The sequence below is a fragment of the Phoxinus phoxinus genome (assembly GCF_949152265.1).
Source record: "Phoxinus phoxinus genome assembly, chromosome: 2".
Taxonomy (NCBI): domain Eukaryota; kingdom Metazoa; phylum Chordata; class Actinopteri; order Cypriniformes; family Leuciscidae; genus Phoxinus; species Phoxinus phoxinus.
Genome location: NC_136877.1, coordinates 4166255 through 4310433, shown reverse-complemented (window position 1 = coordinate 4310433; position 144179 = coordinate 4166255). Strand labels below are relative to the sequence as shown.

Genomic DNA, 144179 nt, shown 5'->3' with positions numbered 1-144179 from the left:
CAAAGTATCTTGGGGTATTGACAAATATTTTTGTTTGTTTGGTTTGGTTTGTCAAGGTTGGAATGACATTTCTCATATTTCTCTGTCTCACCTCTCAGTGAAGAGCAGTGTTGGGGGAACGCATTACTATTAGAGCGACTTTTGTAATCAGATTAGTAAAGAAAGACATTACTTTTAAAATTACGTCAAACTATTTAGTTACTTTATTTAGTTATGAGTTACTTTTTCAAACAAGTAATGCAAGTTTCCAATCAATTGACTTACAATATCGTCTACATCCAACGCACATGGCACCCTTTAGCGTCAATATGAGACGCAGATAGATATGGGCCAGAAGGCGCCTCCTAGCGGTCTAACCCTAACCCAGACCTAATCCTAACCATAACCGAACAAAGCTCTGTGCGTGTCATATTGACGCTAAAGGCTGCCATGTGCGTTGGATGTAGACGATATGTCAAAAGTGTCAGTATATGACGCCCTTGGATGAGAATGCGTTGCAGCCTCTAGACTAAATGTGAGCCTCATCTAACTTGCAAAAAACAAAACAAACACATTCTTCAAATGAATAAAAGCGATGAAATGCAAACTCAGAATATTATGCAAAACTGCAATAACTAAATATATATGAAACTAAACTAAATATGTTAAATGAAACATATACGTTATGTATTTAATATCACTTTATTAAATATTTCTTTGCTGCTGACCTTCGATTAATTTTTCAATTAAAGGATGTAAGGATTATTCAATTCAATTTGATGGATTTTTACTGTTAATTGAAATGCGTAAATCTTAATAAAAGGCTTAACATTTTTATTTCCTTCAGCCTGAGACTTATTCATTTCACTTTTGGTGTGAAAGGGTCTTTACATTTGCCAGAAATAGAACTTGTGATGAAAAAGTAACGTAACACAATTACGTAAAAACGCAATTAGTTACTTTTTTAGGGAGTAACGCATTACTTTTCAAAATAACTTTCCCCAACTCTGCCGAAGAGCCGTATGTTTCTGTATTTACCACATTTAAAAGGACAAAACCTCCAGAAAGAAGACATCAACAAATCCTTCAAAATCAAGTAGCTGTAAATAAAGTATAGCCTTGCTAACTGACTGTTTCTATTCATATTCTTTTGTCAGGCATCACATCAAGTTTGGAAACTTTCTCGAATGGTTCAAATGTGCTTTATTTTGCCCCCACCCCCCCACACACCCCCACCCCACACACATATAATAATTTACATAATAATACAAAACACTGTATTCCACAATGTATTATTCATAAACACAGCTGTTGTTAAATAGAGCAGCAAGCCAACATAAAATTCTCAGGTTTGTTTTCTTAAATTATAGACACATTACTTCAACACATTTTAGTTTAGCACGCATTATCACACAATGGAAAAAACATCATCATCATCATTCACATATATTGGTCACTAAATGTGTCAGTATTTTGCTATTAATCACATCTCAACTGAACCGTGTTTCATTTTTGCGAAGACGTATCATTATTATCCGAACTGAGAAACTCCAGAAATCCAGTCTCTGACGAGCAGAAGAGCTCAAGCCGGTTCCTCACGGATCTTTTCTGTCTGTATTCAGTCCGTCTCTGCCGTCAGAAATGTCCCTGCTACTCAAGTCCTGTATATTCGACATGATCAAATCCCCCAGTTCCATTTGACTGTCTTCCGGCGCATGGGAAGCGAAATCCCCTTCGACTCTCTCCACCACGTCCTCTTCAGGCGTAACCCCTAGAGTGTCAGGGATGATCTCAACCTCGATATCTGAAGAATCCTCGCTCTCCTTGAACCAAACGCTCTTGTGTCTGTCATCCTTCCTCCTCTCTTTAGCCAGAATGGACTTCACTCTCTGCTTATTGGCCTTCCCTTTGGTTTGGACGACTGGACTGTGATGGGAATGGTTGAAACTCGTCTGGAGTCCACAGGATCGGCAGTGCCTCAGTCTTTCACGAGGAATCACTCGCACTCTTGCCGCTTGAACCGCATCCAGTCTCCCTTCTCTCAGTTCAGCTCGCCTGGCTCTGGATCTCCCTGTGTCTCCTTCATTTAAGAAACCATCATTGTTGAACTGCATGCTATCTCTCGGTCTTGGCCTGTTAGGGGGCTGAGTAAACTTCAAGCATGACCCTAAACACTGAATGAGGGTAGAGGGTTAATCTCACAATTTCATGAGCTGAATATTACCTGCTGTACTACATGATTACGGCGTTCTTAAGGAACTTTCTCTTAAAGGGGACATATCATGAAAATTTGACGTGCCACAATTCGCCTTTGGCTAAGCCACACCCTAGAATGTAGATTGACCAATCACAGCGCAGCCAAGAACGAGCTCCCAAAGAGGTCCGACACTTTTTCACAGCGCTCCATTGACTTTAACACCGGCGTCTCATATTTTTGGTCTCGGCAGGCTATTACCGTCGTAGTTTTATCAACAATATGGTTAAACGTTGTGCCTGGGGCATTTGTAACACAGATACGCGTTTCCCAGAGAGGTTGGAGGGGGGTGTCCGTTTTTCCCATCCCAAAACCCAAAAAGTGTCGTCTTTGGATTAAACTGTGTGGACGTCCTCAGTCAGCGAAACCCCTCAAGGATCAACAAGCTCACTTTTTTGCTCTAAGATACATCTAGCTTTTAACCTTACTGTGAAGTTATACTAGTTACAGTTTTAGGTTATGATTTCTGTTCTCTACCCTAATTGTTGATACGCTAGCCTAGCACACGCTGCTAATAAATACAACTTTATACTCGCGTAGTCCGTTTGCTTTGTAATAACGATTATAGAAGTGAATAGAGACCTAACGTTACCCAGCTTTGCATGAACAGTGTTGCTCTTGATATTGTGAGTCCCAGTCTCCGTCTCCATTAGGATATGCGGTGGTTAATTTTTTGACTGTGACCGTTATGCTTTTGCCTCTATTTGGATGCCTTGTTGTTGCTTGCGTTTCACCGGTATGTCTTGAATAGCCTTCGAGTGCACACTGCAGCCCCTTTTGCCAACTTCTATCGGACACTTTATTTGCTGCTTTATAAAAGTTTGATAAAATTTCAGCAGGAAGAGCCGTCACAGCATAAGCCATGTTGATACCAAACCAGAGCCCAGATGAAGTTGACGGACGTAGCAACAGTAACTAAGGGGGGCGGGGCTTAGCCAAAGGTGAATTGGGTCCCCGGTGCTTCTACCAACCCAGAAAACATGAAAAGTGACAATCTAACTTTGTTTTGGTGAGCCTTTCTCTGCAAGCATGTCAAAAAACAAGCCGATCAGATTTCGCTCCCCTTCTGATGGAAGGGGATCTTTTTATAATATTACCGGCCCTTAATCTGCACGTTTACACCCACGGCGACGCCATGTGGTTTTCGCGAGCGACAACAATGACCAGTTCTAACGTAACGGCAAAAGTTAGAGCAAAGCATGTAAACTGTTCTGTGGTACAGACGAGCACTGAACACCATTGACCAAAACATGTCACAGCTGTCTTATAAAGACCTCAGGGAACTGTCAACTTGAGTAAAAGTTAAACATGACAGTATATGCAAGTCGATGAGATTAACAACAAATACATAAATGTATCCACTAACCATTCAGAAACGTCTAAAAGTTAGACGAGTCTCTCCGTAAGGCTTCACTCACTACTGGTTATTTCTGAGATTCTGGATGAGTGAGGTTGGCCTGTTTTGTTATTGCCGGAGTATCTGAAGCTCGTGTAAAGGATCGGCCTCTTCTGAACGAGGGGCGGAGCAGCAGCTCATTTGCATTTAAAGGCTAAGCACCCAAAAAGGGGCAAATTTGACAAGCTGATCTGGGGCTGAAATTTCACAGACACATTCTTGTGAAAAGAGGCATAATATGTCACCCTTTAAGCCTCAGTTCTTTTACAAAGTGGACACTCAGAGCTGGACTCACTGAGCTTTGATGAGAAGATGCTGACCTCAGACAACTTGAACGCGTCAGGATTCCCCTTCTTGACACGGGATATCAGATAGCCGATCACTATGAGGCAGAGCACCAGTAAAGCGGCCATTACGAAGCCCAGTAAAGCCATGTCTCCAGCGCGGAAGCTCTCGTCGGGCGACTGGACCCCCGCGGCTGATATGGAGAAACGTTAGACAGCGATCATTCTGGATAAACATTAAGACTTTTACACTGAGGAGGTCAATTAACATTTTAGATGCAAACTTACATGGTATGACAAGGACAGAGAGAGCAGCTGTCCCTGACTCACCAGTGGACACGTCCACCGCCCGAAGCTGGCGACAAAACAAACAATTCTCACATTCAGACTTCTGTTTGAAAGATTGTAGCCTTAACATTGACAGGAGTTTGTAGCAGCAAAGTGACCGGAAGTCTTTTGGACCTACTTTATATAAAGTGTCTTTAACAACAATGTGCAAACTACACTCTAAAAAATGCTGGGTTGTTTCAACCCAATTTTGGGTCAAATATGGACAAACCCAAACATTGGGTCAAAAATGTAATTAAAAAATGTAACCCAACGGCTGGGGTTGTCCATATTTGACCCAAAATTGGGTTGAAACAACCCAGCATTTTTTAGAGTGTATGTACATACCCATGCAATACAAATAGAATTAATTAATGTATGTATGTATGTATGTATGTATGTATGTATGTATGTATGTATGTATGTATGTATTTATGTATTTATTTATTTATTTATGTAATGTAAGTAGGCCTACATACAATGTAAAAAAGATTATGACCTCAATAGCAGCAAGTGTTTTCCAATACAACAAATATATTTTATTGTTATGTGAGTACATGTAAAAAGATTATGCTTTGCAATACAATATAGACATTATTTTATTTTTATATAAGTACATACACTGTAAAAAAGATTATGACCTCAATAGCAGCAAGTGTTTTGCAATTCAACATAGACATTATTTAATTTAATTTTATATTTTAGTTAACACTTTATTTTAAGGTAACGTAGTTAAATACTACATGCACTCACTTTAGTAATAACTGTAAGTTATGCATAATTACAAGTAACTAACCCAAATCAAACCCTAACTGTAACTTTATTGTAAGTACATGTAGGTAATTAATATTATTCAGTACTTATTTGAGTAAGTAAAATGTAACTATGTCACCATGAAATAAAGTCGAACCTGATTATTTTATTTTAATTTATTTTTTATGCAAGTACACTGTAAAAAAAGATTGTGTTTTGCAATTACAACATAGACATTTAATTTTCATTTAAGTACATTAATGTACAAGTTTTTGAAAAACATTATTGAAGTTTGTTTTACAAAAAAACATGTTTTCTTTCTTTTTTTTTTTACCAGCAATTTCTGAGTGAAACTTGCTTCAAAGTAAATATTTCACTGCACTTTTTTCACTTTGTTAGTTTATTAAAGATGCCTATATAAAGGGGCCAGTCTTTCAATAGCCAGACATGACAAAACCATAAGTGGTAAAAGCTGTGCTTTCAGTGAGGGTTGACAAATGACTTGCTGAAACCAGTTGTGTCTGTTTAGGACACATGTAGAATGATACATGGAGGACCATGTAACTGTGAAAGTAGACTGATTTCAACTGCTATCAACTATGTTGTGGTTAAAATATCCTCAAAATAGATGCAACTAAACATATTTACTTGCCTGCAAAGCGAAGGAATCGGTCCGGACTGCTTTCTTCAGAAGTATAAACCCATCTGTTGTGATATTGACATAGCTGCTGTATTGCACTTCATATCTTATGTCAGGATTGATTCCCTGAAAAATAAAGGGAGAAACGGCCAATCTCTTATTAAATTGCTTTCATGTTTATGGGTGACCATCATTTTAAACTTAAAACTTACACTTGCAAAGTCTTCATCTCTAGCTCTGACTCTGAAGGGTCTGTTGGTCGTCCTGTCTCTTAGCACCATGTTTTCAGGCCCTGAACTAATGTAAACATACCCTTCATATCGTTCTTTCTCAAACCTCGGAGGATTTCTGCTCTTTTTCATTACATCAATGATGACTGAAGTGGTGGCAAACTGATCTCGGTTTAATACCTGGGAAGCCTAGGAAGGACAAATAAAGGAAGGCCGCTGTTATCAAGATTACGCAGTGATTCAGCGTTATCTGCTCTCAGGCTCGGGCAGATATTGTGAGGATGCATATGTAGACTAGTCTTCTCAAAGTATTTATAAGAAACTCACCAAAACTAAGAGGGAGATTGGGCCTGCTATATCTGCTGGTTTCAACATGGATATGTTGCCGGAGTTCTCATCAATCTGAAATATGTTGTCTTCATTTCCTAGGCAGTTACAGAAATGATAGCTTGTGCAGTTCATGTTGAAAATTGAGGGGCAACAGTTATTTTAGGAAAAATGCTTTACTACCTCGAACAATTTTATAGCTTATCTCTTCATTTCTGCTTTTATCTCCATCTCTGGCATACACTGGACCTGGCTGCAATTGCAAGGCTCCGTCCTGAAAATATGCATGTTGTATGGATCATTTTGAAATACAGCATTACATTTATTAACCATGGTCATAATATGAATGATCATGTACCTGCTTCTCTGTTAGGTTCACCCTGCCCCTGTAGCCGAGGCTCAGGCAGATTTTGGCATTACCAGAGGTTACTCTTGTACATGGTTGAAACCATGGAGGACGGTTATCAATGTCTTTAATATTGACGGTGATGGTTGCTGTAGCTGTGAAGGAGCGTTCACTCGGTTGTGATGGCATTGGAGCATGTTGCGATGGCAGTGGAGTATCCTGATAGAGTCAAGAGTTGTTTGAGTTAAACGTGAGATCAGGAGAGAACTTTTAATGCATTCAAATTCAAATTCATTTCACATACCTGCGCATACAAGATCAGTTTCACCTGTTGGATGACATCGTAATCTAAAACTTTGTTCACAAGGATGTTTGGCATATACATGGTCTCAAGTCTGAAGTATCTGTTCTGTAAAGAAACGTTCATATTAAAGTAATCGTTCAAGCAAAAATGTAATTAAAGCTAGGTGCACAGTGTACAATTTATAATAGTCCTTTACTATTGTTGCTTGTTGTCAGTGTAAGATTTAAAGTCCAAAGATGATGAAGATAGGCGAGGTAGTTTAAAATAACAGAGTAGTTTAATAAATAAAGCAACACAGATCATCCAAAGGGATCGAGCACAACACGGCACAAACAATACCGGACACTGAAGGCAGTGAGGAACTTAAATACAAAATGATAATGAACACAAATACGAACAGGTGTGATGATCAGGGCTGCCGGGAACAGAGGAACAAAATAAACAGGTAACTAAGGAAAACAAACTACAAGTCCATGTAAATGAAAGTAAACACAGACAGAAGATTCTAAAAATCTAGAAAAAAGGAATTGGTTACTTACCAAAGTTGGTTCTATAGAATAATACAGAACCTCAGAATCATCATCGATTGCTTCAATCAGGCCAATGCTGGTATTAACTGGTGTGAGCTGGGAAACACACACACAATGTAACATTTATGGACTAGAATGACAACATCCTTACATTGAAAGTTGGTCTAGAAACTGTTTGCTATCTGACTTAACTTATAATGTGCGTTAACTGTGATTTTTTTAACTCAACCCTGAATATTTGAAATTTTTGGTTGATTATAATGTCGATTAAGCCACAAAGCTGAACACTTGCTTTAAAATTCAGACAGTACAAATGTTGTTCCAGGACCAACTTACTAGGACAAAACGCTCACCTCATTTACGTTAAGTGTATACTCGCTCTGGCCGAATGACGGAGTGTTGTCGTTGATATTCTCAACACGAACAATCACAATCAGAGTGTTCTGTAGATAAAATTTACAAATAAATATAAAAAGGTAAAAACTACAGATGTAACAGCTGGCTTCATCTTTAAAAAAAGAACAGAGAAATACTATTATAGCAATCTGCAATATACGCTAACAGTGACCCCCAAAACAATTGGGACACTAAAATGCATGGATGACTTTGCATTAAAAATATTCGAAAAACTGGAACTAAAGTGACTAATGGGTATTGAATAAAGTGTTAATCGGGTATAGGGTCAGGGGTAGATAACTTTGATGAAAGGTTTTGATCCACTTCAAATGTTGACTATATCTGCCAGCCAAGTATAAATGGCATGCATCTAAATACTTTTAACAGTTAGTTGCTGCTCTTTTCACTTGTTTGCACAGTGCAAATAGTCTCTGCCTTTTTGTTTTACATTCATCTGCATGTAATTCACTTGTAATTGTACTTGTGAGTAACTTACACTTCTGAAGCCAGTTTTATTACACCGGACCTGGACAGTTAGCTCTTCAGGACTGGAAAGTGTCTGGAAAACAGGTTAATATCAACCGAAGTTAGGATCAAACTGCTGTGATCGTTCATTTTGCATTTTCACCGTGTTTAACCAAAGTCATATTAACTTAAGATCAGTCAAACTGGTATTTGGAAGATGGCAGCTGGTTTGTGGTCGGTCCAGTTTGGTCTTCCACCCGGTTTAAGCCAGGTCAACTGGCTGCTAATTTGTCCCATTACCCATCATCTAAACCAGCTTGGATCAGATAGTGACCACGAATGACCAGCTAGAAACCATGTAAACACAGCTGCCATCTTAACACTGCAAAAAAAAAAAATTCTTCTGTTTCTGTTTGTTTATTTATATAGCACTGTTTAAACATCAACCAAGTTGAACCAAAGTGCTTTACATACAGAATTTAGTACAAAAACAGCTTAGGCTACGCTTCGAAAACACAACACAAACAATATATACACGGTATACAACAACATCTCATCTATCTAATTAAAGGCTAATGACATCAAGTGACATTTCAGCAAGTTCTTAAAAATGGAAAGTGATTTGGCAGTTCTAATAGATAGTGGCAGCTCATTCCACTGTCTCGGCCCTATTACCGCAAAGGCCCGGTCACCTTTGTGGAGACGATGTGTTCTGGGCACTATGAGTAGCTTCTGGGTCTCTGAGCGCAATGTTCTAGAGGGATTGTATGGCGTTAGCTGACTAGCCAGATATGGTGGGGCTTGGTTATTTAACGCTTTATAGATAAAAAGTAGTGTTTTATATTTTATTCTAGCTTGTACTGGAAGCCAGTTTAGAGACTCCAGGACGGGTTTTATTGATTCATGTTTTTTAACTCTCATTAAAAGCCTCCCCGCTGCATTTTGCACCGATTGTAGACGAGACAACGAAGCAGCGGTGACGCCACCGTACAGCGAATTACAAAAATCAAGCCTTGAAAAGATAAAAGTGTGGATAGCTCTTTCAAAGTCTTTATTTGATAAAAAAGGTTTGGTTTTCGCTAGTAGACGCAAATTATAAAAACATGACCGGACCACAGAATTTGTTTGCTTGTCAAATTTTAGGTTATTGTCAATTAAAAAGCCTAAATCTCTAACTATTTTTCGCGAGTACAGTACTAGGGGACTTGAGTCTAATATCATTTCTGCAGAGTTTTTGTGACCAGACATAATAACCTCTGTTTTTTCCTCGTTTAGCATTAAAAAGTTTTTAGCCATCCAGATTTTAACGTCGTTTAGGCATTCTAAAAGTGACTCAAATACACTAGTGGAGCGCTTGAGTGGTAAGTACATTTGCGTGTCGTCGGCGTAAAATGGAATGACACTCCGTGTTTTCTAAAAATGCTACCCAAAGGTAGCAAATATAACGAAAAAAAAATTCTTGCTTAGTATTTTTGTCTTGCTTTTCATTAAAAATTTCTAAAAATTCTTAGTTCAAGATATATTTAGTTGAGAAGCAAACATTTTTTTTATATTAAAATATGACGATATTAAATAATTTGTGCTTAAAACAAGAAGAAAAAAAATCTGACAGTGTCAGAAAAATAATTAAATATTTTTTTGACCCCATTGGCAGATTTTTTTCTTGTTTTAAGCACAAACTTCATATCTTTATTTATTAGAGTTATTTAAGTTTAAGTTATTTTGCATCTTAAGTATGTATCTTGATTTAAGAATGTTTTGATATTTGTAGTGGGAAAAAAAAAAGAAAAAGCAAATCATTTTTTTGCAGTGAAGCAGACTTTAACTGGCTTTTCCAGCAGGATCGTCATAGTCTTGTTACTCATATTGTGCACAAGACAATGGAAAGTCATGAAATAAACATACTTCAAAGTCCAGGCCTTTCTTTGCTATCAGTTCGGAGCCTCTCAGGTAGAATGCGTTTCCAGGATTCTCTGTGAGATTCAGAGTTACATCCTTTGTTGTGGTGTTAATATGGACAACAACTGTGTCATCTGTGTTGTTCTCTTTAATCGTCACAGGCTCTGAAGGGACTGTACAAACTGCAAAGAGAAATCAAATATTACCATTTGCTTCACGGCTGGCAAAAATGGGCCTATACAATAGAAAGGTGATTAAAAAAATATCTCTACAGAAGAAGGCTGTTTCGTCCCTTTTGCCAAATTGGCATGAACACTTCAACACCCATAATGCACTGGGCAGTTTGCCATCTGAGGCCACTCCCACCCGTATGTTATAATACGCTTACAGAGTCAAATACCTCCTTTTCTTTAGTAGGAAATACTTCTTAGCAGATTTATAGTCATAATGATGTCAACGTGTATTGTTCCTGGGTGCAAGAATTCAAAGAGTGAATGTTTAGCGGGAATTACTTTCGGTTTTCAATGAAGGAACCGATGCGTTGTAGGCAGTGGATAAAGGATGCAAAGAGTCGTAAATATGGAGAGAATGATGATGGGAAATCTGAAAAACCTCCATATTTGTAGTCAACATTGCAAACTGGATTACAGTGAACACAGTGTTTTAGGCCAAGCCGAGGGGAAACCGGAAAGACATGGAGCTGTCAAAAGTTTGGTGGACTTTTGCTGACAAATAAATGTGAATTAAGTAACACGGAGAATGAGTTAAATATTCTTCATTTAAAAATACTAACAATAAAAAGTGTGTTGAAAATCAGCAAAGTTACACTTTAACTACTAAGTACCAACATTTAAATTAACCATTTGATACAGTGCAATTGTGTACATACAAGTAGACTACATTACATTGTAATTACATATATAATTACACAACCTTCCCATACCACTAAACCTGTCCTAACCTTACCCGTATCCACCTCAATAGCAATACAACATCAACACAATGCGTTTATTGTACCTAACAATTATTATGTTTATTTTTTATTACAGTAAAGACATCTAATATAAAGTGTGACTCATTTTAAGGGGCAGTTTGTTTACAGTGATGGCACAATGTGTGTAGGAAAGTATTTTGAACATTAGACATATTTTGAACCTCTACATCCAATGATAATGAACAGACATGGCGTCTTCTTGGCCACTGTCTGAGCTGAAATCACTTGAATTCAGGTTGACCGAGACACTCAATGGCATGTAGTGCTAATCACCCTAAATTCGCCCCTAAATCATAATACGAAATACCCACAGAGAGAGAGACTGATACATGTTACACCGAAACAATAGTGTTGCTGATGACAGTTCACCAAATAGCCTATTTCAATCTAATATCTGAAACAAGAGTTACTTACTTTTCTCAGCAAAGCAGATTTTAGGAAGGAATAATGCAAATACACAGCCGAAGATGGTCGTTGTGGATTTACGCTTAAATTGCATGTCCATTTCCTAGTTTCTGATGCACACAAATAAGTATGGAGGACTATGAGACCGTGGCACCAGCTGGTACTTCTCCACATAAAGCATTGACTGTTTCTCGATGAGTGGGAGTCGACTCCAGTCGCAATGTTTGTGACTTCATCTTACGGTCATATATTGCCTAAAGAGCTTGCCAGCAGTCGACTGCTCCCTCCCACCCAAATACTTGCATCTGTTTTTCAGGGGTCATTTTGTATTTGTTCAAGTATTCCACTGCTGTGTGAGATCTGATAATGTGAAACATGCTCAAATTACTTTGTGAGTCTAGCCTGATGACCAGGACTGGATGCATAAAAATGAATGCTATCTGTTAAATAAATTACAGAATAATTATGGTGAGAAATAAAATAAAATAAAATTTGGTAACATTTTAGACATTCTACTAACTATAAGTAACTTTGCAACTACATGTCAACTAGCAATTATTAGAGTATTAGTAGACTGTGTTTAATTTCTGCTAACATTTTGTTTTAATGCCCCGCAACAGACATTCTACTGACTATAAGTAACTTTGAATCCGAACCCAAACCTAACAGTCTACTAACACTCTAAGGGCCGGTTCACACAACGTTTTTGCTGTTAAAAATGCGAGACGTGAGCGCAACGGTTACAGATGTCATCCTAGTGTGTGTTTACATTGAAAAACAATGGGAAAGTAGTGCAGTGGAATGGAAAAACGTGTTCTATGTGAACCGGCCCTATAATGACAGTTAGTTGACATGTAGTTGCTAAGTTACTTGTAGTTGATAGAGTGTCTAAAGTGGACCATTGAAATAAAGTGCATAACTAGGTAAATAAATGTTTGTTAAGATAAACTTTGAAGTTGGCTTGAGAAAGCCTGACCAGAAAGTTTGAAAAAGTTTGTAAAGCTTGAAGTAGTTTGAAGTTTGAATGCAATACAGTCAGAAAAACAGATAGATAGATAGATAGATATATAGACAGACAGATAGATAGATAGACAGATAGACAGATAGACATATAGACATATAGATAGATAGATAGATAGATAGATAGATAGATAGATAGATAGATAGATAGATAGATAGATAGATAGATAGATAGATAGATAGATGTTTCTAACGTGATTTAGCATGTTAGCATGATTTAACGTGTTGCTAAAATTATTCTTAGCGTGCAGTTCTGTTTATTAACCGCTAGAGCGCCGAAAGTTACGGACTGCAGCTTTAAGTGGTTTTGATTTCAGATTCTATGATGTGTGAAAGTTCTGGCCAGACTTGTGTGATAATGTGTGCTACTGATCACTGACCAAGTCTGAGAGCGAGAGAACACACTTTCTTTATGCAGTGTGCTGTTTATTTTAGCCTATTTGTTTGTAGTATTTAATTAATTTCCTTGAAAATATTTTCCCTCCCGCCCAACCAATCAGAGCTCTTCTCTGCCACATGCGACCGTGACATCCACTGGTATAAATACATGTTTGTAGAGCCCCCCCTCCACCACCCCACTGCTTCTTTGTGTGGGAACAACAGCAACACAGTGTCACATGAAGCAGACACATTGTGCAGCCAGATGTAGATGCACACAGATGTACACACATGTAGAAGTGTGTTCCTGTCATGGATTCGCTGAAGCAGGCCTCGAACAGCTGAGCCGTAGGATGCATTGTTTCGCAAAACAATCTCAGCATTTCTCTACACTCTTAGAAAAGTTCTATATAGAACTATACGGTTCTTGGCTCAATATTAAAGATCCCTTTATGCCAAAAAGGTTCTATATAAGGAGAAATGTCTTAACGTCCCCCTATGGTGAAAATCAAGTGTTTAATGTTGTTTATATATCTATGTGTTTTTTTTTAAAATGCTTTAACCCTTAATCGGCCCTTCGGGTTAAGCTGACCAGTGATGCGCGGGTTGATCCAAAGTGAGCGGGTGCCTGCGGTCACCCGCGGTTACCCGCGGTTACGAGTCATCCAAAAATATTTTTACTGATATTCGGGTCGCGGTCGGTCGGGTCGTTTGAAATAAAGATGCCAATTAAACCTTTGTAATTTATATAGTACTAGACACAATGTTCTATGAAATTCATAGGTCTACACTTTATTGGCTGAATAACTGCGCGAGGATGACGCACGAGCTCAGTCAGAGATGACAGTGGGAAATCCTTATTTACCTGAATGTTGAGCGCGTTATTAACTTTTGAATAAAAGCTGACGCAGGACAAAATGCCCGATTTCCCAACACGTTGAACTGAGCAATGCCATTGTGCCATTTTAATAGGCTACTTTTAAATGCATAGCTCAGTAATGTCAGTTTTATGTATTTTCTGAGAGGGGGCGGGGTTTTTGTTGGGAAAGTCAGGGGAGAGACGCACACTTCGATTAGACTGGATAAACACATGCAGCATCTTAATTGTTAAGAAAATGAAACGAAATAAATGAATAGCCTAAATCAAGCCTTTATTACAAAAACTAGGCGATATCATACAGCATTCAGAAAAATGCGCACCCCTAGTTCCTCCGTCTATGGCCCATGACGCTACGATAAGCATTTACTATAGCTACTTTAAAAAAAACGCGGGTCAGGAAGCGGGTCGGGTACAATATTTTCTTTCTTTTTTTTTGCGGTCCGAGTTGCGGGCGGGTTAGTTGAAAACGTCGGTTGGGTGCGGGTTGTTTATACATTGACCCGCGCATCACTGCAGCTGACCCCACTAGACTTTTCCTACTTTTTGAAAAAGTGTTACTTTCATCTAGTGATGGAGTACTCGAGGTATTCCCTGAACTCGAGTCCGACTCGTGACTCTATTCTCTGGACTCGTGACTTGACTTGGACTCGCGGACTGATGACTCGTACTTGGACTCGGACTCGAGGATATATCAAATCGGACTTGAGCATTCATCAAATGAATGACGTTGGATGAAGTTTCTGACTAAATAGGTTATAAAAATGTGATATAAGATGTTACACTTTTCCTGTTTCGGGCTCCAAGACCGGCCGGGATCTCTTTTTTCCCTCACAGCCACGCTTCTCAGTCGGACACCGCTACCGCTCGACAACTTGCTTGACAACACACTCATTGACGTCACTCACTTAACGCTGCATTCTTGCTCTTACTTTCACTAGTGCATGATTCGCGGGCTCCCTTAACTTTCCTAACGTTAATCAACCCAAAATTAACCCAAAATTAATGTAATTAACCCAAAAAGCATTAAAGAAGTTGTATAATGTCCTTTTCACAAGATGTAAAATAAATCTCTAATGTCCCCAGAGTGTGTGTGTAAAGTTTTATCTCAAAATACCCCACAGATATTGTTATATAGCATAAAGTTGTCATTTTTTGAGGGTTTGCAAAAACGCACTTTCTATTGCATGTGAAAAGATGGATGCTAAAGTTTGAGCTGACTCACAAATGTGCTCGACTACAACAACTTTTCCTCTTCTCAACATGGACATGTTCAGCAGACGATGTTCCCAACATGGACATGTTCCCGGAGGCGGGGTTTATGTAAATCTTAGGGTTGGTGATGTCACTAACCCGGGAGGAATGTCGTGAAGTGAGAGACTATTTCTCTATGACATTTGAAATGTTCCTAATGTTGTTCTGGGAGTCCCCAACAACAGTTTTACATCCATGCAATGACAAAAAAACACTTTTGTTGTCGTATAATATGCATTTATTTTTACCTGATTTGCTCACCGACTCCTAAATGATTCGTTCAACGACTCATTTTTCCAAACCCCTCCTTTGCGCGACGCTAATCTGCGATTGGTCAGATGACCCAGTCAGTTGTGATTGGTATACTCTGTGCAGAGATTGTGTTACTACAAGGTATTACTCTATTCAACTATACAACTCCGAAAACAACGACAAACACTTCACACATCTCAATACAATTGTCATTGAAGACCTAGAAGCTAAACGGTGCTTACACAACAAACAAAATAATTATTAAGCATGCTACATAAAATATAAAAGCAAAAATTATTAATAACACTTACAGGTTGTGATACGGAGGAGGAAGCTGATGCAAATACACTTGGAACTGAACCTTCCTTCAATATCAGCCGGCTCGCGAATCCAAGTTTGATTGCATTAAAGTTGGTAAAGCAATCGTCTTCAAAACGGCGCGAACAAAGCACAAGGCTCGGACTATACTTCTGAGGTACTGTATAGTTGTATATATGAATTGTAGCCACTTAGTCTTCAAATGCTCATCCTTGGGCAGATGAAAAAAGTTGGCTTTTGAGTCGCACTTCAGAACACAGCGTCTCGTCGCCATGATATTTTCCCTGGCCTTGGAGCGCAATAGTGGGCGTATCGTATTCAAATAACTTGATTTCATCTAGTCAGAGAAAAAGCTTCGGTCTTCTAACGATTCATAAAAATGACTCCGAGTCGACTCTTACTTTTTGAAAGACTACTTACTCTTTGCCTTTCGTTTAGACGGCGACTTCTTGCAAGAATAAATACTTCTCTTTTTATAATTTGACTCTGAGTGTCTCTTACGCAGTGATGTTTGTTTGATGAATTTTTGCCACAACATGTCAAGTTTTTGAATGTCAAAATAAATTAAGCTCAAAAAGCTGAATTTATTTTCATCATGTCTTGATAAATAGTTTATATACTTGGTTTCAAATTTAGTATTTTTGGAAATTGTCTTTGTGCTGTTCAATGAACAATCTGCATTCCTTCTATATACAAGTTGTAGTAAAGTGACCCCTTCTGTTCAAAGTTGGATATTGCATGTAATATTGTTTAAGTCCTTATAATATGATGACATCACAAATGTGAGCCTAGTTGCAAGGCAAGCCGTTTTGACTTTTATTAATTACCAGGATATGAATTCTTGATAACAATAATTTTCACTAGTTGAAATGATCATTTTTGATATCGGGAATTATATTTCCACTAGTAACAATGGCAATTTTTGATATCATTCACAAACTTCACCTCTGGGGACATCAGGGACTTACAGGGGAAACTCGAAAAATTAGAATATCATTGAATCTATTTAGGTAATTCACCTTAAAAGGTGAAACTAATATATTATATAGACTCATTACATGCAAAGTGCGATATTTCAAGCCTTTATTATTTTATAATTTTGATGATTATGGCGTACAGCTTATGAAAACCTTTTCACAATATTCTAATTTTGAATTTGGGGTTTTCATAAACTGTAAGTCATAATCATCAAAATTATAACAAATAAAGGCTTGAAATATCTCACTTTGCATGTAATGAGTACAATAATTCAAATAATTCATCAAAGACTTTATTCAGTATCGCCATCAAATCAATATGAGGAGTTCTTTACATGGATTTTATAACTCCTTATTAACAGCATTAAATATTAGAACTCTGTCCTGGGCCTTGTGTTTATCTCCATGTCAGTGTGTGAATCAAATTTCAATATACATTTAAAGCCACACTGTGTAACTTTTGGCCCTCTAGCAGTTGAAGAATAAACATGCGTGGATTTTGGTCGTATTTCAGCTGTACTAAAACATAGTGTGTGGGCACACGCACAATACACATGACACAATATCAGCCAATAGTGAGCCTACGTGGTGACGTGCAACACAGAAGCACTGCGCAGATATACTACGTGAACTCACTCAGAGCCCCACTGAAGATAATGAATAGTGGAATAAAGTCGTTATTTTTGTTAGTTTTTTGCGCACAAAAAGTATTCTCGTCGCTTGATAAACATATGGTTGAGCCACTGTAGTCACTTGGACTATTTTAACGATGTCTTTAATACCTTTTCTGGGCCGGCAAGTTTCAATCCCTTAGAAGCCTATGGAGGAGTGAGACAGCTCTCAGATTTCATCAAAAATATCTTAATTTGTGTTCCGAAGATGAACGAAAGTCTTACGGGATTGGAACAACATGAGGGAGAGTAATTACTGACAGAATTTTAATTTTTGGGTCAACCCTTTAAGGCCCCGTTTACACGATGGGAAAACGCCGATATTTCTCTGCGTTTTGGCCTGTCATTTACACGAAAACGCCGTTTTTATCCCAGAAAATGATTATTTCTAAAAACTCCGGCCAAAGTGGAGATTTCTGAAAACGCCGGTTATATGTTGTCGTGTCAACTGGGAGAAACGGGGTTTTAGGTTCTCTCTTGTTGATTCTGAGGATTCTGATTGGCTTGCATGGCTTTATCCTTCTCCCTACACTGCCGCCCATAGGTTTAGCAAAGTTATGATGGCGCTCGACGGCGTTTTTATGCGTGTTGTGAGCACGATGTTATTATTGAAAACGGAGGGGGGGAAATATTCGTTTCTCTAAATACCCGGCTATGTGTAAATGTGGCCTAAGTTACCCCTACCTCAAACAATTCTAGTATATGATATATTAATTATTTTGAGATTTAACTGCATACTTGTACCTGTCACGAGTCAATCATCAATGACACCACTCCATCAATCTCAACTCATCGCACCTGGTCCCGCTCGTCATCCCCGGAATTCTAATCTCTCCCACCTGCTCTTCATCACCACTCACCTTGATGCACGCTGTTCATAAGCCTCAGTCAACCTTCACTCAGCGTCCGGTCTCGTCTTTCGATACCTGGTTCCTTGAGCTTGTTGTCTGGTTCCAGATATTGCCTTACTTCAAGTGGTTTACACATTATCCTAACATTTATATCTCCTCTGCAGCGTCCGTGAAGTGGTTTTCCAGAGATTCATGTTCACCTTCCTGTGTTTCTCCTGCACTGATCTCAGACACTTCAAGTATCCTACAGTAAGATCCAGCTGATCCATTCAAGCTCTTCCTGTATCACTCCTGTTCACGGATCCCCTGGGACTTTGGCTTTTCCTGTGACATCACAAGCCTTCAAGTATTGTGAAGTTGCTTATGCGTGTTAAATAAACATTGTCACTCTACCTTTGTGTCTTCGTCCCTCAGTACAAACGTGACAGTACCTACCTTAAAGGGATAGTTCACTTTGAAATTTAATTTTGGTATGGTTTAGCTTACCTCAAGGGCATCCAAGATGTAGGTGTCTTTTTTTTCTGCAGTAGTTTCAATTTTTATATTTTTAGGTTAAACCGTTCTTGTCTGACAGTCATATCATGCAGGTCTATGGTCACTGTCTCAAAGAGCATGCACAGAGTCCAAATTAAAACAATTCCCCATCGTCCAAATTAAACAATTCCCAATCGTAAGTACAGTACACATTGATGGCCTAAGACACGAAACGAGCGGTTTGTGTGAGAAAACGAACGGTATTTATATAGTTTTTACCTCTTGTAACACAGCCACGTCCAAGTGATCTGAGGGCGCGAGCGTATCCTGGTGTGTGACGTGTGCGCAGACTGGTGCATAGATATATATATATATACTAGATGGCGCCTTGGCTACGGCAGTTCATTGGAACGAATGTCTTTAATGCGAAATCTAGTGTATATATATCCTCAATATATAGCCTCAACTACTCACTTGCTCATTATCTGTTTAGATACAGGGAAACCTAACTAGGTAACCCAAAGCAAACAAATAATTGCTCTTATTTACGCCACAGGGCAGCTCTGTGGACATAAGCATCCAAAGCCCAGACAGGGCATAACAGATTAAGTTTTTCCTGATCTGGGGTATTAGGTGGAGGACAGAAGGCCTGCAGCACAAATGACCCGCAAATTTAGTAGGTGCACTTCCAAGTACGTGCAGGCCTCAGCCTCATGTACCACGGAGAAAACGAAATTAAGGATCTCTCCTCAGAGATAACCCAGCAAAGAAACATTCATTGGAGAAATCAAGTATTGTACCATCAGGGCAGATAACAAGATTCAGAAGGTGTTCTCCACACCAGGCAGAGAACAGTTTCTATTTCAATGCATATTCAGTATTCTCGTGGAGGGAGCTCTAGACTGGAGTATGGTCTCAATGACCTCGGTCGAGAGACCTGAATCTATGAGCTGGGCCCCCTCAGAGGCCGAGCCCACAGTATCCATAACTCCGGAAGAGGGTGACATATTGTATCCCTGATTGGGACGCTAAGTCCCTCCTGATCGGAATATCCAAGGGAGAACAATCTAGAAGGGACAGTAGGTCTGAGAAACAGACTCGGGCCGTCCAGAATGGGGCTACTGATAATAGATGAGCCCCTACCCGGCAAACCCTCTCCAGATCTCCCGGGAGCAAAGATATCGGAAAATGCGTACAGGTGTAGCCTCAACCACACCTAATACATCGCATCCAGTCCAAGCAGAGCTGGATGCGTCAGGGAAAACCACAAAGGGCAATCCATTGAATAAACGATGCAAAAAGGTAGACTTGAGTTTTACCGAAGTTCTCCCAAAGGAGCTCCACCACCCCGTGGTGAAGTGTCCATTCCCCGGGCCTCAGCCCCTGCCTCAACAGGATATCTGCTCTGATATACGAGACCATCAGTGTGTTGTCCGGAAGGACAGGCACATGGTGACCTCTCGGGTCTGACAGGAAGTATTGAGATTCTCGGAATACCGCCATCACTTCTAGCCAATTATGTCCAAAAAGGAAGAAGGTCCTGCCAAAGACCCTTCGCCGAGTGACCACTCATGATCACCCCCCACTTGTGAGGGAAGCATCCGTCGATAGCGGATAGATTATGCGTCGACAAGAAGCCCCCAACACTGGGCCTGGGCGAGGAACCAAGGTTCTTCCAGATGACCGATGCACGTAGGCAGAGCCGCGTGACCTTGATCATGCGAAAACGGATTTCCCCTCGGAGAAAACCCCTTGGTCCTGAGCCACCACTGCAGGGGTCTCATGTACAGAAGGCCAAAAATAATTCTGAGGACGCAGCTGCCATGAGACCCAACAGTCTGAAACTGTTTGACAGTGAGTGACTGGCCTAGTTTTACCCCATTTAGGGCGAGAAAAGTGGTCCTCTGAGGTGGGAGGAGCACACTCTTCTTGGCGTTGAGTCGCAACCCCAACATCTTTAAATGAGACAGGACGACATCTCGATGCCGAACTGCCATCTGCTCAGATTGAGCTAGGATCAACCAATCGTCGATATAGTATAATACGCGAATGCCCTGTAGTCTCAGAGGAGCCAGAGCTGCATCCACGCATATTGTAAAGATGCGGGGTGATAAACTTCCGAATGGAAGAACCCGATACTGGTATGCTTCGCCCCTGAAAGCAAAAGTCAGGAACCTCCTGTGATGAGGATGGATAGATAAGTAAGCGTCCTTCAAGTCTATTGTGACAAACCGGTCCTCGGACTGAATCTGTGCACAATCATATTAGCGTAAGAATACTTTAAACTTGAGATTCTGAAACCTGCTGTTTAATTGACGCAGATCTAGAATAGGACGCAACCCTTCATCCCCTTTCGGAACAATGAAGTAACGGCTGAAATACCCTGACTGTCTGCTGGGAGGAGGAACCCATTCTATAGCTCCTTTTGCAGAAGTGTCAGTACTTCCTGCTCCATAACCAGAGCCTGCTCGGGGTCCACCACTGTGGGGAGGACCCCTAGAAATCTGGGCGGACGAGAACCGAACTGAATTCTGAAACCCTTCTATAGTGTGCAGGACCCATTGAGAAATATGTGGCAGTAGTCTCTCGAGACTGGCTTCTGGGTTTGGTTGAACAGTCACTTCGGTGCCCTGAAGCGGCGAACCGGCAGGGAACAACCGAACTGGCAGCGCTGCGACCCTCCTCAAAGAGTTGCACCCCAGAGGTCGCCGAGGAGAAACGATTTCTCAAAACCGTCCCTGCCCCAGAGGAACCTTCAGAAGCCTTATAGCCTCAGCGTCAGGACTTCTTGTCTAAGTTTTATTAGAGATAACGACAGTCCTCAGATCTTGCCTACCTCTAACTATCTTATTTCCAACAACCCTCCTAGGAGGATCATTGGAAAAAGCAGGTACCTCGGCGCCCTGAAACGGCGAACCGGCAGGGAAACCGAATTGACCGCTCTACGACCCTCCTCGGAGGATCGTTTGGGAACGCTGACACCTTGGTGTCCTGAAACGGCGATCCGGCAGGAAAATCGAACGGGCAGCGTTGCGACCCTCCTCAGAGAGTCGCACCCCAGAGGGCGCCGAGGAGAAACGATTTCTCAAAACCGTCCCTACCCCGGAGGGGACCTGTCACATGTCTGTCCTGTCTTGTGATGCACATGGGTGTTTTGTTATTTTGGGGCCATGTGCTCTTGTCATTGTCTGGTCCCTCCCCCTTGTTATCTGATTATTGGTTTATTTGTCCCACCTGTCCTCCTCGTTACCCTCCTTGTTTGCCTCCCTATTTAGTCTACCTGTGTTTGCTGTCCTGTGCTCGTTCGTTGTACATGTTACGTATGCTAGTCTGTGTTATGTTCTGAGACCTTGGATTTCCTTTGTTGGTTTGTTTATTTTATGTTTATCGTTATTAAACATTTTCATTTCACTCCGCACTTGAGTCCACTCTTCCATTTTCCACTACCCACCGTGACAGAACGAACGAGCCATTATGTGGATTCAGCCGAGCGAACTTTGTCCTGCGGAGAGGGAGAATGGGATTTCTTTAGTTAAATACTTTTCCATGTGCGCTCAAAGGAATGAGGAGAGGAGGGCAGCAGAGTCTTCCCCACTGGTCTCATTCGGAAGAAAGTCATCGTCACTGGATCCATCCAGTGTTGGGACTTCATCAATGGTTTTAGCCAGCCTCGAGTCTTCACACATCCGTCAGAAAGGACGGAGGAGGAGGAGGAGGAGATCTGCGCCTGTCCAGTCAGAGACTGTTCACGTCACGTCTGCCCAGTCAGAGACTGTTCACGTCACGTCTGCCCAGTCAGAGACTGTTCACGTCCCGTCTGCCCAGTCAGAGACTGTTCACGTCCCGTCTGCCCAGTCAGAGACTGCTCACGTCCCGTCTGCCCAGTCAGAGACTGCTCACGTCCCGTCTGCCCAGTCAGAGACTGCTCACGTCCCGTCTGCCCAGTCAGAGACTGTTCACGTCCCGTCTGCCCAGTTTGAGACAGATCTAGAGATGACCATTTGTGGGGCCGCCAAGGCAATGATGGACTATTTGGAGCATATGGCTCGGATCCTGGACATGCCAGTGTCTGCCGTTCCTGAGTCGGAGCCAGTGTCTGCCGTTCCTGAGTCGGAGCCAGTGTCTGCCGTTCCTGAGTCGGAGCCAGTGTCTGCCGTTCCTGAGTCGGAGCCAGTGTCTGCCGTTCCTGAGTCGGAGCCAGTGTCTACCGTTCCTGAGTCGGAGCCAGTGTCTGCCGTTCCTGAGTCGGAGCCAGTGTCTGCCGTTCCTGAGTCGGAGCCAGTGTCTGCCGTTCCTGAGTCGGAGCCAGTGTCTGCCGTTCCTGAGTCGGAGCCAGTGTCTGCCGTTCCTGAGTCGGGTCTGGTGGTTCCGATTCCGGTGGTCCGGAGACGGAGGAGGAGAAGGAGAAAGGCCTCTTCAACGGATCGTCCGGTGATTCCTAGCCCAGAGACCAGCCCGGAGGTAACTGCCATCCCTGCCGCATCGCCCAGGTGTCTCGCCCTGCCGGCCCCGCCCGAGCTGCTCGCCCTGCCGGCCCCGCCCGAGCTGCTCGCCCTGCCGGCCCCGCCCGAGCTGCTCGCCCTGCCGGCCCCGCCCGAGCTGCTCGCCCTGCCGGCCCCTGAGCCGGTGTCTGTTGCTGTTCCTGAGCCGGTGTCTGTTGCTGTTGCTGTTGCTGTTCCTGAGCCGGTGTCTGTTGCTGTTGCTGTTCATGAGCCGGTGTCTGTTGATGTTCCTGTGCCGTGGTCGCCCGAGTGGTCGTCTTCGCCCTGGTCGTCTCCGCCATGGCCGCCCGAAGGACCTGCCCCGTCCCGGCAGCCTGCACAGCCGGATCCGCCCTGGCCACCTGAGGGAAGATTTCCGCCGTGGCCGCTTGAGTGGTCATCCCCGCCGTGGCCGCCCGAGGGGTCTTCACCGCCCTGGCCGCCCGAGGGGTCTTCACCGCCCTGGCCGCCCGAGGGGTCTTTAGTTTTGCCCTGGCCGCCTGATGAACTGTCCGCTTCGCTCTGGCCGCCTGATGAACTGTCTGCTTCGCCCTGGCCTCCCAAGAATAAGCGGTCTGTCCCTCCCGTCCCGCCCTGGTCTGTCCCTCCCGTCCCGCCCTGGTCTGTCCCTCCCGTCCCGCCCTGGTCTGTCCCTCCCGTCCCGCCCTGGTCTGTCCCTCCCGTCCCGCCCTGGTCTGTCCCTCCCGTCCCGCCCTGGTCTGTCCCTCCCGTCCCGCCCTGGTCTGTCCCTCCCGTCCCGCCCTGGTCTGTCCCTCCCGTCCCGCCCTGGTCTGTCCCTCCCGTCCCGCCCTGGTCTGTCCCTCCCGTCCCGCCCTGGTCGGTCCCTCCCGTCCCGCCCTGGTCGGTCCCTCCCGTCCCGCCCTGGTCGGTCCCTCCCGTCCCGCCCTGGTCGGTCCCTCCCGTCCCGCCCTGGTCTTATGGAGCGTCTGGTAGCCGCTCCGTAGGGAGGGGGTAATGTCACATGTCTGTCCTGTGTTGTGATGCACATGGGTGTTTTGTTATTTTGGGGCCATGTGCTCTTGTCATTATCTGGTCCCTCCCCCTTGTTATCTAATTATTGGTTTATTTGTCCCACCTGTCCTCCTCGTTACCCTCCTTGTTTGCCTCCCTATTTAGTCTACCTGTGTTTGCTGTCCTGTGCTCGTTCGTTGTACATGTTACGCGTGTTAGTCTGTGTTATGTTCTGAGACCTTGGATTTCCTTTGTTGGTTTGTTTATTTTATGTTTATCGTTATTAAACATTTTCATTTCACTCCGCACTTGAGTCCACTCTTCCATTTTCCACTACCCACCGTGACAGGACCACACTCAGAAGCCTGCAGCCTCGGCGTCAGGGCTTCTTCTTCCAAGCTTTTTTAGAGATAAAACAGTCCTCAGATCTTGCATATCTCTAACTGGCTAGATTGCGACCGCCACCCAGGTCCCTCTCAATTGTGGATAAGGCCGAATGGCTACGCTCTGTTTTGCAGCACTTTATGCAGCGAGGAGCTTTAGTAGGCTGAGACTGCTCCCGCCCAGCAGTCTCAGGAACATTAGATCGGTGAGGAAGAAACTTCTGGAAGTATTCCTTCGTTTATTTGAAAGCGGAGAGTTCAGAAGAACAGACATGTTTTATATTATTTTTCTTTACATCAGAAAAACGTAATATACCACTCCTGTGGCCACCAGCAGGAAACAACCGAACTGGCAGCGCTGCGACCCTCCTCAGAGAGTCGCCAATCAGAGGACGCCGAGGAAAAACTATTTCTGGAAACCGTCCCTCCCCGGTAAAGTTTATCTGTTGCGCGACGCAATTCTCAAATAGCGTCAGAACGGACATCCTCAACTTCATCCATGTCCATATATATATATATATATATATAAAATGTTTTTTACCTTGTATATTAAGGGCAATGATTATGGTTAAATGCAAACAAGGTATATGATGAGTATTCTGTTTGTTGTGTTTACGAGTGCTTCCAAAAAAGCTGTCAATAAAACTTCTGCAAAGCAACTTGTTATGCTGGAAACCAGATCTGGGAGGGTACAATACCCTGACATGCTGCAGTACTGAAACTTGCTTTTTGTTTGAAAAATACTTTCATTTTGATTGAATTAAAGAAAGGTCAATAAAGAAATGTTAATAAAGAAAGATAAAGAAAGAAATGTTGAAACAAGATAAATAGATCAATATTGTTATCCTGAGATTTATGAATTTTTACATTTTGAAATCAATTAAACATTGCAGAAATTGTTACAATTATAAATCATAATAATAGGAATATGCACATGTTAAGTACTCTGTGATAATTAGGAAATTTTGAGTAAAGAGGAAACTTTTATGAGTTAGATTTTGATTTAATTATGTATTTATGTAGATGAGATATATAAAACTGAGCAATATAATTTAAGCAATTCACTGCTTTTGAATTTAGGCAATCACTTAAAGTAATGAATAAATAATAAGATATTAACTGCACGTGTTTTTAAATATTATACTTTCTATCTGAAGGTGTCTAGAATTTGTATCCCGTTATCCCTGGGAGACGGTGTGTGAAAAAAAAGTTATACATTGCGGAGATTCTAAGAGTCAATGGCTTATGGGTAACTAAGATCATTATTGTGCATTATATGAGAATGAGATTGTGTGACCAATTTAAATAGAAACTGTGATTTGAACAAACACATAACAGACATCTTAGAGACAATTTATTTTTGGTTTATTGGGAAAAAAAGGAGAAATTTATGGTTACATTATACACTATTCTCTAAGAGCTAGTCTTCCTGTTTTTGTTTTTTTCCTGCATCTTTGCAAAGAAGAAACGCTTGCTTTTTTCCGCAATGAAGTACTAAGCTTTTTAATAGAATGAGTGTAGGGTGACCAGATGTCCCGAAAAATTCGGGACAGTCCCGAAATCTGAGCTGTTGTCCCGAATCCCGAATCCGGCCCTAATTGTCCCGAAAATTATACTTATACAAAATCTTGAATAGAACTTGTATGATAAAACATTATAAACTGTCCGTGGAGGTTGAGTTTCTTTTTATCTTAGAAAAAAAGAAACAAAAACAGATGCCGCAGCCAAAAGCAGCCAGTGTATTATGATATATGAGCCAGCCCCCGCCGGCCGGCGGCTCATTGGCTGCGGGCTGCGGCATCTTTTTTTGTTATCTTTTATTTCTAAGATACCGAAGGCGCGAATTTAGATATGCATTTGTAAGCTAATTTTCATTCATTCGTTTTGTGGACATGGCTGAACTGGAACACATCGCTAAAAAGAAAAAACGCCACTGCAGGTACCGGGAGGAGTGGGTGGGGAAGTATCCATGGATTGCGACAGCCTTAAGCCATGAGAGTAAAGCGTTCTGCAAAGTGTGTAGGAAAGAGTTTGGTGTTTCTCACGGAGGGGAGGCAGATGTCAGGCTGATCATGTCAAATCGTTTTGTCACCTTTTTGTTTTATAGATGATGAAGAGAGCGCAAGTTGCAGCAGCCGCGAGGACAGTGAATGCGCAGGCAGCAGTGGCGTTTCTAGACCACAGTAACTGGGGGGCCAAGGACCACTTGTGCTTTTAAAGGCACACCTTTAAATACCTAATTTCAGTATGATTTCAAGTCATTTTTCATGTCATGCAGCATCACTCCAATCTTTAGATGCTAATAAAACAATTTCAACTCAAATTAATGTTTCATTATGTTTAATTTATTTGACAAGTAATTTGATATCGTTTGACCAGCAGGCGTCACCAGCGCGCGGTGTTTACAATTTTTTTTTGGAACACTACACCCACCCCCCCACCTAACTCCCAGTAATACAAAAATAAATATTTTTTGGTGGAATACAAATAAACCTGCTACATTTAACTTGATTATTTTTTGATTATCCACTGGTTTTACAGCAATTCTTCATATTTCTTCAACTAACTCTTTGAATCTGCTTTCAATAGGTAACATTAACAGCCCTAATGGAAGAAGTTCAATAGCAGAAGTGAAAGCATGAGCTCAAAATCAGTTACTGATTTGGCATAGTGAGGGTTATAACATTAACCAACTAGTGGTAAAAGCATGTATTGATGCAGAATTCTCTGGAAAAGATTATGGCTAGAAAAGCAATACTGGTCACTCCATTTCATTTAAAGGTAATTTTCTAGATTCAATAAAAACAATGAATCTATTAAAAACAATGTTTCTAATTTTAAACTTTTGAAAGCACATACTGTCATCACCAGGGGTACGAGATGGAAATGTTTTTTATTTTTGTCCATAGATCGGAGATTGTGTGAAGATTTCCAAATCTTCTTTTAAATAGGCCTAGCTTATGAGCAACAACAAAAAGTTTGAGAAAATTTATATTTAGCAATGAATGACAAATTGCATTTGAGAGATTAAAACTGACTCTCAACTGCAACTGAAGGTCTATACGGTTATTATTTTAAAGTGTTTAATCTATTCGATTTTGTAAAGGTTTACGTTCACTGTGTTAAACTTAAACCATGCAAACCATACAAACTAACAAGGCAACACACCTGAAACAAGGGAACTAATAATTAAGCAAGCTAGGGATAATTGAATACAATAAGCACAGGCAGAATCAAGGAAACTGAATGAAAATAAAACAGTCCAAAAGTCCAAAAACACAGAAACATTATAACCGTCTAGCTTTTTAAATGCAAAACAAAGTTATACTACGCAATAATGGGGGATTCAGTTTTCTGTTCAGTTTGCAGTTTGCAACAAGCGCACATCCCTGTATTTAGTTCCTGTTTTCGGTCGAAGTCCACAGTAGTCGACTGTCGAGTTCACGCGCGTGATCATAGGTAACTAAGATTATTTTTTTTACAAATATCCATCAGAGCTGATATTCTCAAAACAACACACAGCACCGTCTTCAGCTGACAGTCTGAGTCTCCACTGTTGCTTAGTTACCTATGATCACTCGCGTGAACTCGACAATCGACTACTGTGGACTTCGACCGAAAACAGGATGTAAATACAGGTATTTGCGCTTGTTGAATTAACATAATTTTTATGAATATCTTTCACATCTAATGCAGTCAGATTCACTCGTGTTCACTCTGAAGGAATCACTTAACATGGCTGGGCACTTGTAATGACACATCAAGGATGTTAAGAGGATAAAAGCAGGTTTAAAACTTGCCCCATTCAAGTCAATAGGCTGCAAATTTTAAAAAGAGGATAACACGGTGTAGGCAACACCGATTTTTGTCATTGTTCTCTGTATTGACAGCACTCCAAATTTACAAAAAATTGAGCTCAATGTTAAAATTGAGTTCTCCTTTAAGTGGGCCCACAGGGTAAAATATGCCCAATGAAATAATGGCTATGGATGATTTTGGCTAACTATCCTGAGATGGGTTATTTGGTGTGGCAGAAAGAAACTATGCCACACCACACCTTGCGTAGAGCAAGCAAGCTTGCCCTGTCCACCACACATGAACTTTTTTCTTTTACAGGATGTCATGATGGATCCCATCGAACAGAACTGGTTCTGTTCCAAATGTATAAAATATTGTCTTGTTACTGTTTAACATGAAATTTTACAGGTTTCATCAAGAAAGGCGAGACAAGCGGATTTAGTTAAAGGGGTCATGACATGGGTTTTTTAATTTTATTATTATGTTCCCTTAGGTGCAAATATAGTATTACTATAGTTTTTTTTACAAAAAACTTTTAAAATGTAGTGATTTATGACCTTTTCCCACCCTGTTTCTCATCCTCTGATTCAAACAGTCTGTTTTGGGGGTGTTTCCCCTTTAAGAGTTCAGTGTTAACGCCCACTGATATGATTGGCTAACGTCAGTGCCTATGCATCAATTATTAACGCCCCCAGCCAGAACATTTGCGGATTCAGCGTATTTAAAAAGTAGTTTAAAGTTTTAAACACATTACTTACACTTTGCGTCGTCGTTGTTGAGCCCAGAATAGTCGGCAAGGACTTACCTTTGAGCAACAGTTTTCTGGCAAAGCCAGCATCATTTTGGGATTTGTTCTCAAAACAGTCATCCTTCAAATGTATAGAACAAACGCTTAAATTAACACTGCCGTGACTGAGACGTCCGCAAAAAATAAAGTGCATCCATTTTTCCCTGACGACTGGATCTTTCAGCGTATTCAAAGATGTTGTTTGTCCACAGCCAGGAACAGCACATCTGCGGCGTCGTAATTTCCCTGTACACAGACCCACTCGCTGTCCGGCGTCGACTGAACACTTGTGAGGCGCGCAGCGCGCGACAATGATACGAAATGAGCGTAGTTGCCTTGCGCTAAAAGCGTAGTTGTCTTGTGCGGTCATATGCAAACGCTGGTACGTCACTTCGTACTGTGACGTCACTTCTTACCATGGATCCAGAACGAGCTGTATTTAGAGCTTGATTAAATAAATGATTCGTTTATAATGGGGAGGAAGTCTTAAGCTATGAAACTTGCAGGACGTTTTAATGGTACAAAGACCTCTTATATACTAAAAGATCAAGGCAAATTTGGTTTCTCATGTCATGACCCCTTTAATAGATGTTGTCACTAACAAAAATACTCAAAGTCTCCATTAACAGGTGAAAGGAGCCAGGAAATCTTGCAAATATCAGCAAAGTTGGAGAGTGTGACACCTCCATCCAAGCATCTCAACTTTAAACTACACCAACCAGCACTCAGCAACCCCACACACCAACGCAAACGCCAACACACAGCGTGAAGTGGGGGATCAAGGACGTGCTAGTAACTTCCGATTCGTAAAGAGCCATCTTGGAGAAGATGGAACCTCAATGGGGCAACGAGATGATCCACACACCTGGGAGAAAGATGTGGACCAACTAATGGTTTAAGCTTATTTGTGTGATTTTTATTGATGTTTTATTTGGTTCAATCAAACTGTACGACTGAGAATTTATATAGACCTCATGATTTGATTAATTACTGATTAATCAGTTACATATAAATTAGAAAGAGGAAAATCTCTTAATTCTGTAGAGTAAAGGGATTCTAACTTGGTATTACTGTAAAAATAATAAATAATTGTTCACTAATAAGAGAGAATGGGTGATAAGTTTATTTGGCGGACTAGGTCCGAATAGATAATTGGGTAGGTTTCTATAGCGATGACTACATTAGATAGATTTTTAGGTGTTTCCAATTGCTAAAGACAAACTTTCAAAAGGGGATTGATTTTGGGAAACATATTTAATTTCTGGATTATTATTAGTTAAAGAAGTTACCAGTGTGATTATTGAAATGTTCCTTTCATGTATTGTCTAATGTCTGTATTTGATATCTGAGAGGTGACTGCGGGTCTAGCTAGCTATGAATACAGCAACAGTGCTTGCTTATTTAGCCCGGCTTCCAGAAATGAAATATTGTTTTGTTATTGTTTTGTTGAGAAAAGTCAAAACTAAAATGACCAAGATAAATGTGACCAAAACATGTTCAATTTAAACTAAAATGAATCTAAACAGTTTAGACATTTCAGTAAAATAGAATATTTGCTCATAAAGCAAAAGTCTGAAAAGCTTTCTTAATTCACAATGAAGTTACAGATTTAATGATCTGGATCAATTCTGAATTATTCTGCATTGAAAAAATATATAGAGGCAGGACATGTAATGTTAATCAGTCAATTCTGAATAAATAGGATTGAAGATAGATAGTAAAAGATTAAATGGCATATCAGCAGCTAAGGCTATTCTCATGGCAAGAGCTGGGTTAAACAGAGAACATTTTAAGATAATAACATTGTTTGAAACAAAATAATTAAATTATTGATATTTGTGTTGAGGATAAAAGTGAAACACTTTTTTGGTTAGATTTTATTTCACAGATCCTTAAATAGATCTGACTAAGTAAAACAATCGCCTGCTTGAATTAAATTTCACAGTGTGGAAATATCAACATTTGGGGTACAAAGACAATTAATTGATAAACAAAACATGTGAACATTGATAGGGAATATTTTTTCCTAAATTTATTTGTCACAAAAATTGTTTGTCACCCTTCGCAAATCATGACTTGTGTAAAAATAAGGGGGAAAAACATTGTAAAAAAATTATTTCTCAAAAATGATTGGACACATCAAGGAAAATGCCTATCTAGTGTTAACGTCACTTGCTCCCCTTGCCATTACACTAGTATTAATAAAACATAAATATAGCAATATAATAACTTTATTATTATAATAATTTAGCCATGTGCGACATTTACAAAATTATTCTTACAAATCACGAGTTATGTTACAGCCACAAAAGGAATCCTTCGCCGTCCAGTCCCCTTCAACACCAGCACACTGAAAATTCAGCCAGTTTTGACAAACTACACCCATTGGTACTCATGGACGTGGTCATGGAAAACCCTGTTGACAACTTTACCAAAATTACACAATGCCTTTTAAAGTACTATCATGTTGGTGTTTTTAAAAATATTCATAATTGCCACAGAGAACCAGGCTCCACTGTCACCACCACTCAACTTTGAGTCACCTGTTAAGCACACCAGTATAAAGACCACACACCTTCAATCACTTAATGTCTGGCTTCATCTATGAATAATACAGACTGCTTACCTGCTGAGCTTACTTCAAGTTCACAGCTTGTAAGTTTCTAATGATCTTCTTTGTGTATCTCCACATTGTCTGCAACTGTATTTCCTATAAGGTCTCTCACAATACTGTAATAATTCATCAGAAAGTGGTATCATCACACTTACTTTGACTTTGACAGCAGCCACAGCCGGAGAAAGTATTGGTTGTTGGAGATGCCGCAATTTCAGCTTTGTACAGCTTATTTGATTTAATATCAGAATTGTGCAGCACATCAGAAACGCATTTCTGTATTAAGAATAACCGTTTATATTCATATTTAATAACATTTCAAATTCATATTTAATAAACAGCATTTTCTGAAACATGAAAGTGATATTGCCACTTCTTGCTGGATATTTATACACATAGCCATAGGCTACTCTGAACAATTGCAGCTTTCTCTGATGTAATGGAGAATCAGGAACTCAAAACTTATTAACAACTTATTAGTAGCTACAGTACTTTGTTAAGTGTTAACTGTTAAAATGCAGCTAATAAAAAAATAATAATAGTGATTACGGGAGATGCCGCCGCACTGGTGGCCGCTGGAGATGCGTCCAATCACGCATTGATTTTAAAATAAAAATTTAACCCTATAAAGCAGTACATGGGTTGGCTCCAGATTACATCTTTGGTTCGTCCATCCAAACCCACTTGCTCTCTCCGCTCTGCTGTCTCTCTCTCTCTCTCTCTCTCTCTCTCTCTCTCTCTCTCTCTCTCTCTCTCTCTCTCTCTCTCTCTCTCTCTCTCTCTCTCTCTCATTGTGAATTAAAAACCATGGGGGAAGGGCCTTTTCTAACTCATTATCTGCATTTAATGCTGCTTCTGTGGATTGTTTTAAGAAACTTCTTAACTTTTAGTCAAGCTTTTAATTTATAATTTATTACAGTGGATTTCTGATATTTGTATTTTTTTCCTCCTTTTATTTATTTTGTTCTCTAGGCTATATGCTATAGCGTTTTGAGTTTGAGAAAGGCGCATTACAAATGAAATGTATTATTATTATTATAATGTGATGCAGGAGTGATACGAGACAGTTTCCCATCCACTGTAAAGTTTTCACGGCGTTCACCCCTCATCATACTATAGTGTGTTATATTCCTATTCCTATAGTGTAATATTCCTCTCACTGACACTGCTTTACTTTGGTTTGGAACAACATAAGAGTGAAATAAAAAATGACAGAATTTTTTAAATGTGAACTGTAATCTTTAATGGATCACAGTGACATTCCTTCCACATACATCAGAGACAGAACACATATGACCATACTGACGTAGTCTATGACGAAACCCAAACCCAGAGTGATAAAAAGAAAAATAAATATGAAGTAATCTCCTGCAAAGTACACATACTAGTAATTTGTTATTCACAATAAGAATTGCATCACTCCCAATGTTAGATACTGTTTTAGCCTTTTTTTATATATATATATAATTAGAAAACCATGAAAACCATGATTTTCTAAATGCACAGTGCATGACCAAATAAGTCTGATCATATATATTTCAATTCCAAATGTTGTGTAGCCGAAGGAAAAATATTTGGCAGGTTTTGTTCCCTTTCGAGGGAACTCGCAATGCGTCGATGACGCTTTGGGAACGCCGCCGGGTGATTAAGTCTGAAGCTATGATATATATATATATATCATGGCGAAACAGCTATTCAAGTCTTGTGCTTCTCCCTGCCCTTGTTTCCTTACGGGTGGGGATACACATGATCTTTGACTTCTTTGTTTGGGAGTGCCCAATACTTATTTGCCTAATAAACCCTTAAAAACTACATCCAATTTAGTGGGCAAGGCATATAGGCAGCAGGTCAAGCTGGAGCCTGTCTGCACACGATGGCAGTGCTCCAAGCCTACCAGGCAGATCTGTTGGGGGATATCGATAAGAGTGAGGGAGTTAGTCCCGACGAAATTCGAGAACTTCGTCGGGCTACATATCTTTCTCTCAGGGCTACAAAGGAGACCGCTCGTGCTATTGGGCGGTTTCTCCCACCTGTCTTGAGTTTGCACCTGGGATGGTCAAGGTATTCCTGTACCCTAAACAGGGATACGTCCCTAAGGTGCCAACCAATATTCCGAGGCCTATTGTACTGCAGGCTTTCTATCCTCCTCCATTTGCCTCTTCGGACCAGGAAAAACTGAATCTCTTGTGTCCAGTCTGAGCACTGGACACTTATGTCCACAGGGCTGCCCCGTGGAGAAAATCTGATCAGTTATTTGTCTGCTTTGGATCACCTAAGAAAGGTCTTCCAGCCTCTAAACAGACAATTAGCAAGTGGATAGTCGAGGCTATTTCTCTTGCTTATGAGTCCTCTGGCCAGCCCTGTCCTTTGGTGGTCAGAGCTCATTCTACTAGGAGTATGGCGGCCTCTAAAGCCTTATTTTCGGGGGTTTCCCTTCATAAGGTTTGTGATGCGGCAGGTTGGTCCTAACCGCTCACATTTGTGAGGTTTTATAGCCTGGACCTGGACGCTGCTCCAGGGTCCGAAGTGCTTCTTACTTAGTTTGCCGACAGTTTTGTCTTCTGCCATTTTGTAAGTAAGGCGTATTGGGTATTCTCGTTCCCAAAGCGTCAACGACGCATCGCGAGTTCTCTCGAAAGGGAACGTCTCAGGTTATGACTGTAACCCTAGTTCCCTGAGAAGGGAATGAGACGATGCGTTGCACAGCCATACTTCCTGCATCCCTGCGATCGACTTTGCTTCGGCTCTCAAAGCTAACATGAGTAACGCACCGGATGTGCTTTTATCTCTTCCTGGTCATGACGTCACCCGCCCGTGACGCTAATTCTTTCCATTGGACTAGTTGACATACGTGCTTCAGACGTAATCCCGTGGAGGCGTTCCCAAAGCGTCATTGACGCATCGTTTCGTTCCCTTCTCAGGGAACTAGGGTTACAGTCGTAACCTGAGTCGTTTTTTGCACGTTTCAGTTAACAGCAGCTATGGGTTTGGTCGAACAGCAGCGTAGTTTTTAATAACTTGAGAGAACCGAATGATTTTGACCTCGTTTGTGTGAGGTTTAAAGTCCTGCCACAGATATTCGGGTGAGAGCAACTTGCTGGGTTTATTATAAAGGAAGTACTTGTTCAAATGAGACTCTTCCTGCCACGCTGCCTCAATGGATTTAGATGCATCAATGTCCAGCTGCTCCCGGCAGGTTTTAGCAACCTCATGTACATCTTTCACTAAGCCACCGATCACAGCCCCGCCATAATAATAATCACCCTCAGCAGAAGGAATGAAAGCTTGAGATTCTGGTCGACGTTCATATGGGAATTGTTCACGAGGTGTTTGATAATAACCAGGATGTATCGCACCAACCAGACGACCCAAAGTCTCCACCCCCCAGCGACCATAAAACTTTGTATCCACATCAAGGCTGAAAACATAGTCGGCTTCATTGACCAGTCGACTCTCAATCAGTTTCTCCAGTCTTGCCATCCTGCTCAAACTGATATCCTGCCATCTGTTAGAACTAGGGACTGTCAACACCGTCAGATTATGTTCTTCACTCAGTTTCACTGCAGGAACATGTTCTGGATGATCAGTGAACACATAATAATGCACACGAAATCCAACAAAGTAATTCTGCTCTGCAGACTCCAGGAAATCTTTAAGAAACAGTGTATACCTGAAAAACAGAGAGGGAGAGTGACACAATTGTAAAGTAATAAACTGGCAAAAAACCCATCTGGGAGTAAGCACTGATTTAAAGAGTCACCATACGGACGATAATCATCAGCGAGCTATACCTCTTTCTTCTTTTGTTTAATGGCAATGTAAGGCCTATTCACAATAAGAATGTTAACTACAAAAATAATTATAATATATTAACGTCCACACCAACAGACAACACAAATTTCTGTTTATTGTGTGTGTGTTGTCTATTACTTTGAATGCTTAAAGCCAGGGTCATTCTGATTGGCTGTCTATGTTTTTATCTTTCATCAACTGGGAAAAAATAGTTGACTGCAACAATATTGTTACTCTGTGTTACTATAGTTGTGGTATAGACTTACCTATTCTCATATAATAAGAATAATTATTAAAACTTAAAGGAACACTCCGACTTTTTGGGACTTTAGCCTATTCAACTTATCCCCCAGAGTTAGATAAGTCCATACATACCTTTTTCATCTCCATGCGTGCTATAAGTCTGTTTGATGCACCCACCGCTAGCCTAGCTTAGCACAAAGACTGGATGTAAATGGTTGCAGCTAGCATACTAATCCAAATAAGTGACAAAATAACGCAAACATTTTCCTATTTACATGTTGTGATTTGTATAGTCACAGAGTGTACAAAAAACAAAGTCACATGAGACACAGACATATTTTAACCGTATAAATACTGGGAACTATATTCCCTGAAGTTATCTATATTCCCTGAAGGCGAAGCACTGCTACTTGGGCGGAATGGGCGGAGTGATAACCGCAATAAGCAGTATTCTCTGCTCTCAAACGCTCGGGGCGTGTCTGCTGACTGTGCTGAAACCATGCCCACTCGCGGGAAAGCTGCAGTCGCCACACTCAACTGTGTTACTGTGGACGACTACCTACTATAATTATAATATAAGCACACAAGGCAACTTGGTAACACTTTACAATAAGGTTCATTTATTAAACATTAGTTAATGTATTAACTAACATGAACTAACAATGAGCAATACATTTGTTACAGCATTTATTAATCTTTGTTAATGTTATTTAATATACATAAAGCTGTTCATTGTTTGTTCATGTTAGTTCACAGTGCATTAACTCATGTTAACAAGATTTTAATAAAGTATTAGTAAATGTTGAAATTAACATTAACAAAGATGAATAAATGCTGTATAAGTGCAGTTCATTATTAGTTAATGTTAACTAATGAAGTTAACTAATGTTAACTAATGAACCTTATTGTAAAGTGTTAACTTATATTATAATTATAGTAGGTAGTCGTCCACAGTAACACAGTTGAGTGTGACAGAACAGGAGTTTTTTTTTTTCTGAGTGGCTGACGCTCATAATTCATATTAAAGGTATCGACTAATTTTTTTATTACATAACTCCTGACACACATTTCTCAGAATAAAATAGTGTTCTAATACTGAAACTTGAGCCTTATATCTTTTTGGTCTTGTTTTAAAGAAGACATTTGGCAGATTTTTGTAGAAGTTAAATAGATTAAGGAAGTTAAACCGAAAAAGTTATAGAAGTTTATAGAGTTTATGAAAATGTACAATGTTAAAAATGTAATTATTCATATTTTATATAAAATATATATTTTAAAAACCTGGAGGACTCTAAAAATGGAAAAAAAAAATCAAAGCCAAAAATCTGAACAAGTTGTGTTTCAAATTTTAGGTTGATATCTCAGAAAATAAGCTTTCAGTGAGATTTAGTTCGGGCGCAGTACCACACTTCTCCACTAGTTGACATTACAGCCCATATAAGGGCGCCTCCGTTTCCATATGTTGTTTGAGTGATCTGAACCATTATTTTTACAATTTTCATACAATTTATGAAGTAGACATCCTATTCAGAAGTATAGGATGGTTTGGCAAAAGTTTGGCAGATTTAAAAAAAAAATAACACAAAAAGAACACGTATGTGCATTATAGCTCGCTGCCACATCAAAAATGCTGAATCTAATATTTTTTTCTTTATATTTAAAACATTTTCAGACCTTTTTTTCTAAAAGAATTGAATGGATGCTATCTTTTGAACTCTTGGCATGAAAACAAACTGAGGTTTCTACCATTCTCTCATGATTTTTCATGTTCGTCACTATTTCAAAATAAAGGTCTGAACACGCCTTAGGAGTATGAAAATATTCTTGCTGCAAATTTATAAATTACGGCTCCTCTGTAATTTATTTTGAAAATCAGTCACCAAATAAGCTTTCAAATGATATATAGTTTGTCAAGATTAGTTTAGGTTTAGTATAGGATATTACTGTTTTAAATATGTAATGGCTGTGGCCAATATATGGCCAATATAAGGGGTAAGTCACTTTAGCGTCAGCGCGCAGCTCTTCATTTAGATCTCGCTACTGATTTACACCGACATCGCTGTCAATGACCTCATTCTGATAATGTTGCACAATTAAAATGAAAGATGATAACGCATAAGAAAGATAACGCAGCCTCTATTGTTATTGATTCTTTGCAGAAGTCTACCGGAAGTTAAGTTTGGGTAACGGTTGTTTATGTTGTTGCCGTTGAAACTGTGTATATTGTTTTTCACTCCGACAAATGAAAACATGGACTCTAAGTAGGGTCAGGGGTGGTCTCCTTCCTCACCGCCACGATCACTCGAAGTTGAAGGTGGTGTTTCTGGTTCTTCCATCTCGAAACAAACTAACAAAGCTCAAGTGTTCTCAATGGAGGCAGGCAGCAGAGCGAAAGGCAGAACGGGAGCAAGCGCGGTCTTCTTGATCGCTTGATTCGCTCAATGATGAGCCAGCTTCATCAAACCTGATGACAGAGCCATCTACCGCTCTGGCAGTGATAATGTGGGTTTGGAATGATTCGTAACATTTTTATAATTGTAACGAGTAACGATGCAGCACATAAAAAATGTATCGAAGTAAAAGTGTTAAACTCATCGAAAATGTGTACTGAAGTAAAAGTGGAAGTATGAGAAAAAAATTATACTCTAGTAGAGTAGATACAGCCTTTTAGTACTCAAGTACAGTAGTTAAGTAGTTCTACTTCGTTACTATACATCTCTGCCGACGAGTCGCCGACGACGCCCATGAGATATTTGGCATGGTAAATATCTGGACCTGTCTGTGATTTAAACTCCTGCTGCGTGAATGTGTTCTGACTGAAAACTACATTGGCGATGACCTACAGCCATTGAGAGAGCAGGATACAGGACAGCGGGATGTTCGGGGAGGAGTTATAGACCAGAATATCCGTATTTTAATATATATTTACAATTATATCAAACAGAAACAAAGCACAAACATTTGCTTGACCAGCAGCAACAGCAGCACATTGCAAAATTATTTATTTACCCCCAACTCTCTTTGCATCAGACACAATCCTTGCTCCCCTCGTCTCCCCAACAATTTCCTCCTGCATAATCTTTTTTTTCTTTTCTTCTCCTTTTCGTTGCAAATCAGCGCAATCTTCTTGCAGGCTGTCATTTTTAATAACAATTTCAGTCTGGCGCGAGAACTACGGTCGTGATCACGCGTGATCTTGCGTTATTTCCTTATCTCTTCTCGTGTGTTTGGTTGTGAAACGTAGTTTGCAGACCAGACAGAATTTGTCGCCGATTCGTTCTTTTGTAAAGTCATGCAGTGTGAAACCTCCTGTGGCCGATCCATAGTGCAGTGTGCACACAGAAGCAACTGAATGTTACCCCAGATAGCCGTGCAGTGTGAAAAGAACAGTGACCCGACTACTTTGAAAATTGTGCAGTGTGAACTCGGCATTAGTCTAGCATTAGTCAAAGCCAGTACTGTGTTAATTAGCCCGTGTGGCACTTTGCCTTTAAAAAGGTGTGATTTTGGCCAGATTACAGAAAAAACGTCTGGTTACCTAACATCATTGCTGAAATTACATTCTTTAGGGATAGGAGAGATGAACAAGCGATGAACTCACTTTCCAAGAGCGAAGACTGTAGTTGCTATGGTGATGTTTTGTTGTTTGTAGATTGAATCAATCAATGTGGGATCAAAAGTTCCTTCCCATACAACTGGGGCCAACCATGGTGCCACTGGAACACCTTTACCATCTGGGCTGTTTCAAAGAAAGAAATTCACACACATAGCCTATGCAGGAAATACAAATCCAAATGCATATTAGTATAAAAGAAAAATATATGTATAAAAAAAGAACTGTTTATGTTCTTACCCCACTACACTGGGTTGTTTGTATGAAAGCCTGTACAAAAAACAAAACAAAAATCAGTTGTGAACAGTTGTGATGTCTTGTAATTATCTCCTACACGCAAAGCTTGTTATTCCTCATTATTTTAGATTGTGTTTTGACTTTTCAAACGTCTGTTGTATATGATGTGTCTTACAGTGGGCTGAACATGGATCTTAACATCTAAAGCTCTTAATTTACTTTATTATTGTTGGGTGCTGTCTGTAAGAATGACAGCTAGTGGTGGAAATAGGTACTGCAGTCCAAATTCAAAATATCAGAGATTGTTGTTTCCCTGCCCCTCCTCCTCAGACTCGATGCTCACGTAGGTTGTCAGTTTGAGGACACGCAACATTGATGCGAATGAGCGGAATTGACAACGAAAGCCGAGGAGACTTACATAAGTTAATGAGTTGATTTATCCGCGTGTTTATATAACTCTCGTTCATAGAGATTTTTAGATGGATATCGAGACTTTTTAGGTTGTGTGGAATCTGCAATCTCTGACCCAGTTTGTTTGCTCGTTTCCAAGGCTTTAATGCGCTGTGTTTCCTGCCAACTGGCACCCCGGGGAGGCGAAATACTATTGGGTGAACTTGCAGTAGGCGAGATCACACAGACCAAAACAAAAACCGTCTGACAACACGGAACGTGTAAAATAATAAGTAAAATAACTGGCTGTAGAGTGTTTTTCTGAGAAACGAGTATGTGAACTTGGCATGTTTCCTAAATATCTGCAAACATATTATGGTATATTTATGCTTACATACATCACCTTTAAAACTCAGCAAACCATTACAGCAAAACCAGTCCCCCTGGTTACCGGACAACTTCTGCGTTCAAATGAAAAATCTAACGATAACAAAGACAATCTAGATCAACAACTTCCTCAAATCCTAACATTTCCTCCAACTCCCATATCCCTCATTTTGTACTTTTGACTGTGGGCATTTCCTTTGTAATCTTGATTTGATGTTGCGGTTTTAAAACGGTAGTTAAAGGAAGCCACCACATAAACAAAACTTCTGCAAAATAAAGTTCAGTGACTGCCATTACATACAATACAGAAATGTGCGAGTTAAATGTTTCATTGCATTTCCTGGGCTTTGAATAAAATCCTGTTTCCAACACACAAGTCACAATAAATTAGAGCAAAACTGTTGAAGGAAGTGATACTCACCCATGTGGTGATTGCAACAGAGAATTTTCCTGGTGTTCTTTTGCTATTCTAAGAAATAAGAGATACAGCAGTGAATTATAGTGTTCTGTAGAACTTCTGTTGTGTTTGTGTGTTTGTATTAGCATGTGGATGCATGTGTGTGCTTACTGCACAGTATACATCATTAGCAATTGCAATAATGCATGCATCTGCCAGATAGAAGAACACGTGTGATTTAGCTACTAACACATTACAACTAACATGTAACCTACCTCATTAAACCTCTATGGTCCAAATCCAGTGGTGAAAAGAGAAAATTAGTACTTAAGTACTGTTACATTGCTAAAATAATACTGTAACAACTGACAGTTATTCAGTATAACGTGGGGGCTGACTGGAGCTAACTATGCTAATTTACTTTTACTAAGCTAAAAGATAGCGCAAGCTACGAACACTCATGTCCCATACACCGCACGACCATGAATGTCTCTGTGAGTGGAGCATCAACTGAAAAAACCAGCAGGAGGCAGTAATGAATTCTTACTCCTTTTTTATTTTTTAACACCGAATAAGTACTGGACAGGCAAAAGTCCCTCCCTTACACATCGCACATAACTTTACTAACACAAAAACACAACCATCTTGCTTTAATAACGCATAAATCAACTCCCAACAAACAATTACCCAAAATGCACCCAGCTGTCTGCGCTGACTGCCAGGTCATTACAATACTAAATTACAAGAAAAAGTAGTGGTGTCAAAAAAAGTACTCAAGTAAAAGTACAAAGTACTCTTCTCAAAAACTACTCAGACTACACATTTTTTAAAGATGAAATGTCTTAACCCTTTGACGTGTACGATCACACTGGTGAGTTACGTGATCAACTGCAAAATTCAAAATTTCAAATCTGCTTTCGGAATTGGACTGGCGCAGAGACGCACGCGCTCAGCGCTCGTCATTTATCACAAGCGTTCAGTGTATTTTAATGTTTATTTAAGGTTTCATACACTTTAATTTGCATTACACAATAACAAAAATACTAGTAAAAACTAAATACAGTTTGTTATTGCACATTATGTAATATTTTATTCGAGTCAAACACACATCGCGTATAGATAACTCTAAAGCTTACTCTGTTCAGCTCCCAGTTTGACACGCACTTAGTGTCACATATTTCGGGAGACATGGATGATCTTGCATGTTGTAAATCCAGCAGGCTCCGAGTCAGGGCATGCAGGAAGTATGGCAGGCGAACGCAGCGTTTCGTTCCCTCTCAGGGAACTAAGGTTACATACGTAACCAGAGACGTTCCCTATCAAGGGAACTCCTGCTGCGTTTACGCTGTGGGAACCCCATACCCACTACGCCATAATGACAAGTGCCCGTTCTGTGTGAAGACCTTGCGCACAGTAGAGGCAAGCAGCCTAGCCCCAGGAGTGGAAAGGTCTAAGTCATAAAATTTGACAAATGTATGCGGTGAGGACCAGCCTGCCGCATCACAAATGTCGTGAAGGGAAACTCCCAAAATTAGAGCCATAGAGGCAGCCATACTCCTCGTAGAATGGGCCCGGACAGCCTTCACCCTTGGCTGATAGCCTCAACTACTCACTTGCTCATTATCTGTTTAGATGCTGGGCAACCTAACTAGTTAACCCAAAGCAAACAAATAATTGCTCTTATATACGCCACAGGGCAGCTCTGTGGACATAAGCATCCAAAGCCCGGACAGGGCATAACAGATTAAGTTTTTCCTGATCTGGGGTATTAGGTGGAGGACAGAAGGCCTGCAGCACAAATGACCCGCAATTTTAGAAGGGACTTAGGAATACAACCCGGCCTGGGGTGAAGAAAGACTATCACCCTACCAGGTGCAAATCCAAGTACGTGCAGGGCTCAGCCTCATGTACCACGGATAAAACGAAATTAAGAATCTTTCCTCAGAGATAACCCAGCAAAGAAACATTAATTGCAGAAATCAAGTATTGTACCATCAGGGCAGATAACAAGATTCAGAAGGTGTTCTCCGCACCAGGCAGAGAACAGTTTCTATTTCAATGCATATTCAGTATTCTCGTGGAGGGAGCTCTAGACTGGAGTATGGTCTCAATGACCTCGGTCGAGAGACCTGAATCTATGAGCTGGGCCCCCTCAGAGGCCGAGCCCACAGTATCCATAACTCCAGAAGAGGGTGAAATATTGTGTCCCTGATTGGGACGCTAAGTCCCTCCTGATCGGAATCTCCATGGGAGAACCATCTAGAAAGGACAGTAGGTCTGAGAAACACTCTCGGGTCGGCCGGAATGGGGCTACTAATAATAGATGAGCCCCTACTCTGCAAACCCTCTCCAGAACTCCCGGGAGCAAAGATATCGGGAAATGCGTACAGGTGTAGCCTCAACCACACCTAGTACATCGCATCCAGTCCAAGCGGAGCTGGATGCGTCAGGGAGAACCACAAAGGGCAATCCGTTGAATAAACGATGCAAAAAGGTAGACTTGAGTTTTACCGAAGTTCTCCGAAAGGAGCTCCACCAACTCGGGGTGAAGTGTCCATTCCCTGGGCCTCAGCCCCTGCCTCAACAGGATATCTGCTATGATATACGAGACCATCAGTGTGTTGTCCGGAAGGACAGGCACACGGTGACCTCTCGGGTCTGACAGGAAGTATTGAGATTCTCGGAATACAGCCATCACTTCTAGCCAATTATGTGCAAAAAGGAAGAAGGTCCTGCCAAAGACCCTTCGCCGAGTGACCACTCATGATCACCCCCCACTTGTGAGGGAAGCATCTGTCGATAGCATTATGCGTTGACAAGAAACCCCCAACACTGGGCCTGAGCGAGGAACCAAGGTTCTTCCACATGACCGAGGCACGTAGGCATAGCCGCGTGACCTTGATCATGTGAAAACAGATTTTCCCCTCGGAGAAAACCCCTTGGTCCTGAGCCATCACTGCAGGGGTCTCATGTCCAGAAGGCCAAAAGTAATTACGTTGGACGCAGCTGCCATGATGCCGTTGATGTGGGAGAGGGGAGGATTTTGGGGGGATTTGGTGCTGAGTTAGATCTGGGTGTCATCCTAAAAAAAAAATTATTATGTTGGTCATACTTCCAAAAAGTAGAACCTGTGATTCTGAATGCCAGTATCCACACCGGCGCGTTGACTGACAGCCCTATATTTCCCTCAAAACATTGGATTAATCCTCGCTGTGCCATGCCGAGGCACAACCCACATAAAGGTTTTTTTTTTTTTTTTTTTGCCCAACCACCACTTCTTACTTCTTCGGAGGTAAACTTTATTTTTATTCATAAAAATAAATAGAGCATATGTCTGGAAATAGTAAGGAGTGACAAGCCGTAACATGGAGACAGGGAGGTACGCAGACAGACGGTCAGACAGACACACGGGCAAACAGACAGACAAACTGACAGACAGACAGACAGCGAGGAGTTATAAGTGTGGGATTGGTATGTCTGTAAGTGTGTAACTGTTAGGTGTTGTTAGGGCAGATATGTTGGGGGGGGGGGGGGGGGGGTAGAGATGATTGGAAGAGAGGGGTGGAGAAGGGCGCCACAAGCGCCGCAGCACTGTCGCAAAAGTCAAGAAGACATCCACGATCCCTCTCGCGTTTTCTCTTTTTTGCCTCCTCAGAAGCAGTTTTAAACTTTTTCCTTGCCTCAGCCATGGCCAGGAGTCGAGCAGGCGGAAAAATAGTAGCAAAAGCGTTAGCTCCTTGAGCATATCAGAGCTTGTGGTCACGTGACGGTCGTAAAGTGATTCGTTCTCCAGGCATTCTCCAGGTCACATGACCTGGCCAAAGACGGTCTGTCTTCTCCAAACTTACATAGGCGGTATTTCAAGAGGCAGCCCCGCTCGGAGCATTGATAGTGTCAAGCGATGTATATTGGCCTGAGGAATCATTTAAAATAACTCATATGCTTCAAATCTTTAGGTCACAAAGTCCGCGGTGTGCCTTTAACCCTCTGGGGACCAAGGTGTTTTTGGGGCCCTTGGGATGTTTTGAAATTCCCTGACATTTGTGCTTTTTTCAGTTATTTATAAACATGTTAATGGCAAAGGTGTAAATTCACTCTATATAGCACAAACGGGGCTACCATAATATGTGAGCAACATGTATGTAAAATTGTACATGTTTGTATTTTTAAGAGAATAATGTTTATGCGTGGTTATAAAAATAAAATAAAAATAAAGTTGCTGAAATAAGACCACAAAACGCATACTAAATATGTGTTCCCAAGACTTTTTACTATTGGATGTTGTCGCTTCGAGTTCTGGCTTCAAAATTATGTGAAAAACATCCTGCATAATTGTTCACATAAAACAATACATTGATTTAAACTTTGTCAGAAGAGGACACAAGTGAACATTACATGCCTGGCATTTCCAAGGTGTGTCCTGCCTTTTACCAAGCTGTCCTTTGCAAAGAACACAGATCTTGCGACCAACTGTGCAAAAAGGAATATTTTGCGCATTTATAGTCACCTGACTTAGAAGACGCGGTGTGTTTGGAGTCCGTGTACGCAAATAATAATAATAATTATCATCATTATTATAACATTTATTAGGCTACATATTTAGAGACGCTTTTATCCAAAAAAGGAACAAAGCAATTTGTCAAATGTCATTCATAATACGGGTTAGAAAATAATAATACAGGGCTAAGATTATCACAAATAAACAAGATTTTGACGCATATCCAAGGGTTTGTGTGGAGCGCGCACTGCATGGCACGGATGCGCGGGCGAGAACACTTGCATTTTCCTATCAACAGTGGAAACAACTTAAAATACTCTTATCATTTCTGGTCATACAGAAAATAATAATACATTATTCGCAACTACTTTTATTTGTGTAAACTCACAATAACAAGAAAACGTTGTGCTTTTGTAAAATAAAATAAAACAATCAGGCGCTTTCATGATCTCCGTGAACTGGAGCGCGAGAACTGAAACAAAATATAGCCTATGTAGCTAAGGCCTTGTCCACACGAACACGGGTATTTTTATAACCGTGACTTTTTGTACGCGGTTCGCCCGTTCGTCCACACGGAAACGCAGTATCAAGTCACTGAAACCGAACATTTTTGAAAACCCCTGACAGGGTGAGGATTTTCAGAAACGCCGGTTGCACTGTTGTCGTGTAGACAGTAAAACCGGAGTTTTTGCCTTGGACGTCAAAGTGTGCGCCGTTATCCGTTGTGTTTGACGTCAGATTGTGCGTCGCTGACGGCTTCTGATTGGCCAACGTGGCTTTACGGTTAGGGTTATATCGCCGCCTGCTGGTGTGGAATGCTCTTGACGGCGCTTGATAGCGTGTTTTAGCGTTTTCATGTAGACGGAGATTTTTTCAAAAACGCAAGAGGAAAAACTCCGGTTATAAAAATACCCGTGTCCGTGTAGACATGGCCTAAAGCTTGAAATGTCCACTTTAAAACGAACAAATTTGAATCGTTAATACATTCTGATTATGTAATGCGTATGAAACGTATTCAGCACTGCGGGAAAAATATCAATTCCAGGTTCTAATTTGGCCTTAGAAAACTAAAATCGACATGTTTTCCGTATTAATTTGTGAATATTTTAAATGTTTAATAAAGGGGCAAAAAGTCATTAATAATAATAATGTATAATGCGGTGGCTGTGATATTATATAAAAAAACGTCCGTTGCCGTGATTTTTGGAATGACTTATTGCGAGAGAACAAAAAACAGTTTAGTCACATAACATCAGTTAATGGAAACGCCGTCATTTCGCAATAGTTTTTTATCGATATTTAGATAATAGCGCAAAACATTTTTGCAAATATGTAAATGGAAACGCGGCTACTAATGGACATTTAGCAATGCTGATAACACAAAACATATGTAACATCATCAACCAATCTCCAAAAATAAATAATAAAGTCATACAGGCTCATATTGTATTGACACTAAGTATAAACAAAATTGAACTAACATCTGTAAAATAGTGGGTAAATATGTAGCCTACTTACTCTTTCTGATTTCTGACTGTGTTGCTAAGCGCACTCCGAGTTGCAGGCGGAGGTAGTGATGAAGCTACATTCCTTTTAAAAAAGTTGAAGAATATTATATTGTATCGTGCCATCTTCCCAACGCGCAGGTGACTGAATGATGAAACTTGACGCGTTTAATGCATTTGCTTGGGGGCGTTTACCTGTTTTGCATAGATGGCTTAACCCCTCATTTACACTGCATACGTGTGCGGCGCATTACGGCTGCGACACGGCTACCGGAGCTGATCGCGCCCATTCTAGTCAATGCTTGTGTTTACGCCGCTTCACTAAATATAGGCGCCTAGTCTATTTTTGACGGACGCGCGTCCAAGTTGCACCGGAAATACAAAATAAAAGTAAAACAACCCAGGCAAATCACGTGGTCTCGCGCATCCAGTCGCTTCGCTTCTGAAATGCTCCTGGTGTGAGTTGTCACCGCGTGGAGGACGGAATAAAACCATGTCGGAGCCGTAATGCGCCGCACAGGTATGCAGTGTAAATGAGGGGTTAACCCTTTCACACGTAAGTTTAAAATATTCTAATTGACCGTTCGCAAAAGCCACGCCCCTTAGTTATTGTTACTACGCCCGTCAAACAATTGAGAACCAGACACATGGCTGGGTTGAGTTCCATACATTAAGTGATTGGTTTTGGAGTAATGCATCAGACATATCCTCCAGGGCACGACAGAAAGTATAGACATAATAGCGCACGGGATCACATGCACTAAACAGTTTTGTAAAATTATTTATCAATCATTTTTATTTGATCATATATCATTTTACAAAACTGTTTTGCGCATGTGCTCCCGCGCGCGCTATTTCAGTCACAACACTGCAATCAGAGGACGCGCTGAACCATGAACTCTCGATGCTGTTCTCTTCATTCATAACTCAGCCTACTGAGAAGGATATATTTGTGTAAATAGTTGTGCAACTGCGCGAACTTTGTTTTAAAGTTTAATGCTTGAGTTGCAGAGGAATTTGTGACTGTGTTCCTGTTCAACCACATCAAAGTTTTGTCATTAGTAAGTCCGTGCTTTTTCTCTTTTTTCCCTCTTGTTTGCTGACTGATGAGGGGCCGCAGTGCCGTAGTGAAACGGTGTTTGTACATGTAACGTTAGCCTATTTTTTTATAATAGTTGCAAGCAATCATAAAATACAGCAAGTTTTAAGCCCGTGCAGACCTCACTGCCATAGGCGCATCGTTGCACTATCTGGCTGAAATCGGAATGTTTGACGGAGGTCCTTCTCCTTAGTTACAGTTGCTGAGCTAGGATTGGACGAGAACCGTTCGAGGGCGGGGTTTTGCGAACGGTCAATTGACCCCCCAGCGTGAGTTTTTCAAGGTGACCGTTATTTCAAATCTGTCACTTTATTGTTTCCATGGTGACAAGTCACTGCTTGTCATGACACAGCGAGCGCAACCACAACACAGCGCTGAATGAATGATGATCTGCTTTTATGTAATTTTTCCTTTTTTATTCTAAATATTCACACATTTATTAGCTATAGTATATAACACTGATATTCCGATTGTCAAATATGTGCATGTGGATGTGTTTTGTTGTATAAACACCTTTATAACGATCGCGTTAGTTTAGCTGTATGCGCGATGGGCGGCGCCATGTTAGTTTGTGCCACAGTTCAGAGAATCGGATCTGTTGGATTTAACACGTCAATTCCTCCACTTCTCCCGAAATACATGAAAGTAAGTGGCTGGTGAACTGGGAGAAGCAGGGCCGGATTAACCATTAGGGCAAATGGGCAATTGCCCAGGGGCCCAGGACATCTAAGGGGCCCTGGGCACCGTCAAATATTATGTCAAATATTATGATTAAAATGTCTCCACGATCTGCTTTTGAAGAAATATCGTAGGATCGTGCATTCTATCAGTTTGCAGTTCTGGCGCCTCCGTCTCAACATACTGTACAGCGCGACGTATATTCACATGAAATGCAGAGGAACGGGACACTGTAGTTCATAAAAATTAATTATTTGCATGTGCTTTAAAGCCTTGCCGGTTAAACATGTCATTCGCTGCTGATGCGCTGTTCTAACGGGCGCTTTTCTGAGCGCAATAACGTTACACCCGCCGACGCGCATATGCACTAAAAGCCTGTCTAACAGCGCCTGTTACTGGACTAAGTTATCTTTCGAGTCTTATTGCTCTAATACTGTCAAATACACACAAGGTTTACATAAACAAAGTTGGTTATGTCTAAAGTGAAAGAACAGTAGAAAAAAAGAAGAAAAAAAATCTGCTTGTCAAATGCGTGTATATTAGACTCGTCGCGGGCAGATCTTAAAGTGACAGTAGCCCTAATAGTAAACATGCTGCCGCTTGTCCTTAAAGGGACAGTTACCCAAAAATAAAAATTATGTCATTATTTACTCACTCACTCTAATGCTGTTCCATACATGTATTAATTTATTTATTGTGCTGAACACAAAAGAAGATATTTTGAGGAGTGTGGCTAACCGGGCGGTTGCTGGTCCCCATTGACCATAGTAGGAAAAAAACTATTATGGAAGTCTATGGGGTACATCAACTGTTTGGTTACCCACATTCTTCCAAATAACTTTTATTTTTAACAGAAGAGGGAGACTTATTCGGGTTTGAAACGGCTTGAGAGAGTAGGCTAAATGATGACAATTAAAAATTTCCCTGTTAATAAAACAACAAAATACAATAGGGGGGGTCCTACAAGTCATTGTGCCCAGGGGCCTCTGAACTCTTAATCCGGCCCTGGGGAGAAGAATAGGGTAAAATGTAAAACTACTTACACAATGTGTATCTGATATGAATAAAACGTGTCGTCTTTTTATAATATAAAGGATTATTATTGCCGCTTTCTTAGACATCAGTGTGTATTTTACAAACTCAAAAAAAAAAGTTTTTTAGTACTTATGTGATTCTTAAATGTCTGAAACCTAAAATAAACATTATGTGGTTGAAAACACTGAATAGTTGTGATATATGACAAGCACTGAGCGCGTCTGTCTCTGGCTTAGCGCCAGCCAACGCGCCAAAGCACGTTTGAATTTAGCAGTTGATCACGTGATACACTGACCGTTCTAATCACACCGGTGTGATCGTACGCTCCAGGGACCAGCCAAGACTGATCACACCGGTGTGATCGTACGTGTAACACATTATCTTGTGAATAGCGCGCTCCGCCAGTAGGCGTGAACGTATTAAAGTTAATGAGCTCGTAATCAGCTCGACTGGAATCGCTCTCTCTTCATACAGATTACAGAAGCTGAGAATATTTGTTTTTTATATAAATTTCTTAATTTAAAAGATGCGATCTCAAGCTTTATGCCCGTGGGTATGTTTGCCTGTTTGACTGCAGTTTCGCGGAGTTACAGATCATTTTCGAACGCGTTTCAAATTGGAGTTCATTGACAGAGAGAGTGCAGAACTCGTATCATGTTAATTTTTCTTTATTTGGCAAAAAGCAAAACACATTATTTTTATTGTGAGTATACAGAAAACAGGATCGATTGATGTATAACACGAAAATGAAAGATCAAAATTAACAGAGCATTTTAAGTTTATTTTGCATTGCTAAAAAAAAACACGAGCAAAGCGCGGGAGCGCGTTTTTGGTCCCCAGAGGGTCAACTGTTGAACTTTTTAGAAAGGTTATGAGGGGATTCCAAGTTTCTTTAAAACAACCCGCGTAAAGTTGATAATTCCGCGAATAACTGCAATTGCAGCTTTCAAACAGAGATGGCGATAAAGAGGAAAAGCTATGGACTGCAGCTTTAATTAATAACAATTAATATATTACTTAATCTATTAACCATATAGAATATTTATTAGTTGCTGATGCAGAAATCATTAATTAATGGTTTAGTTCATTAACACATGATTATCTGTGCATTAGTTAAGCATGAATTAATGTATATCAGTGCACCCGTATTGCAAAGTGTTACCCCATGTGCATATAAATGTATGGATGCTTCTGAATGCGCTTTTGTATGTGTAAGTGTATGATTTGAGCATGTGTTTCAGTGAGTGTATTAAGAATGGTAGTAGCCTACTTACTTATGGCAGAATATTGGCTCTTTATATCTGAAACAGATTATATATAGGTTATAATGCTGAAATACTGCATGGTCACAATACATTACCCTATAATCCAGGAATAAGGAATTACTCTTACATTATCATTATTTTTGTTTTGTTTTTTCAGACTTTTTACTGGGAAAAGAAAAAAACGGCAAGCGCAACGCCCAAAAGAACATTTATTTTGATTAAAACGATTGACTGCCATTATAAAGTACTTGTAAACATAGGTTTAAATTTTAAGTAGGCTATATGTTGACACTCAATAAATACAGCACAAACAAATCTGACATGCTAACCAGGCTACTGATCCGTGTCAGTGATCGTTTTATTATATTATGAATGGTGTATGAACTGCTTGGTGTAGGATTTATAGAAATTAATTAAATAACTAAGACTAATGAGTAATGTAACCAATGTGAAGCAGAGTAGGCTATCCCGTTCATTTCTAGAATAACTGGTTATGTTTTAGAGCCATTTGCTCACAATGTTCTGATGGGTGCAGTTATCACACACAGTTGAAAAACTCTTACCTGTGTGAGGTGGAGGTGTAGACCAAATAAATAAGTCTGTGAGGAAACACAATAACAGATCATGAATGATGAAGTGAAACATATTATATTTTCTCAACTGAATTATCCGATTTAATACACAGATACACATAATACTGTCACAGTAGTTTGATTAGGTTTTGCAGTGATCTATACTGTAGTAAACATATATTATTGTATAGTTTATAAGGGTTGAATCTGACCCTATAAATACCCAGTAGACCAACAGAAAGACTGGGGTTAATTTTCAGGAGCTGTGTCATCATTACTTATTTTAATGTAACTCTTATCAACTAATGGACAAACCAAAATTGATAAAATATGAAAAATAGTGAGGATACTAGGATACGCAATGTCTCTTTCCCGCCTCTCAGGGAACTGATGTTTTGATAGTAAACAGAGAGGTTCCCTTTCGAGAGCGGTAAAGGTCCTTGCACACTGAGTCCGAAATTTTCGTTTGCGTTTTTCCGCATTCGTAAGCCTAAAAATTTGTCACGCACAGAAACCTTGCACACTGAGTCCGATGCGTATTTATTAAACCTTTGCGCAAAAAAATACAAAATGGATTCTTCAAGCAGTGAGGACGATTTTGTTGCCCTCTCTCCTCTAAAAAGAGAAACAGAAAGAGGAAATATTGGGTCCATCCAATTTTGAGATTGCGCAGAGAGGACGGAGAGTTTCACCTCTTTATCAAGGGAACGATTTTAGTTCACCCAAAAATGAAAATTCTGTCAGTAATTACTCTCACTCATGTTGTTCCCCGTAAGACTTTCGTTCATCTTCGGAACACAAATTAAATCTGAGAGCTGGATCACTCCTCCACAGGCTTCTATTGTAATTTAAACTTACCTGCCCAGAAAAGTTAGAAAAGACATCGTTAAAATAGTCCAAGTGACTACAGTGGCTCAAACTTAAGTTTATCAAGCGACGAGAATACAACTTTTTTCAACTATTCATTTTCTTCTCTGTGTGCCTCTGAGCAGTGTTGTGGGTAACGCGTTATAAAGTAACGCGTTAGAGTACTCTAATTACCTTTTTCGTGAAATGTGTAACTTAACGCGTTAGTTTTGTGCGTTAAGTAATCAGTAACTTCAAAATTTTTTAAAAAAAGTAATCCGTTATTTTAAAGGTAGGGTAGGTCAGAATTGTCTAAAAAAAACTTTTATTCAAATTTGTTTAAACTGTCTTTATATACCAATACATAATTAAAATGCAAGTACTCTGAAATAGAGAGTATACAAAACTGAGTGACTCTAGTGTATTTAATCTTCAATAAACACAGCTCATTAATTCCATTCACTCCCACCTAAAAACCGGTGCGCGACTGCGCGCACGTGGGCAGAGCCAATAATAGCGGCGGTAGTCATGGCGACGGAGAGTGACAGTCGCGCAAGCCAATCACTTGTTTCGTCCCGGTAGGAATTAATGAGCTGTGTATTTTGAAGATTAAATACACTAGAGTCACTCAATTTTTATACTCTCTTTTTCAAAGTACTTACATTTTAATTATGTATTGGTATATAAAGGAAAGGAAAATCCAGAATAAAAAAAATCTCCCCAGGATCAAGACAGTGTTTCTGCGCTTCAATACCCCACCACCCTCCAGCGAACCCGTGGAGAGGCTTTTCAGCCTCGGGAGTCTCGTTTAAATGCGCTTCATTAAGGCACACGCGCGCGGTCTCTTGCTCTCTCTCCCTCTCTGCTGTGCACGCAGTACACGGTTTGGAGCACAGTCTCTGTCTCGCGGGCGCGCTCGCTCTAGATTCCCGGGAGATTTTACCTAATTCGCAGGCATCAGTGAGCCGCTATCAATATGCGGGAGACTCCCGGACCTTCCGGTAGACTTGGGATGTCTGCATTTCTATACTGAAATAATATTGGCATTATAATTATTGATTTTTTTTATTGAAATAATAGCCCATCCGCGCATCTCTACTACCCGGGCTGGGAAGGTGTGAATTTTGATTAATATGTGAATTCTGTGATAATTAATAAATAAAACGCTATGTGGAATAGCCTATTGATGACTGTCTTTCCTGTTATTGTTATCCTGCAGTGTTAATTTAGTCGTATGACTGACGTTATTCATTGCCAGGAGTCACGACTTCTAGGTGCATTTAAAGGGGGCCGTGTCTGTCAATCAAGCTGCAGCATGTGTGAGGCGCTGCAAACGGCTTTTAATTTTTGGTAACGCATGAGTACTCTGACGCGTTACTTTTATGAATAGATAACGCTGTAACGTAACTGATTACTTTTAATTGATGGTAACGTTGTAACCTAATTAACTACTTTCCAAAGTAACTATACCCAACACTGCCTCTGAGTGAGTTCACGTAGTGTAACAGCGCAGTGCTTTGTGTTGTACATCACACGCATCACACATAAATAATACATTTTATTTATGGCGCCTTTCTAGACACTCAAGGTCACCTCACAACACATACTAGTACAATACATTTATAAATCCAAGAAATTGTAATAATTAAAATAATTCCAGAACATAAAATCAGGGTACATAACTAAAAACAAAGTTAAGAACGGATTGAACGTGTGATATGCCATCTTAAAGAGATGAGTTTTCAGGCAGGATTTAAAAATAGAGAGTGAGTCAATATTACGGATATCTGGTGGAAGAGAGTTCCAGAGACGAGGGGCTGAGCGACTGAAGGCTCTAAACCCCATGGTGGTCAAACGGGCAGAAGGTACCGTAAGATATATAGAAGAAGAGGACCTAAGAGTCCGGGTCCGTGCGGTAATATGAAGTAGGTCGGTGAGGTACAAAGGTGCAAGATTATGGATAGCCTTAAAGGTCAGAAGTAAAATCTTAAAATCAATACGGTATTTAACCGGGAGCCAGTGCAGCTGCTGAAGCACAGAAGTAATGTGGTTAATGAAAGGAGTTCGGGTGATAATTCGGGCAGTGGAGATCTGAACCATTTGAAGTTATGTAAAGTTTTGAAAGGAAGACCAACAAGAAGTGAATTGCAATAATCAATACGGGATGTGACCAGTGTATGAACGAGAATTGCTGTACTAGTGAGTGAGAGAGACGGTCTGAGGCGATTGATGTTACGTAAGTGATGCAGAACGAGTGACGTTATTAATGTGAGCTTGAAAAGAAAGTGTGCTATCTAGGATCACACCCAGACTCTTAACCTGAGGGGAAGGAGAAACTGTGGAATTATCAATAATAAGAGAAAAACTGTCAGATTTAGTCAGTGTGGTTTTAGTGCCAATGAGGAGAACCTCAGTTTTGTCACTGTTTAATTTCAGAAAATTTGCAAGAAAACCAGGAGTTGATTTCTATTAGGCAATCGGAAAGGGAACTGGGAGGGAGAGATGTGTTAGGTTTAGTGGACATGTAGAGCTGGGTGTCATCCGCATAGCAATGAAAACTAATGTTATATTTGCGAAAGATATGACCAAGTGGCAGCAAATAGATGATAAACAGAAGGGGCCCCAGGACAGAGCCCTGGGGAACACCAGAAGTGACAGGGGATAATTCGGATTTGAAATGTTTAAGCTGGATAAACTGAGTGCGGCCAGAAAGATATGATTTAAACCACTCCAAGGGTGTATCAGTGAAACCAATAGAGACTAATCTGTCAATGAGGATGTTATGAGAAATGGTGTCAAAAGCTGCACTTAAATCAAGGAGAATAAGTATAGTGAGTAGTCCAGAATCAGCTGCCATTAATAGATCATTGGTGATTTTCAACAGAGCTGTTTCTGTACTATTACAGGAACGAAAACCAGATTGAAATTGTTCATAAAGTTTATTGTCAGACATGTGTGCATTAACCTGATGTGCGTTTGTTTTTTCTAGAATTTTGGAAAGGAAGGGTAAATTAGAAATTGGTCGAAAGTTATTGACATTTTTGGGGTCGGCACCAGGTTTCTCTAGTATAGGAGTTATTGCAGCTGATTTTAAAGAGGAAGGAATAATACCAGAGATGAGAGAGGAATGTATAATATTAGTAATTCTAAAAGACAGAGAGGGTAAACAGGCTTTTACTAAAACGGTAGGAAGAGGATCTTGTGCACAAGTGGTTGGTTTCGATTTTCTAATAATGCCTAATACTTCAGCAGCAGAAGGAAGCGTAAAACTTGAAAATGAACAAGAAGGTGTTGTCAAAGAAGCTGAAAAAGATATACTGTGAGAAGTCTGGGTATTCAGTTGCTGATGAATCTTTTGTACTTTGGAATTAAAAAATGACATTAAAGAATTACAATAAGCAGATGAATAGATGAGACATAGTAGAGTCTGGTGCTCGTAATATGTTGTTGACCATGGAGAACAGGGTTCTGGAGTTACCTTCCCCTGCGCTGATTATATCTGCATAATAGTTGGATTTGGCCGTAGAAATAGAATCTTTATAATGGAGAATATGGTTTTTGTACATTTCTTGGTGCACAACAAGTCCAGTTTTCCTATAAAGTCGTTCCAGACGACGGCCCTTCGCCTTGAGTGTGCGTAGTTCTGATGTAAACCATGGGGCAGAATGAGTGAAGAAAACAGTGCGGGTTTTTAAAGGAGCCAAAGAATTTAAAATATTTTGTAGGCCTTCATTATAATGTGAAACCAGTTCATCAGGGTTAGCTAAGCAGTTTATACTGGGTAGGCAATCAATTTCAGTAAGGAGAGTGTTTAGATCAATGCCCTTAATATTTCTAAATGAAATGGCACGTGGCAGTTTTATTTTAGACAGTGTTAAGTTAACTTTAAAAGAGATTAACATATGATCCGAAATGGCAAGGTCTGCCGCAGTACAACCATACGGCGTAATACCAGAACAGCAAACCAAGTCCAACACATGTCCTTTAGAGTGAGTAGCAAAGTCAATATATTGCACTAGTCCAAAACTGTCCAGGCAAGATGTAAATTATCTTGTGTATGCATTAGTGGTATTGTCCATGTGTACATTAAAATCCCCCAGTAATATAACATTAGGGGAAAGTGAACAAATAAATGTAAGAAAAGTAGCAAATTCATTCATAAAATCAGTATTGGGCTTAGGTGGGCGATAAACCGTTGCTACTATAGTTGGAGTAGGGCCATTCAGTTGAAGAGCGATGGATTCAAATGAACCGAAAGAAGGCATAGAAACGGGTGAGATTTTCCACTTCTCACGATGTATTACGTGAATACGTGTTACGTGTATCCCCCTCTGCCCGAGTCACGTGGTTTACAGGTGTAAACAAACCCAGGGGGAGTAGATTCGTTGAGCTGTGAAAAGTCATGTAGTAGCAGTTTTTAATCTTTTATTTCTTATTTTGTTTTCTCAATGATAATATATGAATGCCATATGTTCTGTATTTTGAGCTTTATGTTGTAACGTTGATATAGCTTTATGTGGGACACTGAGAAGACCCCAGGCTAGGGAGGGGTTGAGGCCACCATGGGGGGTCCTCAGTTCCTGCCCCCTGGGGTGGGTGTTTAAAGAATGCTTTTGATGAGAACATTATAAGACTCCAGAAAAACAGCTATCTGGGTCTCACTCTGCTTTGCAAACTGGTCTGTAAGGGTGGGGGTTTCACCTCACCCTGCAGCTGGCCTGTGTGGCTAGAGTGGGAACTATTCTGCAGAATAAATGTATATTTTCTTTTAAATACAATTTGAATATTGACGTCTCTTTTGCCTGGGAATGCTGCGTTTGTTAAATATTGTTTTGCCACAACAGTCATTAAGTTGTTGCCATGTTTCAGTCAGACACATAAAATCAAACTTACGATCGCTTAGCAGATCCTGAAGAAGAGGACCCTTGTTTGTTAGAGAGCGGATGTTGAACAGTCCAAAGCTGACGTTGTTGTTGTCGTGCTGGACTTTGGCGTTGGCCGAGCCGGCTAGGCTGGCGATGACATTGTGGTCAACTTTTCATGTGGAGTTATTAGGAGGATGACGAGTAGTGGACCAGATGGATTGTATTGTTTTGGAGTCGTCGATGTGATAGTTTCGTCGAGATCCGCGGTGGATATACTTCCGACGAGTATGACGATAGGCATGAGGAGCACAATCCAGACAATGCTGCGCCGATGGTGGATCAAACAAGTGATAGCTTATCTGCATAAGTTCAGCTGCAGTGTACTGGAGTATCGCTTTCGTTGGCGCAAGGAGGAGAAACAGTGCCATCCAAAAGAGCACAGACCATACAAGCATCCCGTTGATCCACATTGTTGCCGGTGTTTAATGGAGGTAAGCCAAACAAGCAAAGAATAGTCCAAATTGTAAGGCAATGTAGGTAAATCAGACTATAACGTCAAGTGTTAGTTAATACAGCATGAGATTAGGCCAAAGTGCATTAGTTAAAAGAACCAAAACAATATAAAAGGGTCCAGAGAGCAGCGGCAGCCAACCGCGCCAGCGTACACTCTCAGGTACATGTATGACCAGCGTTGGCCAATAGTGAGCCTACCTGCTGACGTACAACACAGAAGCGCTGCGCTGTTACACTACGTGAACTCACTCAGAGGCACACACAGAAGAAAATTATTAGTTGAAAAAAGTCGTTTTTTTGTGTGTGTTTTTTGCGCACATAAAGTAGAAGCCTATGGAGGAGTGATCCAGCTCTCAGATTTAATCAAAAATATCTTAATTTGTGTTCCGAAGATTAACGAAAGTCTTACGGGGTTGGAACAACATGAGGGTGAGTAATTACTGACAGAATATGAATTTTTGGGTGAACTAACCCTTTACATTTTACCTCAGAATGTCAGTGGCTCAGTTTAATGCTTTGCTAGCGATACTGGAGCCACATATTAAAAAGAAGACATCCAATTTCCGTGAACCAATCGATCCTGAACAGAGACTGGCAGTCTGTCTAAGGTATGGACCAAGCGTGCCGCACAAGCCCTGAAAAGTGAAGCCAAAGCGTCTCGATTGCCCCCCGGGTGACTGGTCCTAATATAGGTCATAAACCCCGCCTCCCCGTTATTCAACGGGACGTGAGACCAAATAAACAATTAAATTACACTTCAAATATCTTTTTTCCAAAGGTGGTTTCTGTCATTTGCATCACGCTGATGTAAGGTCAAGTGTCTGTTTTTAAAATAAGTTTTTAGTTAGTTACGTGATGCTGTAAAAACGGTGGTGTAACGTCATGATTGACAGCTGTGATTGATTCTCTGAGCGAAGTAGTCACTGAAGCACCAAAAAACTTTCTCGGAGGAACTCAAACGGGATCTTCGGAGGACTGAGGAGATTGTATTTACTTTATTTGAACAAGCCTCTTGTCGTACTGCAATCAGCAGACATCAAAATTGGAGCAGAAAGGAGGAACGGAGCAGACATTGTGCATTGTGGAGGGAGAGTGCATTCTGCGAGAGTGAGGGCGGGCTGTTGATTTCACGGCTTTACTTCCTGCTCACTACTGCGCAGGTCTCGTCCCGAGATCGCTACTGCGCAGACTGAAATCCCAAGATGTCAGCGTAGGGCTGTTAAACGATTAATCGCGATTAATTGCATCCAAAATAAAAGTTTGTGTTTACATAATACATGTGTGTGTACGGTGTATAATTATTATATATATATATATATATATATATATATATATATATATATATATATATATATATATATATATATAAATACACACACATGCTTGTATATATTTAAGAAATATGTGTATAGCCTACTGTGTATAGATTTATATATAATTTATATTTATAAATATTATATATAAATACATTTTTCTGAAATATATACGTGCACGTGTGTGTATTTATATATACAAAATAATTATACACAGTACACACACATTTATTATGTAAACACAAACTTTTATTTTGGATACGATTAATCACGATTAATCGTTTCACAGCCTCGAGAAACTGGCTGCTTCAGTTCTCACCAATGGAAGAGAGCGAGGGGGCGTTGTCCATCTTTTTTACAGTCTATGGTATGGATGGACGCACGCACACACGCGGTCGGCGGAAGCGCTGGACAAACAGAGCCTTTCTGTATTTTGACGTTAGCTTGTACAGAGGCTCTTAATTGTCAAGAAAACTCTCAAAATGCTGGCTATGGATGCGAAAAATGCAATGTGTAAAGGCCCTTGCACACTGAGTCTGATATTCGCGTTTTAAATTAAATTAAATAAATGTTTTAATATAATTTATTAAAAAATTCAGGGAAGATTAGCATCACATGCTAATATATTGTTACCCTCTGTTTCGGCAGAGAAGAATATTGGTTACCCTCTGTTTCAGGCAGGGAAGATTAGCGTAAAGTGCTAGTAATTTGTGTTATCCTTTGCTCAGCCAAGGAAGGTTAACAATAGTTGATCTGTGTTAACAAGTGTACCCTCTGTTGATCAGAGAAGTTTTAGTGTTTTTGATTGTGTGGTAACAAAGAAACTCACAAAATGTTTAGAAAAAATGCTAGACTGATCCCCACAACTGAAAAAGGTGGTCTTGCTACTCCTTTGTGGTCAGATAGCGAATTCAAATCACTGTTAGGAGTACAAATGAACCTAATAGTAACTGAGAAAGTTAGAAAAGAACTAACTCTGAAATATGAGATTCATCCAGCCAAGGCTTGGACGGTATAGGTAGTGTAAAAAGGTACTAGGAGCAAGTATTCGCAAGAACAATGTGAAAGGCATTATTTTTTTATTTTTTTTAGATGGGACAGTGCATATTAATGAACGTACAATCGAAATTGACGTAAATACGACGGATTTAGCACAATGCTAGTTTCCATCCGTAGTCCCAGACATACAAAAAAAGCACAAACAACATACATAACTAATAAACATAAAGCTATACAAAACATTAAGAGTACCTATCGTAAATGCCTGTGCATAGACATCCCATGCTTATTACAGTATAAAAATAAATAAATCTACTTGTTACTGTATAAAAATATAAATAAATCTACCTATCGAAATCTACCTTTTTATATGGTTCACATTTTATTATTATTATTCAGCCATCTTTTTAGCTGTTTCTTAAATGATACAAAGGTGGGGTTACCTCTAATTTCCGTGGGCATACTGTTCCAAGTTGTGCAGCCTTTAATAGAGGACATTTTGTGCAAACGTAGACTTTCTAAAAAGTACTTCACAGTCCCCCCGAGTAATTGACCTCGTACTAGTTTTACTATTTCTCTTTTTAATAAAATCCCCTAGGGGTGGTGGGGCCATTCCATTCAATGACCTATAGATAAGACAGCTACTTTTAAAAACTTTAAGATTTTCAAAACTTAGGAATTGATACTTCTCTAGAATTGAACAAAGGTGAAACGACTGTGGTTTTCTATCAAAAACCTTAACTGCTTTTTTATAAAGTTGATCAATGGGTTTTAATGCATTGACACTAGCAAATGACCAGACTGTGAAGCAATATTCAATGTGAGAAAAAAATCATACAATGGAGATTTGGCAGCCTCTGTTGTAATGAAAGACTAAAATTTGTTTGTAATTTTGTAAATTAAATTTTATAACTTTGGTTACCTTTTTTATGTGCTTTTTGAAATTGAGGTTTGAATCTAGTATAATCCCAAGGTACTTGAACTGGTCTACCAACTCCAATACCTTACCTCCCAAAAACACAGAAGATCTACTTCTTGTTGATAGTTTTTCAGTGGGCGTCTTACAATCAAATTCTATCGTTTTTGGCTTCACAGGTTTTTTTTTTTTTTGTGTAAACATCACACCAGTCTTTTTGGTATTAAGAATGAGACAAATGATTTAACCAGTTTTGAACTTTGGTTAGTGCATTTGTAAGAATTTGTAGCTATTATCTTTGCATCTTTACCATGTATGAAGATCACAGCGTCATCCGCATACATACATCTGCTGCCACAGAGAATTTGGTTTAACATTAGCAACACAACAGTCTCAGCTTAACTCAGAGCTAGAGAAACAGAACAAAGAGCTCCATGCTAGAGTATCCTCTTTGACTAAGAAATTAAACCGAAAAAAAAGCTGCAGAAAAAACTGAGGTGGAAGAAGTTAGTCAGCCTGATAACAATTATCCTGACATACAAGCTTTGTTTGAAACATATGTAGCCATCCAAAGAGTAACTGATGAGCCTGTAGATTCAGTAAAGGTACAGTATGTGGCGCTAGGAGAAGATCTCAGGGAATTGAGGGAACTGAAAGTATTCCAGTACAAACTGTTTCCAAAGCGCTAGGACCTAAAGATATAGAGAGACTATCCCAGAGCTTACCCTCAGCACGCATATTTTTTTCTGAATTTAGAAGAGCATTGTTTAGCAAAATGCGTCTCCACAACATGTCATTAGCAGAAGTCACTCAGCTGGTGTCACAAATTCGAACTGAATCTGAATTCAATAGTTTTGAGTCTGCTGTTACTTCTGAAATACAACATGCCAGTAAAGGCGATTTGAAGAATACCATGGGACCCAAAATATGTGTGCAAAGGAAAGAAGAAACTGTGAGTGACAGTCAGCCGTAACTTACAGTGGAATAGTTGATGATCCTGAAATTGTGCTAGATGACAAGTAGGGATCCCTAGTCCACATCTGGGCAGATGGCCTTGTAGCCGAGTACAGAAGAGCCTTGCCATTCCTAGATCTAACTTGGTCTAACAGAACTCTCAGAAGTAACCTAGACAGGTTAGCTACATGGGAAAGAGATGCTTATGTTAAGGCCAAAGTGAGAGTAGCAGCAGCTACGTTTAACACAACGAAACAAGACAATATATGGCCTAAAAGAGAAAGTAAATGCAACTACTGTGGAAAATTAGGACATTGGGAGAAAGAGTGTAGGAATAAGTTGCAAGATAGTAAAATTATTATTCTCTCAAAAATAGGGTCTAAAGGGTAATCTAAAGGGTAACTGACTCTTAGGTAGTCCTTTAAAAAAAAAAAAAAAATTGGATGAAAACTGCCTAAGAGTCAGTTCTACAGATTGAGGAGGATTTGTTATTCTCATTCCGACTTTATTGAGAAATCTAAAATCATGAAAAATAAATGTTTGAATAGAGGTTACCCTTTAGATTGGGTTGATGAAGCATTTAATACAGCTTTTAAAAAGACACGGTCTGAACTGTTACAAAAGAAGACCAAAAAAATCAAGAAAGTATTATTTTTCTTGTATTACAACACATTCACCTAAGTCCTACATGATAAAATCAATTTTTAAAAAACACTGGCATTTGTTGTCTTCTGATCCGGAGTTGAGCGATATTTTTAGACATCCTCCTTTGATTGTATACAAACGCGCTAGGAATTTAAAAGACAGCTTGGTACATGCTCGTTTTCAGAATGCTAGTCCTCGTGAATCTCAGAGTTTACTCAGTCCTATACAGAAGGGCAACTATCGTTGTGGGAATTGCGCTCAGTGTAATAATACTTTTAAAACATAATTTTTTTGTCACCCTAGAACTGGCAAAAAATATAGTATTAAATCTGTGATTACTTGTGTTTCCACTCATGGGGTTTATTTGATTCGTTGTCCTTGTGGTATTGGCTATGTGGGGAAAACGTCACGTCAATTGAAACAAAGAATTAGTGAACATAAGAGTTCGATCAGAAGAAAAGATATGAATTATCCAGTTGCGGCACATTTTTTAACTTTGAATCACGATGTTACCTCTTTACGGTTTTGTGGGATTGAAAAAGTGGCTTTGCCACCTAGAGGTGGTGACATTGAATTACTCCTACAGAGACGTGAATTGTTTTGGATTTACACCCTTCAAACTTTATCACCTAGGGGTATGAATGATGAAGCATTATTTAATGTAATGTTATAGCGATTTTGAAATTGTTTTGAATGACGTGTTGTTTCTACTATGTATTTACAATGAGTTTGAGTGGCTAGGGAGCCTGACTGTTGCAACTGTTTAGAATTACAATTTAATGCTGTTTGATGACGACGTGTTGATTGTGTTTTAGATGATCTTGTTAACCTAGAGGGGGATCTTTACTGATTGTTGTAACTATCACTATTTGTAACTGTTTGTGATGTGGTGCTAATTATGTACTTCCAATGAGCTTAATTGTTTACAGATGGAGCTCTGTTAATTGGTCATTTGTTTATCTGGCTGCGTTTACACATGGCATTAACATGCGATCACCGTGATCCGATCAAACAGATCAGATCATTAGGCATTCAGGACATCGTGCGTTTACATTTGTTCATATTAAGTAGCCTCTGTATCTGGATAACTGATCGGATTTCTGTTTCCTGCACAATATTTAAAGCCACACCGCGGAACTTTTGCGGAACTTTCACGTCTAGTGCCCCTAGAGGCCACAAGCGCCGCAGCACTGTCGCAAAAGTCTAGAAGACATCCACTTAATAAATGGACGGCCGTAAAGCGATACGTTCTCCAGGTCACATGACCTGTCCAACGACGGTCCGTCTTCTCCAAACTTACATAGGGGGTATTTCAAGAGGGCAGCCCCGCTTGGAGCATTAATAGTGTCAAACACTGTATATTGGCCTGAGGAATCATTTTAAATAACTCGTATGTGTCAACTCTTTAGGTCACAAAGTCCACGGTGTGGCTTTAAATTAGGTCTGTAGCACGACACCAATATAAGAAAAGTTTATAAAAATGAAGCAATGTCCCAATTGCTTTCACTCACTCACTTTAGTTTCCTGTGCAATCTCCATCCTTAAATCAAATTATGTTTTTTAAATGAAGGAATACTTCCAGAGTTGATCATACAAAAATAGCCATGGTTCAGTCACATCATCGATCATCTGGGTTTAAGCTTATAGCATGCAATGACTATATTAACAGAAATGGGAGATTAATAAACATGCTGAAACAATAAAAACATTCAACATTTAAAACATAATTTTTTAAAAGTTTATTCCCATTATTCCTTTGGCAAAGCAGCGCACGCTCTTCATTAAGATCTCATGACTCACAGCTGTGATTGTACAGGTGATTGCCTCTTCAGATAATGTTGCACAATTAAAATGAAAAATGACACACACAGTGTCATGTAAGTCTAAATAAACTGTTATAAATATTGACGTTTATTGTAAGGTTCAAATAAATTTTATTTATTGTCTAAACTGCGTCTGGCCATTATTTTCTGACAGCCACGTGGGGAGACTGGGCGGGGATTTAAATGACGTCCACCTGTGAATGCAGACACGATGGCTGGATTGCGTTTACATTACACTGAGATCCGATCACAATGCGTCCTCAACTACCTCCGAAACTGGACACGCTGATCGGATAACATTCCGATCAGAAGCGCGTTTACACTCGTCTTTTCAATGTGTATGTGGACAACATCCAGATACAGGTCGCATGTTAATGCCAAGTGTAAACGCAGCCAGAATGACTTTACTTATCTTTTCCTTCAAAAACTTTAATTTTGTATTTAAGCAGTGCAGCTACTTCTGAACATTACATTTGTCCTAAGTAGCATGAGATTTCGACCAGTCAGGAGTAGCCTATAACAAATAAGTTCCTGCAACAACACATCCCATCTGCACCAGGAGCTGTGACAGCTGTTGAAGGTCAGAGGTGACAGGTTAACACTTTGAGGTTCGTATGACTTTCTCATTAAATATAAAAATGTTTTTAATGTTAGATAACTAATAACTAGCTAGCTAGTAACTAGTTAGCTTCATTATAACTAGGTCGCTAGTAACTAGTTAGCTTCATCATAACTAGCTAGTGATTAGCTAGCATCATTTTTATTGAAGCAAGCACATAGCCTACATGTTGCTAGTTAGTTAGTTAGCTTCATTATTTGATAGATTTTTACTTTTGCGAATGCTTGTTAATTCTCATATTATCTATCGTATGATGTTAAAGCAACTTAATTTCTTTTTTCAGATTAGCCATAATGGAATGCCGTGACTGGAGTTTATGCTTCCTATGTCAGTCCGCCCTAAAGATTAAAAAAACATTAGATCCCTCTTCATCATTCAAACTGAGAAACAATCCTGAAAGATTGCAATCATGTTACAAAGAAGCTTTAGATAACTTCCAGGAGCTGAAGGCATTAGGGGATCTTTAGTTTATAGTGGACATAAGTGGTGGTAGTCAGGATGTAGTTCAGCTGATGATTCAAAATCCTATGGTGTGGCACAAAAGCTGCAGAAATTTGATTGATAAACAAAGTTGAGAGAGCAAGAAAAAGAAAAAAGCATGAAGAGTCTGTGAGCCCAGTAAAAACACGGCGCATGAGTGACAAGTCCACCACACTCGCTTTACCCAGACCCTCAACATCATCATGTGAACCATTCGATAAACCGTGTCTCTTCTGTGGTGAAGTGGGCAAAAAAAGGAACTGATGAGGTCTGCCACACAGCATTCAACAGCACTTCTCTTCAGACAGCCAACAGACTGAGAATGAATCGAGGAAGTGAAATCGACTGAAATGAGGAAGAAGAATGTGAAATCCTTGACCACCTCACTACACAACCATGAATCTGAATGTTTCACTGCCAACCGATGAAGTCTTGTATGTTCCTGCCCTGAATACCAATAGTCATCCTCATCCAGCCTCCTGTCCTCTCATCAATATACTGTAATTGAAGAAGGCTACCAGCGGTTAGAGAGAGTCAGAAACATTCTCGTGAAAGAGAACCTTGAAGCCGGAGAATGGATCTCATGGGCTGCATATGCCAGCATCACAGAGGCTACTTCACCTTCCCCATCCAAATCATACATGTTGCCTACTTATAAACTGTGAACATAGTTATGAACTTGTTGTCTCACTGATCAGTTCCTTTGCACATATTAATACCCATAATACACATATTCAACACGTTAAGTTGTTATTTATTAAATTATTATTAAGCTGTGAATGGACTGTGTTTTGGCATGCGTTTTTTTATAAAAAAAATTGCATACTTCACTTCCAATTGGTAAGGACAACATTAGTTTTTTAGTCTTGGAACCTATTTTATTGGACTCCTTGATGCCAAAAATTTACACGTTGATACCAAATTTGTAGGTATGGATATGGGCCTTTCAAGTATGGTCGGTACAAAATGTGATCTGACTTGTGTCTAAATGTATTTCTATGGCCCTAAGGTACTTCCATACCAAATGGGTCCTTTGCATCCTGACTTTGAAGTCAAAAGTCACTTAACCTCCATACTATTAGGTGTCTTGCTCATGGACACCTTGACACTTGGTCAGGTGGATCCAGGGATAAAACCACCAAGCTTACGGTTTATAAACAACCTACATGAACCACTGAGCCACTGCCGCCCTTCGTTTCTCCTCTTGGTGCGGATCTTTTGGGCAGGAGTGAATAAAGGTGTGTATTACCGGAATACAGATATGTATGTATTCCGGTAATACACATCTGTATTCCGGTAATACAAACCTCTATTCACACCTGCCCAAAAGATCCGCACCAAGAGGAGAAACGAACTTGAGTTCGATTCAATCAAACCAAACAAGACAGGTGTGAATACACCCTAAGTTTCAGCTGCAGACTAATAACAAACACATAAATGCTAGTGATGGGGACGAGACCGCCTATGCCGAGTCCGAGTCGAGACCGAGTCTTTGAAGGGTCGAGACCGAGTCCGTTGTTTTTCAAATACAGTCGAGTCTGAGTCAAGACCGAGTCTTTGAGGAAGCAAGTCCGCGTCGAGATTTTGTGATTTTTCATGATTTAATATCACCCCAGTTAATAATCAACAGTTAGGCCTACAGACTAAGCTAGATTGGGAATTGTTTAGAGGAACAGTCTTAATGTCTTAATATGGACTAAGCTTTTACTATCATTAAAAAAATCCCTACCACATGCATCATCTTCTGCCAATTTTTCTAAACTGCTTCAACAGTGCTGCTCTGTCATCACCCTGACTTTTTAAATCATAGTTAGGACATGCAGAGCAAATAAAAAATTGCTCATCTTGCCTCCGCTCACACCAGGCAGCAACTGAAGAAGACACTGACCGGCAGCAGACTCTGACGGCAGTATGCATTGCACCATGGGATGTCATTTTCAAATAATGCCCGTCAACATTGGATTTTATTACTATTGTTGTTATGTGTTTTGTTATGTGTTATTATTATTGTTGTGTGTTTTTTTATATGAACATAAAAAAATGCGTTGGACAAAAAACTTGAGGACTCGGTCTGAAATTACGAGTCCTTCTCCTCCCACTGTGGTCCGAGACCAAGTCAAGACCGAGTCTTTGAAGGGTCGAGTCCGAGTCAAGACCGAGTCTTTGAAGGAACGAGTCCGAGACGAGTCCGAGAAAGCAGAAATCGGTCTCGAGACCCACTCGAGTAACTACATCACTAATAAATGCAAACAATGAAATATGATGGTGTGTACTCTTTATAATTATTGGGGAGATAATTTCAGATTGTCGGACCGCTTGAGCTAAGGGTTCCAAGTATAAGGCAAACGTTCCGGGTTACTTGACTGTAACCCTGTTCCCTAAAAAAGTGGAACGAGATGCTGCGCAGCTTAGCGCATTGGGAACGTCTTTAATCGTGACCTGCTGTGAATATTGTGTGTAAACACGTCGATGGAATCGACCGGAAGTAATATAGCCTCGGATGGTGACGTCATCAGCGTGCACCCTTCGACACGAGGCTATAATTAGATGAGCCGCAGGTGCATCGTCAGGATATTTTGTCTGAAGAGCAGTCCTGGGACATCATCAGCATGGCAATGCAGCGCAGCATCTCGTTCCTCTTTTTCAGGGAACAGGGTTACAGTCAAGTAACCCGGAACGTTCCGTTTCAAAAGCTACAATCGATGCTGCGCTGCTTAGCGCATTGGGAATGAGAATGCCCACGCCACCGTACTTGAAGGTGTCTGGACTACTCCTGCTTAACCCTCTGGGGACCAAAAACGCGCTGGCGCGTTTTCCTCAGTTTTTTTCACATAGCAGCAAAATAGACCCATCCCACAAAACCAATAAAAAGTTTGAGACCTATCTGCAGTTTCAATGTGCTTTTATTAAGTGTAATATTGTATGGTGATTGCATCTACACCTGCACCAGCTGGGTGGTCAAGTGGCCCTGTCTGAGGGTCATCATGATGGTTATTTTGTACTGTACCAAATTGAACTTGCTTTCCTCAAAGTGCTGACTCAACACAGACTCACAGAAAGTAGATCATTGTTATATCTGTTAATGTTACTATTAATTTAAAGATTCATCTCACAGAAAATAATAATTTCACATGTTCACATCATCTATACCTGAACATTAAGGGTGAAAGAACTTTCTATTAACATAACCTGCCTAATGTTCCAGAGAAGTGGAGATTGCAACATGTTGTGCAGGCTATTGCTCCAATCACTCTAGGGAATTCATAAGATTAACCGAATAATAATAAAAAAATATTTAAAATAATTCTTAACATGTACTGTAGTACATTTGTGAAATTAGCTTTTTGAAAAAAAACATAATAATTGTTCATGTGATGTCACCCTATCAATATATATCTTACCCACAATTTTATAAAAGCCCTCTTTTATGGACATGGTCGATATATGTCCGGGGAACATTAAAAATGAAACTATTAGGCCTACTCCTGCCGAGCGAGGACCACCTTGCGAATAGTTCGACAAACCCCTAGATTCTGTGCATCACCGATCGTGCAGGTATGTACCACTTGCAAAAAAACGCAACACAATACCATTTGCGGTACAGTAATGAATTCGACGTGTTAAATTCTTTATGTGCGGCTCAAGAAGTTCGCAAAAATAAGATATTCCTTCCGCAGAAAATCTGTATCTTTTATACCTATCAGGAAAGGCAAGGGGATTTTGTCCGGCTAAAAACTCTTTCTCTACGATGTGCTCGTCTAACAATTTGCGCTGAGATGTCCACAGGATTTGGAAGAAAATGTAAAGCCATTGCAACAGACATTGGGAATTAGTTACGTCACCTATATGTTTCTTTGCTCACAGCTGATTGGTCAAACTTCAGTCTGAGATCTCGAATCCAGAACTTAACCTGCCCCGGAGCAGGCTAGCCGTGCAGCGTAAGATACCATGGCAACGAACACCGATTAAAGCCGAGCTACTTTCATAGTACCTAAAACCCAGGGTTGGCGGAAACTAAGCTGAAACATAGCTGGCTAGCCACCTAAACCGGCTTCATGGTACAGGCCCCAGGGAACAGGGCAAGAAATCCGAAAACCATAAGACATGAAAACCATTCGGAATTGCAGTGTGACACTAAACCAAGACTTCGCAGGAAATTAATGTGAAAACCACATGTTTGTGACAATGACAATAGTCCGGGGTGGAGTTCCCTCTGGTGGCTCTCAAGGGCACTCCAGCTGGTAACAGTTACAGTACAACTTAGAAAATTAAACCATTTGAGTCTACCATCAAACCACCCCCGCCCTTCCCATCACCATTTGGAGAAACATAACCATAGTTCCATTAAACTATGGTGGATCAAACCAAAAACAAACCTTGATCTGCCAAACCCCCCAAAATGATCACACGTGGGGTAATCAAAAGAGTTGAAGAGCCAACAAACTGGGTGAATTCCATGGTGTGTGTAAAGAAAAAAAAAAATGGAGAGTTAAGAGTGTGCATGGATCCAAAAGATCTAAATGACAACATAAAGCGTGAACACTATCAGATACCAAATAGTGAAGAAATAATGAGTGAAATGACAGTTGCCAAGTACATCATAAAGCTTGATGCTTCGCAAGGATTTTGCCAAATACGTCTGGAAGAAGACAGTTCAAAGTACTGCATCTCAAAGAACCAAGATCAAAGAACCAATGATGATACCAGACTTACCAACATCAGCCTGGGAGAAAGTTGGAATGTATCTCCATCTGAAAGGTAATAATTATTTAGTGGTGATTTATTATTACTCAAACTATACTTAATTAGCCTTACTTTCTAACATGTCCACAAAATGTGTGATAACACATTCAAAGTGACATGGAATACCACCATACTGTCATGAGTGACAATGGTCCATGCTTCAGAAGCAAAGAGTGTCAAGATCTTTCAGTGCAATATGACTTCTAGCATGTAACCTCAAGTCCAGAATATGCTCAGTCAAATGGCAAGGCTGAGAAAGGTGTTCATATTCTCAAGCAACTTCTGAAGAAACCTGGGGAGAGTGAGTCTGATCCGTTCCTCGCTTTGCTCAACTACAGAACATCTCCATTGGAATGTGGTATGGCTCCAGCTGAAATGCTGATGATTTGAAAACTTCGTACTACATTGCCGTTTGGTCCACAGAAAAGAAGACGTGAAATTGAAGCAGAAGTTCAACCAACTGAAAGAAAAGCAGAAGTTCTACTATGACAGAGCTGCAAAATATTTTGCAACCATTGATGATGGATGATGTTGTGAGAATCAGAAATGATGAGAACTGGAGCAAGAAAGCTGTAGTCATCCAAGAGGTAGCTCCGAGATCTTTTCAGGTGAAAACAGATGATGGACAAATTCTCAGAAGAAACAGACGTGATTTGTTAAAGACTGAGAAAGAGTCACAAGTCTTGAATCAAAACAATCCTGAATCTGAGTCAACTGAATTGTCTGCAAAGGATGCATGTGACACCAGGGGCGGTTTCCTCATTAGGGAGATTGTGCGAAGCACCACCAAAGTGTGTGAAAGGGACGGATTTTTTCAATCCCATTCACATTAACCACAGAGTTACACTAACCGTCACTGTTGTTCTGCCTCTGGATATAGTCCAATAAGCGTCAAGTCTCGTTCTGTGGAGTACCGCCTCTTTTTGGGCGATTTCACTCTGGCCGAGAATCGCCCTGAGTGTTCCCATAGACTTCCATACAAAGATTTGTTTTTTCGAACTGCAATGCATTCTCTATGGGTTCCGGGAGGGCTCGCACTAATGTGCTTACGTCATCATACGTAACCTTAACTTGTGCAGCGATTGGTGGGAACAAATACACCTATATTACAGTTTTTCTCAAATGCTAAAACACAAAAGCCAATCCTCTAAACCAAATGACCAGTTGTCTAAACACATTTACTAAATCTATCCATCATTTTCCAATATCATAAACACATTTCACATGAAGACACAATTCACAAAACACAATCGTCCGTTCTCATAAATCTTAACATGGCGACAGTGGCTCAGTGGTTCATGTAGGTTGTCTACAAATCGGTAGGTTGGTGGTTCAATCCCCGGTTCCACCTGACCAAGTGTCGATGTGTCCATGAGCAACACACCGAACCCCAGCTGCTCCCGACGAGCTGGATGGCGCCTTGCATGGCTGACACCACCGTCGGTGTATGAATGGGTAAATGTGAGGCAATGTGTAAAGCACTATTGGGACTGTGAAAGTGCTATATAAATGCAGTCCATTTAACACATTTTTCCTTGCTAAAACACAAGTTGCAAAAGAACTCTGCTCATATTCTCAAATGAAAGCTCATGTGATGCAAAATGCTTGCCACAGTCAGCAATATTTGAACACAATGAACACACCTGGCGTCATTCATTTCACACAACGACTCAAAATTGAAGACACTTGTTGCTAATGCTGTGACCACATGTATAAAAGCAAGTTCAGAGTGCACAGTTTGCTGAAGATTCCAAACAAACACAATGGATGAAGGCAGAGTCAGGGGAAGAGGAATTTGAGTCAGAGGAGGGAGAAGAGCTGGCCATGGAAGAAGAGGAGCAGGCCAACAAGGAAGAGGAGAAGGAGGCCAACAAGGGAGAGGAGAAGGAGGCCAACAAGGGAGAGGAGAAGGAGGCCAACAAGGGAGAGGAGAAGGAGGCCAACAAGGGAGAGGAGAAGGAGGCCAACAAGGGAGAGGAGAAGGAGGCCAACAAGGGAGAGGAGAAGGAGGCCAACAAGGGAGAGGAGAAGGAGGCCAACAAGGGAGAGGAGAAGGCCAACAAGAGAGAGGAGGAGGCCAACAAGGGAGAGGAGAAGGCCAACAAGGGAGAGGAGCAGGCCAACAAGGGAGAGGAGAAGGCCAACAAGAGAAAGGAGGAGGCCAACAAGGGAGAGGAGAAGGCCAACAAGGGAGAGGAGGAGGATGCCAACAAGGGAGAGGAGGAGGATGCCAACAAGGGAGAGGAGGAGGATGCCAACAATGGAGAGGAGGAGGATGCCAACAAGGGAGAGGAGGAGGATGCCAACAAGGGAGAGGAGGAGGATGCCAACAAGGGAGAGGAGCAGGCCAACAAGGGAGGGGAGGAGGCCAACAAGGGAGAGGAGGAGGCCAACAAGGGAGAGGAGGAGGAGGCCAACAAGGGAGAGGAGGTGGAGGCCAACAAGGGAGAGGAGGAGGATGCCAACAAGGGAGAGGAGGAGGATGCCAACAAGGGAGAGGAGAAGGCTGCCAACAAGGGAGAGGAGAAGGCCAACAAGGGAGAGGAGAAGGCCAACAAGGGAGAGGAGAAGGTCCAGGAGGGAGAGCAAGACAACCTTGCACCATTATTACGGACGAGATGCGAGCAACAGTCATTGACTATGTCATTGTCCATGGCATGACAATGGCTGAAGCAGGACTAAGAGTCCATCCAAACCTGAGTAGGTTCACCGTCCACCATTATCAGGGCATTCAGACAACACAACAGGTATTGTACTCTATTGCTTTCTTTGTCACAATACAATTTTACAAGCCTGTGAAAGTAGTCTATTGGTTTCAAATCAGTTGTTACTGTATTGTAAAACATATCAATTAACAACATGTTTCTTTCTTTAGAGTTGAAAGAATGCCACATAGAGGTGGGAGGGTTGCCATATTTACAGTGGCACAAGAAACCCTCATTGTGGATATGGTTCGTGAGAACAACCTCATCAGACTCCGATCATTGCAGATAATGTCATCTTTGAGAGCATTGATGATGTCAGCTTGGCCACAATAGACCGAGTTCTCCGGCGCCAAAAGATGCTGATGAAACAGGTCTATAGGCCAACAAGGGGAGCGCAACCCTTTGAGCGCAACTCTGCGCGACACAAAGACCTACGTTACGAGCATATGCAAGTAAGTATACATCCATGTTCACAGTACAGTTAGTGGACATACTGTGTTGCTCAGTGGCCTATATTACTTCTGGACAATACTGTGCTACCTGATTGACTGTTGTTCTGAACACCTGTGCACTTTCACATTTTCACAGAGGATATTACAGTTGGACGCAATGGCCAGACCTCATGAGTACCTCATCCTGGATGAGGCTGGCTTCAACCTGCAGAAATGAAGGTAAAGAGGCCGTAACATCATTGGCCAAAGAGCCATCACTGAGGTTCCTGGCCAACAGGGTAATTGTACTCTTTTTGCGGCCATGGGTTTGGAGGGGCTTGTCCACCGGCGTGCTGTCCTTGGGTCTTACAACACCCAACATCTCCTCACCTTCCTAGAGGAGCTAAAAGACATCCTCCTGGACCGCCAACAACACCATCCTGGGCCCGCACATCACATTTATGTGATCATTTGGGACAATGTACGCTTCCACAGAACAAACCAAATCAGAGAGTGGTTCACCACCAACAGTAACCACTTTTTAAATGTCTGTCTGCCACCCTACTCCCCTTTCCTGAACCCTAGAGGAGTTCTTCTCATCGTGGAGATGGAAGGTTTATGACAGACAACCATACACTAGAGAAAACCTCTTAAGGGCAATGGAGCTGGCCTGTGTTGACATCCATCCTTGGAAGGCCTCCACTGGGATTCGCCATTCCAGGGCGTTTTTCCCGCGGTGCCTGACAAGAGACTGTTTCTGTTTCTGTTTGTTTTATTTATATAGCACTGTTAAAACACAACCCAGGTTGAACCAAAGTGCTTTACAGATTCCAATAAAGGATAAAAATAATGACATACCTAGACCAGTCAATACATAACATATAAAATATCACATCTACTCATTATAGGCTAACGACATCAGATGTGATTTACACAAATGCTTAAAAATCGAAAGCGATTTTGCAGACCTGATAGGCAACGGCAGCTCATTCCATTGTCTCGGCCCTGTTACCGCAAACGCCCGATCACCCTTATGAAGGCGTTTTGTTCTAGGTACTATCAGTAGTTCCTGATTCTCTGAGCGTAATGTTCTGGAGGGGGTATACACAGTTAAGAGATTCGCCAAATATGGTGGGGCCTGATTATTTAGCGATTTATATACAAACAGTAACATTTTGTATCTTATTCTGTACTGCACTGGAAGCCAATTTAAAGACTCCAGTGCAGGTGTGATCGACTCATATTTCTTTATTTTCATTAAAAGCCTCCCCGCCAATATAGAGACAATATAGCCTGCGATGTGGATGAGGTGATGTGGCCCGATGCAGCTCAGCGACATGATGCCGCACAGTGATTGTGGTTTGTGTGGTGTGAATAAAGTAAATATAAAAACTTCACACCCTGATTATGTTTTCAAGAGTACTGTTGTGTGCAATGTATTCTGGTTTTGCATTGAGTTGTGTTACAGTAGTGTACATGCAGAATTTACTATAGATTTATACTCTTCATATGAAACTCACAAATCTAAATGCCTAATCCTCTGCAGAGATCTAAGAAGATCAATTACTGTAAATTTTCTAAAAATATGCATTGGCAGTTATGAAACAAAGAACCTTCTCACAAATTGAGCACTGTTGTCAATTGTTTTGCTGTAGTATGTAATGACGTGTATAGTGTTTACCTTTTTGAAAGCTTCGAGCTGCTCTTTTGGTGTGAAAGTTTGAGTTTTGAAGTGAGAAGGTTTTGAAAAGGGTGTTGTGTTTAGACATTAGGAAACATGGAGGAAACGTTTGTGAAATGTGTTTTAGCATTTGAGAAAAACTAATACTCTTTAAGCTGTAGTGACACCCAATACATTTCTCAGTGCATAACTTACATTTCACGGACATATTCTCCATCTGTAAATGTTAGAAAATCAAGCAAATATTTCAATTTTTCTGTCAGGAGTGGATGGGCCATCTGAAAGCTAAACTTACATGTACATGAACAAGCGCCACCGTGTGCATGCGCGCCACACAGATGGAGCACAATAGAATAGGAGTGCTATAATTCTGACTGTAACGCTTTAGATTACAGCCCGGAAAGTACTGCGTAATTAAAACGAAATTACAGTGTAACTTTCGGTAATTACAGTGTACCTATAAAGTACGTACGTGTAAGTATATAGGGGAACAATGTAACGTTTTGGAATAAAGGGGCAATAACCAGGAAAAATATATATATATTTAGGCAAATTATTTATACTGTAAGTATTTTAGAACTAGGGGGTACTTATACTGTAATACAATCTTACTTTTGGGAGCAATTTAGCGAGTAGGCTACATACACTGCACCTTTTTGTAATAATAGTGTATACAAATACATAAAGGCTTTTTTCAAATTGCGGGGTAGCCTATATATCAGTGCATTTATAAAGTAGGGTAATTTGTTTTTATTGCAAAGGTGCACTGATTAAGTTGTTTCAAGGCAAGTAAAATATTGCATTTTTTTTTTTTAAATGCTGGGGAAATATACTCTTGTTTCATGTAGTTACAGGTGTGGTGGAAGTTTTATGATATTCATTGATCTTTAGTAAAATATAGATGATTCAAAGAATGTCATATGTGTGTCTCTCACTTGTAGTGAGAGAAGATTCTTTTTATGTACTTGGGAAGGCAGAAGGGAGAGACACTCCAGAGAACAGACGAACAAGGACCTCTGACCTAGATGTCAGAAGGCCATTTGGTGAAGGAGGGCTTAGTCTATGGAAAACTACTGGTAGGAAGGCTCTGCGGAGAAGGCCTTGAAACTTATAGATAAAAGCTGGTTCAGTCTGTCTGGGGGGGTGTCACTCTTCTGCACAGGGTAACAGCTGTGTATTAGACTGCTCCTATTCTTGCAAGAATAAATACTTTTAATTTATAATTTGACTCTGAGTCTCCCTTACGCAGTGATGTTTGTTTGATGAATTTTTGCCACAACACAGGATAAGTATGACATTGCGGGCCGTAAATTAAAGTGGTGCTTCTTACCCTCTTGTTTCATGTAGTTACAGGGTAAGTATGACATTGCGGGCTGTAATTTAAAGTGGTGCTTCTTACCCTTTTGTTTCATGTAGTTACAGGGTAAGTATGACATTGCGGGCCGTAAATTAAAGTGGTGCTTCTTACCCTCTTGTTTCATGTAGTTACAGGGTAAGTATGACATTGCGGGCTGTAATTTAAAGTGGTGCTTCTTACCCTTTTGTTTCATGTAGTTACAGGGTAAGTATGACATTGCGGGCTGTAATTTAAAGTGGTGCTTCTTACCCTTTTGTTTCATGTAGTTACAGTGTAAGTATGACATTGCGGGCCGTAAATTAAAGTGGTGCTTCTTACCCTTATTTGAAAAACAACTTATTTCAAAACGGATTTACAACACTTTGTTTCTCTTGCTTGGTTTCCTCCTCCTCTTGTTCCTCTTCTTCTTTTTCTTTCTTTCCACTGATAAATCTTAAGGAATCCCATGTCTCTTGCTATTCTGTGTGTTAAAAGAAAATACAGTACAGAAATGTCCTCACCATTTACTCATCTTTTACCCTCATGTCATCCGAGATATATATGAATTTCCTTCTTCAGATTAACACAAACAATTTTTTTTAGAAAAATATATAATCTCTGTGAATGCATAATGCAAGCTCATGTGTTCCTAAAAGTTGACATCAAACAGCACATACAGCAATAACTAAAGTAATCCACTAAAGTAAGTAAACTAAAGAACAGAGACGGCAGTTCTCGCGCGAGTTTCACATCTAACTCCCGCGAGAACGTAATGAACGCGTGAAGCTTCACCAAACACGAAGCCAAGCCGACTCTCATGCACTCGCTGGTGACAGTTGGTCGGTAGCGATAAGATGAGTAAATAATGAGAACATTTCTGGGTGTACTGTATTTTCTTTTAATACATAATACAGAATAGCAAAAGACTCATTCTTAAGGTTAGGCTAATCAGTGGAATGATAGAAAAAGAAGAAGAGGAACAAGAGGAGGAAGCCATGCAAGAGGAGGAGGAGGAAGTAGGAAGCCATGCAAAAACGTATACTTTCTGTCAGGACTTTAGTATTTGAAATGAAAAGTTGATTTAAAAAAAAGGAATAAAGAATAATAAGTGTAATATGTTGTAAATCTTTTTTGAAATAAGTTGTTTTTCAAATAAAGTTTTCCAAGTGATATCAGATTGTGTGTTTACATGTGTTTTTATTGTACTTACCCTGTAAATACATGAAACAAGAGGGTAAGAAGCACCACTTTAATTTACGGCCCGCAATGTCATACTTGTAACTACATGAAACAAGAGTATATTTCCCCAGCATTTAAAAAAAAAAGTTGCAATATTTTACTTGCCTTGAAACAACTTAATCAGTGCACCTTTGCAATAAAAACAAATTACCCTACTTTATAAATGCACTGATATATAGGCTACCCCGTAATTTTAAAAAAGCCTTTATGTATTTGTATACACTATTATTACAAAAAGGTGCAGTGTATGTAGCCTACTCGCTAAATTGCCCCCAAAAGTAAGATTGTATTATAGTATAAGTACCCCCTAGTTCTAAAATACTTACAGTATAAATAATTTGCCTAAATATATATATATTTTTCCTGGTTATTACCCCTTTATTCCAAAACGTTACATTGTTCCCCTATACTTACACGTACGTACTTTATAGGTACACTGTAATTACCGAAAGTTACACTGTAATTTCGTTTTAATTACGCAGTACTTTCCGGGCTGTAATCTAAAGCGTTACCGCATTATTTTGTTTTTAGATTGTAATGTTACAATGTTAGAATGTAATGTGATTTGGTTATTCACTATGTTTGTTTTCATAGCCTTCATATGAACATTGTTTGTTTACCGTATTGGTATTATACAACCGTACCTTATGGCACGCTTTAAATGCTGAATTTTCCATGTTAAGCAGTAATGATACATTATTATCACTGTTAAATGGTTATTTAACAATTAGCCTACATTCAGTCCTGCATTAAATTTGTTTGCGCAGTCCTGCATTAAATTTGTTTTATCATAAATGTAGGCTATTTGTGGACTAACATTTTTAAAAAATATATCATGGTGTGATTGTTCTTAAATTCTTGTTTATTTAAAGCCAAATAATTTAAGACCACACACAAGCATGAATATGTTGCTTTGGTACATGAGAAAAATATTTAACATTATTTTATGGAATAGAATAAGCAACCAATTTGATGTTAACAATATATATATATATATATATATATATTTACAAATATACATGGCCTACTGGCCAAATTACATTACAAAATAATGTAGCAATTAAAAAATATAGGCTATATATATTTTGATTGCAAAGTGTGCTTGTGCTGGTTTTGATATAATAATAGCCTACACTACTGTTCAAAAGTTTGGTATTAGTAGGGTACCAAGACTACATTTATCTAAAATGTGTGCAGCTAATCCCTAACATTTTCTCAAACATCTTAATGTTGTAAAAAAAAAAAAAAAAAAAAAAAAACATGCTTAAGGCTCTGAGAAAAAATAGACCTTTAACTATTTAAAAATATATATAGTTGTATGATTATTTTAATGATATGTATTTTTAAAGGGAAATATGTAATGATAATTTAGAGTGTTTTCACATCTGTAGTTCGGTTCATTTGGTCCGGACCAAGGGCCAAAAATTATACATTATTATACATCCTTTTTGTGTATATAAACTAAGCAAAGTATAATAGTTTGTAATTATTTTAAATAATTGTATGCATTTTAAAATATTAAAACCGATGATTTATCCCTGGTTATCCACAGTTTAGTCCACAAAGACTGCTGTTAATAATTAGGCTATACCATGTGAAAAGTTTTTTTATCAGTCCAAATTAAAATGACACTTTAACTCCTAAACAGGTCCATTACTGATATGTTGTAGTTTATTCATTTAAGATCCTAACACTAACGGTAACAGGAAGCCAGCTACAAATGACAAAGTAGTAACTACGTACCCAGTTATTGAGAGGCCAGCCAACACGAAAAGAAAGGTACTAACATTTTGAAGGAGTTTCATTATTCCTGTAGGATATTAGGTTTTGTGTCCTTATTCACTTGAAGAACTGAACGTCCCACAGAGAAAGCAAGCAAGAGAGTGATAATGAGAGAAGCGTGTTGCTGTTTACACTTGGCATTAAAGCTGCAGTAGGGAGTTTAGAAAATGTTGACATACAAAAGCCTGAAAATTTGAACAAGCACAACTTACAGGTCACTCCCCCTTGCTCTCTGATGCGCTACAGCCCTCCCTCCACAGCTCCTCCGTGAAGTAAGGCTAGTAAGCCTCCAGGCTAGTAAGCACTTACTTAGCAGAACCACCGATGACGGCGGATAAACAGTATACTGTTATGCACATTCACTGGTAGGGACGAAACATCAAGTTCAAGTCAACTTTATTGTCAATCAAACCATGCAACAGTACATTACGCAGCAGACTGAAATTGCATTTCTCCCATACTCCAATGTGCAATATTAAAACAAAACTTGACACATACTAAGTATAAACTAGATATACAGTTAACATAGGACACCACTAAACAAGTACAAAATAGATATTCAACAGATAGACATATCAACATAGCATATGGCCTACAGTGACAGTTACCAGACTATCACAGAGTTTCAAAATATAGTCAGGTTAATTTCACTGCAGTGCATAAAAGGTGCAGTATAGCAAAGTGCAAATAGCAGCATGGAAATACATTTTTGTAAACTTGTTTCATTCTTATGCAAGAGGATATTGGCATATGTACGAGTATTTTGCAACCATTGCAAAATACTGCCTTTCCCCACAGTCTCACAGGTCTTTGTGTGTGTGGGTTGTGGGGGGGAAGGGGAGGGGGGTGTTGTAATCCAGTTTTCATGAGTGAGTTGAGCAGTCTGATGGCTTGTGGGAAAAAGCTATCGCTGAGTCTGGTAGTCCTGCAACACATACTGCTGTAGCGCTTGCCAGATGGTAGAAGGGTGAACAGTTTATATGTGGGGTGGGTGGGATCTTTGATGATGTTGGTGACTCTTTTGTGGCAGTGGGATGGGTATATGTATTGGATGGGTGATTGGGCTGATCTGGTGATCTTCTCAGCTGACTCCACCAGCCTCTGTAGAGCTTTCCGGTCAGCAGCAGAGCAGCTACCATACCAGACTGAGAGACTGCTGGTGAGGAAGCTCTCAATGGCACCCCTGTAGAAAGTAGTGAGTGCCAGTGGGGGGAGGTTGGCTCTTCTCATCCTGCGTAGGAAGTGGAGGCGTTGCTGAGCTTTCTTGACAAGGGAGGTGATATTGGTAGACCATGATAGGTCATCAGTGATGTGCACCCCCAGGAACTTGATGCTTTTCACTGATTCCACAGCGCTGCCATTGATGGTGAGGGGTGTGTGTGGCCTGTGATTTTTCCTGAAGTCCACAGTTATTTCCTTTAACAATTTACATCTTAATGTAAATAAATCAGTGTCACACCAATTGATGAGTTGATGTACCTCATCTCTGTATGCCGAGTCGTCGTCGTTGCTGATGAGGCAACATCAACAATATGCTTTACATTGACTATGGCCTGGCCATACTTTGACTACAAACTTGGTCCTCAAATCATTAGGTATTTTGCAATAGATGTAATGTAACTTTTGATTTAGATTTAGTCATTTAGCAGACGCTTTTATCCAAAGGACTACAGCAAGCGAGTCAATACAAATACAAAGTTCAGGCATTGCTCAGAGTAGCATAAGCCAAACAAGGGAGAATTTAAGTTTTTATTTTATTAATTTTTTTATGTCAAGTGCTCACGGAAGAGATGAGTTTTCAGTTGTCTTTTGAATGTGGTTAGGGATTCTGCATTCCGGATGAGGGTAGGGAGATCATTCCACCAGCAAGGAACCGTGAATGAGAATGTTCTGGAGAGTGATTTTGTGGCTCTCTGTGATGGTACCACGAGTCGTCGCTCATTGACCGATCGCAGGCTTCTGGTAGGGATGTAGACTCGTAGGAGCGAGTGAAAGTAGGAGGGAGCTGAGCCTGTGGTTGACGTGGGCCCTTTTGGGCTCGTTGAACTTTATAACGTTGCACTCTTTCTATACGTTATAAATAGCTAGTAAAATAATATAACAGTAACTAACGTTACAGTATGTAAGTAATTATTCTAGCGATATGTAATGCTAGATAAGGTTTGCTAGTACATTATTTCAGCAACATGACAAGCCAGTGAATTAGCAGGTTTTGCAGCTTGACACCGAGTCAATGGGCTCCGACGAGGAATTCACCCACACAGTGTGTAGTTCTTATAAAATGAAACAAATCAAGCAGGGATACTTGTCAAGCAGAAATGTGGCTAACTCTGCATCGGTTTTTTATCCTTTCAGGACACATGTTAGCTCCCTCCACCTCTGAAAAGCCGCTCCGATGTTTACCTTCGTTTTATTTCGGCTCTGTCTAATTCTTTCTTTTTCGCTTGTCTATCGTCATCGGTCTTTTTACGTTTACCCGTCTTTGTTGTATGAGCAGGTGCCACTCGAGAAATTGGCAGTTTTGGTTGTTTGTCCGCCATTAGCACAGCTGCGGCACACCAGCAATCTTCATTTTGAACGACGGTACGCGCTGTGCAAGAGAGGGGTGTGATCAGCGCGTACACGAGCTTGATTGACAGTGCTAAGACATTCCTCCTGGCTCTGATTGGTTGTTTCTGGCGGGAGCGGTGCATTTCTGCAAATGGCAATAGGACCACTGGGAGGAGCCAGAGGAGCTTGATTTATTCACAGATTATCTGTCTCATATTCTACTGTCAGGACATAATGACAGTTTTAACAAATATGTAAAAAAAATAATTTAATAACTGCACGCTATTAATCATTAGTCAAGCATCAGTAAACAGTTAATTTGTCATTTATAAAGCATTAATAGACATTAATAAGCAGTTTATAAAGCCAGTTATAAATGCTTTGTTCTTGATTTTAAAGCATATCTATAATGTGTTTATTAATTGTATTTTCATGCTTTATTAATGATCAATTTATAATTTCTAAATGAAGTATAGCATTATTTACAAACCAGTTACATTATTTACCATTATTTACAAACTAGGTATTTGTCATTGATTAATAAGCTCACTTAGAAAGTGTAAGTAAATGTAGTAAATGCAGGGCGTTATAAAGCATTTAGTAGTTGTCAGTTAACTATTTTTGTGAGCTCATCTAAAGTGAGGACTAGTCATGCCTTGTGAAGCATTTATAAAGGAGATTTAAAGGCTCATTGATTTTCTAAACAGAAAAAGGAAACAAACACAGTGATACAGAACATAAACATATTTAACAGCCTTTAAATCTCCTTTATAAATGCTTTACAAGGCATAACTAGTCCTCACTTTAGATGAGCTCACAAAAATAGTTAACTGACCACTACTAAATGCTTTATAACTCCCTGCATTTACTACATTTACTTACACTTTCTAAGTGAGCTTATTAATCAATGACAAATACCTAGTTTGTAAATAATGGTAAATAATGTAACTGGATTGTAAATAATGCTATACTTCATTTAGAAATTATAAATTGATCATTAATAAAGCATGAAAATACAATTAATAAACACATTATAGATATGCTTTAAAATCAAGAACAAAGCATTTATAACTGGATTTATAAACTGCTTATTAATGTCTATTAATGCTTTATAAATGATGAATTAACTGTTTAGTGATGCTTAACTAATGATTAATAGCATGCAGTTATTATAAAGTGTTACCAAATATTTTTTCAGAAGTTACCTACTGAAGCTTTAATTAAGCAGATCGGATCATTAGCCAATCAGGACACCGCGCGTTTACATTTGTTCATATAAGTAGCCTCTGTATCTGGATAAACGATCGGATTTCTGTTTCCTGCATAATATTTAAATTAGGTCTGTAGCACGACACCAATAAGAGTAAAGATTATCCAAATTAAGCAATGTCCCAATTGCTTTCACTCACTCACTTTACTTTCCTGTGCAATCTCCAGTCTTAGATCAAATTATGTTTTTTGAATGAAGGAATATTTCCAGAGTTGATCATACAAAAATAACTGGGTTGATGTTAAACAAGTCACATAATTGATCATCAGGGTTTAAGGTTATAGCATGCAATGACTAATGTATATTAACAGAAATGGGAGATTAATAAACACGCTGAAACAATAAAAACATTCAACATTTAAAACATCAACAACAACAAACTTTATTTATAAAGCACTTTTAACACAATGCAAATTGATCCAAAGTACTGTACATAGTGCATAACAGGACTACACTAGAACAACAATTACAAGTTTCCGAAAGCTAAAGAATAAAAATATGTTTTCAGAGTAGATTTAAAAATGTCCAATGAAGGAGCAGACCTCACATGATAAGGCAGAGCATTCCAAAGCTTGGGTCCAGCCACAGAAAAGGCCCGATCACCCTTTAATTTGTAGCGACTTCGTGACACATTTAAAAGCAAGTGATTTGAAGATCTAAGTGCCCTAGCAGGACAGTATGGCACAATAAGATCACAAATATATCTTGGTGCACAGCCAGACAATGCCTTATAAACAAACATAAGGATCTTAAAATCAACTCGAAACTTAATAGGAAGCCAGTGAAGGGATGCCAAAACAGGAGAAATATGATCCCTCTTCCTAGTCCCAGTTAAAAGTCTTGCAGCTGCATTTTGTAAACGAGATAGTGAAGACTGAGGAAGACCACAATAAAGAGAGTTGCAATAGTCTAATTGTGATGTTACAAATGCATGAATTGCAACTTCGAAGTCTTTGCTTGAAAGAATGTTCTTCAACTTTGCAATCGATCTTAAATGGAAAAAGCTTCCTCTAATAACAGCACTAATTTGTTTATCAAAAAATAGTGAAGAGTCAAAGATCACTCCCAGGTTTTTGATTTGTTTGCGCACATTTGTTGAGAGAGGACCTAACTGGCCTTTCAGAGCAGGAGAGGAATCTGCCGGACAACCTAAAATTAAAGCTGCAAAAAATCATTTAGCTGCAAAAAATTATTTGTCATCCATCTCTTGATATCATCTACACAGTCCAATTACACATCACATGAAGCGGTGGTGTCAAGCCGTTCTCCTTTTACTTTGTTGTTTGATCAATATTAAGTGTACAGAAGGCATTAGGTTTATTACGCACTGTCACTTTAAGAGTGTGCAGATCCAATTGCACTGATGCACGGTACGTTCTGTAAAGACATAACCGACTGTGTTTACGTGAATACTCTCCAAAACGGACATTTAGACATAATGTTGTGTGTATTTGTCCATTCAGACGCGAAAGAGAACTCGATTCAGTCCTTACGCGCAGCGCGCTGTGTCTATGAGCGGGGCTGCACGCTTCGGGTCGTGTGTGTGTGTTCGCACAGAAAAACATACCGAATAAAGCTGTCTTTCACGTCGTCACTCTTATTCAGATCTATCCATATGTCTGCTCTTCTCTTTCTCCCAGACGTTTACATTTTTTAACTATTTGAGACATGCATGAAGCGCATGCCGACTCGGTAGATCAGCACGTTACAATTCAAATGTGCGCATCTTCCACAAACGCAAATTTCTGACTGGATCACTTCCCCAATCGTCCCTCCCTTACATTTTCGTCTAGTTTTTATTCGTCATAGTGGTCGTCATTTAAAACAAGGTTTTTATTTAGTTATAGTCTCGTTTTCATCTGTGAAAAAATTAAATTAACACTGCCTAGGTTGCATTTTGGCAACAGTACGCAAAGGCGCGTAGTAACACATGTGGCATTACGCATTCCTGATTTTTGTCGCGCATGCGTACCAGTTATGTGCACCCCTGACAATAGGGCTCATTTACATCTCATTTACATAAGCCATACCCCCTGTAAAGCTGTAAAGCACAGGGGGGAGCAAAAAGGTCAGGAAAATGTGCCATCAAAGAACAAAAATAAGTTTGCAAACAGGCAATATATAAATAAATGTCTCTTAGCATCTACCGATAAAACTGTATAGGCAACTCTATTGATATCAGATAGAGCCGACTAGAGCGCTGGATAATAAGTAGCCACGCTGTAGAGCTGGGCGATATGGACCAAAAGTCATATCCCGATATATTTAGGCTGAATATCGATATATGATATATATCCCGATATTTCCGCAAAGTGAGAGCAAATGTTCAGTCAAAGTCAAAGCCAAAAATGGACTTGACTGTATAAATTATACATTGATTCTTATTAAAGTTACTATTAAAGTTCTCAGTCAAGAGCAGTGTGTGATGTCCTCTGTGTTTTGTTGTTTTATTAACATTAAATGGATAGTTCTCCCCACATTTTTAATTGTCATCATTTACTCTCTCAAGTTGTTTTAAACCTGAATAAGTTTCTTTCTTCTGTTGAAGTTATTTTGAAGAATGTGGGTAACCAAACAGTTGATGGACCAGTGACTTCTATATTTATTTCCTATGGAAGTCAATGGGGACCAGCAACTGTCTGGTTACCCACATTCTTCAAAATATCTTCTTTTGTGTTCAGCACAATAAATAAATTAATACAGGTTTGGAACAACATTAGAGTGAGTAAAGAATGACAAAATGTTTTTTTTGGGGGTGAACAATCCCTTTAAGGACAAGCGGCATCGTGTTTACTATTAGGGCTACTGTCTCTTTAAGACCTGAAAGCAACGCGTCTAATATGTACGCATATGATCGGTTTGCTTTCAGTTTAGACATAACCAACTTTCTTTATGTAAACCTTGAGTGTATTTGACAGTATTAGCTCAAAAAGACTCGAAAGATAACTTAGTCCAGTATCCAGGCGCTGTTAGACAGGCTTTTAGTGCATGTGCGCGTCGGGTGTTTGCGCTCAGATTAGGGATGTTAACCGATGACCGTTTGACCGATGGTTGACCGTATCAACGTTAACCGATCAAAGTTGTTGGTAGTCGGTAAAAAAAAAAAAAAGTGATCTCTAAATTAGTCTATTATAGACAGTGGACTAAACGCTACTACAGTTAGCCGTCACATTCCAAGATCTTTTTGTGTGAAGTGAACAAATCCCTCTCACTCAATTTTTCATAACTCGCCCGTTTGTACTTAATAAACCAATAAAAACATTCGGCGCGAGGTCACAGCGTTTGGGTTCGCGCGCTCACAAGGTTTGCGAAAAGTAAAGGCTACAGGCCAACAGGATAGAGCCAGGGCAGACGACAGGAGGAAGCGTGCAGAGAAGAGTAGTGTGTGGGACCATTTCACCAAAAGGAATGACACAGATGTAAGTTGCAACTTGTGTGATACAGTGCTTAAATATGGAAATACATTACATCTACATTTCAGTGGTAACAGATAAGGTGATGATGATCATCATCTTTCTTTATTATTGTTAGCACTACCTTAAACTAAAGCGGCGTCTCTTCGGTTCGGAGCTGTCATTTTCTTAAATGAGGCGCGGCAATGTTTCAAATGAGCTTCTAACGCTAGACAAACGCCTTTATTTTCAACGCGATCACCTTGTACCCAAACCATTTAGAAACTAAGGAGCCATTTGTCCGCCGATTACATACAAGCTCCTCGGCGCCGCGTTTGCAGGACTCATGTTTCACGCTGTAGGGGATTTTGAAAAAGTGACGTGAGTGGAAGGGCGGCGCCGGCGCCGTGTGTGTGTGTGTGTGTGTGTGAGCGGGAGGCAGAGCGGTGGAGAGATGCGACAGAGTTGCGAAATTGCAGGCGCGGCTCGAAATGGCTGTTATTTCAAATAGCGTAGCATATTTTAAACTAATCGGTTAACCGGTTTCAACCGGCTAATGAGGCTCGGTGGTCGGTCAAGAATTTTTTTAGTTTTCGCCATCCCTAGCTCAGATAAGCGCATGTTAGAACAGCGCATCAGCGATATGGTCTAATGCCATATCCCATTTAAAACAAAAGAAACAAAAGCCGGCTTATCCAGTATGGAAATACACACAGACAATGACACGCCCCTACTGCGAGCTAGAATCTCAGAACAACAAGCCGATTTCAACCTTAAAATGTAGCCTACTGTTTTAAATATACCAATACTTCTATCTAAAACATTGAGAGGCTTCTTCGTGATCTCAAACAGATTGTGCAAAAAAGCGAAAATCACCAATTTTGAAAAAAAACGCTTCTTTCTCATTTTGCTCGAAAGTTGTGCTGCCGACTTGTGTCCCTACTTTCCGTGATCGGTCACATATATCTATGGTTTGACCCATTTGAGATGTGGCCAAAATCAGAATTTAAAATGGACTGAATAATAAACTCTACGAACTTGACGAGCGATGCCGCGCTGACGGACCATAGACTGTAAAAAAAGAGTGACTGACGTGTAACGCTCTGCACATAATCACGGTCACACACACTCTCAGAGTAATATTGTAAGTTACTGCATAATACATTTTCAACTAGCAGAATAGCTGTAGGCTACAGAATCATGATTCACAGTCTCACTTGTAGCTATGTCTTGTCTTTTAACTATTATAATATTTTGAAGGGCAAAAACAGGACCTTTTAAATGGCATTCTGATTTTAATCATCAACTGTCACTTTAACGCGAGACCCTGTGGAGTCACAGACTTGGTACTGTGGGTAGCACATAGCATTAGCCTGAGCTAACTCCATAATGTCGCGCTAGGTGGGCGTGGTTTCAGATAGCCCGGCTCCTCAGCTCCGCCTTTTTGCCCATATTCTGTTATCCGGGAGTGACGAGTGGTGACGTGAGGCCAAGATGGCGATGGCCGGCTCCGCCCACTTTAGGCTTCAAAAATGCTATTCAGAAACCTACGGGTGACGTCACGGACACTACTACCATATTTTTTTACAGTCTATGGTGAATGCAGACACGATGGCTGGATTGCGTTTACATTACACTGAGATCCGATCACAATGCGTCCTCGACTACCTCCGAAACTGGACACGTTGATCGGATAACATTGCGATCAGAAGCGCGTTTACACTTGTCTTTTCAATGTGTATGTGGACAACATCCAGATACAGGTCGCATGTTAATGCCAAGTTTAAACGCAGACTAGTGGTTCTCAATGGGGGCGTTTAGAGAACAGTTGGAAGCAAGATTTTTGAAAGGGGGGCGTTCACGAGTTTAAATATAACGCAAATTTTTGTTCATTTACTTTTATTCATTTTAAGCATTTATCAATTTATTTGCAATAAACACTTTAAGTGGGCCATTTGTTTCCAACAGAACTCTTTTAACTTACTAACTGCATGCCTTGTGGTAAGAGAGGTATTGCTCTGTGCAACAGGAATTTGTTCACAGTCTGCAGAGCTACACACTTTGTTCCATGCACCAGTTTCAACAGACCACAATTAGTATTTTCAAACACAAATGCTGAGTGCGCTCAGAGTGGCGCCCACAATTTCACTGATTTTGCAAGGTGAGTTAGCAGGTGTACATTAAATGTCATAGATGCCTCGCCATACAGCAACTGAAACCTTGCAACAAACTCGAAAAAACACATGTTATCTGCTTTGTTGATGTATTGGAAGATAATGTTCTCATTCAGAAGTAGAAATACTGCTGATACCAGGGCGTTTCTGGAACTGGTTAAGTTGTCATTAGATGGCCTAAATGTGAACATAGGTCATGTGAAAACAGGAAGTGGTGGTGGAGGGGTGTTTTATAGTGATGATAAGGCCTGTCTGTTTTTTCCTTTCCGTTTCTTTTCTGTTTTTTTTTCTGGCCTTGAGTGCGAATGTCCTCCTAGATATTTCTTTGGCTTTCCGCTGACTACTGGTCGTTGATTTGAAATGACTTTGAGCCCTTTGCAGTCGACACTGAGAACGGTTTTGTTTGTTTTTATAAAGCAGTTTGTTGGAGAAATAATTACTCTTGAAAGACCACCTCATCTGTCAAAAATGGTGATGGTTTCAGCATGGAAGTTCACTGACTTTAAGGATCCGTATGGTCACAGAATAATCTAAATGTATAGGTCCTCTAACTAGCCCATGGCAATCCCATACTTGTGATATCGCAGGGCCTTTCTGGAACTGGTTAAGGTGTCATTAGATGGCCTAAATATGAACATGGGTCATGTGATAAATAACAGGAAGTTGTGGTGGAGGGATCTCACAATCTGCAGAGCTACACACTCTGTTCCATGCACCAGTTTCAACAGACCACCATTGCATTTTCAAACACAAATGCTGAGTGCGCCCAGAGTGGCGCCCACAATTTCACTGATTTTGCAAGGTGAGTTAGCAGGTGTACATTAAATGTCATAGATACCTCGTCATACAGCAACTGAAACCTTGCCACAAACTCAAAAAGCAGGTTATCTCTGCTTTGTTGATTGTAGTGGTAAAAACAAGTTTCCTATTTTTAATCCTTGTTTTTGTCCACTGTGGGAGATGTTGATGCTATAAGTTCTGACGCGTGACAAGGACCCTGAATAGGTCAGAGAGGCGTGTTGATGTTCCAAACAAAGAACTGAAGTTTATTAAATAAAAAATAAAGATGCATTGTAACATAAAATAAAACAAAACAAACAACTTTCAGGCCGCTTGCAGGTTTGTTGCACCATGCCACCCTAGCTCCATGTGCACGGTCAAAAGTCTGTATGCTCTCGCACCAGCTAAAGTACTAATTGTTGGTGATTTAAATATACACATAGATAATGAAAAATATGCATTGGGATTGGCATTTAAACAAAAATTTCAGCATTTAACAAATTCACAGCAGTCTCTGTATTAATTTTGTGAAAGCAATCTGCCAACATAGCATCTGCTGTCTGCAACTTAGCTATATCGTTAGATATGCCTGTCACGAACACACACAGGAAAAGGTAGATCCAATAGCAGTAATTTATTATGGGGAATCCATACTCACATCAGTCCAGGCAAAGGTCAAAATCCAATCCGACAGTACAAAGCAACAAACAGGAACTCGACAAACAACAAGTGTGGTGACATATAGCAAGGACTCCGTGACATGAACTGAGACAGACAGGGTACTTATACACAGACACTAACAAGGAACAGCTGGGAACAATGAAGACAGGGAACAGCTGTGTGAAATGAACATTGATGGGTAACAGACAAAGGATTATGGGAAATGTAGTATAATGTGGCAATCTGCCATTAATCGAAAAGAAGAAGAAGAAGAAGAAGTATAATGTGGATGACACCGTGGGGAAGAGGACCTCTAGTGGACACCAGGAATACCCAAACCAGACACTGTGACAATGCCTACGTCCAATTCATCAACTTCTGGTTCTTCCAGTTCACCATCCAACTGTTCTAAGGAATTAATTACATTGGCCACCCATTCTCTCCTCTTTTCTAGCCTTTCTTCCTTACTTGACTTAGTTTCAGCTATTATCTCATCATTAAAGAACGGCATCAGTAAAGAATGCGCAAAATCTTGAGGCGGTGACAAATGAATCAACTTTTGAGCCTGTGCTCTAGTAACAACGCCACACCACGCAGTTTCCTGCACCAAATCCGCTAATATGGGCATGTCTGTACCTAGCAAAACTGGATAAGGTAAGGTTGTAGTGATTCCTAATTTCATCAGGTAAGACTGCTCATTAATCTCAATGTATACCTCAGCCGTAGGCAACTCTGATTTATCTCCATGGACACAACATACTGTAACTGTTCCCTCAGTCCAGAAATCTCTTGGAACATATTGTGCCTGCACCAAAGTTCGTGCACAACCGGTGTCTGGGCTGCACCTTCTGTGGTTGCTGGTGGTTCAGTAGCCTGGCGCGCACTTTCCCCTGTAGTTCCACTTGCTGCTTACTGTCCATCCTCAGCATCCATGGCTATCTTGATTTCTAATGCAGTGAATTTTGAATTTAAGTCTGAAATTAAAGATAAAGAGGGAAGATATATTTTAGTTAAAGGCAAATTAGATAATAAAGAAGTAACGTTACTTAATGCAGGCCTATATGCTCCACCAGGAGACACTAAATCTCTTTTTAAGAAACTATTTGATTTAATAGCTACAGAATCCTATGGAACCCTGAAATTTGATGGGGATCTAAATGTGCAACTTCAGCCTGGACTGGATACAACTAATCCTTCCAAAAAGAAAAACTCAAATACTAAAATGGTTCAAAGAATGCTTAAAGAACTGGGTTTGATGGATATATGGAGAGAATTACACCCAAGGGAGAATAAAATTTACATTATATTCTGCAAGCCATTATATGTACTCATCTATTTATGTATAACTCAGATAGACATAAAATTAGAAATTGTAATATTGGTACTAGGGATGTATTAGACCACTCAGGGGTATACCTTACTCAACATTTAGATAATCAACAGAAAGATACACTTTGGAGGTTTGAATCTTGAATGATACAGCGATACAGAAGCAGATTGAGAATGAATTTGAAATGTATCTCCAATGATAATGGGGAAGTATCTCCAAATACTATGTGGGATGGCGCAAAGACTGTAATTCGAGGCAGAATTATTGCTCTAACTGCTTTTCGTAAAAAAGAGAAACAAAAAAAGATTATTAGCTTTATAGGAGGAAATGGAAAACTTGGAGATCAACACAGCAACCAGAAAGATCCACAGATACTGATTCGGTTAAGAAAAGTTAAACAAGACCTAAATGGGATTTATGATGAGGAAATAGAGAGACAGATCAAATTTGCTAAACAAACGTATTATGAAACAAGACCTATAAAGCAATGGAACTTCTATCCTGGAGGATAAATAAACAACAGGCAAAAAATACAATTAAAAAAATTAGAAACACTAAAACCCTAAAGGTATGTAATAGATTAAAAGATATAAAAAAATCGGATTTATATACTCAACCAAATAGGGCCGATACTCCAACTATAAAACATTTTTTTGATTCTTTAGATCTTCCATCAATATAGGAACATCAGAATAAAATATTGTGTACTGAAATAACAATAGAAGAATTAAATTGTGCCATACCAAAGCTGAAAGCAAACTGTCACAAATCGCTCAGCTACGCCTCCCTCTGGTTTCATCCGCTCCCTCTCTCCGGAATTCTAGGACTGCATTTCCCATCTCTCCCCCCGGTCATTATCTATTCCCATCCCTGCCTGGTTTGTCATATCATTCTCATCACCGTCACCTGTTGATCATTATCTTCCCTTTATCTGGACTGTATCCCCCATTGTTACTTTGCAAAGTCTTGTTTTGCCCTGCTGACATTACCGAGCGTTATTCCCTGTCTCTAGTTATCATCTGTCCCTTTGATCCCCGCCTGGACTCTGTTCTGTGAACCTTTGCTGCCTGCCTCGACCTTCGCCTGTGTTTCGTTACGAGTTCTGGATTGTCCCTTAAACTGTGTCTGCTCCAGTACATGTCTGCTTCTCTCTGCTTTATTACTTGTGTGAATAAAATACTGCAAATGGATCTCCAAGCCTCTGACTCACCCTTACACAAACAAGGCACCAGGCTTGCTGAGATGCTGAGAAAGCATTCGACTGTTGGATGGGATTACTTGTATCAAGTTTTGGCAAGATTCTGGTTTAATGATAGTTGTATTCAATGCATTCAAGTATTATACTCCTCACCAGTAGCTAGGATAAAAATGAATGGTCACTTGTCTGAAACAATCCATTTGGAAAGAGGAACATGTCAGGGCTGCCCCTTAAAGGTTGTATAGGTAAGAATTGTCTAAATAACTTTTTTTCAAATTGGCTTAAACTGTCTTTATATACCAATACATAATTAAAATGTAAGTACTTTGAAAAAGAGAGTATAAAAATTGAGTGACTATAGTGTTTTTAATCTTCAAAAAACACAGCTCATTAATTCCACTCGGGACGAAACAAGTGATTGGCTTGCGCGACTGTCACTCTCCGTCGCCATGACTACCGCCGCTATTATTGGCTCTGCCCACGTGCGCGCAGTCGCGCACCCGTTTTTAGGTGGGAGTGAATGGAATTAATGAGCTGTGTTTATTGAAGATTAAATACACTATAGTCACTCAATTTTTATACTCTCTTTTTCAAAGTACTTACATTTTAATTATGTATTGGTATATAAAGACAGTTTAAACAAATTTGAATAAAAGTTTTTTTTAGACAATTCTGACCTACCCTACCTTTAAGTCTGGCTCTGTTTGCCCTGTTCATTGAGCCTTTGGCCCAAGCAATAAGAGAGGATTCAGAGATAAAAGGGATCTCGATTAGAGGAGATGAACATAAGATCTGTATGTATGCATGTCCTATTGTTTCTGACTAACCTAAAGTCGAGTATTCCTAAATTGATGACCCTTTTAAAAACATATAATTTATATCCTGGGTATAAAATAAATATACAAAAAACTCAAACTCATATAAGAAGACAACATGATTTCAATTGGAAATCTCGGTCAATAAAATATTTGGGGATAACTCTAACAAAAGATATATTCGAAACTCTTTCAAAGTAATTATGGTATTTCTAAATGGACCCTGCTCCCATTAGATATGAGTTATCGAATAGAAATAATTTAAATGAACATGCTACCACGGATAGTTTATCTTTTTCAATCACTGCCTCTGGAAGTATTGCAAAAACATGTTTTTAAAACACATAATGCTACAGCGAGCAGACCTAGGCGAGGCAGTAGTGATGGGATTTATGGCTCTTTGAGGGTATCCGGATCTTGGCGATCCGTTCCTTTCAAAGGAAGAGCCTTTTGGCTCTTTTTAAATATTTAGTCCGTTTTAAGAAGCCAGCTTGGTGGCATCTCAGTTTATCATGGAAATAATCACTGGGAGGAATGATGAGGTGAGATTTGTAGTCAAATAATTAAAACTCAGATATCACACACCAATATCTGAGTTTGAATTATTCTGAAATATTGATTATTACCTCATTTGTCATGTGTGGACTATATTCCATAGGGTTGCACAACATCCCTCTGCTTAGAAAGTGACATCACTATTTTGGATTTACCTTTAGTACAAAGTGTGTGTAGGCCTATGTGTAAAGCTATGTTGACTTATGTTATACAATACCTACTCACAAATAAACATAAAAAACAAAGCCGACTGCAATGAATTTCTGTGCAAAACAGCTTTTCTACAAACACTTCCACACAAGAACATTGTTATCACACAAGAACATTTTGATAGAAAACAAAAAATATTTAAAGTTTTAAATATATACTGTAGATAAAATTAGAATAAATAAAATGGAAATGTCTACATACAGTCCACTATTACTACTGTAAACTTTGCAAATAGGACATCACCTGATGATCGATGATGTGACTTATATGGTTATTTTTGTATGATCAACTCTGGAAATATTCCTTCATTCAAAAAACGTAATTTGATTTAAGGATGAAGATTGCACAGTAAAGTGAGTGAGTGAAAGCAATTGGGACATTGCTTAATTTGTATTATCTTTACTCTTATTGGTGTCGTGCTACAGACCTAATTTAAATATTATGCAGGAAATGTAAACGCATGGTGTCCTGATTGGCTAATGATCCGATCTGCTTGATCGGATCATGGTGATCGCATGTTAATGCCAAGTGTAAACGCAGCCTTTGTGTGCATCTGTGTGAAACACGCATAGGAAAAAAAGAACCACAGAAAGAACGGCTCCCCTCCAGCCGCGACTCGGCTCCCATCGTTCATGTTAATGAGCTGTTCAAAAGAATCGGTTCGTTCACGAACGTCACAACTCTACGAGGCAGCTCGCATGCCTATTGGCTGCTCTGCGGCAACTTGCTGCAACCTCTCGGCAAGCTGCCTGTGACGTAAGCACAGCGCCTTCAGTCGTCACGGCCTGCCAGAATGGGAGTGGCTATGCCTATATAAGCCAGATCCCGATAGGGTGCTCTTTGGTTTTTCATCAACTGAAGCGAAACCAGATCGCAGCACAAGCATGGAAGGGTTACGCAACACTCGTTCCCTCTTCTAGAGAGAACCGAGGTTACGTTAATAACCGAGACGTTCTCTTACGAGAGTACTCTTGTGTTGCGTAAGCTAGCTTACACTACGGGAACCCAATTTAAAATGCCGTGCGTGCTGAGAATTGTCCACAACATAGTCCCAAGGGCATGTGCCCGGGGCTCATATGATAGGTGGGTAATGACAAGGCTGACGAGAAGTGGGCCTTAGAGCAAAACAGAAGGCGACACAGTCGCCTAATGAATGAATAGGTGCTTAACACAGTCAGGGTAGACCTTAGCCGGACTGAACTGTAGAATGACAGCTGGACTGAGCACAGTCCACTCTGTATAGGAATGCCAAGGCATGACACGCAGCCTGGTCGGAACCGAGTCGGGCAGAACTGCAGATACCTTGTTTAGACTGACAACAATCTAGCCTGTAGGGCAGGAACTTCTAGGTTGTAAAACCTTATAAATGTAGACGGAGAGGCCCAGCCTGCTGCCATACAAATATCTTGAAGTGAGACCCCCCTGGACCAGGCCCACGAAGAGGCCATGCCTCTGGTGGAATGAAGGCCTTTGGATGTATAAGCCAGTGTGATACCATCAACTATCCACCTGGAAAGGAAAGCGGTTTTGAGTGAGAGATACTTTAGTCCCACAGATTGTAGTGGTTCAAAAGGGTCACCTTTCATGGCCTCTAGGACCGTGGAAAGGTCCCAGACGGGAACCGAAGGGGGTCAAGGAGAGTTCAACCTCCTAGCTCCTTTAAGGAAGCGGACGATAAGGGCGTTCCTTCCCAGTGACTGGCCATGCGTTGGTTTTACAAACATAGCTGTGGCCGACACGTACACTTTGAGCGTGGAGGGGGACCTGCCCTCATCCAACAGCTCTTGTAGAAAGGAGAGAACCTCCGTAACCCCACAGTATTGTGGATCCACGTTTTGGGCTGAACACCAGCCGGAGAACACTGACCACTTGGAAGCATAGAGCCGTCTAGTAGAGGGTGCTCTAGCCTGTGTAATCGTGTTTAACACTCCTACTGGGAGGTCAACGGGTATCCTTTGATAGCCCATACGTGCAGAGCCCAAAGTTCAGGGTGTGGATGCCAAATCGCGCCCTTGGCCTGGGAGAGGAGATCCCTCCTCACCGGAATCGGCCATGAGGCCGTGCTCATTAGCTGCATCAGCTCCGGGAACCATACTTGGTTCTTCCAAAGCGGGCGCTACGAGGAGCACAGAGCATTTGCTCTCCCTGATTCGTTTTATTACCTGTGGTAACAACATGATCGGTGGAAATGCATAGAGCGGGCGGCTGGGTCAGTCGTGGGCCAGCGCGTCCCTGTTCTTTGTGAAGAATATTGGGCAATGAGCGTTGTCTTGGGACAACTTCTGCCAAACATGTCCCACAGCGACTGAACTACCTGAGGGTGAAGGGACCATTCCCCTGGGGGAACATTGTCTCTGGACAGCATGTCCGGACCCACGTTCAGACGGCCCGTCATGTGCGCCGCTCTCAGCGAGCGCAGGTTGTGCTGAGACCACACGAGGAGGCGTTCTGCCGACGCATGAAGGTTCCGTGATCTGAGACCGCCCTGGCGTTTTATGTAGGACACCACCGACATGTTGTCCGTGCGGACTAAGACAAGGTGGCCCTTTAAGAAGGGGAGAAAACGACCGCTTTCATCTCCAGACAGTTTATGTGCAAGCACTTCTCTCGGCCTGACCACAGGCAAAAAGCCGGCCTGCCCTCGTAGAGGGCGCCCCAACCTCAGTTGGAGGCATCTGTCGAGACTACTTTCAGCTTCGAGATCGCTCCCAGATAGACGCCTGACTGATACCAGGATATAAATTATACCCTGACTGACTTGATGCGGGCATGACCGGAGGTCCATGCCCGGCGCAGGAAGCGCTTCCTCAGACATTGCTGAAGTGGACGCATGTGAAGCAAGCCCAGCCGCAGTACCGCTAAGGCCATGAGACCTAGCATCCTCTGAAAACATTTGAGAGGAATGACACTGCCAGCTTTGAATGACGCCGCTAGGCGCTTTATTCGCAGCGCACGCTGTGACGTAAGCCACGCTGTCATTGACACAGAGTCCAGATCTGTACCCAGAAAAGAGATCCTCTGGCTGGGAGACAGTGAACTCTTGGCCCAGTTGACTTCGAGACCCAAGCCTTCTAGATGGCTGAGTAGTAAAGCCTTGTGTGTCATCAGTTCCGCCTCTGACTGCGCTAGAATTAGCCAGTCGTCCAAATAGTTCAGTACTCGCATACCCCATTGTCTTCGCACGTATGGCTAGGGGTAGAATGGTATCTGGGCTCTGGTCGCTGTGTAATGGACCCGGAGACCCGAGTGGGCTGATACATTGACACTGCGCTTACAGTGTTTATATGAGGCGGCGCGCTGACAGCAGCGGCCGGTCTGTTTACATATAACACACCTGTCGTGGGGACAGGGAGGTGTTTTATTGAAGAAAGCCCTATACAGTATGTGTGTGTGACACAGGGCGCACAGTGTTTATTAGTGAGCGCTGAGAAGCGGCCACACTTTTTACACTTAAAACACTCGGGGTGTTTATAGATGAGAGCCCTAGGTGAGTGTGTGTCACTGAACGGGCAGTGTTTATGAGTAGGTGTGAGCACTGAATATCGGGCACATTTCCTACATTTGAAACACAAGCGGCTATAGCCGATTTTATTGATACTGTTGTTCAACTTTTTTTTGTGCTGTGGTCTTTTTTTGGCAAGGAGTAGTGGCAGAGATTGTGAAAATAATGGGGGCAGAGGTTGATTTTTCGTTCACTACTATATATTTAGGTAAAATACCAGGAAATGTTTTAGACAAGGATAAATATTTATAAAAAATATTGTTAGCAAGCAGGAGGAAAGCAATAACCTGTAAATGGTTGCAGGTTGACCCTCCAACTAGGATCAGTGGTTAGGGATCGTAAATGAAATATACAGTATGGAGAGACTTACATTTATATTAAGGCTCAAATTTTACAAATGTAACAAGTTTTGGGAAAAATGGATTATGTATGTAAACCATTGAGGAAAGTGTGATAATGTATATCAAGATGTTGGAATTATTTTGTGATACTGTCTGATATTCTGGCATCCATGATAACTGTGTTCTTTGTTCCAATACAAACAAAAGTAAAAAAAAAAAAAAAAAAAAAACGCATTCCCTTGTCAGTATGTTTCATAAACCTGATTTAATTAGGTTACAACAACAAATTTTTTATTTATAAATGAGGTAGAAATACCCCCTTAAAGCAACAATTGCACATGTTTACTTTTTACAGTGTGTGTGGAATAGTATGTGTGACGGCGGGTTTGAAACAGAATAATGACTTTAGGCTGAACTATTCCTTTCAGTCACACTGAAGAACAGGCGACAGATTTTAATTTTTTCATAAAGCATGATCTCTCTTTGTGAGTTTGTATTTTTTATAAGCAACTTTGTTTTTTTCAGTGCAAACACTTGTGTGTGTGTGCATGTGTTAAAACATTTTGCATATCTATGTCAAGTTTTTGAATGTCAAAATAAATTAAGCTCAAAAAGCTGATGTCTTGTTAAATAGTTTATATATACTTGGTTTCAAATTTAGTGTTTTAGAAATGGTCTTTGTGTTGTTCAATGAAAAATCTGGATTCCTTCTATATACAAGTTGTAGTAAAGTGACCCCTTCTGTTCAAAGTTGGATATTGCATGTAATATTGTTTAAATCCTTATATGATGACATCACAAATGTGAGCCTTGCATGGCAAGCCGTTTTGACTTTTGTTCATTTCCAGGATATGAATTCTTGATAACAACAATTCAATTTTCACTAGTTGAAATGATCATTCTTGATATCAGGAATTACATTTCCACTAGTAACAATGGCAATTTTTGATATCTTTCACTAACTTCACCTCTGGGGACATCAGGGACTTATTTTACATCTTGTAAAAAGGGGCATTATGCACCCCTTTAATGTCAAATATCTCTGAAATACAATAATTCAAATAATTCATCAAAGACTTTATTCAGTATCACCATCAAATCAACATGAGGAGTTCTTTACACAGACACACAGATTTTACAACTCATTATTAACAGCATTTAAAAATGTGCTTAAAATAATAATCCCCAAGTGTCCTGTGCACTCGTCCTGGGCCTTGTGTTTATCTCCATGTCAGTGTGTGTATCAAATTTCAACATTTAAAGCCACACTGTGTAACTTTTAGCCCTCTAGCAGTTGGAGAATTAACATGCATGCATTTTGGTTGTATTTCAGCTGTACTGATCTACATGGATGAATGTTATTCGAGATGGGTAATTCCCTCCTTGCCATTTTCAAAGACCCATAGTCTAATTTTCTTGTTTGTTGTGACAAGAAACGTTCGAAGCTTCTTTTCTCTGTATACAGATATGAAGTGACATGCATGGGTGAATGACGTATGTATATCAATTTTCTGCAAAATCTGTGCTGACAAATCTAAAAATTTAAATAATTATTTTAAGTTGATCAAAATATATTAGGGTAAAGACTTAGTTTAGAATCATTATTTTTTAAGTTACATATAGCTTTAACTTAGTATGAATAAATTATTTAATAATCATCAATGTAACTAACTAAAGTGATAAGTACCAACATTAAAGACAGACTCACATTAAAAATGATCCAGTAGTTTCATGGTATGACTATGAGGAAGGCAGGGCAACGAGTACAGCCAAACTTGAGTCATTTCCCCGTCGCCTCGATCATAAGACTATCATGAAGAAAAACAGGTACAGTAGATGTACTTCAGACTGCTCTCTACTGTAACTGTTGAGTGCAGTACACTGTGCTGTTACAACACATACATGTACTGTAGCTGTTTCCCTATACTACTGTAATAAAAATAAATGCATCAAATTGCCTCACATACAGATTGTAATGGCCCTTAGATCAGTTAGTATGGTTTCAATCTGTAGTACCACTACCATGCTCCAGGGGGCTCTCCATACTACTCCTCCTCTGGATAAAAGGCAGGGAGAAGTAGAGTTGGGGCATGTTTGGTTGGAGAGAAGGGCCCTGTCCCAATATCCACACTACGCCCTAAGGTCTTCCTCGAAGTGGACACTTGTTGAAAGTGCACTTAGCGGAGTAAGTGCGCAAGGGGCCGAAGCTGTGAAGAGCAGAATTGGGGCAGTTTTGCACACGTCACTTCTGTTGTGATCAGGAGAGCAAACAAACTGTGAAATTTATTAGGTTTGGTGTTTGTCTGGAAAACCAAGATTGTGATTTAATTTATTAATTTATTGTTATGTTTTGGAAAGTTATAAAGAGGTTTAAATCTAAACCCAACTTTAATCCCAACTTTAATCAGTGGATGAATGAGGTTAAACTCTTGTGCAAATCTTTAAAATGTGTAAAAAATCAGAAAGCCTTTAAATTGATGTCTCTTTTGGATTTGTTTAAATTAATTTAAAAGCCCTTTTTGATATATATATATATATATATATATATATATATATATATATATATATATATATTTTTTTTTTTTTTTTTTTTTTTTTTTTTTTGTATTTCTTTTATTTAATTATTTGGGTGTTTTATTGTTTTATTGAGTTTTCTGTTCTTTGTAATAGCTATGCTCAACCTAGGCTGAACAACTGCTGTTATATTCAGAGATTTGTTAATGTACCTTGTTTGTTTGTGTTGATGCTTAATAAAAAAAATAAAAAAAAGGAGAGCAAACATGGCGCTGGCCACCTAAAAGGTATTAGAAGCTATACAAGTCAAGAAATAAAGTAAGTTAAACGATTCAGACAAACATAAGTCTGCAGGCTACAACGTTAAAGCTAAATAGCCTAACTAATATATATGACGTTATGAAACTAAATTTTGCCCTCAGCCAAAACGTTTTGCCAGGGAACAAATTTAAAGATTAATGAGATCAAAGATCGCTCGTTAGATATAGCCTACACAAGGAAAATAATATATCATGTTTAACCACTAGACTACAGACATCAGCCAGCGGCAAACGTCAGAAGGACTAGCCGAGGTAAAGGCTTCCAGGCGGGAGCGCTGAACGCCCGGTGATCGCCTGATTTCACAACGTCAGATCAAAATTTTAAATAGGAGCTATCTCTATAAATAAATAACATATTTGAGCTTTAAACAACTACATTCTCGACTGAAAAACGCTTAAAACTACATTTCGTGACACAATAACAGTAGTATTTTTAAATTTCGCAGTCTTTCTCCTCTGCTATGGACTAGCTGCACGGGGCCGCCATTTTGGAATTCTGAACAGCGAGTGTGCGGTTAGACAGTTCCGGTTTCGCATTATGCACGGTGCAGGGAGCCGGAGAAAGCCGAAAATTATACCTTTTATAGTGGTTTATAGAATAAATTATATAACTTAAAATACTACCAAGATCCATATTACTATCACACGAGCCAATGGCAATTAAATGCACGGATGCATAGTCAGATTTTGAAATACAACTGTTCACGAACAGAAGATTGTATTGGACTCATGCTGCATACGCAATGACAATTATGCCAACTGTAAATATAGTTACAACTACGATTAGAGTTGTTAAATAAAATACCCCGTGAACATTCACACGTTTGCCCTGTGATAGGCTACAATTTATCTCCATAAATACTATTTTCTCAATTCTGCGTATATATTTTCACTTACTCGATCAATATTATCATCACATATTTTACATTTTTAACTGTAGGTAACGTTACCACAAAAATGTAGGCTACTATAAGTTTGTGTATATTTTACACGTGTACAATACTGTATGCGCTGCTTATAAACACCAGACAGATAATGATTTATGAAACAGATGCTCTTTACTCATCTCACTTGCACAGAATAAATGCAGTAATAGAAAGGATAGAAACTCACAGGTGAAATACACAGAAAATTATATGCATTAAAAAATTTGGTCGGGTTGAAGTCATCCCTCCGGATCTTCTGTATCCACTCAGCCTGTAAGTTACCGCAGCGTCAGCAGGGAATAACGTTACATGAAAGCTGACTTTGTTGTAACGTGACGAAACGGTACATATATAACAGCACACAACAATGAAGTGCTGAGGCTGTCACCCTCCGAAAGGCAAGTCGCCTCTCTTGAATCCTAAAAACACTCATTGTGAAAAATGATCTCTCTAGTAATGGAACTCGGTCACTGTTGTCTCTTGCTCTCGCTGTCTCCCGCTCTCGCTGTCAGATCACCGGAAGTACTGGCCCGCACACTCAGGGTTCGAACGTCAACGGTCGCCATTTTGTGCACGGAGCGAATTGACGCAGCTTGAGATTTTAGTTAGCAACCGTTTTGTTCCGCCATTGGTTCGCTGTTCGAAACGTCACGACACTACAAGGATTCTGGGTAATACCCTAAAGCAAAGTGAGTTCTGATGCGCACTTGCGAAAGGGGTGCATTAAGTGCGCTGATGAGCACCCCTGGAGAACACCATTAGAGAATCGGGACACCCTACGGTCTTGCACCCCTTGCACCCCTCACCGCGCATTGAGGGGCACAAGGGCGCAAGTGCGGGTATTGGGACAGGGCCAAGCATGGGGTGCTTCTCAATTCTTATTTCTGCATCCTCGTTTCCTTTCCTCGCGTCTCAGCTGCACCCCCTGGAGGACGCGGGGGAAGGCTGCAAAGAAAGAAAAGGAGGACGGAGGAATCAAATGAAAGCGTTTGTTATACATTGGAATACTTGATCACTCGAGCATCACTTTACAGCGTCATCAGCAGCGCTCTAAAGATCTGCCCTTATGTTGTTGAAGTTTGGTTATTTAAGAAATTCATAATAAATAATAATAAAGCAAGATACCCTGTTGAAATATGTGACATGTGGTTTATATAACCTGCAATAAAATGATATAACTATACAATTATTGTGAAGGGGGAGGAGAATTTACACTTGCGTCACATTAAGTCAATAAAACACTTCCGCATAGGATACACCCGTGTATCCTCGCTCATAGCTCCTCTGGAAGCCTCCTCACTCCTCGATCCTCGCCTCCTCACGGTGCAATTAGAGAATTGAGATGTCCTTCAAGATGGCTGAGCTCGATCGGTTTCCGGGTCATAGGACGGAGGAGCGAGGAGACGAGGAGGGATATTGAGAAGCACCCCCGGCCTCCTCTTTAGCTAACCTTATGTGTAGAGTCTGGATTGAGAAACTGTTGTTTTAAGCTCATCCAAGTAAGTGTTTTGTTCAGTTGTGTATTATTAACATTGTATTTGGTGGGTTACATCTTATTTTGGGTAATTTCATGTGATTATGTTTGGTGTTAATGCTAGCCTGTATGTTTCTATTAGAAGGACTTCTCATACATCCCTCAGCCACAAGTTTCATCTTTCTTATTCTACTGGGTTGAGACATCTTCTATCCTATGCTGTACTGTTTCTTATGGGATGTTATTGAGTTATACCGATGTCATCATTGGATAAATTAAATCACCTGATAACAGGGATGTTTGACACCATTATTGCAATACCCTAAACTGAAGCCTGAGATGATTGAAACCAGGATTTGAAATTATCTACTGGACAGTTTGCTCCTTTCTTGGTTAACAAACCCCTTCACTTGCACCATTCTCAAAGACCTCTAGAGGAAAGCCAATTCTTGGACAATGACCAGATAAGCTTGGTTTCTTTATATCGTTATTCACCATAACATGAAAGAAAACATACATGTGACTATCTTTATGTTGACTCTCTGTGTGTATGGTTTTGTGTGCATTAATTAATATAAACACTTCAGCAACTACTTCTGTGTTTGGACTTATGGTTTGAGTGTTTCTGAATCGTAAAAAGGATGTGTTACAGTTACAGTAATCAGTACTTCTATTTATATAGAACACAGAGACGATGAAATGGAAGAAATATTTCAGTTGATGCAAGCCAAATATTTCAGTTGATGCAAGCCAGCGGGGAACAGGCATGACTGCCTGACTAGGGCTAATATAGGCTGTGATGCTGGCATGATTCTCTGGCCTGTCCCAGACCAAAGACGGGATGCTGGGTCAGAGTTTTTTTTTTTTTTTTTTGGAGTATTGTATTGTACAGTACAATAAGGAATAAAAAAATGTGCCAATGTATCCATTGGTTGTGTCTTTTGTGTTCATCATGTGAAAAGATTTGAGACTGTAAGGCCTCATCCACACTACTGCGTTTTAGTTTAGAAACGGAGAATTAAAACGAATACGATCTTCCTCCACACCAGCGCTTTAGCTGCGTATTATAATTGTATTACAATCGTAGAGCCGAGCGTGAGCCTCTGCGTCATCGTTTCTAATGTCCTCCGTTTTGACCGTCTTCACTAAAACGCCCTCCGGAGATTCAAAACGCAAAACGGGGTCGTCAGCGTTTCTAAACTTCTCTGTTTTAGGTCTTCATTTTGCCGTTGTAGTCTGGACGGGAGGTGCAAACGTAGCAAAAGGTCTCCGTTTCTAAACGAAAACGCAGTAGTGTGGATAGGGCCTAAGACTGGAAAAAAAACAGTTGATGAACGACTCCTCGAGGACAAAAGGACCTTGATGGAAATTACCATTTGAAGCAAAAGTCTCACCTACTCTACTTTTTTTTTATGTCAAGTGCTCACGGAAGAGATGAGTTTTCAGTTGTCTTTTGAATGTAGTTAGGGATTAATATTGGGATTAATGTTGGGTTTGCATCTCTTCTCTTTATTCCAGAGCATTTGATGTTATAGTATTGATTATCTTTGAACTGATTATGAAATTGGCATGATACTTTTACCTGACATAATAAATTATACACGTGATTTTATTCTAACGGACTCATTATTTGCAGTAAAGAGTTAAAAGAGTGGTTGATTATGATTTCACTTTTCTAACTGTAGTTAGTGTGTAATGTTGCTGTTTGAGCAGAAACAACATCTGCAGTTACAACGCTCAAAGTTCAAAGCAAAGGGAGATATTTGCTTTTAAAGAAAAGGACGACAACAAACGGCTGGTAGGGACTACACGACATTCCTCCCGGGTTAGTGACATCACCAACCCTAAAATTTACATAAACCCCGCCCCCGGGAATACGATTATTAGATTATCATGACAGAATATGCTAATCAATGACTAGAAGATGGTTAACTCCACATCAGCTACACACATTTTTTTATATTCAGGACACAAGCTGTTGTAAAACTTCACATACACACTCTGGGGACATCAGAGACTTATTTTATATCTTGTGAAAAGGGCATTATACCACCGATTTAAAAGGAATAAACATTCGCTCACATTTAATGATGCACAGATATCATTAAAACATTCAGATGATAAAAGATAAAAGTCAGATGAAATAACGAGAAAATACATATGAGAAAATGTGTTCCATTTAATCTTGTTGTGTTGCGCAAAAGGAAAGACAATAACGCGCAAAGACCTTCACCCGCTGATCGACTGCCCTTATTGGTTCGATTTATCCGGGCATTGCAGGGGGAACCACAAGCAACATAACTTACCAGTTTTGGAAATGTTGTTTTGAATTTATTGCACCAGTGTGTAAGACTATGGGCCCTATTTTAACGATCTGAAACGCAAGTGTCAAAGCGCAAAGCGCAAGTAACTTTGTGGTCGGATCCCGGCGCTGTTGCTATTTTCCCGGCGGGATAAATGACTCTTGCGCCTGGCGCAAATCTAAAAGGGGTTGGTCTGAAGTAGCTTCATTATTCATAGGTGTGGTTTGGGCGTAACGTGAAATAAACCAATCAGAGCGTCCTCCCACATTCCCTTTAAGAGCCGGCGCGCTTGTTCCATGGCGGATTGCTATTATAACGGCGGGTTTGCCGGCGCACGCCAGAAGCGGTTCACAGCCGAGGAGACCGACGTTCACGTCAGGGCCGTAAAACACAGAGAAGTGACATTGGGGATGATGGGAGAATCCCACCCAAATCAGCTACGGTTAAACAGGCGTATAATTTGGGTAAATGTGTAGCCTAATCTAGATTTTTTTTTTTTAAATCTAGATAGATCTTTTTCACATCTTCACGGACACAACAATGATTTCCCTCGTGTGTTAATATTTTTCCTTGTAATAATGTATGATTTGCAAAAATGAAAACTGCTGCGTCTGTTTATAATTATTAGAGAATCAAAGTGGATGCGCGTTAACACGCTACATTATGGCCAAGCACGCGCCCTTAAAATACCATATCACTAACGCGCAACGCGCCACTGTCTTTAGACTGTTTTTTTCCTGATCAGTGGCGCAATTGCTTTCTAAAACTGGAAAATAGCAGCAGGGTACTTTTGCGCCGGAACACGCCGCCTCTTTTCACTGAACCACCCCCGCGAGCGCAAGTTCATTCCCTAATTTACCGACGTGTGTCTGTGGAGGGAAAAGTCCGCTGTGCGCGGGTGCAAAATAGGAATGATACATGCGTCGGTGTTCAAAGTCAATTGCGCTGGGTGCAAGATAGGGCCCTATATGTTGTAGTGTGTGTGTTTGTGAAGGCTTGTGTGTGATGTCTGAGGGGAAAGTTGGGTTTTTCAGCTAGAGTGAATGGTTTTGAGTGTAGAGCTTCATTTGACCTGAAAATAGGATGTTTGGGGAATTGGGTGAGACGTTATGGATTTGTGTTTACTGTTTTGAGAATACGAGGCATCAGGCATAGTTTCAAGAAATGTAGCAATCGAGAAAAAATGTTTTTTTTGAAAAACTACAGATTCTGGTACTTGACACAATGACCACAACATGTAACTCATTCACCAACCCTGAACCAATTCTGCTAAACTATAAGCACAATTCACCTTTAGCTAAGCCCAGCCCCCTTAGTTACTGTTGCTACGTCCGTCAACTTCATCTGGGCTCTGGTTTGGTATCAACATGGCTTATGCTGTGACGGCTCTTCCTGCTGAAATTGTATCAAATTTTTATAAAGCAGCAAATAAAGTGTCCGATAGAAGTAGGCAGAAGGGGCTGCAGTGTGCGTTCGAAGGCTATATTCAAGACATACGGTGAAACGCAAGCAACAACAAGACATCCGAATAGAGGCAAAAGCATAACGGTCACAGTCAAAAAATTAACCACCGCATATCCTAATCGAGACGGAGACTGGGACTAACAATATCAAGAGCAACACTGTTCATGCAAAGCTGGGTAACGTTAGGTCTCTATTCACTTCTATAATCGTTATTACAAAGCAAACAGACTACGCAAGTATAAAGTTGTATTTATTAGCAGCGTGTGCTAGCGTATCAACAATTAGGGTAGAGAACCGAAATCATAACCTAAAACTGTCTAACTAGTTTAACTTCACAGTAAGGTTAAAAGCAACATTTATCTTAAAAGTGTGTTGTTGATCTTGAGGGGTTTCGCTAACTGAGGACGTCCACACAGTTTAATCCAAAAACGACACTTGTCAGGATTTGATTTCGGTTTTGGAAAGGGAAAAAAAACAGACACCCCCCTCCAACCTCTCTGGGAAACGCGTATCTGTGTTACAAATGCCCCAGGCACAACGTTTAACCATATTTTTGATAAAACTACGACGGTAATATCCTGCCGAGACTAAAAATATGAGACGCCTGTGTTAAAGTCAATGGAGCGCTGTGAAAAAGTGTCGGACCTCTGTGGGAGCTCGTTCTTGGCTGCGCCGTGATTGGTCAATCTACATTCTAGGGTGTGGCTTAGCCAAAGGCGAATTCCTGCTTTACACTCAATTTGCAGCTCTAAAACACACTTTTTTCAAAACACTACACACAATTCTCTACATTTGGCACAAATTTCATGCAGAAAATCTCTTGTTTTCACAAGGAATACTCAGCCATTCAAACATGCACACTGACTCATCACATGATCAAACACCGTCACACTGTTTTACAATGAGCAATCAGAGCTTTAGCATAAAAGGGAAACGGGTGAGCTTCTCAATGGAGCAAGACAACCTCGCACATACAGCTCAGCGACATGATGCCACACAGTGATTGTGGTGTGTGTGTGGTGTGAATAAAGTAAATAAAAAAACGTCACACCCTGATCATGTTTTCAAGAGTACTGTTGTGTGCAATAGATTCTGTTTTTGCATTGAGTTGTGTTACAGTAGTGTACATGCAGAATTTACTATAGATTTATACTCTTGATATAAAACTCACAAATCTAAATGCCTAATCCTCTGCAGAGATCTAAGAAGATCCATTACTGTAAAGTTTCTAAAAATATGCATTGGCAGTTATGAAACAAAGAACCTTCTCACAAATTGAGCATTGTGTTTTCAATTGTTTTGCTGTAGTGTGTAATGATGTGTATAGTGTTTACCTTTTTGAAAGCTTCAAGCTGCTCTTTTGGTGTGAAAGTTTGAGTTTTGAAGTGAGAAGGTGTGGTTGTGTTTATGTAGCTTTAGAAAAGAAAGGGTGTTGTGTTTAGACATTGGGGAACATGGAGGAAACGTTTGTGAAATGTGTTTTAGCATTTGAGAAAAACTGTAATTTAGGGCATAACATATCGCCGGATATGGGTCGTCTCTTCACAGGCGTCGAGTTGTCTCTTCTTTACCACAAGGTATGCGGTTAGTGAGTAAGTTAAATCTGTTGGAAACATAGTCCTAACACTTTTTAAATAGCCCACTTAAAGTGTTTATTGCAAATAAATTACTAAATGGTTAAAATGAATAAGTAAATGAAAAAAAATGCGTAAATATGCGTTATTTTTACTTGTGAACGCACCCCTTTCAAAAATCTTGCTTTCAACGCCCCATTGTTCTCTAAACGCCTCCATTGAAAACCACTAGTCTAGTCATAACAGCAACACGCTTCTCCCATTATCACTCTCTTGCTTGCTTTCTCTGTGGGACGTTCCGTTCTTCGAGTGAATAAGGACACAAAACCTAATAGCCTACAGGAATAATGAAACTCTTTCAAAATGTTAGTACTTTTCATCGTGTGTTGGCTGGCCTCTCAATAACTGGGTACGTAGTTACTACTTTGTCATTTGTAGCTGGCTTCCTGTTACCGTTAGTGTTTGGATATTAAATGAATAAACTACAACATATCAGTAATGGACCTGTTTAGGAGTTTAAGTGTCATTTTAATTTGGACTGATACAATGTGAATTTTGTGAATTTTTTTTCACATGGTGGCCTAATTATTAACAGCAGTCTTTGTGGACTAAACTGTGGATAATCAGGGATAAATCATAGTTTTTTTAAATACATACAAATATTTACAATAATTACAAACTATTATACTTTGCTTTGTTTATATACACAAAAAGGATGTATAATAATGTATCATTTTTGGCCCTTGGTCCGGACCAAATGAACCGAACTACAGATGTGAAAACTCCCTAAATTATCATGACTTATTTCCCTGTAAAGGTTTCACATTTTCAAACCTCTAAACTCTCCACACCTTATTACCTTTTTGGTTTACTTCTGTGTGGGAATGAGACCTTTGTACCAGTCGCACTGAGACATTTCAAATGATTCCAAACATGCATAATACTGTATGATAATTGTTCATATATTAACCATATAGATTTGGTGAATTCAGGTAGGGATGCGTGAAGGGAATGATGTGTAAATTGGGAGGTGATCAACTCAAGTGTGATCGTATCTCAAATGGGGATAGCAAGAGAGTTTGAATGTTTATTACCTTTGTTTTCTCAGAGAGTAGCCCTCTCTTCCAGTTTCTCTAGTCTTACACTTTCTTGTCTAGTGTGCTCGATCAGAATATGCTGCAAAATAAACTAAACTGTACTAAATCAACTGGCAGAAGTGTTTCCTGAGAAAGTACTGTTGCTGTTTTTTGTGTGTACCGTATGTGAGACACACCCTGTACAAGACAATGGTTAACTAATGACTAATGTCACGGATCAATTATTTGCATTTAGAAACCTATTCTATTTATAAGCCTTTTCACTCAAGGCAGGCAAGGCATCATTTTAGTAGCATTTTGACAAATTGCTCGTTTTCTTTTCTTTTTTTTACTTTGAACGACTCATAATTCTCTTACCTTTTACATCCATATAAAACAACAGCATTGTCATGATGTTACATTTTAGCCTCCCACATCAGAACATTATGAGTAACGAGGGAAACTCGTGTACTACTGTAGCGATACGAGAACCTGACACCGTCAGATGTAAAACAAAATGGAGCTGCACTATTTGTATCTTTTATTTATCATACACTTTGTTCCAAATTATTATGCAAGCGAGATATCGGTAGGATTGTATTACAATAAACAGTCAGATTTTCGATTTTCAAATAAAGTGTTTGTTTTATTTCTTATATCTTTTTAGATGACCAGTATCAATCTCAGACAGGATTTGTTAAGTAGTTTGCCACACTGTAAAAAAATCCAACTTGCAAATTGTTAACTCAGTTTAACATTTTAAGTTGAGGGGGCAAATTTTTAAGTGCAATGTTGAGTTTATTTATAAAAACTATTTAACTGCATATGTACTACTATTTTGTCCAATGAACACAAATAATTAAGTAGGGAAAACTTAATGTTTTTATTTCTTCGTTCGAACATTTAACTTCCCGTCATCGCGCATGCACAGTCTGTCTCGGTGTATCTTATGGTTGGTTTCCTCCAACCATGCTATTGAAGGGACTGATTTCATCTGGTTGAGGAAAGTTTTCTTTAAAAGTGCATTATGAAATATTTAGGAGGATCTGTTGAAATGCATCATATACATAAGCTTCTTGCGGGTTATTATTTTTATTAACAATTTCAGTCTAGCGCGAGAACGCACTCGTGATCTTTCGTTATTTCCTCATCACTTCTCGCGTGTGTTTGGTTGTGAAACGTAGTTTGCGAACCAGACAGAAGTTGTTGGCGAATCTTTCTTTTGTTAAGTCATGCAGTGTGAAACCCTCTGTCGCAGATCCATCATGCAACTTGGCAGCAACTGATGCTACCCCAGATAGGCAGTGTGAAAAGAACAGTGACATGACTACTTTGAAAATCCTGCAGCGTGGACTCGTCTCTGAGGAACAAATGTGGGCGTTTCTAAATTTGTGGGCGTTTTCAAACGGGTATTGGTGGGTGTTTATAAATCATGCAACGATAATGATGATTACTGAGCACTTCAACAATAAAAACTTTTCCAGCATGCTGAAATATTAGACAATTAATTATTAAAACAATTAAAACATTAGTGTTATTAATTTAACACTTTTTTAACACTAGCGGTTTTATTGTATAGTAAAAAATAAATACAAATAAATAGTTTCAGTGTGGCCCTTATCTTATTGCAACTGGTGCTGAAAGAGTTTCTACTAATCAATCACAGCAATCTTGAAATGATTTGGAAGTGAAAAAGTCACTGTAAAAGTTATAAAAGTCACAACTGATTGATTACTACCTTGTCAGTTATATCACTATTTTTCATATTTTATCACTTTGCGTTTGTCCATTAGTTGATTAGAGTTACATTGAAATAAGTAATAATGATGACACCACAGTAGCTCCTGAAAATGAACTCCACAGTCTTTCTGCTGGGCATTTAGGAACAGATTTAACCCTTATAAACTTTTCTATACAATGTGTGTTTGCTACAGTATAGATCACTGCAAAACCTCATCAAACTACTGTGACAGGTTTATATGTATCTGTGTATTAAATCTAATAATTCAATTGAGAAAACATATGATCTGCTTCACTTTATCATTCATGATCTGTTATTGTGTTTCCTCACAGATTGATTTATTTTGCCTACACTTCCACTCCAACAAGGTGAGTGTTTTTTCAAAACATTCTTGAGCAAATATCTCTAAAACACGGGCAGTTATTAGCATACTTCTAGAAATAAATGGGATACTTGCTTTAATAACAATTCAAGTATCATGCACGAGTTATCTTGCGTTATATTCTTACTGCTTCTCGCGTGTCTGGTTGTGAAACGTAGTTTGGGGACCAGACCGAGGGTGCTTCTCAATTCTTATTTTTGCACATCTGTTTCCTTTTCTCGCTTCCTTTCCTTGTGTCTCAGCTCCACCCCTGTAGGATGTGGGGGAAGGCTGCAAGGAAAGAAAAGGAGAACGGAGGAATTGAATGAAAGTTTTTTTTATACATACGGAATACTTGATCACTCAAGCGTCACTTTACAGTGTCATCAGCAGCGCTGTCATCAGCAGCTCTTATGTTGTTGAAGTTTGGTTATTTAAGAAATTAAATATTAATTCATAATAATAATAAAGCAAGATACTCTCAGTTTACATGCAAAACGTGCAAACAAAGGTTTCAAAAAATTCCACTCGGAAATTTTTAGATAGAACAAAATCTTTTTTTTTTTTTAAGGGCCGGAGTTTCTAGAAAGAATCGTTTTCAGAGGCGAATTCTCCGTTTCCGTGTAAACGAAAGGCAGAAATGAAGGGAAATGTCTCCGTTTTTCAAAATAACCATGTACGTGTAAACAGGGCCTAACTTCCTGCCTGTGCTCGGTCTAGTGTCCGGTATTGTTTGTGTGTTGCATGCTGTCTTGCCTGCTGGCTATGTTTCTGAATTATTTATTAAACAAACTACCTTTCATTCATCTCCGTTCTATTGTGTTCTTCCTGACCGCCAGAGGCAGTGGCTACTGTCTGGATACTATCTCTCGTTGCAAATGCATAGGTCGAGTGTAACAAGTTAGCTCTGTGAAATATTAATAATCAATAATAACTGGTTTATTAATTATTAATATTTATGAATATTTGGATCAGTTAATATAATTAACTTAATGTAGTAAAGTTAATATGAATGGAGTGGAGTATGGAGAATGGAGAGTGGTGTTTTGGTGCTGCTCGGTTTTGGATTATTCTGTGTTTATTGGATACTGACTTGGATTACGGACATGTCGACACCCTTGGTTTGAACTCGGCCTGATTTAACGACGCTGATTTTTGATACACGGACTGAAAGAACGGAGCAAGGCGGCTAGTTGACAAACTAGCTAGCGAGCGGCTGGGGTAACGACGCTACCTCGAGTAACCTAGCAACATGGGTCCGAAGAAGGCATTGACAGCCGAGGAGGGTGACGACATTAAGAAATCTTTGGACTTCTTGTCTGAGGAGATTTCTGTTGTGAAACTACAGCAGAAAGCCATCATGGACCTGGTGGAGGAGGTAAAGGCACTCAGGATCCAGAACGTCTGGTGCACCTGGAGAGTCGAGTGGCGGAGCTGGAGCAGTACACCCGGATAAATGATGTGATTGTGACTGGGCTCCGGATCAAACCCTGGTCATACGCTCGGGCGGTGAACGATGACAACGGGGGTGAGCCCGGTGAACAGGAGGTAAATTCCGTAGAGCAACAGGTGGCTGCCTTCCTACAATCCAAAGGGATTGAAATGGACTGCAACAACATAGAGGCCTGCCACCCTCTGCCCCGGAGAGATGGCAACGACAAACGAGCTGTCATTATGAGATTTATCAGCCGAAAACACAAAATAGCTCTGTTAAAACAAGAAAGGAAACTGAAGGGATCAAACGTATTCATCAATGAGCATCTAACAAAACGAAACGGCGATATCGCCAGAAAAGCACGTCTTATGAAAAAACAGGGAAAAATTCAACATACATGGACATCAAATTGTAAAGTATTTATTTAACTGAATGGGACGGTAACGCTTTAGATTACAGCCCGGAAAGTACTGTGTAATTAAACCGAAATTACACTGTAACTTTCGGTAATTACAGTGTACCTATAAAGTACTTACGTGCAAGTATAGGGGAACAAGTCTTGGGAATAAAGGGGTAACAACCAGGAAAATAACAAATTATTTAGGCAAATGATTTATACTGTAAGTATTTTAGAACTACGGGGTACTTATAATACAATCGTACTTTTGGGAGCAATTTAGCACAAGTACACTGCACCTTTTTGTAATAGTGTATACAAATACATAAAGGCTTTTCTCAAATTACGGGGTATACAGTGCATTTATAATTTGTTTTTATTGCAAAGGTGCACTGATTAAGTTGTTTCAAGGCAAGTAAAACTATTGCAACTTTTTTTTTTTTAAATGCTGGGGAAATATAGTCTTGTTTCATGCAGTTACAGGGTAAGTACAATAAAAACACATGTATACACACAATCTGATATAATTTGGAAACCTTTATTTGAAAAACAACTTATTTCAAAACAGATTTACAACATATTACACTTCTTATTCTTTATTAATTTGTTTTAAAATCAACTTTTCATTTCAAATAAGTCCTGACAGAAAGTACGTTTTGTCCTTTTTTGTTTCTCTTGCATAGCTTCCTCCTCTTGTTCCTCTTCTTCTTTTTCTATCATTCCATTGATTAGCCTAACCTTAAGAAGGAGTCTTTTGCTATTCTGTATTATTAAAATAAAATACAGTACACCCAGAAATGTTCTCATAATTTACTCATTTTTCGCTACCGACCAACTGTCACCAGCGTCCAGTGAGTGCATGAGAGTCGGCTTGGCTTCGCGTTTAGTTTCAAGCGTTCATTGCATTCTCGCGGGAGTTTGATGTGAAACTCGCGTGAGAACTGCCGTCTCTGTTCTTCTGTATTGTTTGTTTTTCATTATTATTATGTGTTATTGATTTTATTTTGTTGTGAGCATTAATAAAAACATTTTTTTTTTTTAAATCGACATTCGGTTTCTCGGCGCATTTACGTCACGCTTTAAGTTGTCAAGCGTGAACTCAACCCTCTCATGCACGCGCAGGTGACAGTTGGTTGGAAGCGATAGTCTACACTACAGTTTAAACATTTAAACTATTTGGTATTTTTCTTACAAACACTTATCGTCTCACTTCAGAAGACATTGATTCATCCATTGGGGTTGTATGGATTACTTTAGTTATTGCTGTATGTGCTGTTTGATGATGTCAACTTTTAGGAACACATCAGCTTGCATTATGCATTCACAGAGATTATTTCTTTTTCTAAAAACTTTTGTTTGTGTTAATCTGAAGAAGGAAATTCATATACATCTCGGATGACATGAGGGTAAAAGATGAGTAAATGGTGAGGACATTTCTGTACTGTATTTTCTGTAACACATAATACAGAATAGCAAGAGGGATTCCTTCTTAAGATTCATCAGTGGAAAGAAAGAAAAAGAAGAAGAGGAACAAGAGAATGAGGAAACTAGAAAAGAGTAACTAAGTGTTGTAAATCCGTTTTGAAATAAGTTGTTTCTCAAATAAAGTTTTCCAAGTGATATCAGATTGTGTGTATACATGTGTTTTTATTGTACTTACCCTGTAACTACATGAAACAAGAGGGTAAGAAGCACCACTTTAATTTACGGCCCGCAATGTCATACTTGTAACTACATGAAACAAGAGTATATTTCCCCTGCATTTAAAAAAAAAGCCTACTTTATAAATGCACTGGTAATTAAAAAAAGCCCTTATGTATTTGTACACTATTATTACAAAAAGGTGCAGTGTATGCAGCCTACTCGCTAAATTGCTCCCAAAAGTAAGATTGTATTATAGTATAAGTACCCCGTAGTTCTAAAATACTTACAGTATAAATAATTTGCCTAAATACTTTTTTTTTTCCTGGTTGTTACCCCTTTATTCCAAAACTTTACATTATGTCCCCCTATACTTACACGTACGTACTTTATAGGTACACTATAATTACCGAAAGTTACACTGTAATTTCGTTTTAATTACGCAGTATTTTTTCTGGTTGTTACCCCTTTATTCCCAAGACTTTACATATTGTTCCCCTATACTTACACATAAGTACTTTATAGGTACACTGTAATTACCGAAAGTTACACTGTAATTTCATTTTAATTACGCAGTACTTTCCGGGCTGTAATCTAAAGCGTTACCGAATAAGTTAACCAATATTATAAGGGTATGTAGGAAAGATTACTATAGTAAAATATTAGATAATAACAAAAACAATATTAAAGGAACATGGAACATATTGAACAGCATTATTAAAAATGGTTTGAAACAAAAGAGCTACCCTCAATATTTTATTGATAACGATATGAAAAAAGATAATATGGATGATGTGGTAAATAGCTTTAATAATTTTTTTGTAAATGTTGGACCAAACCTAGCAGAAAAAATTCCTGATTCACTGTCATCCGGGGATTGGGAGGATAATCTCATAGTGAGAAATCCGTGTTCAATGTTTGTTACAGCAGTTGAAGAAAAAGAAATAATACATATTGTAAATAACTGTAAAGGTAAAACATCTACCGATTTAAATGAAATTGATATGATATTTGTAAAAAAAGTAACTGATGGGATTTCAAAACCACTTACATACATCTGTAACTTATCATTCCAAAGTGGTAAATTTCCTAATAAAATGAAAATAGCAAAAGTTGTGCCATTGTATAAAACTGGGGATAGACACCACTTCACAAATTACAGGCCTGTTTCTTTACTTTCACAATTTTCAAAAATATTAGAAAAACTATTCAATAACCGATTAGAAAATTTCATAAACAAATACAAATTACTTTCTGACAGTCAATATGGATTTAGAGCAAACAATACAACATCACTGGCACTAACTGAATCAGTTCAGGTGATCACAGAAGCAATAGACAAAAGACTGCATTCAATTGGAATATATTCATTGATCTTAAAAAAGCTTTTGACACAATCAATCACGAAATATTAATCAATAAACTGGAACGGTATGGGATCAGGGGATTAGTATTGCACTGGGTGAGAAGTTATTTAAGCAACAGAAAACAATTTGTGAAGTTGGGTGAATATTCATCATCATGCTTGGACATTGTTTGTGGTGTCCCCCAGGGGTCAGTATTAGGTCCAAAATTGTTCTTATTATATATCAATGATATATGCAACATTTCAAAAACATTAAAACTAGTATTATTTGCAGATGACACTAGTATTTCCGGTTCTGGGGGAGATTTGCATGAACTACTGGGGAGGATTAGTACTGAAATGTGCAAAATAAAAATGTGGTTTGATAGAAACAAATTATCTGTAAACTTAAGTAAAACTAAATTCATATTATTCAGTAATTGTTATAAGAATACGCAGGTACAGATACAAATAGATGGGGTGGGCATTGAAAGAGTAAAGGAAAATAAGTTTCTTGGGGTAATAATTGATGATAAATTAAACTGGAAGTCACATATAAAATATGTTCACAGCAAAATGTCAAGGAGTATATTTGTTCTTAGTAAAGCAAGACACAATCAGAACCGGAAGCAGGAAATGGAACTATGATCACACAGTATCAAAAATAAGAATAATAGAATTAAAAGACACTACACAAGTCAGTGAATCATTCACACAGTTTCTGTAATGCATGTTCATTTATAGATCAGTTTGTCTATGATTAATGCACCAAAGTCTGTATATTGCCTAGGGCCAACTCCTGTTTTCAAATGACTTGCCATTAGTCTTAAAGAAAGTAAAAATAGCTATGTACGCTGATGACTCGACTATCTATTCATCTCAAGAAACAATTGACGACCTTGAAATTGTGTTATTGGAAGAACTAAAGTGTGTAGTAGAGTGGGTTACAAATAATAAGTTAGTCTCAAATGTTGGCAAGACAAAAAGTATTGTTTTTACTAGACATGCTACAGAGGGTAGGTTTATACTACCCAAAGTAAAAACAAATTATGGAAAGAGGACTATGTTGTATAGAGCCATGTCCGGTTGGAACACTTTGCCCAGAGACATTGTTAATGCACACAGTAAAAATCAGTTTAAAGTCCTTTTAAAAAGGCATTTGATCATAAATTAAATGTATTGCAAATGGTAAATTGTTATTCCACTATAAATTCTTGCTTACAGTATTATGACCAAATTGTATTATTGTAACAGAAGATTACTTCATATCTCAGAATGATGAATAAACTAGGTCTGGTGTATATGAGTGTGTGTTGGGATTAGTGTGTAGGTATGTGTGAGTAGGGGTGTGGTGTTTTTAATTGCGTTAGTGTTTTGTTTTGCAAAATGTAATGCATTGAAAATTGGTGTAAAAGTCTTGTAAGCGGTATGTTGGATTGTATCGACTCCAGGAAGAGTAGCTGCTCGTGTGCAGCTAATGGAGATCGAAATAAATAAGGCGGGAGGTGGAAAGGTGGAGGATCAGGGGGTGGGATGGGGTGCCAGGTCCATGGAGGGGAACAGGAACAAGGGGGAACGGCTTAAGTGGCGGCCAGGGCGAAACAGACAGTCCATTGGGTGGCCAGGGCGAAGCAGACAGTCCATCGGGTGACCAGGGCGGAGACGACCCCTCGGGCGGCCACGGCGGTGAAGACCCCTCGGGCGGCCACGGCGGAGACGACCAGGGTGAAGATGACCACTCGGGCGGCCATGGCGGAGACGACCAGGGTGAAGACGACCACTCGGGCGGCCATGGTGGAGACGAGCAGGGTGAAGACGACCACTCGGGCGGCCATGGCGGTGAAGATCAAGGCGAAACAGGAACAGACCCTGGCTCAGGAACAGTCACAGACACCACCGGCTCAGAAACTGGAACAGCAACAGACACCACCGGCTCAGGAACTGGAACAGCAACAGACACCACCGGCTCAGGAACTGGAACAGCAACAGACACCACCGGCTCAGGAACTGGAACAGCAACAGACACCACCGGCTCAGGAACAGGAACAGCAACAGACACCACCGGCTCAGGAACAGCAACAGACACCACCGGCTCAGGAACAGCAACAGACACCACCGGCTCAGGAACTGCAACAGACACCACCGGGCTCAGGAACTGCAACAGACACCACCGGCTCAGGAACTGCAACAGACACCACCGGCTCAGGAACAGCAACAGACACCACCGGCTCAGGAACTGCAACAGACACCACCGGCTCAGGAACTGCAACAGACACCACCGGCTCAGGAACTGCAACAGACACCACCGGCTCAGGAACTGCAACAGCAACAGACACCACCGGCTCAGGAACTGGAACAGACACCACTGGCTCAGGAACAGACACCGGCTCAGGCACAGGCACAGGAACAGACACCGGATTAGCAGGCGTGACGTGAAGCTCCTCTGGATCGGCAGACCTGCTGTGTCTCCTCCAAGCACGCAGTACTGCTACTGCATAAAAAAGGAAGACAGCCTTCTTTGCCATGGCAGGACTGATGGGAACAGCCTCCGGCACAGGAACCGTCTCTGCATCGGCAGACGTGACGTGGACAGTCTCTGGAATGGCAGAAGTGACAATGTGGACAGTCTCTGGATCGGCAAACGTGACGTGGACGGTCTCTGGATCGGCAGACATCCTGTGCCTCCTCCACGCATGCAGTACCACCACTGCATAAAGGAGGAGGACCGCTCTCTTGGCCATTGCAGGACTGATGGTGGTCTGCTCCGAGCCGATCTCAGGGATGACGGTGGCCTGCTCGGAGGGGACGGCCTCCGGAACGACAGCGGGCTTCTTGGGGGGGACGGCCTCCGGGACGACAGCGGGCTGCTCGGAGGGGACGGCCTCCGGGACGACAGCGGGCTGCTCGGAGGGGACGGCCTCTGGGACGACAGCGGGCTGCTCGAAGACGAACTCCGGGTCTTTGGGGAAACTGGAGGTCTTCCTCCTCCGTTTTGGATGGCGATGTGCAGGCTCTGGGCTGGACAGAAACCGCGGCGGACGGAGCTCTGGACTGGACATCACCAGCCCAGGGTCGAAGAGGGGCCAGAATGGAGAACCCTCCACGGGTCCCGCGAAATCTGACCAACCGGGTCCCCTCAAAAAATGGTCTCCTCTCCCGCTCGGTGGCTGGGGAAGAGACATTAAAAAACATACCGCTGGATCCTTGCATGACGGAGTCCTTCTGTCACGACACACACACAAGACTATGCAGTATTCTTTAATAGGGTAATCCGTACTCACAATCCAGTCCAGGCAAGGGTCAAAAACCAAATAGCAATCCAGAAACAAGAACACAGATAAGAACAGGCAGCAACAGGAACGGAAGTGTGGGGACAATATACAAGGACTCCGTGACAAACACTGAAACAGACAGGGTATATATACACACAAGTGCAAACAAGGTGATGAGAAACAGCTGAAGGAAATGAACAATCAGTGACAGACAGGATTATGGGAAATGTAGTGAAAATGCCTAGACACCGTGAAAACTGAGACCTCTAATGTTAAACCCAGGGAACCACCAGACACTGTGACACTCTGCTACAATAATATGTCAGCAGCATGTATGTACATTTTTTTAGTTTTGAGATAATAACATTTATGCGTGGTTTGTGAAAATGACACAAAAAAAAAATGTCACTGAAATAAGGTCATGAAACCCAAACTGATTATTTCTTTACAAGACTTTTGAAAATTGTATCACATAGCCTAGAATATTTTGCTCCAAAACTATGTGAAAATCATCCTGAGTGTAGCCGCTTCCTGGGCGTTGGCGCAGGGTGCCTCGCTGACAGATGTCTGTAGAGCTGCGGGCTGGGCGACACAATACGTTCGCTAGATTCTATAGCCTATGTGTCGAGCCGGTATATATATATATATACACTGAACAAAATTATAAATGCAATACTTTTGTTTTTGCCCCAATTTTTCATGAGCTTAACTCAAAGATCTAAGACTTTTTCTATGTACAGAAGTTACGTTTATGTGGCGGATTCCGTTAACTAGATTTATCCGTTAACTAACCGATCTAGGTTGTCTTAACACTGTAAATTGACAAAGTAAAAAAGAAAGGGAATCCGTTTTAATTTTTTCTAAATTCTGTTCTTACTTTACCAAAATTATGTTTTCCAATTTACTTTTATTTAAATTTTGTGCTAATGTTATATATGTAATGGTATTGTATAGTATTATATTCAGAAAGAGCTACAAGACTAAAGTGTGTGGGAAGTTGCTGAGGTATTAAAGGGCAAGACTGTAAAGAGCGTTGAAAGATATCGTTAGATTTTTTTAGTTAATAGGTAGCCTATCTGGTTTTGGTGTAATGCCCTGCAGAGTTTAAACAATAATAAAGTCAATCAAGAGCTTTAGATGTTAAGAACCAAGTCCAGCCCACTGTAATACACATCATCTACAACTGACATTACAAAATGAGGAATAACAAGCTTTGCGTGTAGATAATTACACGACATTATAACTGGTCACAACATCTTTTTTTTTATTAACAGGCTTCCTTACAACCAGCCCAGTGTAGTGGGGTAAGAACATAAACAGTTATTTTTTTGTATACATTTATTTTTTATTTCATACTACTATGCATTTGGATTTGGATTTGATGCATATGTATGTGAATTTCCTCATTTAAAACAGCCCAGATGGCAAAGGTGTTCTCTTGTCACCATGGTTGGCCCCAGTTGTATGGGAAGGAACTTTTGATCCCACATTGATTGATTCAATCTACAAACAACAAAACATCACCATAGCAACTACAGTCTTCGCTCTTGGAAAGTAAGTATATACCTCTCCTATCTCTGATCTTCATTGACTTTAAACAGTATTAAATAAACCAGAATCCCCTTTAAGTAATGCTGATGCTTACGTTAAGTACCACATTTTTTCTATTATTAGGCCAACACTGAACTATGATACTCTTCTCAGTTCCTCAAATTCAGCCAAACTTGCACGTTGATGGGCGTTGCTCTTGCTCTCGCTCTGGTGTGTGTGTGTGTGTGTGTGTGTGTGCTCGCTCTTTCGGGAGAAGTGCCTATACAAGCCCTTTATGGTTGTCATGGCCATGCCAGTCCTCGGAAAAATATTTCCGAAACTAATACGAATCCTGAAGGAGTGTATTTGGCACAGAAATACTGTCATACGTTTAACTCATAAACTTTGCCCATGTTGCATGACAATCCAACTCTTCAACAGAGTAATAAATAAGTCAGAATGCATGAAATAGCATTAGACATCCCCTTTAAGTTACCCCCACCCCAAACAATTCTAGTATATGACATACAATTATTTTGAGATTTAACAGCATACTTGTACCTACCTTACCTTACCCATCTTACCTTGTACCTAGCATACTTTGTACCTACCTTTCCGGCGAAAAATGAAGGGGTAATTAACATATGGTTACCGTGTCGATCGTTCTCTGGGATGTGTTTTCATGATAATCGAATGTAAAGAGTTTTATCTCTAAAAACGAATTAGCTTATAACGCTAGTATATGGGGCATCGAATATAAGTAAAAAGAAATCGCTGTCTGTATTCTTTTGTTAATATTGTTATTAAATAAACGTTTAGCTGCAATTGAACCCTGTGGGGTATTCCAGAAAGCAGTTTATGCAGCATTTCTGGGTAAGTTTATGGACAAAAAATTAAATGGATAACCTTAACTTTCAGATCTAAAAGCTGAGGTAACTCCGGGTGAATGTACAGTATATTTGAGTTCATTGTATGGTCTTTCTTAATAAACTACCAAAAGGGGAAAAGAAATTCTAATATTTTGTCAGTTTATTACTCTATAATTGTGTCACTCTCCCTCTCTGTTTTTCAGGTACACACTGTTTCTTAAAGATTTCCTGGAGTCTGCAGAGCAGAATTACTTTGTTGGATTTCGTGTGCATTATTATGTGTTCACTGATCATCCAGAACATGTTCCTGCAGTGAAACTGAGAGAAGAACATCATTTGACGGTGTTGACAGTCCCTAGTTCTAACAGATGGCAGGATATCAGTTTGAGCAGGATGGCAAGACTGGAGAAACTGATTGAGAGTCGACTGGTCAATGAAGCCGACTATGTTTTCAGCCTTGATGTGGATTCAAAGTTTTATGGTCGCTGGGGGGTGGAGACTTTGGGTCGTCTGGTTGGTGCGATACATCCTGGTTATTATCAAACACCTCGTGAACAATTCCCATATGAACGCCGACCAGAGTCTCAGGCATTCATTCCTTCTGCTGAGGGTGATTATTATTATGGCGGGGCTGTGATCGGTGGCTTAGTGAAAGATGTATATCAGCTTGCTAAAACCTGCCGAGAGAATCTGGACATTGATGCATCTAAATCCATTGAGGCAGCGTGGCAGGAGGAGTCTCATTTGAACAAGTACTTCCTTTATAATAAACCCAGCAAACTGCTTTCACCCGAGTATCTGTGGCAGGACATAAAATCTAAACCATGGGAGATCAAAATCAAGCGCTTCTCTCAAGTTCTCAAAAACTATGATGAAATTCGTCCAAACCCTTAGTAGCTGTTAACTGAAACATTTTATTTTTATTTATTTATTTATTTGACATGGACATACAATTACATTGGACGAACCATATGCATTTAAGTGTTTTAGCACACATGCTAATTTTCAACACCTGTCCATGGGAGGCTTTTGAAAATAAAATACAGTACACTGCATGAAAAGAGCTGTATACGGACAAATACGGGATGGGAAATCTCTGCTAAACTGTAGGTTTGCCAGATAAATGAGGCAGAGTGCTTGGAAAGGTAATACACATAAGTAAACTCGTGAAACATCCAGAAACCTTACGTATGTGGATGTATATAGGAACTGGTGGAAGTTTCCAGGAATCCTTACAGCTGGTTGTAAGGAGGGGTGGGTGTGAGGTGTGAAGGGCTTTTTATATGTTAATGACCCCCAGGTAGAGGTGCCTGCCTTCTCTGTTTTCAGAGCTGGGTGGGGGGTGGGGGACAATGTCTCGTAAAGACAGCACATACAGTATTGTGGAGGTTTGCTTGAGGGTTTGATGGAGAAGCAAGCTGCAAACACTGTTCTTCTCGAAGATGCTATATCCAGCGTCTTTATGCTCTTGAGCGAAAGTTTGACGAGCAAAGACCGCAAGAGGAACAAAGACCGCGGGAAGAGCCATTACATAAAAGGATAAAGAGGGCGCACAACGTGAGCATTGCGGTAAGTTGAGTTTTATTTCATCTGTAAGTTACACAACGTCGTTTGAAAACTTTTGTTTCCAGCCAATGTAACGTTATGTGTGCATGTATTAAAGCGTTTTTCATTCAATGTTACAGGAAGATAAGGCGCCTTCACAAATCGGAAAACAACCCACATAAATATGATCCACAAACTGGGTAAGACTGCTGTTTTTCTGCTATGTTTGTTTGGCCTTTGTGGGCCATGCTGTTTATGGGGTTTTACATATTCCTTTTAAATGTATTTAATGACACACTTCTCTCTTTCTAATTCTAATTTTAATTCACAGAATAAGTTCGCCTCGTAACCAAGCAGTCATGACTTATCTGCTAGAGGAATTAAAAACAACTTTTGCAGATGCAGACCCTGAGTGTATACAAGGTAATTTTAAAATGTTTGTTTAACAATTTTAATGTCCATCATTTTAGTCTCTTATATTTTGTCCATCTTATGATTTCAATAGTGTAGTTTCTGTCACTTATCTGAATTGTCTTTTATTCAGCGTGTTGCAAGACATACTTTGAAACACTTTGGAGAAAGTATAATTTGTCTCAGCCAGAAAAGTCCCAGCTAAGAGATGCTATTAAAACAGGAGCTAAAAACCGACAAAGGAAAAGACGGGTAAGTGTAGAAATTCATCAACTTGTCTTTAAAGGGATAGTTCACCCCAAATTGAAAATTCTGATAACCACAAAAGAAAATATTTTTAGGAATGTTTGAAATCAAACTGAACATGAGCTCCAATCACTTCCATAGTATTTTTTTTTCTACTTTAAAGTCAATGGGGCTCATGATTGGTTGGATTATAAACATTCCATCTTTTGTGGTTATCAGAACAAAGACATTTACAGGTTTGTAACAACATGAGAGTGAGTACATTGACAAAATTTTCATTTTTGAGTGAACTATTCCTTTAAGTTTGATACATTTCTGGGTGTTTTTAGTGGTTAACACATTGTGTGTTTTGCAGTTGCTGGATTCCAGGTCCAAGGTTGTTCAAACCGATGCAGAGAGAGAGCTTTGGCAGACTGCAACAGTGGAGCTGATGTCTGACGAGGAGGATGCCATTGTTGATGGAAGGCCAGTGTGGATTGTGAGGTCTCCATCTCACAGGAACCCACAATTGTCAGAACTTTGTGAGGAGCTTCAGCGCAGATTGGAGGCAGACATGCGCTACACTATTTTGCATCATCAGCGTGTTACGGCTGATGGAAATGGACATGATGGACCTTCCTTTCTTCAACTTTAACTGGCACACTGCACTGGTTTTGCAATTTTAATAACTGCACCACAAACTGCACATTTTCACTTATTCTCTTCTATTTTATCTTATTCTTTGTATACTTATTAGGTTAGATTTATTTAGTTTCATATTCTGCAACTTATTTTCTTTTAATATTGTTTGTGTTTGGTTATATTTTAAATACTTTGTGCTGTGTGTACATATTAAGTAGTTTATTTAGTTTTATATTCTCTAACTGTTATAATATTGCTTGTGTTTAGTAAAAATTTATAAAAGTACTTTTTCCCTTGTACAGTTCCTATAGTTTTATTTATATATTTAATGCTTTATTTCTATATTTAATGCTTTAAGTGTTTTGGTTTAATTTTAATAAAAAGAAATTCTGAATCCATTCTGTTTTCCATTTTTGAGGGGGTTGGGTTGTATAGTGGGTGGGGTGGTTATAGTTTATTAACATAGCTGGCCAAAACCAATCAAGTCACTATGCTATGAGGGCTTGGGTTGGGCTAAATGAAAACCGTGACCAATCAAATACTAGTATCAGGAAATTGACAGGTCTCTGTCCCAATAGTTTTTAGGGTTTGGGGTGTGTTTTTTTAAAACAACCAATCAATGTTGAGAAAAAACACCAATAAGGACAGCAGAGGTGTGTCAAGGTGTGAAGTGAAAGGCCTCTTGAGGTGTGAAAATGTCTCCTGACAACATTCTTCAGGGGATTACTTGCCATGGCAACAAATGGCTGCATATACCACGGGGTTCTCTTACGTAGAGTTCTCTCGTACTGCGTCGAAGAACGCTACGGGAAAGATATTTCTTTGTCGAGATTGAAGCCAAAAATTAATCCTTAATTTTGTAATATTGTAAAACGCTTTTCTGAAGCATACAACCTAGGCGGAGCAATACAGCTCACCCATTGGCTGCTCTGCCAGAAAAGCACAGCCTATGCGAGGCCAGGACGCTGACCAATGAGGACGCTTCGCGCCCTTCTGCGTCACCTCCCGCCCAAACAGGCGTGGCCTAGGCCTATAAATACGAGCATAGCTGTCTAACACGCCGATTTTCTTAAATTCACGAAGCTGCACGCATCGTTGGATTGGATTCGAGCCGCCACAGCCGTTTGGAACAAGCACCTCAGCAGGACGCGCCTCTTACCTGAAGCCGCTGGTCATCGCCGCCTTCAGCCGCCGTTCCCTGCTGCGCTTCTCCGGCGTGGAATATCCTTTACATTATGTGTGTGTGTTTTGTGTGTGTGTTCGCCGTCGCGTCACACAGTTTTTCCACACTAAAAGAGCCGAGCGTCTTTTTCAAGATGTCTCGCACCTCCTGTGGCTCGTGTAGAGCCCCGCTCAGCGACGGGGACCACGTGCTTGTGTTTCCTGCCTGTGAGTATCACGCAGCTTCAGCTCTCGTCGATGGCGGCTGCCATCACTGTGATTTGATGCCTACGGTGACTCTGCGGACTCGCCTGGCGTTCATTTACTGAAGCTGCACCCTTTTCCGCCCGCTGTAGTGCCGCGCCGTGAAAAGCGCCGTGCTCAGCGGAGCCCGGAACCTCCCTTCACCACGAGATGCTCGCCGCTGCTGCCGCTAGCTTCTCCGCCCGCTTCGCTCGACTCTCTGACCGACGGACAAGGGCCGCTGTGTGCCGCCGCGTCCGTCATGGATGAGGAAGATGAAGCCGTGTCTGTGAAGGACGACTGCTGTTCTCTCCTCGCTTCGGGTAGCGAGGGATGGGCGAGCTCCGAGGATCTCCCCTCCCCCGCCGCTCGTGAGCGTCGACGGAGAAAGACCAGCATCGATGCGCTTACCGGCTGGATGGCTGCTTTTCTGCAGAGGAACGTACGTTACCGTCCTCACGACCCGCGCCTTTTTCTTCCTGAATTCACGAGGAAATCGCGGAGTCCCGGAAAGCCCCGTTTTCAGCCAGGATGCGCATTTCTGCTTCGAGGAAAGCTACAGTGTTAAAATCCCGCCGCGGCCGGATTTCACTAAAATGTCTCGCTCGCACAGTCCCAACATACGCGACCGTGCCAGTGTATTTTGCAGTCACCAAATCGGCATCAATGCCCGTTTGCCTGCACACAGACGCCGTTTTCACGACGCCCCAGGTAAATCTGAAAATGTATTTACTGGTGTCCCGGCCACGGCCGATGGTGTAATGTGTGTATCCGTAATGCCCACGACCTAGTGCCCATTCGTACACACAAGCACAGCCCTACACAATACAGGGCTTGCACACATAAAATCGACCCGTGTCGGTTGTGCTTCACATGTAAGTTAGTGAACGTGCCCGCTTTTCAGTGCCCACAATCACTACACACTGCATGTCCCGTGGTTTCTGTAAAAACGAAACGAATGCACGGTCAGTCGGTTCTGATAGACAGTACTCTCTGTGCTACACGGTGTCCCGGCCACAGCCGATGATGTAATGTGTGTATCCGTAATGCCCACGACCTAGTGCCCATTCGTACACACAAGCACAGCCCTACACATACAGGGTTTGCACACATAAATCGACTCATTTCGATTGTGCATTATATGTAGTGAGCGTGCCCATTTTCAAGCGCCCACAATCACTACAAACTACATGTCACACGGTTTCTATGAAACGAAACCAATGCACGGTCAGTCAGTTCTAATAGACAGTACTTCCCAGTGCTATAAATGTACCCGCGTTCACGCACCCACATTTATTCTCAAACATGCCGAGCCGTACGGGGCTCGCACCGCGCGCTCTCTCTTTCACCTGAGAGAGCTGAGAGCGCGCGCGGGCTGCCCGCTCGATTAAGCGCGCCCCCGCATCACGCTGCAATGGCGCCCATGTTACAGCACACGACTGCTCTCGTGTCGCCGCCATTTCGCGACCAGAGCCCGGTTTTTCAACCCGTGCAAGCACAGCCCTGAACAACGCAGGGTCTGCACACATAAAATCGGCTCATGCCGATTGTGTTTTACATGTAGTGAGCGTGACCCACTGCCAAGTGCCCACAACCACTACACACTGCACGTTCCGCGGTTTTCTGTAAAAACGAAACTAACGAACGGTCAGTCAGTACACAAAAACAGTGTTCCCGGTGTTATAAATGTGCCCGCCACCAAGCGCCCACGTTTATTCACAAACATCACGAGCCCTACGGGACTCGTCCCGCGCGCTCTCTCTCGACACAGAGAGCTGAGCGCGCGCGGGATGCATACTGTGTTAAACATGCCCCCCGCCTCACACGCCACGGCGTCCATGTCACAGCACACGGTTGCTCTCGTGTCGCCGCCATTTCGCGACCAGGGCCCAGATTACATTCAACCCCTAGTCACACGTGCAGATGCATGGGAATGACTTCCCGGGGTCTCAGAATGGGTGCTAGAGACTATAAAAAGAGGCTATTCGCTACAGTTTCATCGACGCCCTCCCCGTTTCACGGAGAAAGTCGAAACTACGGTGAAAACAGAAGTAGCACATCTACTTCGAGCCGAAATAGCGAAGCTATTGAGCAAAGGGGCCATAGAGCCTTTATCTCAAGCTCAGAGCGAAGGGGGTCTGTACAGCAGATATTTTCTGGAACCGAAAAAGACGGGGGTCTCAGACCCATTTTAGATCTCAGGCATCTGAACAAAGCGCTGACAAAGCGAAAGTTCAGAATGCTCACGACCAGAGCTTTCCTCGCGCAGATTCGCCGAGGAGACTGGTTTATGGCAATAGATCTGAAAGACGCGTATTTTCATACAAATTGCGTCACGTCACAGGCGATTTTTGAGATTCGCCTTCGGGGGCCAGGCATATCAGTACACAGTCCTGCCATTCGGCCTGTCTCTAGCACCTCGTACATTTACAGTGTGCATGGACGCGGCGCTGGTACCTCTGAGACTCCGCGGCATTCGAATTCTGAATTATTTGGACGATTGGCTGATTCTAGCTCAATCACCTTCAGAACGCATCCGCCACAAGACCCTAATTCTCGATCACCTCGAGTGCTTAGGTCTGAGAGTCAATTGGGAGAAAAGTTCACTGTTTCCCAGTCAAAGGATCTCCTTTTTAGGACTGGATCTGAACTCACTGTCTATGACAGCACAGCTGTCATCACAGCGCAGGCAAAATACCCTGCAAATGGCAAAATCCTTTCTCAGCGGCCACATAGTGCCACTCAGGAGATTTCAGAAAATGCTGGGCCTCATGGCCTCAGCCTCAACAGTGCTGCAGTTGGGCCTGCTGCGCATGCGCCCACTACAGTTCTGGTTGAGAGCGCGCGTACCGCGCCGAGCATGGTTACACGGTCGTTATCGCCTCAAGGTCACTCAGGAATGCATTTCAGCCCTGACACCATGGAGAGCGTCAGACTGGTACCGGTCAGGTGTAAGCCTGGGGACTTCCTCGAGCCTGAAGGTGGTGTCCACGGACGCGTCCACCTCAGGCTGGGGAGCACTGCTCGACGGCAGTCCGCTCTTTGGCCAGTGGTCAGAGCGAGCCGAACTACCGCACATAAACTGCCTGGAAATGATGGCAGTGGACTTTGCGCTGAGGCGCTTCTGTCCCCTGATAAAAGGACACCACGTCCTGGTCCGCTCGGACAACATGTCGGTAGTAGCCTACATAAACCGCCAGGGTGGCGTGAGATCCCGGAACCTATTCAGGTTAGCGGAACGCATACTGGTGTGGGCCCAGCACAACCTGCGCTCGTTAAGAGCAATGCACGTGCCAGGCCACTTGAACGTAGGCCCGGACAGACTCTCACGGAACAACGTTCCTACGGGAGAGTGGTCCCTACACACACAGACAGTGCGTCTGCTGTGGAAAAAGTTCGGCAGAGCGGAAATAGACCTGTTTGCAAACCAGGAAAACGCTCATTGCCCAGAATTCTTTTCGAAGAGCGCGAACGCGCTGGCCAGAGTCTGGCCCCGCCGCCCGCTCTATGCTTTTCCTCCTGTCTCACTCCTGCCTCAAGTGCTGGAGCGTATCAAGGAGAGCGGATGCTCAGTACTGCTAGTTGCTCCATTCTGGACGAATCAGACCTGGTTCCCAGCTTTGATGCGACTGAAAAGTACTGCCCCGTGGCCGATTCCAGTGAGGAGAGACCTCCTCTCACAGGCCAAGGGCTCGATTCTGCATCCTCACCCCGAGCTTTGGTCCCTACACGTATGGGCCATAATCGGGTACCCGCTAACCTCCCAAGAGGAGTGTTAGACACGATCGAACAAGCTAGGGCTCCGTCTACTAGACGGCTCTACGCTTCCAAATGGTCGGTGTTCTCTGGATGGTGTTCAGATCAAGGTCTGTCACCACTTCAGTGTGGAGAACCGGAGATTCTCTCCTTCTTGCAAGAGCTATTGGATAAGGGAAGAACCCCATCCACGCTCAAAGTCTATGTGGCTGCCATATCAGCGTTCGTTAATCCAACGCTTGGCCGTTCACTAGGCAGGAACGACCTGGTGGTCCGCTTCCTGAGACGCGCCAGGAGGTTAAACCCTCCAAGGCCTCCTTCAGTCCCCGTTTGGGACCTTTCTACAGTGTTGAACGCTATGAAAGGGGCCCCTTTCGAGCCTATTCACTCAGTTGACATGAAACACCTGTCTCTCAAGACCGTGTTTCTTTTGGCTCTCGCTTCAGTGAAGCGTGTGGGAGACTTGCAAGCGCTCTCAGTGAGAGCTTCTTGTATGGAGTTCGGGCCAAACGACTCTATAGTCGTATTGAAACCGAAGCATGGGTACGTGCCTAAGTCCCTCAACACACCGTTCAGGGCTCAGGTCATCTCCCTGTCGGCCATGCCGGCCTCAGAGGACGGAAATAGCTCCCTTTGCCCGGTCAGGGCATTAAGAGCTTACGTGTCCCGCTCCGCTGTTTTTCGACAGACGGAGCAGCTCTTTGTTTCGTTCAGCGGGCACTCCAAGGGACGAGCCGCAACGAAACAGAGTCTATCTCGATGGGTAGTGGACGCCATTGCGCTAGCCTACTCATCTAGAGGCTTGGAATGCCCTTTGGGCATCAGAGCACATTCCACGAGAGGCATGGCCTCTTCATGGGCTTGGTATAGCGGAATCTCGTTACATGATATCTGTATGGCGGCAGGCTGGGCCTCCCCGTCTACATTTATTAGGTTCTATAACCTAGAGGTTCCTGCGTTGCAGGCTAAACTGCTCTCGGTCTAGAAGACTATGTATAAGTGTTCCTGCCCCGCGCTGCGGCCCAGGTCACTTCAATGGTAATATGTACAAGTGCTCCTGCCCCGCGCTGCGGCCCAGGTCACTTCAATGCCTAATATGTATAAGTGTTCCTGCCCCGCGCTGCGGCCCAGGTCACTTCAATGTTTAAGCATCACTCACTGACAATGTGTCCCATGAGCATGCTATTACCCTTCATATATATCTATATTTACATATATATGCTATTATGCCTTAAGAGGCACTACTATAAGGGATGATGCTATTTTAGCCGCTCTCCCTATACTTCTTGGGGTAGGCGCTTGTATACCAGGGCGCGCGCCCCCTTAGGTGTCTGTGTCGATCCAAGAACACGCACGGCGGTTTGCATAGGGTTCCCGTAGCGTTCTTCGACGCAGTACGAGAGAACTCTACGTAAGAGAACGTACTCGGTTACTAACGTAACCTCGGTTCTCTCTAGGAGAGGGAACGAGTACTGCGTCTCATGCCGTGCGTGTCCACGCTGCGTCGCTTCATTGACGAAAATCGGCGTGTTAGACAGCTATGCTCGTATTTATAGGCCTAGGCCACGCCTGTTTGGGCGGGAGGTGACGCAGAAGGGCGCGAAGCGTCCTCATTGGTCAGCGTCCTGGCCTCGCATAGGCTGTGCTTTTCTGGCAGAGCAGCCAATGGGTGAGCTGTATTGCTCCGCCTAGGTTGTATGCTTCAGAAAAGCGTTTTACAATATTACAAAATTAAGGATTAATTTTTGGCTTCAATCTCGACAAAGAAATATCTTTCCCGTAGCGTTCTTCGACGCAGTACTCGTTCCCTCTCCTAGAGAGAACCGAGGTTACGTTAGTAACCGAGTACGATATCCCTTCAGCAAGATACATCCGAATTGGTATCATTACGGGAGTTTCCTAACTTGGTGGAATTAGAAGTTTACCCTCAGTGGAACTAGTAGATACTTCCGAAAATCAGTGGTGTATACAGGAGTTTCCAAGTACGGATACACCTCTTTTCATGCAGTGGTAACAAGACTAGTAAACAAAGTAATACTAAAAATACTAACAGAAAAGGATAGCTAAGATATACCATATAATTACAGAGAAAATAAAAAACGAATTGCATACATAAATTATAAAGCAGAAGCATCAGAGTCAGAGAATGTCATTATAGTAGGTTATTAATGCGAGCAATCATCGATTGCTCCTGTCTGCCTCGCTGTGACTGCTGCTGCTGTGAGTTTGTTTGCTGCGTCTAAGCCTCGTATTAGCTTCGTATTTCTTTCTGTTTTGAACCATCATTTATTATAAATTCTAGTTGTTTATACTACTAAATACATCTTACTCAACATCTCAGATTAACCTGACATTGCTAGCTTCCGTTATTGTCAGCACAATACGCTAACTCGCTATAGCCTTTTAACGCACCACCCGTGCGCTCAGTTATTTATTTTTCTCTCGCGCGCCCGCGCCTTTGAGTTCATAAAAGCCCAGGTGAGTAAGAATTAGTCAACAAACACGGTGAGTAATGTCTTCTCCTGTTATTGTCACCTGCACTTCATGTCACATGTTTACCATAGCCTTCTCTGTCGGCAATATAGGATTTATATGTGATAAATGCAAGGAGACAGTCAGGCTGACGGAGAAGATTTCAGAACTAGAGACACGCATCCAAACTTTAATCGAGAATAGTAAGAAGAGTGCTAGAGCTTTAGATACTATTTTGGATGCGCCTAGCCTAGTGAACTCTTTACATGAGTCGGTTCCGGCTGAAGTAGAGCCCGTGCAGCAGGGCAGATGGGTGACAGTGAGAGATCGCTGTAGTCGCGGATCAAAAAACCCCTTTTCCGTTCCGATAACAAATCGATTTGCCCCGCTCAGTGAAACACCCACTGAGAATTATTCTGATTGTGCCCTAGTTATTGGCGATTCTATTACACGGAACGTGAAAATAGAGACACCAGCCACCATAGTCACATGTTTGCCGGGAGCCAGAGCGCCTGACATCAAAGCAAATTTGAAAGTGCTGGCTAATGCTAAACGTAAATTCTCTAAGATTATTATTCACGTCGGCACTAATGATGTTCGACTTCGCCAGTCGGAGATCACCAAAATTAATATTAAAGAGGTGTGTGAACTCGCAAGTACGATGTCAAGCACTGTAATTTGCTCTGGCCCCCTTCCTGTTCGCCGGAGTGATGAGATAGTTAGTAGATTGTGTTCACTCAATGGCTGGCTGTCTGGGTGGTGTCCGCAGAATAATATAGAATTCATAGACAATTGGAAAAGTTTTTGGGGCAAACCTGACCTGTTGAAAAGAGATGGTATTCATCCCTCCTGGGATGGTGCTGCTCTTCTCTCTAGTAATTTGGCTCATAGTCTTAGAGCTAAAACATGACAATCTGGGCCTCAGGTCAGGAAGCAGACAGACTGGCTTAACCGACCGTCTGCTAGCGGCCTCACGTCACCAAGGTCAGATAAATCCCATCACATAGAGCCTCTTTCACCGAGATATCATCATATAGAGACTGTGTCTGTTCCCCGAACTTGGAAATCCAAAATACGTTCAAACCCATCTAAGGTTAAAAATTTAATTGATGTTCAACAAATAAAAAACAGATATAATACAAATGAGCAAATGATAAAGCTTGGGTTGCTGAATATTCGATCTCTTACTTCAAAAGCGCTAATAGTTAATGATATGATTACAGATTATAACCTAGATGTGCTGTGTTTAACAGAAACCTGGCTAAAACCAAACGATTACATTGCTTTAAATGAGTCAACCCCACAAGATTACGGTTATAAACATGAACCTCGTCTGAAACGCAAAGGAGGAGGTGTTGCTGTAATTTATAGTAATATTTTCAAAACCACTAAGAAATCTAGTTGTAAATATAATTCTTTTGAAGTGTTGGTGCTTAATGTAAAAATATCTAGTGTAAACGATAAATCACGTTTGAAAATTCTGCTGGCTACTGTATACAGGCCACCAGGGCACCATACAGACTTTATCAAAGAATTTGCGGACTTTCTATCAGAATTAGTATTGGCTGCAGATAAAGTACTAATTGTTGGTGACTTTAATATACACATAGATAATGAAAAAGATGCATTGGGATTGGCATTTAAAGACATTATAAACTCAATCGGAGTTAGACAACACGTGTCAGGACCGACTCATTGTCGTAATCATACTTTAGATCTAATACTATCACATGGAATAGATATTGATGCCGTTGAAATACTGCAACAGAGCGATGACATCTCAGATCACTATCTAGTCTCGTGTAAATTACATTTAGCCAAGGCTGCAAAGCCGACTCCGTGTTATAAATATGTTAGACCGATCACTTCTGCCACTAAAGATTGCTTTATCAATAATCTTCCTAATCAGTTTCATCATCTCAGCATCCCGGATAGCTTAGAAGAACTTGATATTGCAACAGAAACTTTTAACTCTCTCTTTTCCAGCACTTTAGACACAGTTGCTCCGCTGCGCTTAAAGAAGATTAAAGAACATAGTCCAACGCCGTGGCACAACGAGCACACTCAGGCCCTTAAGAGAGCAGCCAGAAAAATGGAGCGCAACTGGAAGAAAACAAAACTAGAGGTGTTTAGGATTTCATGGAAGGAGAGCTCGATTGCTTACAGAGAGGCTTTAAAAGCTGCTAGATCTGCTTATTTTTCAACCCTATTAGAAGATAATAAACATAATCCTAGGTATTTATTTGAAACAGTGGCTAAACTAACGAAAAAGAAAGCTTCAAGCCCAGAAGTTTCCATGCAACACAGCAGTAATGACTTTATGAACTTCTTCACTTATAAGATCGATAATATCAGGGACAAAATTATAACTATGCAACCGTCTAATACAGTATCGCATCAGGAAGTGCATTGTAGTCTCCCTGAGGGAAAATTTGATTCATTCATTGCTATAGGAGAGGAAGAATTTTGCAAACTCGTCAAATCATCTAAATCGACAACGTGCATGTTAGACCCTATACCGACTAAGCTGCTGAAAGAGATGCTTCCAGATGTCATAGATCCTCTTCTTAATATCATTAATTCATCTTTGTCTCTAGGATACGTACCAAAAACCTTTAAGCTAGCTATGATTAAACCGCTTGTTAAAAAACAGCAACTTGATCCTACAAAGCTAGTCAATTACAGGCCGATCTCTAATCTGCCATTTCTGTCAAAAATATTAGAAAAAGCAGTATCCTCACAACTGTGTTCCTTTCTTGAAAGAAATGATATCTGCGAGGATTTTCAGTCCGGATTTAGACCGTACCATAGTACCGAGACAGCTCTCGTTAGAGTCACTAATGATTTGCTCTTATCATCCGATCGTGGTTGTATCTCTCTATTAGTATTACTGGATCTTAGTGCTGCATTTGACACCATTGACCACAACATCCTTTTAAATAGACTCGAACATTATGTTGGCATTAGTGGAATTGCACTAGCATGGTTTAAATCATACTTATCTGACCGTTATCAGTTTGTAGCAATAAATGAAGAGATGTCTTATCAATCACAAGTTCAGTATGGCGTACCACAAGGCTCAGTACTAGGACCGCTGCTGTTCACTCTGTATATGCTACCATTAGGAGATATCATTAGGAAACATGGAATTAGCTTTCACTGTTATGCCGACGATACTCAGCTGTATATTTCTTCAAAACCTAACGAAACCTACGAATTCACAAAATTAACGGAATGCATAGCCGATATAAAAAATTGGATGACTAGTAATTTCCTACTACTAAATTCAGAAAAAACAGAGATTCTAATTATTGGACAAAAAACTTCCACACGTAATAACCTAGAGTACTGTCTAACACTTGATGGCTGCTCTGTTAAGTCTTCGTCGTCGGTTAGGAACCTGGGTGTGCTCTTTGATACCAATCTTTCATTTGAAAGTCATGTGTCTAGTATCTGTAAAACCGCTTTCTTCCATCTTAAAAATATATCTAAATTACGTCATATGCTCTCAATGAATAATGCAGAACAATTAGTTCATGCGTTTATGACCTCAAGGCTAGATTATTGTAATGCTCTACTGGGTGGTTGCCCTGCACGCTTAATAAACAAACTACAGCTAGTTCAAAACGCAGCAGCTCGAGTTCTTACTAGAACCAGGAAGTATGACCATATTAGCCCTGTTCTGTCAACACTGCATTGGCTGCCTATTAAACATCGGATACATTTTAAAATATTGCTGATCACTTACAAAGCACTAAATGGTTTAGCTCCGCAGTACTTGAGCGAGCTCTTAACGCATTATAGTCCTTCACGTCTACTGCGATCTCAAAATTCCGGTCAGTTAATAATACCTAGAATATCAAAATCGACTGCTGGCGGTAGATCCTTTTCCTATTTAGCACCAAAACTTTGGAACAGTCTTCCTACCATTGTCCGGGAAGCAGACACACGCTGTCAGTTCAAATCTAGACTAAAAACACATCTCTTCAGCCTAGCATACACATAACACACTATAGACTTATATAATTAGGCTGCATAGTTTAGAACAGCCGGGACCGGGAACACTTCCCGTAATCCTGATGTACTTGGTACATCATAAGAAGGACGGCGTCTACGCTAATATTAGTCTCTCTGTCTATCCCGAGGTTTACCGCTGTCCACTGGAACCAGGCCGTATCCAGATCTGATGAAGGACCAGCGCCAGGACACGACGACGACGCCGCTGACCTGAAGTGTCAACCAGTCTCTCCTCCTCTCCACTCTGACTTCAAACAACCGGAACTGGACAAATACTCTGATTCATTCTGAACTTCATACACTGTTTACTCATTGGCCAGAGGAGAACTGGCCCCCGACTGAGCCTGGGTTCTCCCAAGGTTTTTTTCTCCTTTCTGTCACCTGATGGAGTTTTGGTTCCTTGCCGCTGTTGCCTTACCTTCTGGCTTGCTTAGTTGGGGACATTCAATATTCAACAATATTATAGATCTGCCTTAAAGGTGGATGATGATGAAATTATTTTTTGTATTATTTTCATGTTATCACTGTGAAGCTGCTTTGATACAATCTGTATTGTAAAAAGCGCTATATAAATAAAGATGACTTGACTTGACTTGACACTGCTGTTTGGTTTTTAGCCATTGTTTAAGTCCTCTGTTAAAAGCTTTGCCATCGGTCTCTAGTTTTAAATCAGTAGGCAAAGCATTCCAGAGTTTTGGCCCCTTTACAAAGAAAGCAGACTGACCAAAGGAGGTCTTACACTTTGGGACTAAACAGTCACCTCTGATAGTGGCTCGTGTGTTCGCCCCATGAGAGCTACTGACTAATTTAGAAAACAGCGGTGAAACATGATTATTTGACATTTGGGAACCAATTTAGTGTAATTAAAATCAATAAAACTGTCAAAGCCAAGAAGCTTATGCTTTCTTAGAACATCACAATGATGCCATCTCATAGGTTTCCGGTCCATGATTTTTATTGCTTGTTTGTAGAGTGAGAAAATCGGTATTAATTTATTTGGAGAGATTTGTGACCATGATGTGACATGATGATGATAGGTGTGAAAATATCATTGCATGCATGTATAGTTTTGCAGTGTGACAGGACAAATCCCTTCTTATAAGCCGAAAACAATTTATATTTGGTCTGACCTTCTTGCAGATGTACTTAACATGATTATCAAATTTGTCATTTTTATCCAGAATAATCCCAAGGTACTTGACTTCATTGACTGCTTCTATTGCTTCATTTTTTATTTGTACCTCAAATATATCGCTTACCTGCCTATTTCGTATAGAGAAACACATGGAAACTGTTTTCTTAACATTTAGCGAACATGCAAAAAACAAAACCTGTCAAATATTTTTCCATCAGCTGCTCAACATTTATGCTGCCTGATGGATGAAATATATATTGTCAGACTTTTTTTTTTTTTTGCTTCACTAAAGTGCAAAGAGCAGCTTCCCAGCTAACAAAAATATGTTCTTAGAATGTTTTTAGGTTATTCCAATTAGGTTATGAAAACTTTTTTTCTGAATGTTTTTTAAACGTTGAAAATAATGTTTAACCCTCTGGGGTCTGAGGGGTTATCTGTAGTGCTTAATTTGTAAAGTGGGAGGTCCCGGAGCGCAGAGGGGGGGGGGGGGGGGGGGGGGTGGATCCGGCGACTCAAAACGGGGGTTGGAAGTAACGGAACAAAAAATATTTTTTTTTTTTTACACTGCCTAAGTAGCTTCTCTGCAGGGACAGCATGTGCTGAGTGGGTGCTGCTAGATCATTGACGGGGAGCTAGGCAAAACTTGGTCACTAAATATTTAATATTTAGTTATGTTAATGATCACAATTAAAGTTTTAATTTTATTAAATTGAACAAGCGCAACATTCAGCATTCAATCAAATAGGCCTATTCTAAAAGATGTAGGCTATTATTAATAATAATGTTATTTCAACTAGGGCTGTCAATGGATTAAAAAATTTAATCGTGATTAATCGCATGATTGCCATGAGTTAACTCGCGATTAATCGCACATTTTTTATTTGTTCTAAATGTACCTTAAATTAATACTTTTCAAGTTTGTAATACTCTAATCATTATGGGCATGGATAAATATGGATGCTTTATGCAAATGTATGTTTATTATTGAAACCATAGTCAACATAGAGCATGAAGACCAGACATGTTTCAAAGGTCATAGATGTTTTTCAAAGAACTTGTTCATGTCTATTAGACACATGAATAAAGAATAAAGAAATACCAGGTTCCCATTACTTCTCTTTCTTTGCACTGAGCAATTTACTAAACCAAACATCTTAGCTTTTTGCATGACAGGGCAGCTCTTCTGAAAATGCTAAATGTACATTTATTATTTATTATTATATTAGTTTGTCTCTCTGTGTTCCCATTTTGATGAAGCTAAATTCTCAATAAAACTGTTTTCATTGTTTTACTGTTTCTGTTGTCAAACAACGGAATGATTATGAAATAGTGACTGAAACGCGACCCATACAGGGGCGGAGGGGCGGCTAATTGGGCTTAAGCCCCGAATGTTTTGTCAAAAGCCCCGAATGTTTTAGGTTTTTTAAAATAACTTCAACTTTGTTTCGTTTCACAAAAGCTCTATTACCGTGCGTGGTGGCGGACGGTAATACATCGCGCTGCTTCGCGCATCACTCAGCTTGTTTGCCAACTGCCAATAAAAGCTAACGAATATATAGAATATAAATCTTCTTCTTCGTCGTTGTCATCAGGGGCCGGCGGGCTGTTGTATGTTTTCACCGGCGTCGTAGTGAGCTTACTGGCTAACCGGATGAAGTTATATGGACATAACAAAGTTTTTTTATATGGACTAAACCTCACCGGCCGGAGAGAGATTCAGAAGCAGCGTCGGACGAACCGCGGACAAGAATATGCTGCGTTCACACCAAACGCGAATAGAGCGTCTGGCGCGAGTGATTTCAATGTGAAGACGCGTCTGGAGGTCCTGCGGCGCAGTAGACGCGAATTCACCTCATTCGCGCGTCCAGTTTTTATATCATAATTTTCCCAGATAGTGTAGCCTATAGATTTTTAGGCATTCTATTATCTCAAACAGCCTGAAAAATAGTTCATTTAGCTGACGTAAATTGGAAAAAAAAATCCTGATAATCGAGCTGTCGTCTGATGAAATCAAATAACGTTACACATAAGATAACAATATCTGTGCTGTGATTTCGGCTATACTTGCATGTAAAATTAGAGAAGCAACATAATATCTGTGTTTAACTGAATTAAAGCGCTGCTCCTCTCTCTCTCTCTCTCTCTCTCTCTCTCTCTCTCTATCTCGAGCGCGTGCTGGGAGAGAACCGGCGATTCTCAGAAACTAAATGCCGATTCTCAGAAAATAAATAAGGTTTGGGCGCTTTTTTGAAGAGAATACCTTTTTTGAAGGTGTCTGCAATGTCGCTAAGTTGGCAACACTGTGTATCTCCATTTCTCCAACTAGGGGTTGGGCCACGGGTCAAACAGAAAGTAAGCGCTGCGTTAATCGCGCGTTAAAAAAATTAGTGCCGTTAATATGATTTTGCGTTAACGCGTAATTAACGCGTTAACTTTGACAGCCCTAATTTCAACACAATATCTCGTTATTTCGAAATAATATGTGTGCGTGCATCTGTAAATCCGGTGACACGTGCATTGATTTTTATTAGTGTTTTCTCTAAAAGTGTCGACTCGGCTGCAAAGATGAAGTTGACGATCGCCATCTCCGTGTGAACGCGCTTATAGAGAGAAATGCACATAAATAAGCCTAATAATGGATTACATAATCAGAGAGTAGCCTAGCCTTTTTCTTTTTTCGTTTTGAATTATTTCGTTTAAAGACATTTCAAGCTTTGTATTTGTCATGTCTGTGTGAGGCATACACTGAGTTTCGTTAAGTTAGGATGTGCTCTAGTTTACGTGCAATGCAAGTGAGCGCGCGGGCGCCTCCGTTATATTTGTTTCGTCGGCCTATTCATTAAATACAGGCAATTGGTTGATGAAAAATTAATTTAAAATTAAGATACAATTTATACAAAACGAAATTCACTTTAAAGAAAGGCTTTAACTTCAACGGTCAAAATCATGTCTGACCCGCTCCATGTCTCATATTGCGCATCCTATCTCGGTCGTACTGTTCACTTTTCATGAATCAACATAAATGGAAAAAAATAAATAACATTATAATATTTTTTAACAAATATGAAACACGCTTTTTTTAATGGCTACAACAGTATAGTAGGCCTACATAGCCTACTCTCTATTTGTTCAAATTTCTGCACATTAATTTAATTCTGAATTTTGCACACACAAGTTGAAAGGCATTTGTTCAAAAAAAAGTTCACGGATAATTGTGCGTGTATTTATAAGCCTAATCATTATGATACTAAAATCCTAATAAATAGGCTATGTACAAAAAAATCAGATGAGCGCATAATATGAACGGTTAAGCATTTTCCTCCCATAGAAAACCATTAGGCTATAAGAACGCTTAATGTGGCTTAATGCAGATTAGAATGTCCCCTTATTATGTCGAAATAACGAGATATCGATACTAGGCTACTGTGTCCACCGTGGTCTCCTTTTTGATCAGCGGAAACGATTTTTGCTTGTTTGGGATCTGACTGTTCAGCGTATTTGAAAAAGTTAAGCAAACTTTCCTGTCTTTTTGACATTTTTCCCCTGAGTGAAACGATCGAGGCTAACAGCAATCTCAACTCGTACAACAAGCGCGCAAGTCATGTGTCACAAACATTGAACACTACACAAACAGTAAATTATTTTTTTTTCTTCTAGGCAATTAATTTTAGTGACACAGGAGGTGCCGGATCCAATAAAAAAGGTTCCGGATCCAATGTCGGAGGTGACGGAACATGTTCCGGCGTGTTCCGGCTCAAATTAAGCCCTGGTTATCTGAGTCCTGGAGGTGTTCTGACATGCTCTGACATTTGCGCTTATTTCTGTTACTTGTGACATTTTCATGGCGAATGTCTGATTACACTGCATTCAGCACAAACTCTGCTACAATAGTATATCAGCAGCATGTATGTAAAAGTTTGTAGTTTTGATATAATGATGTTTATGCGTGGTTTGTGAAAAATTTATAAAAAATTGTCACTGAAATAAGGTCATAATACCCAAACTGATTATTTCTTTACAAGACTTTTGAGAATTGTATCATGTAGCCAAGAATATTTGCTTTTTAGCCAGGTTTAATAATGAGAAACCCTATTTAGCTGTTTAACCCAGTCACAAAAGGGTTAACTTTATTTTTGTATCTTTGATGGACGTGTAAGTGAGCCAATGGGTGAATTCTATGAGGCACTGAGCTGACCAATCAGCTGCCAGCTAGGCTCTGTTACAGTTACGCCTCTAGTTTTGCGTCACTGCACGTTGTTTTGGCGCTTGCACTTGAGCATAGGAGGCTGCGTTATCTGCTTGGTAAGCTGAAAAAAACAATAGGAAGTGAATTAAACAAGTTCTGTATTCATTATTGATTATACTGACTATGCCTTATTGTAATATAGAGTGTAAACAAAAGCTGTGCCTGAATCCACTGTTGTCACGGAGCTAAAGGCAGTGAATTTCGTTAAAATGGTCAGGTTTTGGTAAAGAGTTGGGAACATCGGGCAGAGATTCTTTGCATGGAGTGATCCAGATTCAGACGTTCTTCCAGAGATGCATTGATTCCCAGTCCGGGTGGCTGGGTGGCGAGCCAACCGTGTTTGACAAGAATCAAATTGCTTTAGACGAACTGCCCGGATCATCCTCTTCATCTTCATTGTGGTAGGACAAACACTAACTCAACCTGAAAAAAAGGGCCCCAAACAAAACTGAACTCTTGTCAACCAAGGCAAGTCGAACCGAGGACGAACTGAGCTCAAATATACTGAAAAGAGAGGGTTTTGTTTGTTTACGTGCGCACTTTATTATTTTAGTTTGTTATTTTACATAAACATGTTTTTTTCCTTATATGTATGCTCCACCCTGTGAATTTAATACAGGTTGTCTAAACTGTCATTCTGGTGTGGTATTCTTTTTTTTATTGATATTCAATTCTCAGGCTCTTAACAATTTAGCGTCTTCTGATTTTGGTCCAAATCGTATTCATGATAATCTCTACGACTACTTCAGACTATTAAACCTATGTACATTATTATTACTTCGTAAATAGGGTTACATTATTGGCGAGCCAGCCAGGAGCCAGAGACATTGAATATCAATATTGAAAGAATATGCAAAATGGATTTCATACAGAAGTCAGGTGTTAAAATTCCGAATGCAGTGATCGTTAGTGGGGTAACACAGGTAGCAGATCAGGATGAGCAAGTTGTTGACTTCCTTAGGGAGTACAGTTCCATCAAAGGAGCCCTTCTCGTTGATGATTCTAAATCAGAATTTTACCAAAACCTGATCATTGAGTTTTCGAGCGGTTCAGCTTTAGTGAACTTAGAGCCACTTTTGCCATACACACACACAGTGCAGGGTGATCCATGTGCTAAATACGTTGTAAAAGCATTAAGCAGTGTATACACTACGCAGATTGGCAGTAATGCCTCAAAAACTTATCTAGCTGAGTTAAAGGGCTTAGCCAAGCTAAGTGGCAAAGACTATGGGGAGGTGTTGAAAGAGATGATGTCTCAGATTGGTGAAGATATTGAAGCTATGAAACCCGTAGGTATAGAAGTCTCCCCTTCACATGTTTAGGCCCCAGTTGTGACACTTCAACCCCCTACCCCTGAAGATCAACAGCCCCTAGTCTCACTCTTGAATGCCCCACAGGAAGGAAATTTCTTAAATGCCACTGATTCAGTCCTGTTCACTAATGGAGGGAAAGCTCTGTCCCTTTCAGTGAGTGACATAAACCCAGCAGAGATACAGAAGGTGGTGGTTGAGCATATTGTAAGGAGTGAAGGTATTAGCCCACACTTGCATTCTCCAGTGAGGCTTCGTAACCTTTTCTGGAAAGATTCCCAGACCCAGTAACGAAGCTGATTACGACACGTGGCGCTCACACATCGAACTGCTTTTAAATGATCCCAGTATGTCCCATCTTCAGATTTCAAGAAGAATTCTTGAATGTCTACTTTCGCCTGCAGCAGATGTGGTCAACGGGCTACGGCCTGGATCACCCCCCATCGCTTACCTCCATCTCTTGGACTCAGCCTTTGGTACTGTTGAGGATGGGGAAGAACTTTTTGCCCAGTTTATGAACACCCTTCAAGACCCGGGTGAGAAACCCTCCACTTATCTTCATCGATTGCAATTAGCATTGAACCTAGCTGTGAGAAGCGGTGGGGCTGCACCGGCTGATGTAGATAAACACCTACTCAAACAGTTCTGTAGAGGATGCTGGGACAATTCCTTACTTTCTTGCCTGCAACTTGAGCAGAAGAAAAGCAACCCCCCTTCATTTGCTGACCTCTTGCTCTTACTACGAACAGAAGAAGAAAAG

General features: G+C 40.5%; 3 protein-coding genes across 12 annotated transcripts; 1 reads left to right on the top strand and 2 right to left on the bottom strand.

The window, feature by feature from the left end:
- Positions 1-1164: 1164 nt before the first annotated feature.
- On the bottom strand, positions 1165-11743 carry cdhr5a (cadherin-related family member 5a). 4 transcript variants are annotated; one of them, XM_079605336.1, is made up of 14 exons: positions 11539-11743; positions 10137-10312; positions 8263-8325; positions 7724-7813; positions 7380-7466; positions 6841-6945; positions 6549-6755; positions 6374-6464; positions 6191-6288; positions 5846-6052; positions 5646-5759; positions 4202-4268; positions 3925-4107; positions 1165-2059 (listed from the first exon to the last, which is right to left on the bottom strand). In XM_079605336.1, the coding sequence occupies exons 1-14, from the start codon at positions 11627-11629 to the stop codon at positions 1575-1577; spliced, it is 2064 nt and encodes a 687-aa protein (XP_079461462.1). In that variant the 5' UTR covers positions 11630-11743; the 3' UTR covers positions 1165-1574. The 4 variants fall into 4 exon arrangements, with proteins under 4 accessions (XP_079461462.1, XP_079461461.1, XP_079461464.1 ...); XM_079605335.1 differs by having other exon boundaries at positions 1172-2153; positions 3950-4107; XM_079605338.1 differs by having other exon boundaries at positions 1873-2059; positions 3950-4107.
- A 21359-nt stretch (positions 11744-33102) lies between these two features.
- On the bottom strand, positions 33103-79440 carry LOC306991045 (globoside alpha-1,3-N-acetylgalactosaminyltransferase 1-like). Of its 6 annotated transcripts, none has more exons than XM_079598482.1 (8): positions 79199-79416; positions 51339-51374; positions 50785-50811; positions 46712-46783; positions 40720-40767; positions 39525-39554; positions 39273-39410; positions 33103-35306 (listed from the first exon to the last, which is right to left on the bottom strand). In XM_079598482.1, the coding sequence occupies exons 1-8, from the start codon at positions 79258-79260 to the stop codon at positions 34616-34618; spliced, it is 1104 nt and encodes a 367-aa protein (XP_079454608.1). In that variant the 5' UTR covers positions 79261-79416; the 3' UTR covers positions 33103-34615. The 6 variants fall into 6 exon arrangements, with proteins under 6 accessions (XP_079454608.1, XP_079454609.1, XP_079454610.1 ...); XM_079598483.1 differs by lacking the exon at positions 79199-79416 and adding an exon at positions 61778-61931; XM_079598484.1 differs by lacking the exon at positions 46712-46783 and having other exon boundaries at positions 79199-79440.
- A 29356-nt stretch (positions 79441-108796) lies between these two features.
- On the top strand, positions 108797-138411 carry LOC306991069 (globoside alpha-1,3-N-acetylgalactosaminyltransferase 1-like). Of its 2 annotated transcripts, XM_079598547.1 has the most exons (9): positions 108809-108998; positions 111739-111774; positions 121132-121161; positions 121274-121411; positions 122460-123825; positions 123942-124001; positions 124133-124224; positions 124346-124464; positions 124814-125476. In XM_079598547.1, exons 1-5 carry the CDS (start codon positions 108937-108939, stop codon positions 123148-123150), a joined length of 957 nt encoding a protein of 318 aa, XP_079454673.1. In that variant the 5' UTR covers positions 108809-108936; the 3' UTR covers positions 123151-123825; positions 123942-124001; positions 124133-124224; positions 124346-124464; positions 124814-125476. The 2 variants fall into 2 exon arrangements, with proteins under 2 accessions (XP_079454674.1, XP_079454673.1); XM_079598548.1 differs by lacking the exons at positions 123942-124001; positions 124133-124224; positions 124346-124464; positions 124814-125476 and adding exons at positions 132248-132416; positions 137327-138411 and having other exon boundaries at positions 108797-108998; positions 122460-123301.
- Positions 138412-144179: the final 5768 nt, after the last annotated feature.

Excerpts from the sequence above, each read along its gene's own strand:
- LOC306991069 (XM_079598548.1), top strand. The coding sequence starts at position 108,937 with ATGAAACTCTTTCAAAATGTTAGTACTTTTCATCGTGTGTTGGCTGGC. Across the intron at positions 121,162-121,273 it reads AACCAGCCCAGTGTAGTGGG|CCCAGATGGCAAAGGTGTTC; the intron begins GTAAGAACATAA and ends CATTTAAAACAG. Across the intron at positions 121,412-122,459 it reads ACAGTCTTCGCTCTTGGAAA|GTACACACTGTTTCTTAAAG; the intron begins GTAAGTATATAC and ends TCTGTTTTTCAG.
- cdhr5a (XM_079605335.1), bottom strand. The coding sequence starts at position 11,629 with ATGGACATGCAATTTAAGCGTAAATCCACAACGACCATCTTCGGCTGT. Across the intron at positions 7,467-7,723 it reads ATACACTTAACGTAAATGAG|CTCACACCAGTTAATACCAG; the intron begins GTGAGCGTTTTG and ends TGTGTTTCCCAG. Across the intron at positions 4,269-5,645 it reads CCGATTCCTTCGCTTTGCAG|CTTCGGGCGGTGGACGTGTC; the intron begins GCAAGTAAATAT and ends TTTTGTCGCCAG.
- LOC306991045 (XM_079598482.1), bottom strand. The coding sequence starts at position 79,260 with ATGAAACTCCTTCAAAATGTTAGTACCTTTCTTTTCGTGTTGGCTGGC. Across the intron at positions 46,784-50,784 it reads GAGCCAATATTCTGCCATAA|GAATGTAGCTTCATCACTAC; the intron begins GTAAGTAGGCTA and ends CTTTTTTAAAAG. Across the intron at positions 40,768-46,711 it reads ACAGTCAGAAATCAGAAAGA|AATAGCAAAAGAACACCAGG; the intron begins GTAAGTAGGCTA and ends CTTATTTCTTAG.